The following is a 144,179-nucleotide window of genomic DNA, read 5'->3' as shown; positions in this document are numbered from 1 at the left end:
TCCTGTAGAGGAAAGGTGACAGCACAGTTTTGTAACACATTAACAAGATAAACACTCAGCAGAAATATTCTCAAAAATATTCCTACTGATTTTTTAAAAATGATCCTGTGAACTGAATCTTGCAATTCAAGACACAAAGCATTGGGATCAAGGTGCTTGTCACATCACCTGGCACACCTAGTTCAAACACAACAGGAATCTCTGTGAAAAATCAATAAGACTGCCGGATGCAACGGAAGGGTCAAGACATCGCCACTAGCTTACTCAGTCATTCAGGTCCTTTCCCCAACAACAAAAACGTGTGAGCGGATGACCTTTGTGCAGCATCTCACACTCTATTTTACAACACCATCAACAAAAGTGGTGTAATGAATTTGCTTGTCACTGGCTCCTCATTCTCCTCCCTGAGGCTGCTGCATCCTACCCCGCGACTGCACTGCCTCTCTGACTGCACTTTAATAAGGCGATGGAGTCTTTGGCAGGATCAGTACATTTGGGAAATCCAGAGAGGCACCGCTGATTGAGTGCCAGTGCCAACGCTAAAAACCCCTGGATTGGAGTGATGGCTGATGGGTAACCGATTTGATAGAGGGCAATGCTGCTGCGTTGTTTGATAAAAGATCATTGTAAATCACTGTGGGTGGGTGGGGGGCATTTGTTCCCAGAAAGTTCAACTCAATATATTTTCCTACCCCCTGTTGGTGCAAAGGGCAACTCTGCAATTTGGCTTTTGCTTGCATTGTTTCTCCACCAAGGTCTTGAATCTAAAACATGATGTGGATGGTGGGGGAGGGGGAGGGGGGGGGGGGGGGGGGGGTTGCAGGGACTCCTTAAAGCTTATCCTCTTCATCACTACAGTGCATAAGAGCATAGGTCAATTAATAATTAACAAATTGCCCTTCTAAGGGCTTTTTCCTTTAAAATGGCATTGGCTGGGAGGTTGGAATGGGAAGTGGTCCTTGCATATGCTTAAAGGACCTTCATGAATATACAACACAGGATGAAGGAGAATGCTCATCTCTAAGTGAATGAGGAAATGACTTTGGAAGCACCTTAAAGGATTAACCCTCTCCATCTATGTGCTCTTAAGGCATCAACACGAGTGGTTTGTCCTGCTCTGGCCACAAAGGCCTGTCAATACACCATCACGGAAATGCACACTGCAGCAGAAAGGTGGCAAATAAAAAGACATCTAGTAAAACACTCACTTCTTTACACCAGCTTTAACTTCAGGGACTGGACGTATCTCTCCCTTGCTGCCATTACATGTTGTAGGTGATTTGTCAGCAGCCCTATTAAATTTGTAGCAAGGTGTATGTTGCCACTGGCAGTTTTTATGTTACTGCATTCACATTTTGCAGGTTGCAGGTAACGCTGATTCCACCCTGATTCCCGATTGCATCTAAAGTTACATGTTACTTTGATAAACACACCCTTGGAAAAATGCTTCGGCAGAAAGAAGGTCTGTAAAAACTGTTAACAGTGTGTTCTGTGGGACATGTTTCTCAAAAGACATGTTGTTATAAAGTTTTAAAAATTTCATTTGTAAATACTGAGAGTACCACATATTAAAGGGGCCATGCTATTGTTCCAATGGCCCCAAAATTTGGAAGCCGCTTTAGTCCGAAAGTGTCTCATTGGACCGAAAGCATGTTTTCCCTGACAGCCCATTATCCCAGAAAGAACTGCTCATTGCTCTTAAGTCCAGTTTCTCCCAAAATACACACTCCCTACAATTAGTTTCAGTTTCCTGGTGTCAGGAGCCAGTGATCGCGGATGTTTTTACTGGCCGTTTGCAGCTCTTCCCAGTGGCTTTTAAGACCACGAACCTGGGTGTTTTCACCAATCCATCACTGCTCTTCCAGCGGCTTTTGGCTACTGTGTGTTTTATGCCAAAACACGTTTTCCTATCCATAACCAAGTGGCGTTTGCGCCTAAATCTAACCACACATTCACCACAGCGTTGTTCAGAAATGTCAAGTTTTAATGTTTCTGCTAAAAATAATGTACAAATGTAATATATCAGTGGTGGCCACAGAAATGTACAATGCAAATATTTTGCCTAGAGATTGGGATGCCCAACTGCAGGGAGTGGTTATTTATGGAGAAACAGGACTTAAGAGCATTGAGTGTATATGGGATAATGGGCTTTTGGTTTAACAACATGAATTTCGGACTAATGGAGTTTTGGAATTTTGGGCTGCTGGAGCAATGGGCAGTCCCCATGCTAAATTTCAACCACCACCACTACTATATCAGAAATGTCAAAACCTGGCTGGGCAAATAAATGTCTGCATGGCTATATGAAACTGAGAAAATCTGGTTTCAATGCTGTTTATGTTGTTGAATCAGACTGCCTTCATTTTGAGCTAGATGCACCAAATGAGCCCATCTTAGTGTAATGTCATTGAGTGTTTTGTAAGTATGTGGAAATAGACCACATAAATAAAGCTGTGTCCTAATGAGTATTTATGCTGCATCTAACCTTTTGCAGTACAGAAATTAAAAGCATTAAAAGACAAAGATTATACAGTTTTTTTTAGTAGATTTTCATTGATCGTAACGATCAATATTGTCGATGACCCGAAACGCATAAGGGCGGGAGCACTCAGGTGTATCAGTACATTGTTGACCCAGCTGACCATGACTGCTTTACTGGAGTCAGCTTTCAGAGCACATTACCGAAACATCACTGGAACACAAACATATTGTTCTAATGCTTTTCATTTCATTTGTGCTCTTGTTTCTCATAATATAATGTTGTTTTGTAATGGCCACGTACAAATGACTGTTCATTTGTCAGTTGTCAGTAATCAGTTTGTCTCTTCATCACCCTCAGGACAAATTGTTCAAGAATTCAGTTAGCAGGAGTCACACAAATGGCTTAGCCAGCATAACATCAATACATATACACACTAGGGAAACAGTGAAGGAGCTCGCCTTGTTCACTTTGTGAAAGTGTTACTATTTCAAGGCTAGGCAAACAATACAAACAAAACATGGACATAATAGGTCAGGATTATATTTGTAGGATGTACCGAAAAGCGGAAATAGAGGCAGAATTTATTGAGACACTGTGATTTAGAAACAGGCCGTCCAATATGTCCACATTAAAAACAATAACTGTGGCAATAAATAAACATACTTTATTGTCTCACAAATCATTCTAACTCAGCCAGATTTCCAAGTCCACATCTATAACAACAGCGACAAACAATATCATTGGGATCACTTTCAGAGATATTTGACAATTGATAGCAACACTTAGAGCCAATCAAAATCCATGCAAATTTAAAGAGTGTCAGATTCAGCATGGTAGAGTTCATTGTGGAGAGACTCATCATTGAGATTTAAATCACTGCATTAACTCCTGTCAGCTTTGAGGAATTTCAAGGAGCCATATCCTTTCGGTTTTCTATTTGTTTCCCTGCAATGTAGTAACAGGTCATCAGTAGGCTGTTTTCCTAAGCTGCCGACACAGCTGGAGAACACAGCGCAAACTTGGTGCCACTGTTTACTGAACATTACCATCCATCAGTGTTCATGCTCACACCATTATCTTCATAGTTATCGTTCTTGGTATGGATGGCCCTTTAGATGTTATTGCAAGCATTAGGCTATTTGCCTTAGGGCTCAATTATGCTTAATGTTAAATACGGAGAGGGACAGAGCCTTCTGTCTTCTGAATTCATTTTGTCCGAATTTGTGTACGTGTCCTGAAAGCTTACGGAGACAGACGACGGAGCAGCACTTCCGGAGGTCATGGTGGCAGTGTGGTATAATTCAAGTGAGATAAGACTGTAGGAGACGATAAAGAACATTAAATAACATTACTGGCAGACCAGAGCAAATCGGTAATATAGTGAAAAGAATTCTCTGTGCAAAAAGGGCAGTGACATTAAAAACATACACCAGATTAGTCTCTTAAATAGTTTCAACAAAAACTGAACACAATAACCTTCATGAGGGTCAGAGTCATGGTGGGGCTGTTGTGTTAGACTGCATTAGTTAAAGCTTTGTGTCCTGTTTTGACTGGCAACTGAGTGCATTTTATGATGCCACCGAGTGTTTTGTAGAATGCTAATGCAAAAACTTTTGAGTGAGCTGGATATGATAAAGTCTCAACATTTCTTTCAGTGTTGGTGCCACAGGGCGTAAATTTGAGCAGCAAGTTAAGGAGGACTTCAGTTCAGTGATTTATTAACAAAACAAAAGATGTAGCAGCTCACAGGCATAGCTAACAAGTCTAAGGAGAAGCTGAATTAAGTTGAATTAAAGGCAGGGAAAAGAGCAGATGAGCAGGGAGGTAGGTACAGATAGGAGGCCCAAGTCAGGTTCTGGTTCTGGTGGCTTGAAAACAAAGACATGAGGCACATGGAAACCTTGACGAACTGCCAAAGGGTCTGATATATGTGCTGAAGGGCTGATGATGGAGGTTTGGAAATGGTGTGTGGATAGGTGGTGCAGTCAGGTGATGGGGAAAGGAGGGAAAGTATGAGGGCATCTGGTGGATGGATGAAAAATGGCACTGAAGAGGCCTGGGGTATAGAGAATGTGACTGCAGAGGCGCAACAGGGAGACAGACTGTGACAGTTAGCTGGCACAAACAACCAGGCTGAGGCGGGCTGCACTTTGAGCTAAATGCTAATGTCAGCATGCTAAGATGCTCACAATAAAATAGGGTGACCATATTTTGATTTCCAAAAAAGAGGACACTCGGCCGGCCACGACATAGCCTACATAAATGATACTCGCAGTTTACTCAAAGATGCCTTATCATTTTAATATATTTAAAATCTATATGTATGGATAGAAAATTCAGTTATATTACAAAATAATATCTCTCAAAGACAGAAATTCAGATAGGCCCCAATAGGGGACACATACACACACTAGAGTGTGGCGATCCGAGCCCGACGGAACCTGACAGATCGGGCCAGGTTTGGTAAAAAATGTAGCTATAAATTGTATTCGGGCTCGGGTCGGATTCGGTCAGCTTTCAGTGAAAATGTAGTGTAAAAATTAATAAAATCCTATTGTCTGTCCTGTTTATTGCTTGGGCACTGTTATTTACGTGACAACACCTGAACATAACACACACAGACACACATTGGCTGTTTGTTTCTACCTCTCCCCTCTCTGTAAGTCTCGGACCTCCAGCCACCCGCCTCCGCTTTAATTAAACGCTGAAAATTAAATAAAAGAGGGAGACAGGTTTTTCCTATTTTATCTTATTTTGTTATATTTCTCTCTCTCCTCTCGCTAGAAGCCTCGGACCTCCCGCTTCCCGCTCCAGTCTCAAACATGGAGGTATCCCTCTCCGCAGCTTAGCACCCACGGCGCACGCCTGGCCTGTTAAATAGCCCGTAACCACTGTGTGACACAAACTCAGTGCTTTGGTCATTAAATAATGTCGGGCTCGGTTCGGGTTCGGACAGAAATATGCGGCCCGTGCCGCACTCTAACACACACACACAAACACACGGAAAACCGGACATTATCATCAGTTTATAAAAACCACCCGGACGCCCCAGACGGGACGTGAAAAGTGGACATGTCCGGGCAAAAGAGGACGTTTGGTCAGCCTACAATAAAAAGGCTGGTGTTTAGCAGGTATGATTTTTACAGTGTTCAACATTTTAGTTTTAATGTGTTAGCATGCTAACATTTGCTAATTAGAATGAAACACAAAGTACAGCTCAAGCTGATCATTAATTTCACAGGTTGTAAGTCATAAATCAAAAATATTACACACATTGAGATTCTGACCTGGTGGAGATACGATTGGAATGGTTAAGGGGTAACCAAAGTTTTGCAATTCATCCTGAGGGGGATGTGTTTACTAGTTTGGAAGGCAATCCAATAGTTTCATTCACTACATATGTCAACCTCATGGTGGTACTGGAGGTCAGATACTGACCAAAGTCTGTAGGATTCATCCTCTAGGGACCAAATGTGCCTGTACAAAACTGAATGGTAATTCATGATACACTTGTTGAGATAGGTTATGGACTGGAGTGACCTGTATTACTGTCTCCAGACCCACGCAGCTAGCATGGCTACACTAGGGAATCATCAAAGTCTTTACAACGCATCCTCTCTGAACCACGAATGTCTGTAAGAAATTGTGTGCCAGTCCATATAGTAGATATTGATACATTTCACTGGAAATATGAAAACTTTGACCTGCTGGTGGCACTACAGGAAAAGTCAGGTGATAACTGCCATTATGACTATATCTATATCTATGACTATCACTATCCTGTTCTTGAAACAATTTCATATAAACCACATGTGTTATATACATTACATCCTGTACACCTGATGATTCTGCCAGTAAAGACGCTGATTGTTTAGAACAGCAAATGTAAAATCTTCCATGAGCTGAAAATAGGTTGGATCACTGTTGCATAGCAATCAGTGGTCGTTGCGTAACATGTTTGTTTAGATAAAATGTTGCAGATTTTTAAAGAGCTAAGTGGCATCTCTGGGTTTACAGCGGCCCTGGTGTTAGGCTAGACTAGTGACAATGACAGGCTGTGCTGACTCATTTTTCCTCTCCTCTCACTTCACCAGCTTAATTCTGCAGTAATTCCACTGAAAGCTGGGGTGTCAGACTCCTGTGTCTATCTTGTTCTCTGTCACTGTAGCCTGGCTGCCTTGAAGTTACATGCAGTTTCTGTCTCTGTGGAGACTGTGTGCGTGTGAGGCAGGAGGCAGTCGGTGAGGGAGGGGGCTCTGATTCATGAGCCTGATTGAAATGGAGCATCACAACCCCCCAGGAGGTCTTTGTAAGCCCCTTGTCGGGTGGGGAGAAGCCACGATCGGAAGGCTGTAGATCATAACAGTGATGATAGTGGTTTTCCTATGATAGCACAGGGAGAAACAGGGGGGACATTGAAAGCCAGTCTATAAAGGCTTCATTCAAGCTCCTGGCAGAGACCCTCCATAGCCCCCCAAGTGCACCTGCCGCTGCTTAGGGGACCGATGGAGAACCAGAGAGGGAGGCATGGAGAGGGAAAGAGGGCAAAATCTCTAGAAAATGCCTAGGGAGATGGCGTCGCCAGCAGAAGGGACCATCCTTTGGGTATTCCAGTTGGTCAGTAAAGCCAGAGAGGGACATGGGCAGTAATTTGAGCAGAGTGAATTATCATGCCACTGAATGCCTGCCCTCATATGCATGGGGGAAATATGTAGAAGGGAACCGTGACCTGAAACACTCATCGTCCTCCAGAAGCCAAGGACCATATGTGCAGAGCCAAGAGTTATTCATATGTGGTCCACAACTTAAAGGAATGGCTATTTCACCTCCACTGCTCAAGCTGCTTTTTTCTCAAAGCCTTAGAACAGATAAAACTATTTCTCCTAGTAAAAAAAAATGAAGAGGAATTTGTGTGAAGATTAAGAATACTCATATTTTACTGCAGGGAAACTTGCAGCTGTGGGGCTTCTGCAGTCAACCTTACAATGAGACACTCACAAATCTTATTCATGCTCAGCTGACTGTAAAATGATAAAAGGAAGAATCCAAAACAAAATATTTTAACAATGTTGAAAAAAAACAGCTGTAGCTTTTATTCCTGTTAATACATAAAAGGAAATAATAGCACATTACAATATTTCCAGTAGCTACTGTATAAATGAGCTTGATGAAAAAATGAGGCTACACATCTGACTTGTTCTGCATGCTTAAAAAGAAAAATCCACCAATTTTACACATAAAAGTCAGTTTACTCTGAATCATTAGTGCTACACAGAGTGTGAGAAGAGTTGTATAATGTCTAATACTTTGTCATGTCTGAGGAAATACCTCTTGATGATGTCATAGGGGTTATCAAAGCAAGGGTTTGGAGACAAAAAAAATTAACATCTGACCATGGGATGGCACTGTAAGAGGTCATGGAGGTTAAGGGTTTTATCCAGTGGGAGGATGATGGGTTTAGTAATTGTCCTGACAATCAGCCATTAGAGTATGTCATTTTGAATTGTAGAGGGTTTGTTATACAGTAAGTGGGGCCATGAAATCAGCAGTGTTCATTCTCTGCAGAGTATGGATATGTAATATAAATATTACAGAAGTTTAGTTATCATTTGTACCAACTTGACAATTTGGCATTGGAGTAATCTAATGACTTAAATGAATACAAATCATCTCCTTTGTATTAAAGACAAAGCATTTAATGGTAACCAATCCATCAAATTTTGATAGTTCGTATACACAAATGGAATTTGTAAGGTCAGAAGGTTGCCAAAAACATAAGCAGTTATGTTCTGGCAGCCAGGAACATCCATTGAAGATTTAGGAAATCCATATGTTTTGAATAGGATGATATCTTGCACTGGATGACATTATTGGACAAGACGACGGATGGAAAGACCAACAGTTAGGCTGATGTTGCCATCCTTAGACCTAGACACAAGTGATACATTTATTTTGAAGCATAGCAAATAGTAGCTTTGGTGTCTGTCTCTCAGAATCAACTAAATAAGAGTCTGGAGCCATGCTAGCAGCTCTGTGAGGCTGTACTTAAACACAGCAGTGCTTAAAGCTAAATGCAGGTATAATTTTTAGTATGCTCACTCTCTTAGAGTGTTAGCATGCTAACAATTAATATGCTAATATTCTCTGAAGACAAAGTAAAGCTGAGATTGAAGGGAATGTCATTAGTTTGCAGGTATTTGGTAGCCTGGAAATCCAGACTCAAATCTAGAAAGATCTTGAGTCTGGCCCTCACTGGGTGTGGTTACATGATGGCTTCTCATTCGGAATGAAATAAATCTGAATGAAATCATTCGGAATTAAAGTTTTCCAGGTAGTTTACATGGGAAATATTCATTCCAAATGAGGGTTTACATGGGAGGTCAGTTTAATCGCCTTTATTTGGGTCTGTGCAAGGTTTGGGTCAGGGAAGGTTTCTGATTGGATAGGGGGCGGGGCTATTGCGTGTTTACGTTTACCAGAAGAAAACACTGTAGTCCACGCTCTGGATAACAAGATGCTTGACGACGCCGTTCTTAGTGCCTTTTTTGGGCTTGTTTTGCTTATATTCTTGAAGCAGCAGTACGACAACAACCATGTTCTACTAATGCTTCGTCTGTTGAGGAGGAGAAGCAAGGTAGAAGGTCGAAGAAGGGAGATAGAGGACCGTGCTGTGGCGAATGGAAACCAGTGAGTGCATAGAGTCCGACTGCTCTATCTCAGCCCATTGCTATCCGCTACGTCATCGCGCCAGAAGAGCAAGGAAACGAGCATGCACAGAAAGAACAAAATGGCTGGAATCGAGTAGGTGGTGTATACAAGACAGAAAAATTCTTCCATTCAGATTCTGAAAAGGAATATTCCACCCCTGTGTACCCAGTTAGATTTTCTTTAGGGCTGGCTGTTTTCATTTGGGTTGAGGTGTTTACAAGGAGCATTTCCATTCGGGTAGGGCTTCCAACCCAAATTCAAAAGGAATACATGGCTCCATGTAAACACATGTACTGATACACCCTTCCTACCCAAGGGGCGGCACTAAATGAGGCATTTCAAATGCCGCCACACACAACTGGATAGCATGATAGCCTATCAGAGCATAAAACAAGGTGACGTATTCATTGCACTAAGCCCCATTTGTTTGCCGAACAGCGGGGCTAACTGATATATTATGCTTTTGTAGTATCCCATCGGCAAACTTTCTGGGCGCGAAGGCTTCTAGGGCAGTCTTCTGTTCCTCTCTCAAGGGAAAAGATAAGTGTAGTTGGCTTAGCGTTTCTTCCAAAGCTAAATTGAATGGACGTGGTCCTTTGGCAGCTGCCATCTGGGCTTGCCGAATCCTACGGCGCAGCACTGTGTTCATCATGTTACGCCCGCCCAGAGACCGCCTCTGTCAGATAGACTGATCTGATTGGTCCGATTTGCGATTCAGCGGGCTGTGCTCGTCGGGGCCAGATTCCCGTGCAGTGCATATTAAAATTTGCTAGGGGCGGGGCATCTGGATTTCCAGGTTAGGCATTTGGTCAAAAACCAAAGGACTGGGAAATTGCAAATTTTGACTTGATGATGGTGCTAGAGAAAGTTAAGGGGTTAAATTGTAGCAATTTTTCCTGAGGGAGGTTCGTGTGGCAGATTTCAAGACATCCCAACAGTTTTACGCACCACAAATGTCAATCTCATGGTGGTGCAAGAGGAAAAGCCAGATGCTGACCTAAGTCTGTAGGATTCATCATTCACTGCAAATGCTTGTACAAAATTTAATAATCCAATAATCAACTGTTGTTTAAATAAGTGGTGGACTGGAACAGCCTACATTAACATCTCTAGAGCTTGTTGGTTGGTTTCAGTACCATTCATGGGGACCACAAATATAGGTACCAAATTTCATAGCTATCCATCCAGTGATTGTTTCAGTCTGGATCGAAGGGGTAAACTAACTGCCAGACATTGCTATCTCTGGAGCCATAGTGCAAGCAAGGCCAAAAACAAAGGTCACATTGATGTATAATGCACACACATTATGGAAGATACAAAACTCAGATACCCCACCAACAGTGGCCAAAAAAGACCAGGACATAATAAAGCATCTTGACAAGTTGCATATTGACTGGGAAGGGTGACTCTTGCTTTTTTGACTGGATAAACTCCATCAGCACTGTTGCATCCTCTGCCTACAATACAAATTATTCATCCAAGCACACTCTCTGGGGTTTGCCAAAGGGCATTCTGGTGAATGTAGGTCAGTGTAAGTTAAAGTTGAGTGGAAGTACACAAAAAGGTAACTTGTTAAAATCTTATGACTGAGATATCACACATAACCGTGTTTATTATGTGGTGCTCAGAAAATTCAAATCTTAACTTTAGCTTTGACATATTCTTTCAACCTGTTACCCATTCATCATATCTTGTATTTCAAAAACACTTGAGGGGTGACAGTGGATCTGTCAGCAAAGTGGCAGCACTCGAAGAGATTCATCTTTGGTTTTTGTTGCTAGTTTCCAAAAAACTGTGTGGTATCAGATTTCAACACCCACACACTTTGAGCCTTTGAACAATAACAACGTCTGAAATATACCCACATCTCAGCAACTGGACGAGCACGACCATTGGTATTCTGAGTACTTGTGAACAACTAACTGATTACATAGTAGGGAGCAATAAAGCACCCTGGGCTTGAGTCAGAGGTGCCAGGGTTGAATTAGGATGCAAATTAAAACTAAACTCAATTCAATAAATTGAACACGCTAACAGCAGTGCGTCAGGGTGGATTTGAATGATGGTTGCTCTCCAACTTTGTGTGTGTTTGTGCACCTTTGGACACGGAATGAAAATGCCGCTTTATCAGACAAAGACTCACTGTTTTGCAGTGGTTTCACTTCTGACTCTTCATTGCCAAAGGTATGTGGACACCTCAACATATATTTCATTGATAAACATGTCATTCCAAAACAAATGGTGCTCTAACAGTCTTCACTCCTATGGGGAGGCTTTCCACAAGATTTTAGAAGCTGACTGCAGGGATTTGCTCCCATTCAGAGCATTAGTGAGGTCAGACACTGATGTCAGGTGATGAGGCTTGACTCACTGTTCCAGTTCTTCCAAAATTGTAATTAATGGGTATGAGGCCAGGCCAGTCAAGTTGTTCCACACCAAACTGGGGAAAATGAAACAGGACAGGGCCTTCCTCTGTGGTCTAAAACAACAGCTCACCAATATAATACAAATAAAATGCTTTCTAACATCAATACTTACGTTTTTTTATTGTTTCTGTAGGCTCAACAGATTGAAGTTATTATGAACAAACTAAGATATATAAAATTTTACCCATTTTGAGGAAGGCTGGCTTCAATTCATGAGGCCACTTAATAGTCTTTTCTTTTGGGCTTTAAAGCAGCATTAATTGATTTCTTGGCCACTTGGGGGCAGCGGAGCACAGTGCAAATGCAAAATTGACATATTGTGACCTTGAAACCTGGTAAAAAGGAAGAAACCTGAAGAAGAGCAATAAAGGATTGATCCCTCTTTCAGGACTTTCAAACGTGCAGTAGATGTTGTGTTGTGTAGCAACAGTCCAATCTTATTTCACCTCTGTTCTGGCTTCCACCAAGTCCTGGGAAAAAAGTCCAGTTCTTTTGCTACATCCATCTTTTATTCCTGTACCAGTGAGCTAAAAGAGGTGATTACTAACAAAACTACACATAAACTCAGAAAAACAGACCTGACAGAATGAGACGATGGGGCAACATACATACTGGCTGATCAGACCAAATTAAACACAAAGTGGAGAACTTACACAAACAATATCTAGGACTAGCACAAATAAACCCCTAAACCCCCCATCATTGTCACAGCTCTTAGTTCGCTCTGTGGGATGGCCCTCTGCATAAAATCAGGCTCCGCCCTCAGCCCCATCTTTTGCCCAACCAGGAAGTGACTTCAGGTAACTCAAAGACAGAGAAATGAATGAATGACTTCATTCATTCATTCATTCATCTTCTAACTGCTTCATCCTCTTGAGGGTCGCGGGGGGGCTGGAGCCTATCCCAGCTGACATCGGGCGAGAGGCAGGGTACACCCTGGACAGGTCGTCAGACTATCGCAGGGCTGACACATAGAGACAAACAACCATTCACGCTCACATTCACACCTACAATTTAGAGTTATCAATTAACCTAGTCCCCAATCTGCATGTCTTTGGACTGTGGGAGGAAGCCGGAGTGCCCAGAGAGAACCCACGCTGACACAGGGAGAACATGCAAACTCCGCACAGAAGGGCTCCCACGCCCAGGATCGAACTGGCAACCCTCTTGCTGTGAGGCGACAGTGCTAACCACCACACCACCATGCCACCCTGACTTTCAAAAGCAAATAGTAAAATGACAAAACAATGTAAACCAAAATATGCACGCTTCATCTAGAAAACAGATTGTTGTTAAAATGCTAATAAATGTTAAAGTAAACATGCTGGTGTTGAGTGTATTTTAAGTGACTGCAAATTTAAGGTAACTGAACATGTTGTAATGGTGTGGGTGAGTACAGGAATCATTAACCTTTTGTATGGCTGTGGGCACGGCCAACACAATGGCTGATTCTAAAGTCATGAAACGTTACTTTAGAATAAGACAGAAAGAACGACTCCCATGCCAGGTTCAGACGACACAATATCAGCCCAATTAAAGCCTGACACAGCCACCCTACAGTGTCAGCTTGGATCATGTGTCAAAACAAATGTTTGTCATGTGTGATAATTGATTGTTTTATCCTGTGTAGTGTGTCATAGTAGACGACAACCGACACCATGCCTGGAATGCCTCACAATGTCCCAACCATGTTTGATTTCTTTTTGTCTTCCATGTCTGTAACAGCCATCATTTCGACCAGCAGGAATACAGAGCAATCTGCTTTATAGGTGACTGTATGGCAACAACCCCCCTGTAAACCTCTAAAATTAAAAGCCTCTTGTTTCGGTAGAGAGAGAGTGCCTACATACCATAAAAAAGGCTTTTATTGTGAAACATTTGTAGGAACTTGTTGTGAAGGATTCAGTGACTTGTATGGTTTTCATGCAGTACTTCACATGTAGCTTCGGCCATCTGATGGCATTTTTTATATTACTACAGTAACAGTTCAGCCGGGACGGAAACATCCATAGTGAGTGAAATAATAATAATAGAAACAATGAGACAAATAGGACATGTCATGTCTGTTGACCAAGTCATGGCAAAATTTAATGACTTCATAATCATCTAAATCTGACATAGTAACTGTCGGAACGATAAACTTGTCGTGTAGTCTGAGCCTGGCATCAATTTCAGGTGATTATAAACTAATGAAAACAATGTTATGAATATAATATTCCATTTCTGCCAATATATCCCCTAAATCCGACACACTGAACCTTTAATTAAGCTGTGTGTTTTCAGTTTTTGGAGTAATCCATCCTCTGTCTGCTCAGTAAGATATTAACTCATAGGAAGCAAATCAAAAGTCATAAGTAATGTACAGTCTGACTTAAACCACCATCATTTATTATTTTCAAGGTGACTGGTTAAGTTTATTGACTTTGTCAAATCTCACCAACCAATTATAAAGTCTGTGCTACTTACTAAATATTGGGAGAGATCCTCTTACAGTGATTGTTATAGTGCTATCTAGAGGTGCTTTTCAGGCCGAGATAAGACAATGAATTTGGTCCTGATTACTGATGTGCCTATTAGTTTTCTCCGTAATGGCTGCCCCGAGGATTAGCCGACAGAGTGTCAGCCTGTATTTAACTGTAATAACCCTTCATTTTGGCTCTGTGGCTAAGACTCCTGCTCCCTGCCGTCCATATATGCTCTTTATCTATTCCATTATGATGAAAAAAGAAAGAGCTAGAGGGCACAGCTCTGTTCAAAGCAGATAAGGACGATGTGTCAGCATCATACAAGGGACAATGTCAAGGATTTGATTAGGAGCTTACACCTTGATGCATTCAGGGGTCTTATTAATATCTATCCACCGATCGATCTTGATCAATCTATTGATCATACATGTAGTGTTACATTTGCAAGTATTAATGTTTAATAGCTAATGCTTTTTTAAATAAATTAACAAAAACCTAAATCTATCTATCTATCTATCTATCTATCTATCTATCTATCTATCTATTCATCCATCCATCCATCCATCCATCCATCATCTAAAGCCACTAAATTAAATGACTAATGCTTTTTTAAATAAAATAAAAAAGCTAACCGACGATTTGCTAAGCTAGGCTATGGTGTAGGCTCTGCATAGAGCTGACTCACAATCCCACTTTAAAAGGTTAGTGTTAAGCCCCCTAAAAAAGGCCCACCTACTAAAAAACTACACCAGTGTTAATGTTTGACTTAGACAATGTAAAGTAAAAGTCATGCAATGTTCAGTTTTTTTTTTAGATTGGGGTGCCATCTTTTAAGGATTGCACCCTGTGCCTGCCAAAGTAATCAAGCAATGGTATTCAGACAAACTGATTACAATCAACAACACAGATACATATGACCTGGCAGCTCAAGGCTAGATTAGACCTTAATGCACTACCTCCACTCACATACACTGACATGGGGAAAAACAGGTCTTGTTTTTGGACTTAAAGTACAAACACTGTGATAACAGAGATGCACCCCACAAGATGGTTTTCCCGTTCGACACAGCATGACACACCTTCACATTTTCTACAAGCTCTTTAAGCTTGCGGCTGGCTCCAGAAGCCAGTCACACCTCATAGGCACAGATATAAATACGTCCAACTTTACAGCAGGCGTAAACATGTTTACAGCCTGGTATAAAAAAACAATTTTGGTTTCTATTGCTCATTTCTCCATTCATGACAACTGCACAAGGGTTTTTGTATAACTAATCCATTTACATTTTATTAAGGCTTAAAGTTACATAAATGAAGGGCGTGGCCACTTTGAGCCTAAGGCTGTTGGCTGATAGTGTCCGTAGTGTCCCAGTCACATCCACCCCTCGCTCCTCAAAGTAGCAGACTCTCGCTCAAATATGGTCACTTCTGGCTCCAAAAAAAACCCCAAGATGGCAATAGCCAAAATGCTGAACTCAAGGCTTCAAAACAGGAGTCCACAAAACAGTGGGTGATGTTATGATAGCTACGTCCATTATTTTTACAGTCTATGAGATAAAAACACTGTTTTACTGTTAGACCTTTCACTCTTGTGATTTTGGTTTTGAAAAGAATATTCTTGTAAGACTTGCTTACACTTAACAGACTCATGCCACACTAACCTACAGAGCCATATTAGAGGGCACTGTACATTAACTCCATGGTAGGTGTTTGCATCAAGGATGACCTAAATAATCCAGATGATTAATGTCGGTACACACAGGTTCAGTATAATCACACCAAACACATGACTTTTATAGGTGGGTTCAAAGCTCCCCCACTGTGTGTGTGTGTGTGTGTGTGTGTGTGTGTGTGTGTGTGTGTGTGTCCAGCCGGTGGCCCGAACACCTTCAGCCCCAACCCTCACCTCTGCCTCTGCTACACTCATACACACGTAGAAGCACCCCACCCATCTCTTCTCATCCTTCCTGCTTGCTTCTAAAAGTAAAGTGCTATTTTAGGAGCAAGGTAACAATCAACATGGCCAAGATCGTTAGCCTCAGTTTTCCCCGCGGGCCAGACACAGAAAATAACTTTCCCTTTTCCCTGGCATCTGCAGATACTGGGGTAAATGAAGACATACAGCCCCCAGGTCCAGCGGCCTGCTCAAGGTAACCTCTGCTGTCAGCACACATTTACTAATGCCGCCTGTCGAGGGGAGGGGGGCACTGGGAGAAGAGAAAATAATATGCCACTGAGGTAATGCCCCTTGCTTGATATATTAATAAATAAATACCTCTGCCCGATCCCATTTCATTTCCATGAGTAAATTCACAAAGGAGAAATCCACCTTGGATTTGTCCATACAATAACCAATTTTTCTGGGAAGCCCCACTAGCAGCGAATCAACGCTTTTGCAAATCCAAGTCCTAGCTGCTTGTTTGGTGTTACAACTTCCCCCGATTACAATAAGGATTTAATTCCAATTTTACAGAGTGTTATTTCTCACATCTAGGAGAAGAATAAGGACATTTTGATGGCTTTGAAACTGTGATCAAATTTGTCCTTATCTTTATACTGCTTACCAACCAATGTGTGCATTTCGTCAAAAGTCCCCTATGCCTTCTTTACACTGCTTATAACAGGGTGTAAGCCAGGATAAATGGTTATTGGACTGTTTGTTCAGATGTCAATTTATTGCCTTTTAGGCAGTGTTTGCCATTTACACTGATCAGAAGAACCCAGCCGTGAGTTTAGCAGAGGCCATTCAATCTGTCTATACTCTATTATCTAAGGAGCTTTAATTTATGTATGAAGATGTGGTCAAGTAAACTGTGAACAGTATTGACATCCTTATTCTAATCGATCTGTCCATATTAGGATAAGCAGTGATTGAGTGTAGTGATAGTGAACTGAAGCGCAGATGCATTCACCTTATGTGGCCCCAATCTAAAGCCTCCATTTATCTGAAATCCCCGGCTCGTATTTATCAAGTGTCTCAGCATAGGAAATCACTTTCACTGACCAAACATTCTCATGGTGATGCATTTTTGCCAAGGGCTTAGGGTTTTAAGGAGTCGCGGGGAGATAGCAAGGATTCTCAAGGAATGTTGTGACAAAAATTAATGAAGTTTTTGACTTACATTGTACAGAATGCAAAAGAAAGCACATTTCCACAGAAACTACAGAGCTCACAACCTTACAGGGACCAGTAGTTAACAGAGCCTTAGGCACATGCAACTTGGGTGATCGGCTCACAAGTGGACAGCTCTGAGCGTAGGTGTGAATGCACCAAATGCATCCTCAGTGCATCTTGAGATCCATTCAGACCATATTCAGAGGTGGTGCGGTGTGCATGTTGCTATATTCTTTCACCAGTATGAACGTTGATGTGTCCTGGGCCACAGTGAATGAGCGCATGCTCAGCTGATGTCCTTGCTTACGTGACACCCCACCGGATAAGAAAAGCTGTTGGTGCAGTTGCACAGGGCAAAGCTGAAGGACCATCTCTGGAGCCACTCTACTCCTGGTGAACAGTCAGTTCAACGTCTGCCCGGTTAGCATGAGCTAACACAGCAGAAGCTGTTACACTACGCCAACAAACTCACATCAACAGTGAGACAGCTTGACTCCATCGTTAAACCTGTTAATGATCATTAGGTAACGTTAGCTGTGTGATTCTAACGGTCAGCCCTGTCACTATATATGCGGCCGGGCGGATTCTTACCAACTGTCCCCAGCACAGAGCGCACACTATGGCAGCAGTAGCCTCCTAGTGGCGCTTGTTTCATGATAAACAGAGAGATAGAGAAAAAGACAAAGAAAGAGAGAGCAGCACAAGGAGGGACTGTCATTACGATGTGCTGTAGCCCTACAGATAAATATGATTTTACTCATAGGTGTGCGCATAGCCAGACAAACCTCCTGCTGTACAGAGTGCATCACAAGGAGTGAAGTTGCGTCTTCTTTTCCTCGCAGATGACGGTTCGGGTTCATTCTCTCCTGTTGCATGGTAAGTGTGGTCCATTCGCAAACTTTATAACTAAAAAACCTTTTCACTACTCTCTATCGACGAACTACTAACACTCTCTGCTGTTTCCTCCTCCTTCTTCCTTCCTTCCGCTGTCTTCGTTGGTTCATTTATACACGCGAAACGTCTCCTCTGGCTGGCTGGATTGTCCGCTCGGTCTGCCGTACATACATGGCAGCGCAAGATGGCGACCTCTCTAAAGCAAGGCCCTTGCTATATATATATAAAAGCATATTTATAAGGCTACGAAAACCAAACGAATTTTATTTTATAGCGATTATACACTTATATAAACATATTAATGGGTAGAATATTCAGATTCAGATTCAGATTTGACAGTAAACCATGCCAAATATTACACACTGGCCCTTTAAAGCGCCAAACTGCGGCAAAAGATGCTGTATAAAAGACAGGCTACAACTTTTTTCCTTGTTCCCCCCTGGAATTATTCTCTAAAATTTTACTGTTTATTGTCCCCCCCAACTATGAAATGGGATTTTCGCCCCTGGTGTAGACACATTCTAATGCCAGGTATGACCAGACAGACATCGAGCTGACCACTTGTGATCAGTTAGCTTTGCAACACTTTTAATTTGGGTCTGTCCTGACAAACAGTTTAGGCAGTAAGAAACTTTGACTGCTTGTCCAGCTCCTCAGATAATTTGCTTATAGGTTATAAAAAAAAACAAGCTGCATTCATACGATAAATGGGATTGCTACATTTAAGCTATGTAGCCTATGCACGTGTTCCTGCTGGGTCTACTTCATGAAACGTGAGCAGAATCAATTTGTGTATAAACTGTTTGCAGAGGAAATATACAGTATTTCATTGCCATTCTGCTGCAGCCCTTGGACAGTGATACCCCCCTCCCTTCCTTCTGTTATCTTCTCACGGAGGCAGCTATTGACAGGCATCACCCAGTTAAGTTACGCCCAGCTAAGTGAACACTGAAATTTGTTTCCCATTCAGTTTGAGCTCCAACTGGCCGCATCGTTTCCATACTGTACCGTTTATTCTAGAATCTGGACTGTTTACATGCGCATATTGGTATAATTCCACTGTGTCTACTGTTGTTTGTACTGATATTGTACATATTGGTATAATTTACTGTGAGTTGTTTGTACTGGTACTGTGCATTCTGGTATAATTATTTGCATTACTATTTGTTTTTTCTTCAGATAAAATTGATAATTGTTGCTTGGTCTCTTTACTCATTTATTTAGTAGAGTGTCCACGCACCTTCTCATTCTACATATACATAGAGGTATACTGGTGGCTTTACAGCCTACTTTTTCTTTAATTGAGAGAGTCATATTATTGATTTTCTCTGATCCCCACGGTCAATTTGGTCGTTGCGACAGTACGAGCAACACCACTGACGCTAGGTGGCGCCAAGCTAAAAAAAACCCTTGTTGTCTCTTTAAAGAAATCTAAAGCAAATAGTCATAAAATCCTCCTAATATGTCACAGAGACTAAGGAATACTGTTCATATAACATACTGATCTCACCGACAACAATAGTACAGCCAGAATATTTGCATTTAAAAAAAAAACGTTTACGGTCTGCAAATCATGTTTAAGTTTTGAATTTGTGTTTTGGCCTGTTGCGCCACCCACCGCTGTCTACCAGTCACGCAGTCAGTAGAGTCTCAGCACAGTTACAGTTACGACTGAGCCACAGCAGCAGCACGGCAAGCAGCGTTAGCAGTATCCCAGTACACAGCATTAGCAGCCGGCTCCTCCGCTGTATCCCGGCAGCAGCGTTAGCAGTGTCCCGGTACATAGCGTTAGCAGCCGGCTTCTCCTCAGCTGTATCCCGGCAGCAGCGTTAGCAGTGTCCCGGTACATAGCGTTAGCAGCCGGCTCCTCCTCAGCTGTATCCCGGCAGCAGCGTTAGCAGTGTCCCGGTACATAGCATTAGCAGCCGGCTTCTCAGCTGTATCCTGGCAGCAGTGTTAGCAGCAGAGAAGCCGGACTTGCTCGAACGGTCCGCTGGAAAACTGAAGATCAAGGACGCGGCGACGCGGCCCTGCCACGGCAGCCGCCCGTGGGCAAACAAATCAGTCTCCAGCGTGCCGCTGTCCAGCAACCTCGAATCTGTAGGGGAGGGGGGCGGATACGACTTGCGGCAGTATTTTGAATTTGAGTGCAATAACCGTTTTGGCCACATTCTTACATACAGCGCCTTTAAATCAACTTAATACATGTGTTTTCTGTGTTTCCCGCATCCTGTTCCCATGATTCAATCAGGAGAGAGAACTCCACAAATGTATCTTCTGTTTGAGTGGGGAGACTGCAAGACCCACGTTACGGACCAAATGCTAAGCTATTAGTAATGGCTGTCAGAATGTAAAGTGATTTAATGCTTAATGTAACGTGTACATCACCTCACCCTCTGAGTTTGCTGTTGACTGCTCCAGTGGAGGCAAGTTGCCATCAGAAATAATTCCTGACAGAGGGGTCTCTCTGATGATGCAAACAATGGGATCATCTGCAGCTGTGACATGGAGGAGCCTCCTCCTATATCGAAACGTTTTCTTGGATGGTTTTTTCAGGAGAGGACATGGAGCATCTGTTACCTCCCTCCAAGCCTGTGATTTACCTGTCCCTGTCACATCATTAACAATAAAGAAATAAAATAGTAATATATATAAATATATATATATATATATATGGAGTTATATATATATATAACTCCACGTCACCCAAAATAACTTCAGTCTCAGCATTGGAAAAGTTTTTATTTCTCACTCTCTCCGTCTTTGTTTGCTCCATGTTCACAGGTCGACAGGATGCACCTATCCATAGTAATTATCACCTCTATATATGGTGGTGTTTGTGGCTGGGGATGTATGCTAATTTCTGACCAGTGAAAGCGAGCTGTCAGTTTACAGTTGATTGGCATTCATGAACATACACACATGCCTACGATCAGATCCAAGTTTTCCATGGTGTTTATGAATCCGGTGAAGGTTTTTAGTACCAAGGTTTTTATGTGCAAATGTACTCACAGATTTACAAACATTTCCTGAATGAGACCATCTGTGTATTTCTCAACACATTACATGACAGGGATAAATGATGCCCACCTGTAAAGGCATGTAAGTTAACAGGAGGTGTAGTGTAGCAACACCATCGCTGAGTGTGACATATTGCATAACACACACAAGGCATTAATATAGGTATTGTAAAATGATGTGACTGGATAGAGCTGTGCGGCATATGTAATGCAGGTATGTGAAATCACTTTTCTTAACTGTATAAACATTTACTGATTAAGCCACATGAGAAGTTTGCCTGTGTTTTCTTACACCTTACCATGCAAATGGCTTCTTGGTAAATATCACTATGAGATTTAAGCCATTTATTAATTTTGGCATCATAATTTTGATACCTAAAACCGTGACCGTCAAAAAACTACAATCCATTTTCATAATGGATTTATGCTGCACTCTACTTTGCTGCAGAGAGGGTCATTTAAACAGCAACATCACCCTCTCGTCTAGGAGTAATCTTTCTCCTTGCTGAAAGTAAGCTTTATTAATCACCTTCAAGTCCTACTCTAAGGTAAGGGTGTTTTTTGTCCAGGGTTCCTTTTTAGTGCACTTCCAAAGAGTGATTGAGATGTTTGATAAATACAGACCGCAGGGTATCTCGGTGCAAACTTTGCAAAGAGGCTGGAGCAGGATGAATGTCTGCAAATGGGAACAGGACTTCAATAAGTGCCAATCAAATCATCTCCTCTCATCCGCTTTAAAAGCACCAGTGAGCACCCCACATATTAATATACAACATCTGAATGTACAGTACCCCAGATATTAATATGTTTATGTACTTTTTGACGGACACTGAAATTTCCATGCATATTAATGTAAAGATATTTCAGAGGCCAGTCTGTGCAGTAGAACACAAATTATACTCTCAACATTTATATAGCCTGGAGGGTAAATCTGTCTTCAGCTCATGTCTGCAAGCTGTGTGTATCCTTTAAGGTCACAGCTACAACAGGTAGTACAAAATGTCTTCCATTATTCCTTTGGGTTGCTGAAGTGTTTTAAAAAAGCTAAACATCATAGCTTTTGTGCAATAATTTACAGTTTCAAACCTGCATCCAGTGAGGCACTGCAGTGACAGCTGATCTCTGCTGGTGTTTTTTGGGAGGTGTTCAGCCTGCCAGATACAGTAACTGGGTATGAACGTCTATAGACGTTTTTTAAAGAGACATTTTGGACAGATTCAATTTAGCTGCTTCAGTTTCAGGGTCCTGGTATTGTACATGCTGTCACACTGTCATGGCTTACTGGGACACTTGACTTGACGTTGTTAGTAACACCTTTGCTTTTCATACTGTGACAGGTCAAAATGTCCCCAGTGAAAAGGCCTTTTGAGGCCAGTGCAGTTGGACTGCTAACTGAAAAGAAATGTGGCACAGGGAGGGAAGAGATTTTCTTTTAAAAATTAATTAAGGGAACTTAAATTGCATCTTTTTTTTTTTTTTTACTTCCCTCGCCTTTGTCTCTTTTGTTCTGCTGTGCCTATGCACTTTATTTTCTTCCGGCTCCCAACAGAAGCTGTATATGAGAATGTTAAGTTGAGGACAAGGTGACAGCACCTGCATTCACTGACAAGACGTCTCCTCTGGGAAGCTTACAAGAACCGTCACTGCTAGATTTTAATAAGATTGTATTTTATATACAAGGCAGCAGGCTGGAGGCTCTGACTTTTGGCTATATTTCCAGCATATACTCAGTGTGATAATTAAGCAGATACAGTGCTCCTATTGTGATATTTTTATTCTTTATATGTAAGCTACTGTACCTCTGCAGCTCCACTGACAACTACATTAAGACACCTTGTAACAGCAGTGCAATATGGGAAATACACTGTGAATTTAAAGATCTAAAATATTATTAGTATATTATTCTTAAAGACACATTACAAATTTGAGCTGGAGCCATGCCTCCGGCAAGTTATGATATGCATTTTCTTTCCTGGTCAGCACAAATGATGTCTGACTTTCGAGCAAAGAAATCCCTCCTCGGCCTGAAATATAATTTACACTTTATTCCCTTCAGTGATAGCACTTCACTTTCACGGCCACCATGTTAAGTCTATCACAATGGGAATGTGTTTTAATATAGCCCTCTGAGGCCCTATTTACACAGGACTGATGTTACCTGGGATATCCCCTGATTTGTGATAACCAGAGAGGCTTTGTGATTTTTAATCCTTTGTGAGTCTGCAGTGTGCGCCAGAATCCACGTCCAAATCCTATATTGTTTTCAGGAAGGAAGAAGCTGCTTAATATAACAGGCGACAATGTGAAGTCTCAGTCATTTTTAGCAAGTTGTTTTTAGCTTGCAGTCATGAAAAAGGGAGTTAATAATGAAACTGAAAACCTGGAGCTGCTCCAATGATAATTAATTGAAGCGGGAAATGAAAATGTATCTGCATTACCATAAAATGACCCAAAATAGAGCGCTTTGTCTACAGTGTGGTGTCTCTTCTTGAGTGGCCTCAATTCCCTTCACAGAGAACTAAATTCTTGACCTGGTTACTCCAGTAACCTGGTTTTGGGTGAACACATGAAATAATAAGTGGGTTAGAGCAACCTGGGTAAAGTGTCTCATGCTCTGAACATGAGAAACACGGTTACCTCCATATTAAATTTGCTTCTGTGGCACAGAAATGGTGTTTGCTTTTGTTTTTATTGCCGAACACTAGGTGCCAAATCAAAATGAAACAATCCATGGGACATTAGATCACCCTCTTTTATTAGAACCATGCTGCTAAAATACTTCTTTTGTGTATTTATTGTAAAAGAAAGACTTCACATTAGCATCATGAAACTTCAAAAGCTTGATTTGAAATAATTCATCAGAATGAAGACAATAAACAGCTTTTTTGTTCATAAAAATGTAGATGAGTGTGAATTGCAGGATGTGCCTCCTGTTTGTCCTGCTGCTGCCAGTATATCACTAATCTTGGAATGTTCAAATCTGTCTAAACACTAAACTCTTACTTTCCTTTGCTGTCTATTTTCCTTTCAGTTACATTAGTGACAGATTGTCGGAGGGTCAAGCCAAAGGTAGCATATATAACATGCCTGGTTAAAATGACCACTAACTTTTGGATATAGAAGTAACTCAATCTACCTCTTCAGCTCAGTTCAGACCAAAGATTTGTGACAAGATAAAACCATTTTAGAACGCTGCAAAGAAAAGTTGCAGCGATGAGCACTAGCCAGTCTTAGCTTGACTCATTCCGGCTGATGCTGTGCCCTGCAACTTAGCTTGTCAAATCGCCAGCAGCTGGTTTCAGGCACGTCACCTGTTTCAACAGCCAGTCAGCTTGTAGCAAAGTCCGCTGGCCAAGTCAGATGATGTGTTCACTTGCTGCAGCATTCTCTGACAAAAGCCTTCCATCCCAGACGAGTCCGAGTCTATCTCATTTACATCCTTCCAGCTGTTGACACGTATGTCGGTCTCTGTCATCACGGTTTGGCAGTGGGTCGCAGCTACTGCTCACTAAACAGTATGTGCACATATCACACATACGTACTTTTTGACTGTTAATTAGCGCTGGTTCATTAAGTGATTGTGGTGTATTTATGACAAATAGGGTCCATCTGAGGCTCAGGTCTTTTGAATATGTTTTCATTGTTTCATCACTACTAAGAATACAACTGAAACAAATATATCACTATCACCATCTTCATTCATATTTGAAGAAGCTACAGGTTATAGTCAGCTACAAATAAGCCCAAAAATTGGAAATCAGTATGGAATTGTTGCTATAGAGATGATAACACCTTCATGTCTTTTCACAGTAGTGTAAAGTGTAAGGTTTTTGGAACGTTGCAGTACGGTACATTTCAAGTAGTTGCAAATTTCAACTTGTTGTGAATCTTTGGTCCAAACTGGGCTTTACAAATACATTAACAAAAAAATATATCATACAATTTTGCAGCTACAACCTTACTGGTCTGGTATGACCACTTTATGGTGGCTAGTGCTAGTTATCATTAGGCATAACACTTTGCATTGGCAGGTTTCATGTATATCACATCAGCGTTTCTAAAGTGAAGTAGCATATGAGCTCACTTTGGCAGTAGATGGCGTGTCACCTTGGCGAGACGCCTGCAAAGCTGCAGACCACTGTGTGGGACCAACAAACAACAAAACCAGTCTTGATTCAGCGAGTCATTGCTCTGTTTCCAGTGGCTTTTAGGCAGAAAAGCAGTTTGTTATAACGAGACATCGCTGCTTGTCCCTCGCGGATAATGGCACAGAAGTGGTTGGGGGTTTTTTTTAACGTGACATGGCTGTTATTCCTGTGGAGATAGTGGCAGTCCTTTTTTGCTGAGAAATTGCTGGTTTTCCTGCCTGCTTGTTGCCAAGGCATCGCTCCTTCCTGCTGAGATAATAGTTTGATTGGTTGTACACCTTACTGACTTTATGGTTATACAAGACTTGTGCTTCTAAGCATGTCACGGACAGATTTAAGTTCAATTTTTTTTACAAAAGTAAAACAGTAAGTTAACATACCCTAACTCGCTAAGAGAGTTAGAGGCTTGACATAACCTCCAGGCTAGCTGCCCTTCAACCAGCTTGTGTAACTCAATGTTAAAAAAATCAAGTCAAGCAAACTTAACTAGCTTTAGCATTAGTTTTAATTATGTTTTTTAAGTTGTTATCATCTCACCAATATACATTTAACTCTTAATTTCAAAATCTTTTCATTAGGCTGTTCAGACTGTGGAAGTGAGGTGTCATGAATAGTGAGGACCCAGACACTGGAGTAAACTTGTTCTATTTGAGAAAAAAGAAAACTTAAATAGTCGAGTGAAATCATTCAGAAAAAAAAGAAAAGACAAGAAAAAAGATTTTTCTAGGACAAACAACAGGGATTAGTGATTGGTCATTAGGTATGCATATTCACAGCTCATTTGCCATTCTGACATGCGGTTGATTGGTCGACAGAACCTGCTGCTACCCTACCACACTCTGAACACAATCAGTCCAGAGAGCCACAGCCATATGAAAGCACAGTCATGAAGAAATATAGGTCTCTCCCTTCAAGGGAGTCTTAAAAGTTGCCATATCTAGCAAGAGAATGACTAATGCTAAGTCTTCAGATTGCTGTTCTGTTCACACCACACAACTTGCTGCCTTGTAATCTGGGGTCTTGAAGTCGTTTTGATTTTAACCATATGACTAATGGGTGACAGAGGGTCACACACAACAAGATCTTTTACTGGGAGGAGTCCCTGTTAAGTCATGTGATGCATGGGTCCAACAACTTGGAGTTGGGTGGGTGCTTACTAATAATATCAAAGTCAAAGTGACAAAGCTGCATTCCTAGTAAGCTAATAACTTACAAAAACATTGCGTGCAATAGTCCACCTTTCACCTTGTTTTCCCCTCTTTCTGATACTCTCTCCCTCCCTCAAACTTGCACAGACACACACCTTGGAAAGCACGGCAGCATCAGTTGTCTCTGTCTTGCACGCTCATTGGTTCGCCGACAGGTCTCTGACAGGTCTAGATATCCAGCCTGTTAGATGTCTGGGGAGCATTTGCAATGCATAGGCAAACCTTTCGGCTAGGGTCCTTGAACAGTTCACACCAGTGGTGTCGTGCTGCAGGAGTGCACCAGAACGACGCTCAACAATTTTTCTTCTCCCAGTGAGGAAATAGAATATTCACAGTTCATGTAATCTTGAAGACACAATCATCACTGTGGCAGATGTCATGCAAGAGACTATAAGACAAAATGGAATGGTCAGAGTTGTTACATATATATATATTTGATATTTGAGATATACATTGATTCATAACATCAACTCATGTGTTGGGCAACATGTGAGAAAACATTCCACCTTAAAGATGCCAGTAACTCCCAGTGGTAGACTCTAAACGGCACAGAGAATTAAGTTAATTTTTTTTATTGTTGGTTAACTGCTGACTAGTGAAGATGGAAATGTTGCAAAATATCTCTTCATTTTATAGTTAAAGTTGAATAATATATGTGAGCTTGCCGCTGTAGGGAACAGCGGTTACATTACGTTTGAGACAAGCCACAACTTAACTGTACACATGCATGCACATTGGTCATAGATGCACTGCCGTACTTAATCAATTGGCACTACACCCCTGGTTCACAGAGAGCACTTGAGCATCGATTTGCGAGCACTGCACCAATGCTGATTTGCCTCTAATCGTGGGCTTTTGTCAGGGAGCTCCAAAAACTGTCGTCAAGTTGAAAATCAGGGCTGAAGTTGTATAGTGAACTGGCATATGCACAGCTCCGTTGTGCTCACTGGTGTCTTCATTGCTAGTAAGCTTACAGCTAATGTCTTCACCGTCATTAGGCTACTTCTGCTGTTTGGGGTGAATAGGCTTGATGATTGTATGAGCCATCAGTTAGATTTGTGGAAATGACACAAGGTGATTCAGAACTAGAGCTTAGATCGGGCCCAAAAAATTCAGCCCGACCCGGCCTGAGCCCGTGCACGTTATGTCTGGGACCGGCCCAGCCCGTCCAATTAAGTGTAATTATGGGCCCAAGCTCGATTTAAACCCAACATTTTTCAATAAGTTGGCTGTTATAATTAACGCTAAAGACACACCGAGTGCGTTAGTGCCGTGGAAGTCCTGCGAGTGTACTCGCAGGCGCTTGACTGTCCACATAGGCAGCGCATTTCTCCTGCGCTCTCTGCGCCGGTTAAACATTAACTCCACTCGTCTGTTCCCATCAGTACTCGTTTTTTCACTTCAACAGGTCATTTTAAACATGGGTAAGGCCATATTTTCATCGTTTTTTATAACGTAATAAGTTAATGACAATTTGTCATTGCATGTCCATGTATTTAGCGTGTTGGGTAAACACTGAATGAATAGGGCATATTTTTTGGAGGCACGAAAAGCCGCTGTCCCTCCCACTTATCTCTACCCCCCCCCCACCCCCTCTTTCTGTATGTGTGAATTGCAACCCCCAACCTGTAGCCATTTCTCTTTCTCTCATATCTGACTCTCTTGCTCTCTCTCTCTCTCTCTCTCTCTCTCTCTCTCTCTCTCTCATATCTGACCGGGCCCGGCTTGGGGCCGGGTCGAGCTCGGGCAGAGAATCTAAGCTCTATTCAGAACTCTGGAGAATGTTGGGAAATGAAGGAGAATTCAATGTGCCATGAAACTGTAGTTGCTACTTGTGGCCACAGCAGCAGCTGTTAAGCACATTTTTGCATAGTCCCAGTTAAAGTGTGTGTACAGTAAATAGGATGTGAAAGCAGCACTCTCAGTGCAGATGAGGGCCGCATATAGTTCTACAGCTTTTTAGTGCTTAGCCTGTGGATATGTCTGTGACTCCATGCATTTTTAAAAATCCCGTACTGGAGATGCAGGCGTTCTACCTGTTTCCCAGAGCTGAAGTGACAGTCAACATGGCAGACTGGGGCTAAATGGAAGATCGCATGCAAGCTTCTTCTTTTTGCCTCTACTTTATTTCTCCTCACTTGCTCTGTTTTCACTGTGTATTGCTGTCTTCCTGTTCCTGTCGACATTCTGTCTTTCTTCCCATCTTATCCGCTACATTGTCTCCCCTCTTCTATCTCGCTCCCTCTCACCCTCCTCCCTTTTTGTCTGACAGCAGTGGGGCTCCTTTGGGAGGTAATTAGGAAAAACTCAACAGAGACACACACAGCAGCTGCTGAAAACAAGGCTTTCAATACGTTCTACTCTCCCTGCCTGCATTACAATAGCAAAAGGCTGGGAGTCAGGGGAAGAGCAGGATCGAGGAGGGTATACAGGTAGTACCAGGACACCTTTAGGGAATGATGTCGGGGGGAAAATGCTGCTTTGGTAAGCCCAAACTTGTATGCGCCAAGGTACCTGATGCAAGTTTTAAATTAGTTGAACCTGTTTGTGTCACACAGAGGCAAAAGGTCTTGTCTGGTCTTGTCTGGCAAATTGGCAGCTTTGGCTGCAAAAGTAGCACTCGAAGTGGAGACGACATAAAAACCAAGAGTGAGGGTTTTCAAAGGATACACATATTAGTAATCTAGGACAAAGACAAAGTTGCTTTCCTCCCTTCAAGCAATTTGTTCATTTGGTTGGTGCACAAAACCGCATGTTATTGGCTTTTTGCCAATTTCTACAGGCTAGGAAACAGAATCATGGGATAAATCCTCCGTAGATGCACCTGATGGTCCTGCCCTCTGGGGCGATTTCAAGTGTTCTTCATCATGCTGCATGGTCATTTTGCCCCTCGCCTGTCACACTATGAGTGACCTAGTTCAAATATTTCACTTCGGAGAAAAAGCCAAGGCTTTACTTTCAACACTGTTGTTGAACATGAACCAAACTTTTAGCAATAACAATTATAACTTTGACATTTTGATAAGTGCTGACTGTCACTCATCACTGGATCAAATCTAGAAATGTTGATGAGGTGCCTTCAGTTAATTCAAAATTTACTGAGCATGTTTCTAAATTCTGTTTATCTCATTGATCTCTTCATACGTCTCAACAAGATTTATATTCCACCATTGTCTTAACTGATCACCGCAGAATGAGACATATAGTATACTGACAAATTATTGCTACATTTTTGTACAAAATATAGATATTTGACATGACATCAAGTAATTGGCAATGCTAATACCCCCCTAAAAATCAATCTGAATGATCTCAAGGGACTCACCTTTCAGTCACAGTATGGATTATGCATTCACCTCATTAGAGACAAAATTCTTAGCCATCTTCTGTCCATGGACATAAGACTAAGTCATGCATGACAGCGAGCTGCAAATCATTATTCAAGACCAATAAACGACAAAGCTAGTTGTTTATTAGTAAGACATCGGCTTACTTTTCTAGCCCTGATTGTGCCACCAAAACTAGGTATTATAAGTCAAAATATGATCTTTTCTTAACCATAACCAAATGCTTCTTGTGCCTCAACCTAACCACATATTAACCACAGCATTGTTGAAATATAAAGTTTTAACATATGAGCTAGATTATAAGGTAAAAAAATGTTTGCAGAATCCTTCAATTCAAACACTTATTCTTGTGATCGGGATGACGACTACAGGAAACCTTCTCAGATGTATTTAAATTGGATATTCCATTAATGTTAGCCAAACAATAGGCACTCTCTTGCCTCAGACACAATTTGTCTCTGGACTGCATGTGCCAAAATTTCTAAAATTTCCTTTTGAATAGTGGCAGATGTCCAGTTGTCTGTTTACTTAAGCCACTCACGTCCACTTGGCATAACGTTACATCCGCTCATTGTCTGCTCCATCATTAGCTGCTATGAAACTCCATCCTGTTGGATATGCCCCCGCAGTGGAAGCCCCTGGCATCAGGGATATTTTATGGATCTAAAAAGCAGCTCCAAAACTGTCCTGGCAAATTCCTGGTCTTTCTCAGCATGTACAGCCTGTCTGCACTGTTGATAAGTTCCTGCTTTGGTAAAAAGCAAAATAACCAACTACTTCCAGTCTGTGTTGTTGCACTCCTTGTCAATAGGGGGTGCTGCAGCATTCTCAGCATCCACCACGCCCATGCATGTTAGCATGCCAACATTTGCTAATTAGCACTAAACACAACTCTGAGGCTAATGGGAATGTCAATAGTCTTATGTGGTATGTGGTCATAGTACTAGACAAATGCAATTCTGGCCTGACAGAGGAAAAGTTTAGAGTCTATCAGAGTCCTTAAAATTCATTCTTAGGGAAAGATGAATGTGTGTACCACATTTCACAGCAATATATTTGATAGTTTTTTAAACATTTCACTCAGAACCACAAATGAGAAGCTGATGATGGCCCTGGCAGAAAAGTCAGTGTATCACCAAAGTCATTAGAATACATCATCTAAGCATCATATTTGTCTGTGCAAGATTCTGTGGTAATCCACTCAGTATATGTAAAGATATTTGTTTGAAACCCCAAAATGTCAACTTACTGTTGGTGCTAGAGGAACAGTCAGGCTCTCACCAAAGTATTTAGGGATCATCCTCAGCGACCATGAATGTTCAAGGCAATTAATTCAATAGCTGTTGAGATATTTCAGTCTAGACCAACGTGCGAGACCAGCTGACAGACCACCATTGCTGTTCATAGAGTTGCATAGCTACAGTGTTGGGTGGGTGTAAAGTAACAAAGACCATGATTTGCTCTGACTGAGAGAGGTCTCTTCCATTGAAATCCATATAAGCCATGTAAAAATCAAAGAAGGCACAGGATTACTTCCTCTCTCTTGCTGACTGAAGAGCTGCTCGGCTACAGTACAGGTGGCCTGACAATATAATGCATCAGTGCTCCTGATTCAAGTCTTATTTCGGTATATTTCAAATATGTCTCATCATCTAGTGAGATATTTTCAACATTTTTCATGTAGTTAATTTTATGAATCCCGGAGTGACTCAAATGTCCATGTTTTGTGATCGCTCTCATTTCATGGTCCTAGACCAGGATTACATTTCTCCCAATCAGCCAGGTTTTTCATCACACTCTGTAAATGTCAGACTCGATATAAAACAGCCATAACCCTCCCCCAAATTCCACAATTTCTATATACATTTAGTCTTCATCTTTTCAAATAGAGCAGGTTTGAATTGGAATGCTTTTTTTAGTCCTCACTTTCTCTGGGTGGAATTTACGAGCGCTGCACATCACTGAGGATGCAACTGCTATCATGGATGGTAGTCCAGACTAACTCACTAACATATTATGGATACTATGGAATAATTAGGAACATCAGTAAAGAGTGTTACTGCTGAAAACCCAACATTTAGGGTAATATTTAATTCTCTTCCTCTTAGTTTCTTAGTCGTATCTGTCTTACACAAAACGCCTAATATGTGTAATAACTACATGTGCTCTACTCTTTGTTGCCCTGCAGATGCAAAGTATGTTATTACAGAGCTGAGGGTGTGACAACACAGCTGCAGCTTGGAGGCCGCTGTACACTGCACATACAAGCATTATGTAAACACACGGATCTGTGTGCATAAAAAGTGAGTGCAACTCTGTAGTGTCTTATTTAGTGGGAGCTAAAAGCTCTGTTGCGGGATTAGGTCACAGATATTCTTGAAACACTGGAGGCGACAAATGAAACGTTAGATCCTGACATTTGAAAATCTCCAACAGTAGTGCGAGGGTGGAGCACCTGGAAACACTGCCTGGGGCACGAGTTCCTTCACATTTTCCAAACCTCAGAGAGCTATCTATCTCTGACACTAAAGATCTCTTAAAGTTGGGAGAGATACTTTACTTTTCACAATTTTCTTCAGGTTTCCAGGAATTCAAAGAGCAACTTCATCATTCTTTATCATACTCCGGTCTTGAAATATAATTGATTGAGTAAGTGCGATGATATTCTTGGAAACAATACGTGCTGCTTTGTATTCTTAGCCCATCAAAGATGTATGGTGCACCGATGCAAATGTTTTGTTGCAACCTGCTGAAGATGGATGGATGGTCATGCTGAAGCATAGTGAGGATGAATGGATGGTTTTCTGTGGTGCGGAGAGAAAGGATGGATGGTCAGACTGTGTCACGGCATCAAGGAAAGGGCTGAGGATGGATGACTCACCTTCTCTGTCTTTGTGGACTTTTGGACAGACAGGACAAACATATTTAGATCCAAAAGACTGGCACCTTTAGTATGTGACAACTATTTTAAACTAAGCTTTGTCACCTGCAGCCATGTGCATTGTTCTCACTCTTTGGCCGGTCAGCTCAGAAATCATGTTAAGTCCCTTGTTGGCTTCTGCTCATTTCTCTATTGTACAAAAAGTCAAAGTAAGCAGACTCTGAAAGAATCAGTGAGCTACTTTACACTGTAAAGAAAGCACTATACAAGATCAGAAACAGATTAAAAAATGAGGCAAGGCAATTTCGTGAAAAACAGAATGTGGTTGTGTTAAACTTTTAAATTCTGAGTCTAACAGCAGGGTTAGAAAAGTTTAACACATTGATTAATGTGTTAGCTTGATTTTACAAAGCCAGATTTATTTTAGAGATGCAAAGCTGACTTAAAATGTATCTGAAGCTGTTGGCAGATGACCTGACGCACCAGATGGTTTGTTACACAGAACCATCTGAGGAGCCATCATCGGAAACTTTTTGAAAAAGAGCAGGCACTTTCAAAAATTCCTTTAAAGGTGACGGAATGAACCATCTGTCTGTTACAGTCTACCACAGGATAACTCTACCCAGTCAGATCAACAAGCCTACCAGCCGAGCTAAATTAAACTTTTGTCAAAACCAGTCAGAAGAGGCAGGATTTCTGTCTGAGAAAAGACTACAGTGCAGATGTTTGCTCTTCTTATTCTCAAGTTCTGATATAACTGATGCTATTGCAGCATTTATGCAAACCTCCGAAGCAGCTGCAATTGTTGTTTTGTACAGTGCCTCTCTGTGTCATCAAACACATCTAAACCACGCCTGTAGCTGCTAATAGCTCCTCACAGGCTACTGACACAATTGCATTATTTGAAGCCTGACAAGATGGATTTTTGTGTGACAGAGTAATTTTTGCAATTCTCATATGATCTCGTGATTTTGTGAGAATCCAGCTGTCGTGCAAGCTAAGCAACAAGTCCTGAACCCTAAACTTGCTGAAATGCAGCATATGTGTGATTTGACAGATTTATAACCAAGACTTTTCAAAGTGAACTCCTACACAGTATAAAAAGGTATTTCAGAAAAGAGTCTTTTTTTAGAGGCATCAAGAGAGAAATGTTGACATGATGTATAATATAATAAATAAAAAAATTGGTTGTGTAGAAATCATCAAGCTCTTGTATCATAATTATCACAATCCTGTTGTCTAAAACGCAATCAAATATGCCATAAACAAATGAAGTGGTGTGCTCAACTCAAACGTCTTGTGAGTATAATGGGTGCCAACCTAACCATCACAGAATAGCAAATGAACCTGTCAGCACTTACAAATATCACTTGTTAATATGTGAGTGCGGACGACTTCATATGCTGTCAAAGAGGGTATAGCCTACGATAAAGACAAATATGTACACTTAACAGAAATTTTCTATATTTTGGGAGATACAAGTATTAGCTTTGTTACTGACATTTAGATGACTGGCTCAATATCAATGTCATTTCTGTTTATACAATGCAAATCTTCCATCAGCTAGCTAATTTAGCTTAGCATAAAGTCTGGAAACAGCAAAACAGCTAGCCTGGTTCTGTCCAATGCAAAGGTAGCAAAACCTCTAAAGCTCATTACAGTAAATAACACGTTATAGTTTGTTTGTTTAATCTGTACAAACAATATCAAAGTGCAAAACACCATTTTACAGGGACCTTTTCTTTCTTCATTTACAGGCAACCAACAGCAACTCCAGAAGGTTACTGTTTAGCAGAGAAGGGGGACTCGAGTCACATGACTTGATTTGAACCAGACTCGAGTCACAAATATGATGACTTGAGATTTGCTTGACTAACACTGATAAAAGACTTGACTTGACTTTGACTTTGTATTCATGACTTGCTTTCTCCGGTCTGGACATGTAGCTAGCGGATCGTGAGGAGATGTTTGCTGTATGTGACATTTGACTTGACTTGTGACTTACTTGACCTGAGCAATGACTCGACTTGACTTGCTTGACTTATAGCAGGGACTTGACTTGACTTGCTTGATTCTCACCACAACTAACTTGGGACTTTTGTTTTGGTACGTATCACAAACTGAACGATGCAAGTGACTAGTAGCAAGCTTTAGAGGGGCTACTGGGTTTTATTGCCTGTTAGACAAAGCCAGGCAACCAGTTTCCCCTCATTACATTCTTTACACTATGCTGAGTTAGCAAGCTGCTGGTTCTAGTCTGATTTTTTACTGTACAGATGTGAGAGTGTCATTAATCTCCTTATCTAACTCTTGGAAAAAACGCAAATAAGCAAATTTCCCAAAATGATAAACTTTTCCTTTAATTGGACCAATCTGGGGAACTATGAGCAAGAGATAAATGACCTCCTTTCATTTAAACACTGAAATGAACTTAGTGGTATAAATTACTCTGATTGTAGCAATGAATTGGTTTGAGTTCAGTAATTCTGTTTCATTATTTATGAATAATTTATCTATAATTAATTTGTTCACTCTTGAATTTTTGAAATTGAAACTGCCTTTAATGTTTTTAATCTGATTTATGAAAAGAAAATAGTATATGTACAATAAGAAACTATTTTAAAATAGCCAAAGTGCCATACCAGCAAAGAGGAGCAAAAGCACAATCATATAACTGTCCTGGTGGTGCATTCAGGGACACTCATGTCCAAGTTGTGACTTAGACTTTTGTTTTTACTGTCTGTGCAATAGTCTTGGAAAATCCAACTCAAGAAGCAATGTGTCCTTTATGAAAAGGATACAAACAAACAAACAAACAAACAAAAAACTTAATTTCTGTAAAATGAGAGAATGTTTTGCTTCAGATAGTTGTCAGCAGTGATGTTATTATGCATGATTAGTATTTATGGGAAATATAAGAAACCACCAGTATGATCCTTTTAATCAAGTGTGTACATTCTGCATTCCCTTTCAGTCCAGAGTAAGATCAGAGAGATGTTTGAATGATTTATGGTGAGACGTTCAAACATTTGCATTGAGCGGCTGTTAGTGGTGATGCAGGCAGGCAGGGTAGCTGGTGAACTGTATACCATATGAACTCTCTAGGTTCCAGGCTGATAAGCACTAAAAAGAATCTTTAGTAAGATGAAAGCTGCCTTCGGCCAACGTGTGGATTGGGTTGACATCTCTCCAGTGGCACCGGCTTACTACAGCTGCCTTTTAGCTGCATTAAATAATCCACAACTTTCACATTTCCACTTAAGCTGTTAGAAAAAATCAGGTAGCAGCAGCTTGAAACAGTAGCTGCGAGACCCGCTGTAAGTGTTGACACAGCGGGTCACGGCAGGCTCGAAGGCAGTCATCTCATCACCAATCCATAAAGCCTGCAAAGCTCCTGTTCAATTTGGTGATACAGCACCACTGGGGAGGGGGCGGCAATGCAGGTGAATTTAAAAAGGCTCAGAGTGTTACAAGCTCCGGGCATGGAGTCAACACTGCAGAAATAAATGACTTATATGTGTTTTTAAAGCCCTTTAAAGAGCAAATCTAGGATAACAATTTTCTCTGTAGTGTTTATGATCTCTGAGGTGCTTACATAGCCTCTGTGGTTCGTAGCAACTAAATTACAATGTGTTTGGTGTGAGTACAGGAGCACGGGGCTGATACGCCTCCGCCGGCAGTCATTTGTATAATATGTGCAGGGAGCCGCTTCGCTGGATCCGAACTATTGGGGGAAAGTGCCAAATCATTAAGTTATTTAATAGTTCATTGAGTCTCTACAGTTGGCTGGTAATTAAACAACATTCGATCAATGTGAGGAGGGAGAGGCAGTGGATGACATTAAGTAGATGAGATGGTCCTAACCCCAGCAAACTGCTAGGATCAACTGATTGGCAATTAATGTTCTCACCAGCTGCCACTGATGAAACCTGCCGAAATGACTTTGAAAGCTCAAACTTTCCAACAATACTGACACTGGAGCTCTTCTAGTACACGGAGAGTACTGTTCTGTACTGTATGTGTTAATGATGCTCCCATCATGAACGCATCATCATAAGACAGAGATTGGTTTCTTATTCTTCTTCATTTTTACAGAAAGTTCCTCCATAAGAGTCCCTGCAAAGTGACTTTGTGTCATGTCAAGTGTTACTCATGTTCTCTCTCTAAGTTGGACTTACTGCGCCAATTAAAGCATTTATCCTTCTTTACTGCTCATTCAAAATATAATTGGCTAATTTGTTGAGAACAGTGAGTCATTCCAGCTTCCTCTTCTTCTCCTCATTTTTTTTAATGATTATCTTTTGGCCTTTATTAGATAGTATGGATAGACAGGAAAAGTGGGAGAGAGAAAAGGGGATGGAGTAGCAAAGAGCCACAAGGTCAGCACTGAAGACAGACAATTGCCAAGAACTCAGCCGTTACAGGGCACACGCTCTACCAGGTGATCTACACATGATGTCCTTGTACCTGCGAACCTAAAACTCTCTCACTTGTTGCCTCTTGAACCTATCTGGCTTTGCCATTTTTGTTGTTGCAAAACTTTTAGGACACCATTTGGTAAGAAGTAGCTCCCAAGACTTTGGTTTACATGGTTTACAAAAAGATAATGGATTCGGTTTTGAAGCCTCGAGTTCAGCATGCTGGCTGTTGCCATCCTGGCTTTTTTGGGGGCCACAGCTGACCATATTTGGATGAGGGGATGGAGAAGTGGATGAGCAAAGGCTGGATCTGACTGAGAGCCCAAGGACACTATCTGCCTGTCCTGTATTGTTATATTTCGTCACTACCTCCCCGAGTCGGGAGTGGGTAGTTTGCGCGCCTGCTGCCTTCCTTGGATGTGGTAGCCATTTGTCAGGCTCCCTCTCCGGAATCAAACCCTAACTCCTCATTACCCGTGGTCACCACAGTATGCACAGAGAGTTGACAAATGTTGACAGGGCAGACATTCGAATGAGACGTCGCCACCATCGGCTTGAGGTTATCTAGAGTCACCCCATATGAGTTTTGGGTTTGATAAATGGACACATCCACAGAGGTCAGCGCTCGTTGGCGTGTTTTAGCTCTAGCATTGCCACAGGTATCCAAGTAATGTTGGAGCGATCAAAGGAACCATAACTGATTTAATGAGCCATTCCCAATTTCACTGTGCCGGCTGTTTGAACTTAGACTTGCATGGCTTAATCTTTGAGAATCTTATGAGACAAGCATATGCTACTGGCAGGATCTACCAGGTAGCCCTCTCGCAGGAAGGCTGATGCAGAGGCACACCTGGCCGTTCAGGATGGGGTGAGTGTGCTGTGGCCCTGTCGGGGGAGGCGGGGCAATGCAGCTGTGCATCGGGTTTTGTGGGCCTTGACGCGTCAGGGTTTGAGAGATATTGTGTTTGCCGGAGCTCCGTCCCCCATGCAGGGTAAGTTCACCAGGGAAGACAAACTGCGACCCAGCGCAGGCTCCATCAGCTGGGGCAGACGAGGCGTCGCGGCCGGCGTCCCAAACAACGGCCCTCCAATGGTGGATCACAAATGCCGATCGGTCACAGTGCCAATTTGGGGCAGCTGTGGCTCAGAAGGTAGAGTGGTTCGTCCACTAATTGGAAGGTCGGCAGTTCAATCCCCGGCTCCTCCATCCGCATGTCAAAGTATCCTTGGGCAAGATACTGAACCACAAATTACTCCTGATGGCTGTTCCATCTGTTCCATTGTTGTGTGAGTGCATGTGAATGGTTACTGAGAAGCAGGTGGCACCAAGTGGTAGGCTCGGGCACCAGTGTGTGAGTGTGTGTGTGAATGAGTGGATGTAACTTCTAGTGTGAAAGCGCTTAAAAAGAATGACCAGTAGACTAGAAAAGCACTAAACAAGTGCAGTCCATATATCAGGGACTGAATGAATATCATTGTAATGGACTTTACTGTGACGTTATGGACCACAGTAATGGGACTGTGAAACTTTGAAACAGCCTCTTCACTAATGGAAGTAGACAGGGACACAAAGTGCCTCCAACCAGGCACCTGTGTTGTGGAGATGAAGCAGCCATGTTGAATTGGGCAGTGGAAACACTGTGTGAGGTGTGTGATGGTGTTTCACAAATATACCACAGTCAAGTCTTCTGTAATGATCAGCTGATCACTGTTGGTGTGCAGCCAATCAGAGCATTCACAGTACATTATCTGTGTACTTGTTTAGGCAAAACAATAGCTCTCATACGACATGAAACAAAGCTCTGACAGCTTACTTCCAACATCACAGAGCCTTTCGACACAAACCTGAGTGTAATGCTCAGTCTCACGATGATGATGATGATGATGCTGTAATGACAGCAGAAATAGGAGGCTGGGAAAGAAAAAAAGGATTCTGAGCACATGGCCCAACCCTCAGCAGGGCAGCTGCTGTATTGATCATAAGCAGGGCAGTCCCATGAAAACAGCTGAAAGGTCAAGCCGGCGGGACGCTGTCTGCAAAATATTAAAATCTCCAACTTATCTGTGATTATAATCACAGTGTGCCACCTCATCTGTTGCCTGCAGGCAATTAGCATCTGGATGGGAATATGTCAGACGGAGCAAATTAATTTTATAATGGAACATGATACATGGTGAAACAGTTCCACTCAGAGACGTGCAGTAGACTGACAGAGAAAACTGTGTATCTTGTTTTGTCTATTAACTGCACATTATACTTATGCGTGTAAAGCTGCATAAAACACATCAGCATCAGTGATCATAAAAAAACTCTTTTGATTGAGCTGTAATATTCAATTTGATCTGAAGACACTTTCAGTATTTGCATCTTTACTTTATCCTCTTCACTCCAGTCATTCTCTTAATGCCTTCCATAGTCTTACAATGCTTACACACACATGCAATGTTAAGGATTTGTTGCATCAAAGTGCGCAAGTTCAGTTTGCTTAATTCTATCATCCCCCAGGATCAGGAGCAAGCGTTACAATGAACAAAACCGACAGGAAAGCTTTCGGCTCATAGCAAAGTGCAATGTCTCTTCCCCGCTCTATAAAATATTAACATCAGAACCAGCTTTGATCTCGTTTACCCCCTTAAGTTGAAACTAGGGTCAGCTATGTTTTTTTATGAGTGACCTGTAGACTTTGTTAGATACGAATTATGTTTTGTTGATTTTAGAAGTCGATCCCTTTGAGAGTGCTTTTACGTTTCTGTAAGGACATTTAACATGTCAGATAAACAGTACATTTGTGCATCTTACATCTGCCCCGATCAGTGCTAAAAGGTCCATTTCAATTTGTGGATTTATGTAAAGAAAACACAATTAGATAGATGATAAATCTGCTGCCCTTACCTGTCTGCTTAAATAATAACAGAGAAAATAAAAAAAGAAACATGTATAAAGTAGGTGCTGTATAAACTCTTTTAAGTCAAATCCAAAAATGAGTTTCACTCTCGCTGTCACTTCTGCCTCTTTGATCTTCTCCCGCCTGGCTGAAAGAGAACTCAGCCAGAGAGAAAGAAGTCATCTTCCATCAGCTGAAAGAAAACAAGCCGCAGATGGCGAACAGTGAATCTAGCAGGAGCGCTCTCAGTCAGCCCCATTCTTCCCCACTCCCTGCATTGTTAGCTGGACTCCTGACCTGCCGGTCCGGCCATTCAGAGCCAGTGGGCTGAGAAAAGGTAATCAAAGTTCTGGGTGGACGAGAGAAGAGGGACATGGGGCCGATGAGGAAAGCGGGCAGTGCCCCGGAGATAGATGGGAAAAGGCGGATCTGGGCTGTCCTTAAGTCAATCTGTGTTCGCTCAAAGGGAGAGAATGAAGTGGTGTGGGGGTGGAGGAGGGTGGGGGAGAGAGTGGGAGAGCAGAGAGAGATGAGGATATCGCCTCTGGGTACCCCGCCTTTTCTGCCGCTGCTGAACTCTTTTAATAAACATTTAACATTCACAGGGAGATAAATCAATACCCTCAAGAGGTGACTTCCTTGTGTTCCCATGAGTTCCTGCTACTGGCAGGAGAACATGTTAGTGGAAGCAGTGTGGGAATGTTCAGCTGACAAAGGAAATATATTCAAATCACATAAAGTACAGATTTATCACGACATATACACACTACTCTGCCTTCTATGTGCTAAAGAAAGACAGCTTTATGCTGTACTCTCATGTTTATGCATTCTGAAAAAAGAGCCGCCTCTATTCATGCAGGTGACAAACACATCCTCTGGCAGCCATATTGGATGTTGCCTCAGGCAACAACAGTTAAAAACAGCTGATTGCATTGTTCAACTGGCATTCATAAACCTCCCACCATGATGGAGAAGTGAGGGTCCTATTCTGTGCTCTTTGTGCTGTTCCACTAATGAAGGGGCTTGAGGATTATGACGTCACATGATATCTCTATAGAGCTGCGAAGTGGGAGGCGCAGCTGTTTTTATCTATTCTGTATTACTATATGAAATGTTTCTTTCAGTGACATCCTCAGTGTCACTCAGCATTCAGAAAAGTCTCCTGGAAAATTTGGACCTTACAGATTTATGTAATGACCATTGTCAATTATTTAAACTTTATTTCTAATGAATTTTATTTTTCCTGTCATTTTAGCATGGTGGACACCCCTAACTGCTACAGTGAGCCTTGGGCGCCCTTGCTTTGGAGAGTCACTGATTTGAAATGTACCACATTCAAAACCTTGGTTGCAGTTGTTTAAGAAAACATGGCACGAAAAGTGAAATTATTTAAGATGCAGAAAAGAGAGAATTTTAGGTGACTGAATATTTCTCACCAAAATAGACCTTGGGAGTCGTAGGTAACTTCTACCTTGAAGTTCTGATATGCTCAGGGTTGTACCTTCGAATTTTTTTTCCCGAAGAACCACATATTTTTAAACCTGGTTGTTGATTTTTCAGACTGATGATTAAACCAGAGGGGTAGCATGTCAATCCAAGCTGTAGAAGTGCCCCAACCATGGACTAATAAAGTCAGAGGACATGACAGCTCCCCAGAAGTGTAGCCAAAACATTTTAATCTCCCCCTGGTGGCTGGCTGCAGCATAGGTCCAGTGACATGGGTAGCTAAGCAAGTAAAAGATGAACTGATCTCCAAAAACGAATAAAGTTCAAAATTACACATTTCTACAATAATTTAAGCAAGATTACTTTATTTCAATCTTTTACAATTTCAAAATAACATAAAATGAAAAGGGCCTGAAGCAAAAGTTTGGGCATCCTGTGTGGTCACTACTGAGTAGTTCCCCTTTGGCAAGTATCACAGCTTCTAAACGCTTTTCGTGTTCAGCTAAGAGTCTTTCAATTATTTTTTTCCAGGATTTTACCCATTCTTCCCACAAAAGGCTTCTAGCTCTGTGAGATTTTCGGGCCATCTTGCATGCACTGCTCTTTTGAGGTCTGTCCACATATTTTTAATGGTGTTTAGGTCAGGGGACTCTGAGGGCCATGGCTTGCGCCTCTTAAGGTAGTCCATTGTGGATTAAGAGGTGTGTTTTGGGTCACTGTCCTGTTGTAGGACGGTCCTCTCTCCATCTTCTGCTTTTTTACAGATACTGTGATGTTTGCTTCCTGAAATTGATGGAAATTTAACTGATTCCATTCTTCCCTCTGACTGTGAAATGTTCCCCGTGCCACTGGCTGCAACACAAGCCCAAAGCATGATCGATCCACCCCATGTTTAACAGTTGGATAGATGTTCTTTTCAGAGTTTCTGAAGATTTTAACTTCATCACTCCGCAGGACTTGTTTTAAAAAACGATCAGGCGTGTTCAGGTATTCCTTTGCAAACTTCTCGTACTGAATTTTGTGGTGACTATACAGAAAAGCTTTTCTTCTGATAACTTTTCCATGCAGGTCTGTCACTGCGCAACGGAACAGTGCACCACCACTTCAGAGTCTGCTGAATCTTCCTGCAGGTCTTTTGCAGTCAAACAGGAGTTTTGATTTGCCTTTCTATCAATCATATGAGCAGCTCTCTCAAAAAGTGTTCTTGGTCTTCCAGACCTCACCTTGACCTCCACAGTTCCTGTAAACTATCATTTCTTAATGACATTATGAACTGAGGAAGCAGCCAAACACTGCTACTGTAAACACTGCTTTGTGGGCATCAGTTATTTTAGTTTTCAGAGTGCTGGGCAGCTGTTAAGAGGAGCCCATGGCTGCTGACTGTTGGAACAAGGTTTCAGGACTCAGAGTATTTTTAAAGCTTTGAAATTTGCATCACCTGGCCTTTGCTAATGATGACTGTGAACAAGCCAAAGACCTAACAAGCTAATTAAGTTCTTTCTTTGACTGCCCAAACCTTTCCATAGTGCTTTCTCCGTTTTTCTAATTCAAAAATTGCATGAAACAAAAATTAATATAACTAGTCCATACCCATTGGTAGCTTTGTCACCTTCTACCTATGTCAGTCCTCAATGCCTATGTGCAGTTTCACATAGATTGACCACTTCAGTGAGTAGAAAAACGTGGGACAGACAGAATGACTGACAGACAGAATGACACACTGACAGTTTCTGTGATTATGTACAGCATACCATACCATGACTTAGTCATACCAAAAATTAGAAAAAAAACCCCCAAACATTGGGCCACAGGGGGAGCCACATTGATTGGTTGCATTTTAGCCATTTTTAAGCATTTTTCTGTTGTTATAGCGCCACCCAGTTGCCAATTAGAGTTAAATTTCTCCAGTCACCTTGAGGCATCCTGTTCTACATATCTACCAAATTTAGTAAAAATCGATATGGTGGTTAGGCCTAGATAAGAAATTAGCTCTCTAGCGCCCCCATTTTGTTTGATGGGGTCAATAATGGAGGGGTCCCCTCAGATTATGTGTGGTCATATGCCTACAAAGTTGCGTGGTGATTGGTGAAACCCTTGAGATGTTATACACCTTTATGTGATGAGCCACGCCCTCCGCAATATTCATTGCCTTATAGAAGCTCAGTTTTAGTAAGTTTTCCAACTTTTGCCAAGAGGGAACTTTAGATATTGGTCCCTAGATTATGTTCACTGAGTTTCATGCAGATCGGTCAAGGAAGGAAGGAAGAGGAAGAGATCAATTTGAAGTGTTTTTCAAAAAATTCAAAATGGCGGAAAATCTATATAACCGGAAGTTATGGGTTCTTGAGGCAAATTTGTTCCTCATGAGGAGAGGCATCTCTGTGCAAAGTTTCATGTCTCTACGACATACAGGGCATGAGATATGCCCATTCAAAGTTTGCAATTTCAATCGGTTGCTATAGCGCCCCCCTTTGACCAATTGATGTAATATTGCTTCATTCACATCCTCCCATGACCCTCTACCACTGTGCCAAACACACACACCCGTACCCACAGACAGACAGAGTTTTCGTCATTATATAGTAACATAATCTTACTTAAAATGTTAAAAAGCATGTTTCATCTTTTACTTCATGCCTTTTAGAGATCAGTTTATGGGACCTTTGAATTTAACATCACTATTTTAATTATTTGTCTGTTTTTTAGATGTATATTTAAATTTGTTGTGGACATTCAGTGTTCACAGACAGTTACAGATTTCATGTCACATGTTTGTTCCATCCTACCTGTCCCTGTTATTTACTGTAATCAACCTTTCAGTCTGCATGTTTCAGCAGCTGGAAATTCAGATACTCATTCTATATGGTTGATTTTTTTCACCACCATCACATCTGACTGATTTTGTGTGATAACAGTATGTTGCCTGTGCACGTGAACATAAAGGGCTCTGTTTTGTTGTGGTATGTATGAAGCATACTGGGGCTTTGCACTTGGGAAGGGGGATAAAATGTGGCATTCTTGTCAAGTGCATCCTGACAAAATCTCGTTTTTTCCTTGCCTGTGCTCTTTTGGTATTTTGGTGACTCACCATGAACGCGACTAAACCTGACTGAGGTGGGACAACAGGCTCAGTGGGGAGGTGTCTGGGATGATCAAGTAGTCAGAGCAGTTTTGAGTCAAGCTGCAGCTCTCTCTCAGTAAAGAAAACAAAGATTTAGCTTTTTGTATGATACAACGTGGACACAGCGGGTATGGTGAAGAGAGGTTTGTCGTTTCAGTGTAAATGATGATCATAGCATATTTGCAATTGGCAGTTTAAGATTTTTTTAATCTTCAAAATCCAAAACTGTGTTTGCCCTTCTTTTGTGCAGAGTCTCACAGTCACATTGATAGTCCATGCCTGCTTTTGGATATCCAGAGAGGTTTAATATGCAGACATCCAGCCAGTACCTTTCCTGATTGTTTATGGTCACTCAGAACACAGTTCATCTTTTTAAGACCAATTTTGAGTGTCAGTGAAGGGTAGCGAACAGGTTGTTAAGACCACTTCTAAATCTCTGTGGACCCTCAGAGCAGGGTCAACATTTTGAGAGTGGTATTGAACGTCAGTGGGCGTTTACACAAGCGCAGGATTAGATATGCTGTTTAGAGCACTTCTTAGTGGACCTTCAGAGCAGGGTCAATACTTAGAGGTCTGGGGTCATATTCACTAAAACATCCTGAGGCTAAAAGTAGGTCTTTACTGGCTGAGCTAGCAGATAAACCAATAAAACTGGTGTTATACAGTATGTGGAAGCTCAGTCAGCTGTACAGGAAGTGGTGTTTGCCTTACTTTTCTTTGTTTCGTGAATGAAATGTGAGACACAGAGCATAAAATACTGAAATCTATTCACTGTACATCTGAAAGAAAATTGTCCTAATGGCCATATGTACATCATGTAATCTGATACAGGGGGTGGATAAAATAATGAGACCACCCTGCAATACGATATACTCCAACACCCTTACAAACCCGGGCCTCAAACCCCAGCCCACACTCACTGAAAAAAACAACCACATAGAATGTGTAAGCAGCTTATTACAACCCATACTTAACATTTATGTGAGGCAGTGCCCTCCACTGGCTGTAGTAATTATTACAGAAGTAGAGGAGGAAGTGAGGTGAGCATAAAAAGAGACAAAGTTTGTTTAATGTTATACAGATATCAAAGAAAACCTTATAAAGTGGGCTGGAGCAGTGGGGGATGGGTCAAACAAGCACAGGACTGTCACTTAGGAGACCATTGTTCACATCCAAAAGTCAATGCTGACTGCTTTTAATAATAACGTAGCCTAGTATGCTAGCACTGTAGCATAATATGCGCACAATAGCATAACCCGTGGTTTCACTTCAGAAAAATGTCAAATTTTAGCATAATTTTTGTCCCATTTTACCTGAATGCATTTATTATTCACTCAAAACCTTTTCCTGTAAAAAGCAAAGTGTACTGTGAAAATATTTTGATTATAAATCAAACATTTTAAAAATGCAACATCCTACAACCATTTTAATTTTTTGACTCTTTGATTTGCCCATACAAATTAAATCATACCAATAAAATGATTCTTTCATGTAAAGCACATTTGCAGTAATAATGCAATAACATGGTCAGTGATTGGCTGTTAATATTTAAGGGGCGTGCCGCATTTTTAGCGCCCTCAAATTCATTGTTTTTAATTTAGATGCGTAGCAGGTGCCAGGTGCACTCAAACACCAGAGCGGTGGGCACGCGTTACCAAGCGCCTATTTTTTAGGGCGCAACAGTTGCACCCTGAGATAAACAGAGTTCAACTTTTGCAACACAGCAATGCGCACCGCATGTCATGGGACGAAACACAACTAATCACAGCCAAAAGATATTTTTCCCTTCTTCCATAAATATCAATCTGTGATAAATATGGAAAAGAAGTTGATCATTAGTGCAGGGCTACTCAGAGCTTTACATCTGTCCCATAGGCCTGCACACTTATAAACAACACCTGGAAGAAGATCAGCTCTGCACTCAGGATTTCAGGTAAATAGGCTACGAGACGGTGCTTGTTAAGGTTGCCTAGCAACCTCAGATGCAACCTGCTGCCGCACTCTTGAAATCTGTCACAGAAAAGGCACAAGACAAGCACCCAGCGCCTGACCTCATGTTTTCCAGGCGGTGAAAGATGCAGCATGTGTGCAACCCCTACAGAACCCAAGATGTATAACCGTGTTTGTCCCATTTTACCTGATCTCCCATTTTTACTTGACTTTATCCTATTTGTAGCATGCTATACTAATGACACATGTATTGTATGTCACATGACATACGTGACCATACCTCAGTGACACAAGTACCTATTTAATGCCTAACCATGATGTTTTTCCTAAAATGAAGCATGTAATTTTGTTGCCTAAACCTAACCAGGTACTTGTGGTGTGTAGGAATAGCTGAGGCTGGAGCAGCTACGTGACCTGTCCACCATACCTGCACAATCAGACCCCTTAACTCCTTGGCCCGGAATCAGTAGCCCTGAGAGAATGCAAATATAGCTTTTAGCTAGCAATGAAGTGCTACCTTATATGAGTGGTTAGGGTAAGGGTTACATCTCCTTACTTAGAAGGTGAAATCTGCTTCATGTATAATAAATAATGTAAATGAACAAAATGGATTGCTGCTACATTTGGCCTCATATTTATTTGTGTCGTGCTGTAGCAGTTCAAAGAACCGTCGGTGGGTTTCCTGTACTGGTGGTGGGTGTGGTTTGGCGGCTTCAAATGGAATGTGGTTGCAGCTATAGATGTCTTAGTTTTGGAGTGGAACTGGGACCATTCCATTATGTTATGGATGTATCTAAAACTGCAACCGTTAGAACAGTAATAGGCCTATATGTCATTTTGGGGCTTGAAATAAAAGTTGCTTTGGAAATAAGTGGAAGTAGACCTGTTCTGTTGCTATGGTATGAGAGGGTGTTGCAAACCCAGTTGAACAAACATCTTTTTGACACAGTGATTATTCATATCCATGAACATCAGTGAGCAGGTGTGTCTTTATTCCTCAACCTCTGAGCCATTTGTTTCTGTGGCAGGTGAGTCGCCTTAACAGATGATGATGGACCCTGTTTAGTTTCCATCTGTCTGCATTTACCACTCTGCTGGATGTTGCTTCTCTATGTGACAACCAGTCATTTTTGGATGGAGTTGCTTTTATTTTGTTGAGCCACACCCTGCATGTTCACCCACTTGGTGTTTTCCTCTCATGACAAAAAAAGAATGCATTGATTCAAACATTTATTGATCCACACATCAATTTATTTGACAAATGACTCCGGCAGCGTCAGACACATTCTCAGCCAAAAAGCGGAGGCACCTTCAGATAGGAAGCTCTGCCAAACAGGAGGACGGGGCAGCTGCTGAGATGTGTTCACTGTCAGCTACTATTACCAGCCACATAACACACACACACACACACACACACACACACACACACACACACACACACGTTATTTCTGCTTAATTAAATGAAATTCAATGTATTTTGCTGCAAAACTCACAGCATTTTCATTGTCATGTATATCACCATCTCTTATTTAGTGCTTTTGTGTGTGTGTTTGTATATTTCAGTGTATGTGAAAACACCAGCAAGATAGAATACCGCAGCTCAACAGTGCAAGTAGTGTGTGATAAAGCTATTCTATCAGCCAGCGAGTCGGCGGTTATTGCATCCGTTCCGCATCTGTGAGCTCTCTCCTTAAACTCTGCAAAGAAGCTCTTGGAGAAGCCCATTTGCAAGGAATTGAATCACTCTTTGGAACACAGAGTGGCCTGGCCCCGGCAAGGATAGGAAAAAAAAAAGTGAAGTTGTTTCACTTCTGTTTGGAACTTGTGCATGTAGTGTCTCGCTGTATCATATACAGGTAGTGTTTTCGAGCCCGCCGCAGAGACAGAGAAGGAGCGAGCTCATGCATGTTTAATCAACATTTTCAACGTGCAGTCAAAACAAGCATTTATATTCCTCGAGTCGATATCCAGTGTGTGGATGTGTGGAGGCTGATCTATGTTTAGCCATGCAAATGTGGGGATTAAAACTTCAGGCAAGGCTGGAGAGCGGAGATGCGCTCGCTGCTAAATTAGTCATTCCCACAGAAATGCTTTTCGCAGGCACATGGAGTGCACGCACGCTCACAAACGTGCTCTGACTGAGACCCATTTTTTTTGTGGCTGGTCTCTGACAGAATGTAATGTAAAATCACTTCAACAAAGTGTTTGATGTCAGGAATAAACTGCGAATCTACTGACTTGCCATGTTTCGATGACAAGCCACCCAGCATGGTGAGTGATGGCCTCTGCATCTGACAAACATCATCCCATAGACATCGCCCATCCGCCTCAGCATCAATCAGCCAGAGGCACAAAAATTGCCCCAAAAAAGCCCGTTCATTGATGTGTTTCCCTCAAAGGTGAGTCATTTGTTCCACACCCAGACACTCTCTAATTGGATTGTAAATCTTTGGTGACGATTAATCATACGACCTGCTTCAGAGGTGCTAATGAGGAGCTATTTTAGCTGGATGACATCACCACAAATCACCTCAAGCGACTCCAGGCTCTGGGTTTTAACCTGTTTTGGAGAGTTTCCTCCAGTTGCAAGAGGAATTAAATTGTCATTTTTATGCTTTCCTGGGGCTGCCTCTGGTTTCAAGTTTGTTGAAGGAATGGTGAAAGTCCTAACTCTCAAATCTGTGTGAGGCTCTCTCTCCGCTCTCTGCTTCCTCTGCTCTCTCTCACCCTTTGGCATCTCACAGCTCCTCTAAGTGACATATTAAGTTAGTCTGTCACCCGAAAATGTTTTGCCATTTGCAGACTTAACAATGCATTACTGGAGGCGCTAAGGATGAGTGTGTTTTTACTGCATGGCATTTGACCATAAGCGCTGTGTAATATTCTGGGGCTCCTTGTCCTTTTTTAGCTCATTATCAGGGCTATAAAATATCTTTTTGGTCTCAGCTGAAGGATTAAGCTTTAATCACAGATTTTAGAAAAAGATGAAAGTAGCAACCGTGATGTCACCTCTAGGTTTTTCAAGGAGCAGTTCAAAGCTCAGATTTGGGTTAACCGGTCTGTCACTGTCTTTGCATTTTACAAAGCCAGAAAATCCAAAACTGGCCAAAAAGCGGAGCCTGGATGGGCAAACAGCAGACACCTAGCTGACTGTGAAAGTTTAACAATCATAGTACCACTTTGCAGCCAGTGTATATTATACAATGTCAATCAGCTGGTCAGTCGCTCATGAGTTTATACTCTTACTGTAAGTAGCAAAGCGCATAACTGTTTGTAACATCCAAGGATGCTATTATATGACTAGTGTTTACCCAAAACAGGGGGACCTTGCCTAATCTTAAAGGTCCACTGTTTTCTTTAGTGTATAATCGCCTGAACATAATAATTGTGTTTTCGTTACCTTAGAATGAGCCGTTTATATCTACATAGGTAGCAGATCCTCGTCCATGGAGTTGAACATGTTCTATCACCATGTTTCTACGGTAGCCTTGATCGGACAAACCAAACAACCTTCAGAACAAAGAATACTGAAGGAATTCTAATTCCGAATGAAAGAATTTCTCGCACTTGTATACACTCATTCCTCTTTAAGTTCATTCCAGTCTTTCTGCACATGCTTGTTTCCTTGCCCTTCTGGTGCGATGACGTTTATAGCGCATAGCAACGGGCTGAGATAGAGCAGTCGGACTCGTTACACTCACCGGTTTCCATACGCCAAAGCACGGTCTTCTGTCTTCCTTCTTCGACCTTCTGCTTCCCTTCTCCTCCTCAACAGACGAAGCATTAGCAGAACAAGGTTGTTGTCATACTACTGCTTCAAGAATATAAGCAAAACAAGCCCGAAAAAGGCACTAAGAATGGTGTCGTCAAGCATCTTGTTATCCAGAGCGAGGACTACAGTGTTTTCTTCCGGTAAACGTAAACATGCAACATCCGCCCCGCCCCCTATCCAATCAGAAACCTTCCCTGACCCAAACCTTGCACGGACCCAAATACAGGCGATTAAACTGATCTCCCATGTAAACCCTCATTTGGAATGAATATTTCCCATGTAAACTACCTGGAAAACTTTAATTCTGAATGATTTCATTCAGATTTATTTCATTCTGAATGAGAAGCCATCATGTAACCACACCCAATGTCCCATGTTTTGTATGCCCAGCCACCCACCTTGATACCCCCACCCTATGCAGAGATTGTCATACTTACTATATTGGTAATAACTTTAAGAAAAATCCAGACTAGCTGTTCTGTCATGCTATCAAGTGCCTGTACTGTATTGGGTCACATATTCAACCAACAAGTCCACAACAAAAAGGACAAAATTAGTGTTGTTAGAGTTTTTTGATCTGACACTGCTTTCGGCAGAATAGCAATGCCATTTCAAAAATTAAATTGACACCTCTTTTGCTAAGGTTTGGTTAGGTTTAGGCACAGAACCATCTCGGTTAGTGTTTGAGAAAAGTCTTGGTTTGGGTTAGAATAATGACATAGTTAAAGTAAGGGGATTTTTCTCATCATGGTTGCAATAATAAGCACTTGGTTAAGGTTAGATTGCAGCGGTCATGGTTAAAGACACTTACATTGATTGTTAGTAGGAAACAGGAAACAAACAGTGGTCTCCTGTGTTAAAGTATGTGTTTTGTTGTCCCATCAATCCATCCTCAGTGGACATTATGGGCCTCTGAGCCATAATTACTACGGCTGCTAGAGGGCTTTGTTACTTGAGCTTGGGTAAATGTAATTTTGGGTCATTTGCTGAAACAACTGATGCTCTCGTTTTTCTTGAGTGGACAGTCTGTAATTAGCATATTCAGTTTTTCTCACTTTTCCGCATTTGACAGCTCCCCTCCTTTTTTCTTTGTGTTGTATCCTGGAAATAATGTTGCCACTGAACATAATCCTGGCAGCAATAATGTTTCCTCACAATTGAATTTACAAATGAGTAGTTTATAAATGTATTTACTGGAGGTTGATTATTATGTGCTCAGGAACCCTCTGTGTCTACTTGTCTTTGTACACTGCAAAGGAAAACTATTGTACATATGTATTTTGAGGGGAAGCTTGTGAGGTTGAGGCAGAGTTTTATCTGGGTGATCATCAGTGTGCCACACACCATACCCATTGACCTTCAGTCCCACTATTGCATCTGTTTTGGTGTGAGATCTGTAAACGGGGGAAGAGCTGAGGTGCAGCCTTGATGCTGATGCAACACTGTTCAGCTCTCGCCTTTGAAGTTCATCCACACACAGCAGCTAGTTATTGATGCTGTCGTCAGTTTTTTTTATGAGCTTTATTGATAGTGAAGTAGAAAATATGATTTCAGCTTCCGACCCCCACCCCAGCTCACACTGAACAAGATTCACCATGTACACGATGTCAGCCTATCAAAGGGCTCACACATATAGACAGACAACCAATACATACAGGCAGTTTTTGAGTTTTCAATTACTGCAACCAGTTCACATTCTGAGGCTGTCCAATACCGACACTTTGTCACGCCCCTTTGCATCTCATAGCAATGTACAGGGCACCCTTTAGCATATCTATGTGATGCACAGCTGAAACACATTGTAACACATGGTTAATGCTGTGAAATGGTCATGGTTACTTTTAGGGAACAAAAGTACTTGGTGGGATTTGTAAAAAAAGATCATGTTTTTATGCTTAAAATAAGTATGCTTCTTATGTAACATAATGAGACGTAATGTAAGTTCATGTAAATTGTGTAACCTTATGTTAAAACATTGCTGACTTTTGGTTTAATACAGGATGTAGGTACCTGAATTATGTAAAGTTACATTAAAACAACAATTACTTTTGTTTTCACACTGGACACAAACTGCTGTCTCCTGGGTTAAGTCCTGTTTTGTTTAACCAATCCAGCAAAGGCTGCCTTTGGCACTGATATCACACGCCGAGGGTTGGACAAGGCATAGGTATGTGGTGACCTGGAAATAAGAACGATCTGATTTCTGAGAAAACCGGAGCAACCAAATAGAAACCTGAGTAGACAAAGAAAAAAAATCTTTAAAGAATTACCCAGCATAGGCGTACTGTCTACAGCCGGTTCTGAAGCCCGTCATGGAACTTGAGGCCAGGATAATGATGTTAAGAAAGCACTGTCATGAGGTGAAAGGGCAGATGATATTCTCCTACAGAGCCAGCTGACCAACTTTACCCTATCTGTTGCACAATTACAGTTAGCAGTGTCTTACTGATGACATATTTCTTCCCTCTTTGAATGACTTCTCCGAGGAGGAGGATGCAAAAAGAATGAGGAGGAGAGCAAGGAATTATTCCCTCCTGCATTAGTAGACAGCTGTGAGACACAAGCCGTCTATCTTTTGACTTCTTTATGGTGGGCGTGCACTACCCGTGTTCCCCGCAGCTAACCCAATTCTTGGGCCTGGATTATGTGAATTCTTAAAGCTTACCAAGCAGAGACCCTGCATGACGCTGTTAGAGAAGGACAATCACAACAGTATATTGCCAATTCCATCCTCTGGCTCTCCAGCACTCCAGCTACAACTTTAGGTAAAGGCATGACCAAGCTACGACTTATTAAGCTGTCTGAGTCATAACATTGTAAATTCCAAGCTGTTGAACTAAACTGAACTTCCAGGCATGCTTTGGGTCGAATCCTGATCAGCTGTGATCTGCGGAAGAAGTCTGAGGAGGCTTTGTGTTTTAGTCTGTCAAGTCCTTGTGCAGCTTAAACCAGCTAGAAGCCAGAGTTGCAGGAAAAGTATTGCTGTTTTTCCAGCGCAAGCAAGCGATTTTGGGGGAAAACGTGATCTTAATTTAGCAAGCATTAACCATTCCTTGACCTGGATAGAGACTGCTAATCAGCTCCGTCAATCTGTACGATTTCACTAAAGAGATAGAACTTTGAGTAGGGCTAGTTTGGTAGTCCTCTCAGCTCTGCCTACACCTGTTTCAGCTGCCAGTCAGAAGTGGTCCCTCCACTCCACAGCAGACAACCAAGGAGCTAATCAACTTTGACTGTGCTGTCTGAACTTGGTGGTGGCAGAGTCTTTGACAGGTGCAGGTTCGCAGCAGGGATTAATCTCACTGCACTAAAGTATCTCCCTGGCAGCTGTTGGCATGTGTCGTCCATCCCATTGATCGGGCCCGTCTGTGCAGGCAGGGCTGCATAATTCTATTTAATGTATGAGGAGCGAGGGGGGCTCCAGGCCTGTCACAGTCAGTGCGGACTGATCCAACTGGCCTCATGCTAATGCGGCCTGCCAGGTCTCCCCGAGGACAGAGCCTGGCTTGAGGGAGCACAGAGGAGGACTCATTCTGCCCATGCCGATTCATCAAACAGGAGAGGAGAACTGTATCTCCAGGTGATCCCAAAAACACCCAGACAGCATGAGAGAGAAAGCGAGGGCGAGACAGAAAGAATATGACGACCCAGAGACAGAGAGAAAAGGCACAAGAGAATGAGAGAGATGCCTCTGATCAGAAGATAGGTTGTTAAATGGAAAAACACTAACTGGCTGCTTGGGGAAATTAACATTTATTGTCTCATTGATGGAATCAGATGAGTGCGTGTATGTGTCTGTAAGGATTTAGGAACTGTCTCTGTCCATTAGTTTGTGGTTATAGCATTTTGCTAAAACCTGGGGAAATGTATCAAACGCCTATATTCCAGCACTTCACAATTACAGAAATAAGTATTAAGTGTAAAAAAGGTATGATGTTATAATTCCAGGTCAAAACAATCAAAACAAAGTGAAACTGCATCTTTCATGTAGAACAAGAATTAGTCTACTGTTGAGTCAAAATGAAATATTAATCCTCAAAGCACTAAAGCAGTCGACTGAAAACCCACTCCACCTCTTTTACACGATACTCACATGAAACCCTAGCTGAAGGTGGATGAAACATTAAACAGTTCTTGTAAGTTCTAACCACTATTTACATTGCCAGTATCAAAATACTTGTATCTTCTGGAACACTCATTTGCAGGGTTAGCAAATCCATAGTAAAGTTAGTCCATAGCATATAATATGACACTGAAATTCCTGTACAACTCAGTGAACCTTGTTTTTATAGATTTGGATCTTCAGATTGTCCAATTTCTGGAGTTACTTGCCCTGACCAATTTCTTTTTAGCTGTGTTGCCATGTTCCCATATATCAGCAACTGCTTTGGTAAAAACAATGCTATTAACACCTGAACAAAAAATGAATAGCAATTCATCCATTAGTTCTTAAGTTAATTTAGTCTGGATCGAAATGGTGAGCCCACAGACCAGCATTACCACCCCTAGAGCTGGAGTGGCTAAATATAAATCATAAATAAGAGAAATAAAGTAGCGAAACTCAGTGTGAAAGAAATCCACTAGGTGCTAGCGATGCCAGTGGTTTTTTCATGTGAGCTGGTGGGATCAGCTTGGAACTTTGAGCGAATGTTAAACAGTATTCTCCACCCAGCCTGCAAAAAACCATTGTGAAGTGAATACTAAACAAACAGGGGCTGTGCAGACAAAGCTTTAATCAATGCTATTATTAATGGTTGACTGCTTTAGATAGGAAGAAAAGCCAGCTGAGAAGACATTTCACACCTTAATCAGGTAGAAAAATAGCTATCGCAGCGCTTATGGTTCTCCCTACAAACATGTCACTGCTCATTTCGGAGCTTTTTATCCAGACGGTCCTTGGTGCCAGAGTTATTCTTGTCTGCTAAGAAATAAATAGTGCGTTAGAGCCAATAATTAGATCATAATAGCCACAATACCATTGACAGTAATACAGCATGATATCATTTCATCAGATGTTTTGCACTAATTTCTTTTTAAACGTCAACGAATGCTCCAGTGTCAGTGACCTCATATAGACTCCCAGATGATCACATTTAGACCCATGAAGAGATAATCTTACATTTAAAATAGCCAATCACAAATTAGTAAATGAAATACTGTCAGACTGAGAGAATTTAAACTGAAGTGATATTACACTTACAGCATCTGAACAATGCAAACCTTAGGCAGAGAAGCACAGCAGCTTATACCCTTGATGATATTTATTATATAATGATATGATGATTAATATCCTGGGGTACTCTTATGTTTTATAAGACACACTCAAACACACATCAGCTTAAACTCATGTACATAAAATTCTAAATATGATGAGAATTATTTCAGATTTTAAAAGCTGCTGTATCAATTCAACCATCATAACCATTACTTAAAACAGTGGTTCCCAGCTGGTGCGGTCCAAAAGTGGGTTGCATGTCCATTCTGAATAGCACAGAGCTTTTATTTTGAAGTGCCTTTTCCTGCTGTAGAGTGAGTGAATAACAGACAGCTACCTAACAGAGACAGCAAACTAGCTGGACAATATGGCCAAATTCAAGTATGGCGCTGCAGATTTTAAACTGTGTGGACCTCGAACTAAAGACTAAGGACAAATCTGGACCCTGTGGCTGCACCAGTTGGGAACCACTGAATTAGAAGACACTGTCAGTACCGGACCAAACAGAATGAGTCTCATGTTTAGTAATGATTTGTAATGAATAGCTCTGGTTAGGCACAGCTTTAGTCTGATTTTCTTAGTCTTGCCTACTGTTTGTGTTCGTAATGATAAAACTGTGCTCAACAAAGTGAAATTATGAGATTTAGGAAACATGGATGCATAAAGAGAACTGGATACAGCGTTCGAGACAGCTTCCCATTCATTACTATAAAAGTTGTTAGTGGTACATGAGGCAAAAAAGTTCCACTTTCCTTTTTAAACTAAAAGTTGGGGATAGTTTAACTTTAAGCGGGTTAACAGAGTCATGTGACTCCTGTGACATGCTGACCAATGTATGCAGAATTTCTTCCACCCCGATACACACGAACACGCCTCCCCAATGTAGCAGCGAGCCGAACATTACCGCCACTTGTTAGCTTTTCGGCATAAATAATTCTTGTGTCATTCATCTGAAGATCACGTCTTAAGATAGTGTTTTCTTGTGAGCTTGTGTGGGTACTCCGGCTTCCTCCCACAGTCCAAACACATGCAGGTTAGATTAATTGGTGACCGTAAATTGTCTGTAGGTGTGAATGTGAGCGTGAATGGTTGTCCGTCTCTGTGTGTTAGCCCTGTGATAGTCTGGTGACCTGTCCAGGGTGTACCCTGCCCCTCGTCCAGTGGCACCAGCCCAATCGCTACCCCGAACAAGATAAGCGGCTACAGAAAAGGAATGGATGAATTTAGATTACAAGAGTCCCATATTTATTTTTTAGTGTCGTTTGTCTAAGATAACAGTTTTAAATTTTCTTGTGATATCAGCTTTATTATCAACTGACTCCATAATAATTTTTTGTCATAAATGTAATTTTGGGTCATTTTGCTTTTTTATTCTGGCATCCATGCTTTGTCCTCCGTGCTCAGATCAATGAGTTTTCATTAGAAGAGACAAGCTCAATTTGATATCTGGAGATAACATTATAGCTCCATTTTCAATAATGGTAAAGTTTTGTTTATTTTGCCCATGGTGTCTTTTTTAAATTAAAAACAGTAAATATTCCTCTTGCATTGACTTTCCACTCTCTTGATGTCAGACGAACCCTGATTCACACAGTCACACAGCATAAAGGCCGGCACAAGACGAAGCTCTCCTTAGCGCTGGCCTCATTTGCTGTCAGTAATAATACTAGCGTATCAAATTTAACAAGGTAATTATTTATTGATTAAAATGCTAACGAAGCATAGCACCTTTGAAATTGGCACATCATTTGATTTGACAAACGTATACAGGACCCAGCTTGAATTCATATTCAAATCTTTTTTATTTTGTGCTGTTTGCCCTGATGGCTGCCCTCCCCTCAGACTCATTCCAAGAAATTCCCTATAGCACAAGCCCATGTTGTTTTACATTTTATTAATAGCAACATCAGAGTACTAAATGTACAGAGGACGAATCCAATGAGAATCGCATTTACAGTGCTTGCAAATACAGAGCTTAGTAGTACAAGAGTAACCAAATCAAAGTCACCTGGAAATCGAAACGTTTACCAATAACTACAAAAGGAAGAGATGTGGTTCATAAGACACAAAATAAAAGTTATACAACATTTAGCCGTCACAGAGACAGACTGGAGTCCCTTTTGTGGAGGTGTGTTGTGTGTGTTGTGTGTGTTGTGTGTGTGTGTGTGCATGTATGTGTGTGTGCGTGTGTGTGTGTGTATGTTTGGTTTGTATATACTATAGTCATAGGTCTTATACAAAAGTTAACAGAGGTACTCATTGATATATTAAACACAAATATAAAAAGTTTTCAGAGTCACAAAGTACAAACTCTTCATTTTTATGGCGACAACACAACTCGAATCAGGTTCCTTCATGGTAGGTATGGATTGTGATTGTAAGTCAGCTTCGATGAACAGACCACTGTGTGCCCACATGTGAAAAGACCCCCCCAGAAAAACAAACAAAAAAGAAAAAGACAAAAAAATCCTATACACCTTCCTAACCCCTATAAATTGAAGCTGTTCTTATATTTATGGATTTTTTGGACACCCCATCCACTCTGATTTTGATCAACTCTCAGGGAACAAGCGATGGATCTATATTGTCCACATGTTCCTCACTGTGTCACTTGTTCCAGCCCTAAACTTTATGCTGAAGGCATTGTACAGCGTTGGAGGCCTTCTATGCAAATCAAATGCCGCAACGGCAGATTTGGGTCATGCAGCTCATCTCCATCTAGCAGGGGGATTAAGGGAGAATTGAGATGTTGCAAACAAAGTGGTTTTTTTTCTTCAAGTCTTTGACTGTATTGATACGCACTACAGTGACAGTGCCTTAGCTCTTGTGAATAGAAAAGTAAAAACATGACCCGAGAGGAGAGTCGGAGCCCTCCGCTTTAGATATAGTAAGCGCACAGTACGTGATTTTTCTGAAATGATGAGGAGAAGCGGAGTGAGGAGCTACAGTTTCTGACAGGCTAAAAAATGGATTTAGTAAAGATACACATCAGCCTATGAAGATAAACTTTGTCCTTTCCTCTGAGTTTAACTTTTTGTTGTCAGATCAAATAGCTTCTCCTTCCTGCTGAGTCTCACCTTGATGTTTGAGCAACCTGCTATCGACTTTTGTTTTAAATAAAAACCAGCACCATGTCACCATCAACACCGACTCTGAAACATGTTTCTACACTAACCATACACCCAAAGACTGTGATTGAACATAGTCAATACATTGATTCCTCTCCTCTCGTGAAAGCTTCCGGTGATGTGGGCAAGAAAAACAAGCCTTGGCCTTGGAAATGTCCAACCAACATCTAATTCAAACACATATGTCAATAGGTTGCAATCTGTATGTCTGACATGCAAACAGGAATCGCAGTCCCTGCCTGGGAGTACGCGGCACATCCTTCATCTTGACAGGAAAACCCTGGTTGATTGATAGCTTGTTTGTGCTGAAGGGAGCGTAGGTTTCGTGGGCTGCTGGAGAGACAGAAACGGGAGCCGCAAAATATTCATTCGTTGTGAAAAAGGCATGTCAAGTCTTTGGTGTCTGTTTAAGACTTTTCTACTTTTCTCCCACCCCACCCTATGTCCCCTCCCCCCCTGCCTTTGCCTGCGCTGCTCTCAGATAATGTTTCCTAAATCAAATCTGACCAGCGAAGTGGAATCATTTTCCTCCCTCTTAGCTATAATACACCACGCTCATCAGCTATCCTGAAATATAAACTGAAAAGGCAAGAAAGCAGTAAGGCATTTCCTTACATATCAGTTTGATTTCAGACAGAGGTAAAAGGAGGAGGGGTGATGTATGCCGATGTCTCCAAATATCCTGTTTCAAATATATATCATAGCTGCTAGTTACCTCTGTCCTCGTCTAAATGTCCTTCAGGAATGCAAAGCAAATTGCGTTGTGTGGTTGTAATGAGGGATGCTATCAGTGCAAACAAGTATTTCAAGGCTAACTGAAGTAAAACTCTCTTTCCACACAGAAAGTCTAGATGTCCAAGTTTCCCTTAACAATAATCTGGTCTTGCAGATTTTTTGAAGAATGATAAATCAGTCCCACACACTCATTACTAGCTTGGTATCAAATTATGACAATTTTCAGTCGGGTCACACTGACATTTAACAACTATCATGTACAGTGTTAGTAGTACTGAAACTTAGCAACCTTCTTTAAAGAAACTGTTTGCAGCAGTTGATAGAACTAGCATGGTCACAAATGATCATAAGCCCAAATTTTAAAAAAAGTTGTGGGTGTAATAGGGAACTACTTCATGATACTTCAGCACAAACCTCTTACTGTCTTCAGTATGTAAGCTTGAAGGATAATTCATTATCGGTGCAACTTGAGCCTTATTTTCTTAACTCTTTGGCATCACTGCTGTGAGTAATAAAAACATTTTACTCAACCAACTTCAGTGTTGAGATCTTGGAACACAGCTACATTGCTAAAAAAAAAAAAAAAAAGCAAAATAAGTCCAACACGGCATGAGCAGTTGGGTTGTAAACAAACTCCTCGGTTAGTCAAACTTATTTGAAAGATAAAATAAAGGCAGTCTGTCAATGAATCCACCACAGTTTACTGACTTCAAGGATTATTTCGTGCGCTTGTGTTTTACCCATAGACTGTATATAAAGATGTTTAACATGACAGCTCCCAAAACGTAAGGCTAAAACATCTCGATTGCCCCCTGATGGCTGGCTGCAGAATAGGTCATAAACCCCGCCCCCTCAAAGTTAGGGGATTGGATATGGGCCAAACTACAAATTCAAATTACACATCAAATACATTTTTCCACAATCTTTACACATGGGCGTAGAGGTAGGACCTTGATACCGCGGCCCCTCCCCTAACCACTACTGCACAGACTTTGACTCGAAATGACTTCACCAGCGCAAGATTGCAATGATCCTCTGCTAAATATTTTGACTTTTTTACACAGTGGGAGGAAGCTGAGAAGTGTCACCCATCTTTATATGCAGTGTATGGTGTTAGCTGTGTCACTGTCTTCCAAGATTCCTGCACATTTAGTGTGTAAAACATCTGCTAGCCTGGTTGTTACTTTGGCCAACATTCCTAAAAGAAAACACCTATGCTTGCAGCTGTTCGCACCGGTGGTGCTTCAAGCCACATGCTAACGTCAGCATGCTAATACACTTGTACAATACACAGTAGTACAATGCTACCATGCTGATTTTTAGCTAGTGTAATGTCTACCGTGTAAACAGTCATTTTATAGCGTGTTAGCATGCCAGAGAGTTCACCATGTAGGGCTCATCCTGTGAGCACCATGAATATCTCCACCAAATCAATACATTTCAGTCTGCACCAAAGTAGTGGTGGATTGATCAACCAATAGAAATAAGGCCCAAGTTGTAAAACACCAGAATTATCCTTTAAAGATGGTGCTAAATGTAAAAAGTGAATAGCTTCCCACATCATTGTGCGTAACTCTGATCTTTTTTAACCAGATCAATTTTCGTAGTTGCATCAAAAAGTGAAATCCAAACAAGTACACCATCTTCCTTTCACAATGCTTTCTTTAGAAATCTTTCCCTGATGATTCCATATGCTCATAAATGCTAATATAGGTTAGTTTTCGCAGTCATTACAATACGTATGTGGCAAATCGGGGCAGTTGTAGCAATATGTATATACAAAATATGACAAATGAGTGCAACCCAGTCTCGATCAAGTTTAGTTGGTTTCTTGGCAGCTACTGTTGGATTTACACTGTTTTTTTATCATGTGATGAAACACTCAATATTAGAATTCATGTAGAAATAATGCTAAAGAACAGAAAGTCATTGGTTTCCCAGCCAACCATGAACACAGCAGAACCCAAGATATGATCACAACACCTCTTTGAACCACTCAGTACTTTGAGACATTCCACCTGGAAGTCACTCCCCACATCTCTGAACTATTGCAGCGTCTACTGAAGTATTATACTGGTTAGCTAAAGATATAATACAAGTACTGCTTGAAAGTGCAGGTAGGAAGCTTGGCACAAGGTTAGTTTTGTGTTTTAAAAGAAATACTGTAGTTACACATGTAAACAAAGACACTATCCCCGACCTAGCTGAAACCTTCCCAAAAACTGGGGGAGGTCCTGAAAAATAGAACACACCTGTACACAAATAGAAGCAAATATATAGAAAATACATTTACACGTGTATAATATACAGTAAGTTTTCGTAACCCTCTGACTAGTAAGATAACACTCTTCATTCAAAAAAATATATGTTATGTCAAAGAAGCAACTCGGCAGCCTGACACACACAAGTGAGGCTGAATTGGTATGGGTCATTCATGAGAGTGATTTTCATGTTGTGAATGGGCAAAAGCAAGAGTTTTGCACCACAGTGTTTATCCCAGGCCGTCTCGGCACCTCCCAAATGGCTCACATATACAGATACTGATCACACTGGGACGACCTGTTTCCTTGAATCCTTTAAGGAAGTGAGTACAAGCCTGAAAACAACCTAAGCGAATTACCAGAGATCCACTGTCGACACGCAATAAAACCAACCTTTTAAATCTGTACATATTGCTGTCTGCAGCCAAGAAAAACGTTTACAATTACAGAATTGTATTTGTGCTTTGTACAAACCCACAGCACAATAAAAGGTAGATTCATAGGCGGCTTCCTCAAGAGCTTGGTAGCACAAAGGTAATCTGTCTTTGAGAGCTTGAGGTTGATAATAAAATTATTGGGGCTAGAAAGCTCTCAGGAGAGCTTTACTGTCTTTCCTGACCATGGAGTTCCCTCACCTTGACTTAAGAGATAGTTTTAAAGCAATTTGGCAGCGGCTGATTGGCTTGTCATAATCCCCTTACTTCAACAATGCAGTGACGGAGTGTTTTGGGTCTTTGAAGAACAAAATTAAACTCTTTTTTCTCATAAGTCTGTATCGTATTTTCGCTCTGTTTCCTTCGGCGTGAATTAAAGCAATCTATTTGTGCACAACCCACATCGTCCTGGCTGTGATAGCTGAAATTCTGATATGCTAGAAATATTGTCCTCAAGTATTGAGTGGATCTGGCTCTGGAGAGAGCTAACTAACCTCCCACCACACATTCGGCAAGGGAATTTCCCCCTTTGCTTTCATTTAAAACGCATGATGCGGATCATTCTGGATCCTGAGGGACACCTCTTTCACAGCTTCTTCTTCATTCTTAGCTGGAAAACTGAGGATCATTTTCATGTTCCATCTTCAGCAAATTGGTTCATGTTCTTTTTGACTTTCTGACTGTAATTCAGACTTTTTAGGTTTCAAAAATAATTTATCAAAAGTGAATCTTGGGAGTTGTGTGGGGATATTCATTTACTATCTGTGGAGGGATTAATTTTTCAATCTCTTTCCTATTTATGCAAATTATCACATGAATGACTTGAATTTGAAGCTCAAATTGAATCTATTCCACCCTTTTAGCTTTGCAGCTCAGATCTAAATCATAACCAATCATTGAAATGTATCCAAACAGCTGCTGAAACTGAGACCAACATGAAGTGTGCAAGAGAGCTAGACAGACCTGAGGCAGTATGAATGTCCTGTCCAGCTCCGTGCAGTCTGTTGTGGCTGTCCTTACGCAGTCTATTCATGAATGCGCTGCTAAGGGATTCGTTGCAGCAGAGATCCTGCACCACAGAAACCTTTTGTTCGTTTTGTCCATTAAACCAAATCAGGTACAAATCTTTCATAATAACCAGTTGGAGCAGGCGTTGAATTGGGTGTATTTAGATGGTTTCTTTGTTATCATCTCAGCTGGGGTGGGAGTATTTAATTAACAACGCTGAATCCCAGGTGCTTCGGACCTTCACTGTTAGGGCTGTGGCAGACTCTACTGTGTAAAAAAATAGACATAACTATTCTGTTTTTAAAATGGGACCTATAGAAACAATGTTTTAAAATCAACTGTTCACTAAAGCATATACCGGTTCTTTTTTTTTTCCGTCCTCTCTTCTTCCAAACTAATAGAATAGTGCTTCATATAAATATCTTTTAGATTCTTTTGTAACACATTTCTTAAAACTATTTCAAAACATATTCAAATACATTTGTAGCATTTTTTTATGTTTCACATTTCTTAAAAAAAATAATAAAACAAAACAAAGAAAAAAATGTAGTTGGAGTCGATACAGGGTTAATATAGCGCTCTTTGTTTAGTCCATCAGTTGTTGTTGAAACTTCCATCTATCCAGGTTGTGGCACATAGTGGCATTATTGGCACATTGTTCAGAAATACAGTTCATCTTCCACCCACAGCAGCTCCTTGGGTTCCTTTTGTTCCCCCCACATGTCAAATGTTTTCCTTGAGACATTTGTGACGTTCACAGTCTTGTCCCACGCATCCTGTAAATATACCTATATATAATCTATATCTAAATGACTGTACGTTCCTGGAAATATGGAGTGGCAGCGTTGTGGCTGCTCTGCTTGTCATCTCTAGAAAAATAAATATCTTCACCAGTGTCCAAAGAGTGATCACACTATTTTACAAAAGAAGCTGTTTTGTGTGTTTCTTGTTTCCAACTGGATCCTGTGGAGAACAAAATCACAATTACCCCTCATTATGAGTCCAGCACAAAGTAACACAGTCACTGTAACACAGAAACAGGCCAACTTCCTAATTATATGTTAGGGGGAATTGGTATCTCGCTCTGACCTGGAAAACATGCAACCCAATGCCTTCCTCGAACCAGATGAAAGGGCAATGCTGTTTTTAAACTTAAGAAATAATTAGGTGTGTGGGATCTTGTGTCTTTTAAGGCTGCAGCATCGGGGAAATGCTGCGTAGAGCTGAGCTGACTGAGACTAATGTGTGTCCAGACATCGGCGAGGCGCTGTCCTCTCACTACGCTACCTGCAGGGAATCTATTCCTTTTAAAATCTGGGTCAATAGCAGACGTTACACTTCCCCCCGGGCTTCCAGCAACACTGTGGGGCCAGAGCATGTGTTTAACTTTCACGCTTTGAATTTCAAATGCAGGCCATTCTGGCGTACATTAGCCATGCATAAAAAATATGTCACAAGTCAAGTGAAAGTGCTCCTACACTCCTGTTCAAAATGTTCCAAATAATATGTTATTGGTGTACCAATGAGAGCCGTGACATTAATATTAATGCAAGTGTTTGAGATATGAGCAGTGAAATCATTAATTGCGAGCATATAGCTCATTAATACTGTTATATACATAATTAGTTTCATATCGCAACCTCTGATGCTGCACTGAACTGGATCCCTCAACCCTTTTTCATCACAGCGCAGAAGACAGAAAGGAGCATAATCATGTCACAAATAACAAACATATGCCAAGTTGCCTTCTATTCCCAAAGTGGGGCAGCATCACCACAGGGATCGAGGTGGCTAAGGCTCAGATGATGATTTGCAAGGGGGACAAAGTAGCACGGTACCCACCAGAGCGTGAATTCAGGAAGTCTCTTCCACCCACAGGAAGTGAACAAGGCCTTCAGCTCGTCAACAAGAGATCTCAAACCATTTCTCTGACACAAAGGCCACAGGAATCAGTTGTCTTTCAGTGGGGGAGGGCCTGTAGGATAAAGAGGTGAGAGCATGAATTTTAATGGGGGGCAATTTGATTGGTTAGCTTACATAATTACATAGTATGTGTCATCAGTAGCTTTTAGCCTGAATTGATTCTAAGGTGACATTACTGCCTGACAGGTTTCCTCAGAACACAAACTTCAAACATTCTCTACGGCTATGTTCACATTTCAAGCAAATGTGGCCCAAATCTGAATTTTTTTGCTCTCATGTGACACAGATCTGATTTTTTTCAGAGTAGCACAGACACAGAAATCTGGGCCACTTTCACAGGTGGCCCTGAATCTGATACATATTTGATCACTGGCCAGGCGACTGTGAGAACTGTCACATTGGAGTAATGCCTGTTTTTTTCATACACCTTTTTATCCACGTCATTCTATGAATAATTTTGCATCGCAGATCACTCATCATGCAGTGTTGGAGCAGTCCATTAAAACTACAAAAGACTGCTCACCTAGAGCAACGGCCTTGTGAAGCATTGACAGAGATAATGGAATGTAGCCCTGGACATTGTAAAGTTTTGGAAGAACCGTTCCTCCGTGAAACCACTCCTGACTTCTTTCCCAGCTACACCCACAACTCTCTCTATGTATATGAACAGTTCAGGCAGAAAGATGGGATCTGGATCTTACTCAATAAACTTTTAGTGTCACTGTCAACATTGTACCATTGGTTAAAGACAACAGAGATCTTCGCATTCTGTTGTTGCTAAAAATCTGTCCGTCCTTCTGTGACTTTCTTAATAGATAAATGCCGACACTTCGGACTGTTTACACCAGATGAATGATCTTACCCTCACTGCCAGCATAATGAATCTGTTACAAGGTTTGGATACACAGAGTAAGTGTGACCATCTTTGCTGGCCCTGCAGCTTTAGATGACTGTTGTTGTTATCCACTCAGACAGTAAACACTGTCAAAACTCCACCGAGCTTATTGTCACATCACGTATAAATAAAAGTTTCAGGTATAATATGCCTGATTTCTATGCAAAACACACCTGCCTTGTCAGGTTATATCACAAAGAGAGACACATCTTCACCCACAGAGAGGATTTAAACTCAGAGCAAAATGCAAAACACACCAATGACTCACCAGTGTTACATCTTCTGCCTCCCTTTTGGGAGCAGCACATATTAGCTGGGTTGGTAAACATGGCTGTGTTGTGTGTACTTTGCTGATACCACATTGCATGACTTGTAGGTACTGAAGTTCAGTTTTCAAAGTGTACGTATGCACCTGCCTGCCATCTGAAATGCTGTCGAAAGATCAGTTAGTCAGAAAATGGCACAGTAAAGACTTCACATCCCGTTGCCCTACATCTATAAATTGACTCACTGCACAACAACATAAATCGCTGGTAGGTTTAGATTTTTTCGTGTGCTGCTTGAGTGTGCCGAGGCACACTGCGTGGCCAAGTGTCGGGCAGATGGACGAAGGATGAGGCAATGGACGACAGACGTTAAAGCAACCAATTAATGTGTGGCTTTGCTGGGAAACAAACCTCTGACTGAAGCTGACTGTGGTTGAGAGGAAGAGCACACACAAGGGAAACAGGGTGAGGAATCAGAGCATTTTATGAAGGAAAAAGCTGATTCACCACAATTGCTATATCAGTGTATTCTCTCATTCACTTGTCATCCCTTTCAGTGCTTCATAAGTTCATGTGCAAGTTTTTAGAACATTTACCCCCTCATAAAACCATTATCACCAGGAAATAGACATTGATTTTTTAACCAGATTTAAATTGATTTGGCTCTGCTATTCAGCATGGGGTTTCATAATATTTTGGCCGTTGAACTGTAATATTATTAATGATAATATCTGTAGAGGACAGAGACATCACTTTGGAAAAGCCTGTGGATTTCCAGTGCTGGCTGACTGAACAAATGTTCCAGTGTGCATCCATCTTGTGCTTTAAACAGTCCTGGGCTGGCGTACCTGTTTCCGTTGTAAGCAGTCTTGTAGACAGGCGTCTGCTGGATCATCTCATCAGTGTAGATGGGCACGGCAGTCCGAACGCACTCATGTGAGCACTGCAGGCTGTCATTGTAGGCAGTGAATATATCCACCTTGCTGGGCACCCGGGCCGGGGTGAAGTCTGTCAGGTTTTGGCAGCTTTCTTCCTGCTGGTGGATCTTGCGCTGATGGCTATTGTGGCGGCCATTTCCCGACTGCGCACAGCTACAAAAACACGCACCAAAGACAAGAAACAAACATAAAATCATACCTTGTACCCTTCTCATCGTCTGCGAGTACTTGTGGCAAAATGTGAGTGTACTTTTACAGTTAATGCCATTATGAGTAAAAAGTAAAGGAATCTTTCCTACCAGTTTTTAAGGACGAGTGTTGTGATCAAGGCTGCGATAACCATAATGAGAGACACAGTGATTGTGATTATCTGGTGAACTGCCAAACCTGCAAAAAGAAAAGAAACAACAAAGATTTACAATTGCGGAGGAAATGTTTTTGCTCCTGTTGCTGATGGCACATGCACTTCACTTTTCTTTTGTTTTCTGTACTGTACAAACCCACTGCACTCCACAAACTATCAAGGGCAGCTCACTTGATAAGTAGAGGATGACAACCCAGAACAATTTTGCTCTTCCCTAAGTATTGATGACACTGTCATCCACTGCTATTTATAATTCAAGAGTAATATGAATTATTCCATTACAGTACAGCCAACTGTAATGGATAACCAAGTCCAAGTTTTCTCAAAGTACTTATAAAAGTTATTATTCTTATGTCATTATTTTCAGTTTTATTTGCATTTTTCAAATGAATCCTACAACAGCAGACCTATACACTAAAACAGGGACACTCAATTTGCTTTGCCCAGGAGCCACTTTTGCAAAATGACAAGAGGCCAGGGGCCAGTTAGTAAACAAACATAAATAATTAAAATATACATAATTAGTCTGGACCTCTGTTAGGGGATTCCCCCCTGGCACTTAAAAAAAAAAAGCTCTATTTTTGTGCTCCTTTATGCACTCTGACGCCTTATTTACATTCAAAGTACAAAAAAATTCCCAGTGTGATTCAATTTCTTTTCATTTTGAATTAGAAAATGGTCGGCGGGCCACCCGACACCCTATCGCGTGGGGTCGTGAGTTGAGCATCACCGCTTTCAGAGCTGGTGTGCTTTTTATAACCTTTTCTCACCTGAACGTATCTCGGTAGATTTTGCCTGAAGGCTTTTTATTTAAACATTAAGTGGGAGCAAATTGTTTGATATGGTATATCAAATAAAATGTTTGATCAAAAGGTGGTCCTGATAAGTAGCCTGAGTGCTTTGAAAAGGGAGCCATGTTAATACAGGATGTAGAGGACTGAGGATACACACATACACAAGCATTAAAACTGGTTTGATAGAGAGTAAATTAGCTGTTGATGCTACTTTTGAGAGCTTCAAAGAGACACATTTAAGACACTGTTAGTGTTTATTAAGCATTGAATTAAAAGGTGTTTTAAAATAGATTAAAGCAGTAAGACATGCAGAACAATGCATGAATATTTGAATGTAAATCAAACTTAATGTGACCATCTTGAAGTGCAAAATTCTGATAAAATTAAAGCAACAGCAATGCTTGCACAATTCACACGTTGCCAAACTACACCATTCACAGAATGTATCTTACGCTGTGTTTTTCAATTGTGGATTGATACCAACTGTACAATGTGTCAACCTGATTTTACACTGAATCAAACTAATACTTTAGAAGCACATAATTCAGAAACAATGTTTTGAAAGTTCTTTACATCTGACAAGAAAATCAATTTTTCTTTTTTTCTTTTTCAGGCTACTTAAAGCTGCACTGACTGAACACTGATTGAAAACGCATCATCTAACAGGTACTATTACCCGAAACATGGTGAAATGTCATATCATGTGTGCAAGAAAACAGTTGCCTATTCAAACATCCCGCAATAGAAAAACATATCATTTATTTGAAGTAGTGTCTCTGGTCATTGGCTTTGGATTGAGCCCAACATTCACTCTCTTTTTGGTTCTGTTTTGGTCTCTACCTATTCCTGAGCAAAATGTCTGGCTCTTAAGCTGCTGCATGCATCACAAGTTTCACCAGCTAGTCATAAACTATACCTGTCTGTTGTCTGGTGCTGGACAAGTACAGCCCCATATACAACTAATTTTAAACAGCAAATACGTTTTTGAGGGAAAATGTAATGCAAAGCAAATTACATTTTCTGTTAACGTAACAAGGTGATTAACGTACCTGGCGAGTCGAAAAAATGTTGATACTGAACATCAGAATGTTCACTGACAACATATTAAATTTTTCTCTGCCAAAATAGGTAATCTTGCATTTCACTATCCACTCACACACTCTCTTACAACCTTTTTTATTAACATTGAACTGAAATCACAATCTTTCTGGCTCGAGACTGCGGCCAACTGGTTTGATTTTGCGACCAAATTTGTAATGTATGGACTGTAAACTCTCAATTTTTTTAAAAATCACGTCACATCCTGTCGCACAAGTTGTCAGTCAGTGCGAGGGTTCGAGGAAAGATGGACGAGGAGAAACTCATAGCTGAAATGGAAAACCATAGTATTTTGTATGACACCACACATCTTTTTTTACAAGGATACAAACCAAAAGGAGAAGACGTGGTGTGAAATTACAGGACTTTTGGGAGTGAATGGTAAGTTCACTCCCAAAGTTGGCACGTACCTCCACCTACTGGATGCGTTTCTGCAACGCTGTGCCACGAATTTACATGGCTAAGGTATGGTTACAGAATCTGCCCTGCCGTGTTGTTTGCCCCCCATCGTTGATGCTTGCAGCTATGTTGTTAATGTTGCTTTTTTAAAAGTGTACAATAAGATGTGTCACTGTGAACTGAAAGCAAATAGTCATTTCTGCATTTGTTGTCAAATTATTTATCAGTAATACAATGAAAATCATAGGGAAAGTGCGTTGCAAGTCCATTTACGGTTTGCACCCCTAAACTAACCACCAACAGAAGTCTAGACATGAACTGAGATTGTGGTATCACGGTCATGCACTTTGTACGTCCTGTCTATCCCAACCACTTTCCTGCGAATCCAGGGCAGTACATACTGTAAATGTTGTCTTTTATTAGCTCAAAGAACTGCCTTTGAGCAAAACCCACACAGCGATTACATCGTCACCACAACGTAACAATGAAAAAAGCTTAGTAATATACAAACAGAACTTCGAAGAGACAGGGTTAGCAGGTGGCCTACAGGAATTTGCAGACCAGTAACCCAAAATAATAAGCTAAAAGAGGCTAAAATGCTTCATAGAGCTGTGGGGAACTGACAGGGTGGTGATAATTCTCTTGTTTTGTCATTACAAGTAATTCTTATCACATTACACACATCACATCATTTGATCCATTGCAATATAACAAAATTGAATATTCCTGCTTTGAGGAACCATAGACACCCTGCTACAGCCTAGGAGAGCTTATTGATTTCAGCATTTCTGTGATAATGTGATGTACTGAGGTTTTGAACCACAGATAATAAGTGACAATGGGAAATAGTAACTGCAGCCAGGTCTTCTCCACAGGTCACAAGCTTTCTTCTCTTCAAGCGCTTACAAACCAACTGTTAATGTTCGTAATGCGGGCCGTTTAAGATCTACTTGAACTTGTCTGCCCCATTATAGAAAATCATTATTGGACAAATTAAACCTCAATTATCGTGCAATTGAAAGGACAGCAGAGACACTGGTTGATAAAATGACAACTTTTACGGACTGGATCCTCTTTACAAACCCTTGTAAGGATTGGTGACTTTCACTGATGTTGGTTGATTTGAGAAGGATTATAAACCTGCCAGAGCAGAGAAAACCACATCATCATACACAATTTTGTGACACTTTTATGGTGTATAGTCTTGTTTTGTTTAGCTGTTTGGACAATGCAAAGCCCTACAATTATGTATTTAAATGAGAAACTATGCAGCCGTTTGCATCTGAACCAGCTTGCAGATATGAATGCAGACCTAAGGTTCTCTGCTTGCTCCCTTTGTTCAGTATGGCTAAAAGCATTGTTCTTATTTAAACTCTTAAGACTCCTGTGTGTGCTGATCTCTCACTTTTGCCAGAGGACAGTAATCCACAAACAAAACTGTGCGGTACATGTCTAAAGTGAGGATTAGTGTGAGCCTATTCAACTGTACTGTATGGTTAGTGCGTTGTGTACGTGTGTGGGTGAGTGATAGAGCATGAGACCGTCTAGGACACAATGACACACTGCAGCAGGTGACATGCTGCAGGAAGGAAAAAAAACAAAAAACGAAAAAGAAAAGCCGTCATGATGAAAATGCCCACGTGGGCCTTATACATCTCACCTCTCCATCAGCCAGCTGCCTAGCTGCTGATCCAAGCCAATTTGTCTTCGGGAAGGCTCAAAAGGAAGTGCCTGCTCGGTCATTCTGGAAAAGCACACGGCCTCTCCTCTGCCTGCCTGCTGCCCGGACAGCCTCCTCTTGGATAATAAACTTCTGCGGGCAGGGCCGTGCAAAAGTCAGGCCAGGTCAACCTTGGATTAATGATATCTCCGGCTGGCTCAGGGAAGCCTTACCTTCCCAGCGCAATCAGAGTCCCTTGCCACGGCAAAGGCACATTAACTTATCTGGCAAGTCATTTGCATTTCCCTCATATCCCCTCTCCATCCTCCCTCTATCCCTCTCTGCCTGTCTCCGGCTGACGTCAAGGCTGTTAAGTTGAAAGTGTTCGGTTATAAATTAACATCTGTCCGAGTTCAGGCATAATAGAGCTTGCCCCTGACCTTGATCAATAGCTGAGGTCTCCGCTGAGAATTGTTTCATTTTACATTGATGTCGGAGTGAAAGGGGGCACTCCCCAGTCCGGAAATTTCAAATTAAAAGCTGTACTTGGCAGATTCTTCCTGTAAATCCACAACTGATTAAATCACATTATGGCACTGCATCAGGCTGTGCTCTGTCCCTGCGTCTAATAGACACTCCTCTGCCCACGCGAGGGAAACATCTGAGTATAATACAAACTGTCATAAAGTGCATGCAGCCATCGATTGGCGAATGTGATGTCAGTGAATACAACGCACGCATGTTTGGCAGCCCTGCCGGTCTGTGATTTTATACCAGAGGAATCCGATTGGCTCAGCTGGTAAACACAAGCCTGCTGTGTGTAGTTTGCTGATGCTATGTTACATGTTTTCAGGGTATTAAAGTCCAAATAGCTCATTAAGAGTTACTTCAGGCTGTCAGCCGAAGCCAAAAATATGTATACGCTCCTGGTACAACACTTTAATGAAACAAATGGACCCAAGAACATGAGGTCCAGCAGCACAAACACCAACATTAAGTCTATTATAACCTCATTTGCTGGGCAGTATGTTTAAGGGTGCAGGGATGATAGAGCAGATAATGACACAAGTGACAAATCAGAGTGCAGAGGCCGGTTCTATTTTCATCCAGGGCTGCCAGTTAGAGGGAGGGAAATTTGGCCTGGCTATCTGAAACTCATTGCGTGCTGGCAGTCAGGTTGAAATATCACCTTTGGCAGTCACCTTGCTTTAGAGATACCCAGTTAGGTTTTGTTTGGTCAAATCACTGCCAAACAAAGAGAGGCTGAGAGGGAGATGGATGGAGAGGGGAGAATGGACAGATACAGAGAAGAGAGGACAGCTAGCTTGTGACCTCTGTGGCAGCAGGATTTGAGCCCCCATCCAGGCTCCCAGCAAGAAATAAATGAGATTTTTTGCCTTCACGGCCATGACAGTTTGATGAACATGTCAAAGAAAGGCATGGTGGTTAAATGAAATCTCTCCTTGCTACCTACTTTTAATAAAAGAACCCCATCTTAGACACAAATACGCAGTGTGGGGTCAATAAATGTGCCTTGTAGGTAATGTCTGGTTTGTAGCACCTTTGATAACTCCTCAATATTATTTGTACCATTGTCACATCATATTATCTCAGTATTTTCAGGCTGAGTGCATTAAAAGTGTGTGTATTAATCTTTAGTGATACAATATTTGTCTCAGTAAAGTTTAACATATTACATAACGATGTGTAATCAAAGAGGTGTTGCTCATAGTGGCAAACCCAAAGAACTATAACCAGCCTCTGCAGTGCCCGTCAGCTGTACAGAGTTCTTCAGCTTATTGTTTTAGTTTTAAGACCTTTAACGTAACTGTAAATAAATAAATGGTTGCGCCTCACTGATCTCAAGGGCTGCACAATTATGGTTAAAACAATAATCATGATTATATTGGTTAAGACTGAGATCGTGAGTAGCGAACACGATTACTCACTGACTTTGGAAACACCATCCATTTATTACCCTACATAAAACTTGTCTTTTTTACAGTGGATTTTCTTCAAATTAAAAACTATTCAACTAAAAAAGAGAGTTGAGGTGAACAAACATGCCACAGCCTGTCTGAGAGTGAATTTATGCTTTTAGGGAGCTGCAGAAGCACACCGCTGGAAAGAGAAGGGGTGCGCTGGATTAATAACACAGGACAAAACAAGAGCACCATTCTGAGCGCAATAATCGTTTATCACAATTGTCTCGTTTTCAAAATTGAAGAGGCCAAAATCGTAATTGAAATTAAAATCGCCCAGCACTATCTCTCTCATCAACCTTGTTTTCAAATGTGGTGGGCAGCTGTTTTTACTGATAAATCTCAGATAAAGCCACTGCATGCTACCTGGCAAGCATCAAACAGCAGACAAAGTTAGTGACCAGCTGCTAAAGAGCCATATATTACCCTCAGAGTAGGAGGACATCAAAACAGAGCTAAAAGGAGAATGAATATAGGAGTCTGGATGTGTAACACTTTTGCAATAACAACTTTAAAAGGTGATAAAATGTCAATGATTTGTTTGCAGTTTGTTCTGCCGCCCCCAAGTGGCTAAAAAATCTCTTAATGCTGCTTTAAGCTCAAACCTGAGGCTTCATAGCTCTAGTCAGAGGAGTGTGTATTACATTCAAAACTGAACACATTTCTGGAGTTGTAAGGTGGTATTTAAGGCTGTGTTTATGACATACATCACACTGCTGTGATGTTGTTAGAACTGGTCCTTATCAGGGAGGTAATTTGCTCTTGCAAACAACAAAAAGGTATTGGCAGCTGCTTTACTGAAACAAGATAATCCCGAAATGTCATTTCAGTGTGAGGAACACAGAGCTGTGTCTAGACAGTAACTCTCGGGTACTAACCTGAAAGGTCAGCAATAGCTTAGACTCTTATTTCTACACACAATGCTTGCCATATGCACAATATGTGATTTCCCTTTCCATTAAATAATTAGTCATGAAGAGCATTTTAACATTTTGAATGAAGGACAATAATGCATTTTTCACCACGGACAGTCTGAAAAGCACAGGTGTCACTAATTGCACTAACGATGGCTCTGTTGTATTCAAGTGTCCCAGTAAGTCATGACAGCGTGACAGTGAGCCAACATGCACAATACCAGGGCCATGAAACTGAATGGGATTCAGCCATTATTAATTCTATGATTTACACCTGTGCTTTTCCTACTGTGGCATTTCAAAATGTCTCTTCCTATTTTTCAAATATACAGCAAGTAGAAGACAATTACAGTAATATATTTTCTTACACTCCCTGAATACGTACAGACCTCATGAATAAACTTTCTCCCTCTAAAAACAATATTAATCATTTTTTAATTGTCATGACAGACAGCATCCTGCAATAATAACAACATCAAAATGATGTACTGTACTTAAAGAAATATGTTCCATATCAGTGCATATTATTAAGGCCAGCCATAACATCAGGAAAAACTTAAGTGTGTAGGATTTAGGGGGATATATTGGCAGACATGGAATATAATATAATAGGTATGTTTTCTTTAGTGTATATAATCACTGAAAATAAGAATGGTTGTGTTTTCATTACCTTAGATTCTAAGGCTTAGAATGAGCCCTTTATATGTACATAGGGAGCAGGTCCTCTTCCACTGAGTCCGCCAAGTTGCACTGCCATGCTTCTACAGTTGCCCAGAACAGACAAACCAACCACTGGCTCTAAACAGGGCCATTCGCATTTTCACATCAGCTACTGTACCTAGCGGCCCCTCTGTGACGAGTAGGGGAAAAATACAGATTTTCAATGTAAAACCACTTCATTCAGTGTTTATAAATCACTGGGTCCATTTGGAGAGGAAGACACCTCTGCAGATAATTTGGCGCCTGGTAAAAACCCCCTGAACATCTGCATCTTTGGTTACTAGGGGAAAAAAGGTGAGCAGACATTAGCAGGTGCTGGGCTAGCAAACTGTCTGCAATGAGCCAAACAGCCTAAGAGAAACATCGATTTGTAACTTGAAACAGCTTTATTTGGTGTTGTTACCTGTTTTAATCAGCAGGTCAGGCTGTTTTGGAGAGGAAGAGACCTCTGTGGATAATTTGGCTCCCAATTAAAACCTCCTAAACAATGAAGGAATCCTAACCAGAAGTTCATACTTGGCATACAGGAGAAGTTTCAGCTGGCTGCTAAATACTACACACTGCTCCTTTAAGTAAACAAAAACAATTCAGCCTCTATGTGCAAGCATTTATATGGCAGTTTTTGACCTTGCTGAATTCCTGACTTATCTATCTCCAATTTGCATGGTGAATTAAGTGACATCTTATAAACTGCAGGCAGTTTGTCCTCTGAGTAACAGTGCCATAACAAGGCAATACTGGACGAATGAAAAGGAAAACAGAATTTCTATGTAATCATTTTGCATGTATGTATGAGTTATTGTCAGTCTTTACTTGTGTGTGTGTGTAAGTTGGACCGTCTGTATGTAGCAGTAAGCCTTATTAGGCATCCACTGCAAAGAGCCATTTAGGGCTAATGGTGCTTACACCCACGCAGTGTTGGCTTAAAAGCTCCTGAAAAATGTGGGAAAGGCCCCTCATTTGTAAAACAGAGTTGCAGCTTACAGAGGTTGAGCTACCTCACTCCCACACACCACAAAGCACATTTGTACAGGCATATTCAATACACGCTAATACCCTGCATGACCCCTCCAAGATCGCCTCCCCTACAGCCATGCACCTGAGCAGGACAGGTTGGGGGAAGACTTCCGTCAAAGGCAGTGTGCTGATAGTTAGGAATTGCCAATTAACGTTGGTGTCAAAGTGTCAATCTGGGCTGATTTCCACTGAGTCACCAAGCAATCTAAAACACTTATTGAAAAAGAAGGTGCTGAGAGAGAAAGAGTGGGACAGAGAGAGAGGGGAGGGGAAAGTTGAAGACGAAGAGATCAGAAACAATTACTCTTACATGCCTTTTCTCTCAGTGTCAAAGGCATCACTGCATAATTCAGTCAGGCTGGATGGTAAATGGTAGACTGGCCGAAATAAAAGAGGGTCGCTGAAGTATATTGCTTCGATGATGGCATCCTTTACAGGAAGATACACTTGTCTTGTGTGCCTGCCAGTATTAGGAACAGCACAGAACACACAGTAGCTCTTCCTGTTAACAACAGACAAATGGAAATGACTGCAATTTTCAGGTGGGTGTAAAATGGCATTGCTACTGAGGCAGCTTCGATCAACCATCCGGAAATCTGTGAGCTGTCATGTCAGAGACAGGAGGCATTTTTTACCAAACAAAGCTTTGCTGGATTGTTAGCAGGTGAATGGAGTGGTAAACATACCATGCACCTGCAATGTTTTAGCTTTGATTTCCAATCCCTCTGCATGCTCTGTCATCTCCTCTGTCTTTCCTGTCAAACAACACTGTCATTTTTCAACAACACTGAAGTACCTCAAAAGTACATCTGCACCTACTGATCACTTGGTGACCAAAATTGCACAATTTTCACCGTGAGCGGCCACGTCTGGTGACCAGCCAGTCAGTCTCAGATATAGCTGATCCTGTGCCGATCAAATTTACACGCATGCTCTGTACGATGGTTCATGTTGTGTGAACAGTGTACGGTAACCAACAATTGCCAAACGCAACCCATTCACAAAAGTTGTAATTCATTCCCATGCATGTTGGGAATGCACATGATTTGGAAGCTACTGTTAAGCTTGTGCTAACTAGCAAACTACTGTAGGTAAGGCCACCCAAATCTGTGTTTTTAATTGATGAATTGCTAATCAATTTAGCATTTTCCTTTCACCTATATGTAGTGGTTAGCTTTGGCTTTTCTCTGTGAAACTTTTAAGGTTATTATCAACTACCCCTGTAGTATGCTAGTTATCTAGACTGCTGACTAGCAGACTTCGGTACACCACTTAAATCTGTAGTCATCACAGAGTTGATAAGTAGCTCAAGCAAGGTAATGCTAACTTTTCCATGCTAACTGCTTCTAAGTCTGGGAGGTATAGCTCAATAAAAACACAAATATGGTGGACTACTCCAGTCTAGTAGTTAACCAGTTAGACTAGACAGGCTCAAAGTTTCACAGAGAAAAGCTAATGCTAACCACTTCATGTAAGTGCATGGAAACTGCTAAAATGATTAGGCTAATATCATTAGGCCATATTTCAGGTATAGCTAGTCAATTAAAAACACAGATTTGGGTGGTCCTACCTAGTTTGATAGTTAATCTATTTAGCTTTCTAACTAAGGAGGGTTCATTTGATGCAGTTTATTCTGTGGCAACAAAATGTTAAAACGCTGGGTGACGTTTCTTTAGCTGAAGAAAGCTATCAATAAAGTTTCAACTTATCACACCCCCACCATCCTGAGAAATGGTTTGACCAGCCAAATGAGCTGTTTGTGAACTAGGTTTTCTAATTATATAATATAACATTTATATAATAACATTTTTGCCGATGCTTAATGAGACAATCATCTTTGATATCATATGCATTTTTACAATTTCAAGCTAAGTCTCCAGTGACTTAAGGCCTTTACATACTCCGCAAGAACAGAGAAATTTGTTCTCTCTCGCAGGACTGCAAGAAAAGAATGACGTCATTTTTTTTCTTGCAGCCCTGGTTTGGGAGTTCTTGCAGCTTGTTCTTGACACATCATCTGGGCAGAACTTTTTTCTCGTGTGGTGTCCGAGAACTATTGTGTGATTGGTCAGAAATTTGAAGTGGGTATGGTGACGTATGCGGCAGTTGGGGAGGGGCCTATGAGGACTTCCTAGGAGTTCTGCACTCTGCACATACAGGGCTTTAAAATAACATGTTTTTTCTCTGTCAAATGTAGTTCTTAGAAAAAACAAACAAACAAACAAACAAACAAATAACTAAATCAAAATCAGGCAATCTCGAATCAGTTTTAAAAGAATCGGAAATCAGAAACTGCCATTAAAATGCAATCGGAGTATCTCTACTCAAAAGCTAAAATAAATAAAGCCAAAATAGAAAAACAAATCGGGTCATATTAAGATTCTACCCTATCTCCTCTGATTGATGGAAACAATCTCCTGTATCCAAAACAGTGTCTCAGTCAACATCTGCACGTCTCTTCCTTTAGGCAGATGTGTCAAGCCATGAAGAAAGAGTCTGAGCAGCGGAGAAACAGAAAGTGAAGCAGCATCTGCTCAGTCTGGCCCCTTCATCTCCTCTTGGCTCGGTTTCCTGTAAATCAGGGAAAGGGGGTTTGACTCTGCACGCCTGTCACCGGGCATCAGCATTTAAGTCCAGATTTAACGCTCGAGAAAAGGAGATTCATTTTTACCCACTTTATTCAGAGTCAATACAGAGAGTAATGGCAAATTTATTGGATTGCCATGGTAACCGTTGGGAAAAGTGGTTTCTCTCTGTCTCTCTGTGTGTCTCTCACTGCTGAAGAGGCTGTATTGTACGCCTCTACAGGTCTACCACAGGTCAAAATGCTGCATTACAATGTTCACTGAGCTCGCTTCTTTAAAAATAGATCGCCAAGACACTTAACATACATTTTACATGTGCTCACTTTGCTTTACAGTGGATGTAGACTTACTTATTTACTTCATTCATTTAACCCTCCAACCCCTTCACAAACTTGATAACGTGACGTGAACTGTTGCCAGATGGATCTATTTATTTTAAATACCTGCTGGCTCCAACACTGGATACCATCTTTCACCCTAAACATGCACTGAATGTGTCTGTTTCAGGAAGCTGCAACTGGAAGACTCTATCAGGAACACATAGTACCTTGTGCTTGCACCACACGAGCCTGTAACATTTAACCTTGCGACTCTCAGACCGTCTAACAAGACCTAAGTTATCAGTAGTGGCTTTACTGACTGCAGTTTTAATCATCTCATATCCATAATGGAGCTGACAGCTCCATCTGCGTGGAGTAGAGGGGGGTCGCAGTTACGAGCAGCACAATCACCGGGAACAATCAGTGAGCATCTGGAGGCACCACAGCTATAACCCCCCATCACCACCACCTCCTCCTCCTCCTCCTTCTCCTCCCACCTCCTGCATGATGGCCAGAGTGCTGTGAGAGCAGGATCAACAGGAGGCATCAACTAAGCCACAGCATCCAGACAAACTCGTATCCAAATTGATTGAGCTTTGCACAAGATACGTTCTGATGCTGAGAATTCACACCGGTGTCACATTATCTCTACACAGGAAATTACACATGACATTTAAGTTATTAACCACCAGGGCTGGATTGTCTGTCTATTTCTTTTTTTTCCCACAAATACTGTCATATATTGCATACTCCGGTGAAATGTCAGGAAGGTATGAAAAAATAAATACCACCAAAGCCTGACTAAGACTCATATGCTGACAGCTGACACTGATAATTGAAAAATAGTGCATGAAAATAGTGCAAAAGGGAATCAAACTAATTAAATTAAAAGACAGGAAGTAGGCACAATGTATTTGCTTAAAGCCTTTTAACCGATTATAAGCAACTTTAGTGTCTTCGTCCTGGGGAAGAGCGTGCACTTGTTGGATGTTCTGCACTAACAGAAAGAGTTGTCCCTTTTGTTGTCCTGCACTATCAATGCCAACAGTGAGTGGGAGTGGAGACACATAGCCTGCAGTCAATAAGTGCAACACAGACAAGCTGTGGCGAGCTGTCATGTACTTTCTGTGTCATTACGTAGTTGGTCTCCAACCAAATCAAACCGGTTGGCAAATTGTCACACAAGAAACACTAATGGAACAAGCACAGAGCTTGTCCATGTGGATAAAAAGTCCGTGGTTCATTTCTACACACTGACTGACTGCTACACACATTAGTTTACTCAAACACTGACTACATTAACATGCACACAAAATTTCCATTGTGATACAGGTTTTGAAAAAACAACACATTGGGTTTAGATATATAAGTAAGGCTTTTTTACCCCAATGTATTATCCAGTGAAGACGTGTGTGTACAGAACTCAACCAACTGACATTTTGCAAGGCTGGAGTAGAGATGTATGTCCAAAAGAAAATCCCACATTTCAGGTCGGACAGAGAAATACACCTACTTTTAAATGTTATAAAAGACTTGGATATCTGCAGCTTTTTAGGTATGCACGAATATCAAAATGGTGACCTTTTCAAGAAGGCGGTTGAAGGAATGAAAGAGGGAGGCTGTGTTCATACAGTTGAACAAGCCAGCTACTGGTGGAAAACTATTTTGACAAAAATAAGCAACATATCACAAGCAGCTCCAGCCATTCCACTCTTCCATATTCTAATGTGATCATTGACATGTTAGGGCATGTTAATTAGAGTATGCACGGCTGTGTGTAAAATATATATTCATTTTCATTAGCTATGTAAACAGCTCAGCAGGAATATTGTCTTTTTTTTTTTTAGAACTGGAACATTTAGTGCGTATAAATGTAGTCAGTGTTGTAATCCTCGCTGGACCTTCATCAGGCATTATAAATAAATAAAAAAATGACAACATATTGTTGCTTGTGTGATAAATATATGTGCATTGATGGCAGGTTTAGCAGATTTGTTCTAATGTTGCCTTATTCTCAAAAAAAAAAAAAAAATGCACTGGCTGACCTAGTTCACACTTACTGATACAAACAAAACTGAATATTTGACAGTCAAGTCATATGGCAGATTTGCCATCTAAATAATCTGTCACCATTTTACCAAACAAAAAGTATTTTTTATCTGCACTCTGGAAGCAAATACATTTCCAAATCTGAGGGCATAGAAAGCTTCAAACCACAGAGTTACAGATTAAAAATGCCTGACTAAAGTTGAAACAAAACTACAACACATACTATATTTGCTATACTGTCCTTAGCTGGTATCACACACAGTGGTACAAACTGGTAATTCAATGAAGTGACTCAGAATGATCAGACTCTGCCTGTTAGTCCAAAGTGTGTGTGTTTACTGTGAAACGTTTGACTTAATGTGAGGAGGCATTTTAGGATTCAGGAAACTGGTAACTTTTCCGGTTGGCTCTGAAACCTACTGTATTTCTTTGCTGTCGTCAAGGTGAAACAGATGCATGTATTAATGATTACATCGGACCCTTATACAGTCTATGATTGGACCACTGTCGATCTAGAAACTAGAAGATACAGATTGTTCAGTGTGTACAGCACTTGTATGTGAGAAAGGCTTTTTGGAATCATATCCTCCCTCTGCTCACTGCTGCCTTCCACAAACTACCACTTGCATCCATGTTTGACAGTGATGTGCACGCACACACACCCCCACACACACACAGCATGAGATGATTATGGTCATGATACACACATGCCTTACGTGGCTGAGACAAAGTGCACTAATGGCTTGAATTTATGCTGGTTGCCTACAGTATTCATGAGTCATAGTGAATTAGTTCATGCAGACCGTTTATTGCAGGGGTGAATGCGCATGCTGTAATCTCACAGTTCCTGGGAGCCTGACTAGCAATGATATATATGAATTTTCAAAGCTGCAGTGGCTTAAGCATTTATGTGAAGATGTTATTTTTTCCAAAACTGAAATATTTTAGGAAAACACAAACAGGAAACACAAACAGTTCCTATCCAGTTAATGTAGCTGGCAAAAAACACAAACCCCACATATAGAAAAAAATGCTGCCAATGAAATGGCCAATGGGAAAAAAAACAACACTGTATATAAATATGGAAATTGTTGGTCAAAGTTCTCCACATAATACAGACATTTCATGAGCCACTTGTCATTTCTACATCAACGCTTTAAGCCTACAATTAGCTGTGATGTCAGGGTGACTGGGTCCGTTTCTCCCAGAGGTTTACTCTGAGCTGAAGCGTTACTGTTTGAGACGCTGGATGAGAAAGACAGAGATGAGACACAGAGCATCTTATGTGCACACACACACACACACACACACACATACTCTGTTTACTAGGACTAATCAAAAAGCGAGGAATTGCGACAGTATTCCGGACATGATGATCATTTCCCCCACACAAAGGGTTCATGGATATGCATGTTTTGCACACTGCCACACTTATACTGAAATGTGTCGGCCTTGCCATAAGTAGATCTTACGTCATTCACCTGGGACAGTTGTCACGGTTAAGTTGGCACAGTGAGTCTAAGCCTGGAAGACAACATGACACTACAATGGAAGGAACCACACAGTCAGCACCAAACAGCTGGGTGCCAAATGCACACAATCTTTACCCCAACATACTGTAGATTCAGGAATAAAATCAACGCATGCATGAAAGCAGACATAGAAAATGCATGAACCGGTTCTGCATTTTTCAGTGAAATACATCTCAATTATCATGACACTGTGTGCAAGAGCACCAGCCTAACTCCTACTCGCAAAATCCGCCTTAAATGGGAGTTGACACGCCACAGTTTGAATCTGTTTGAGCAAGAACCAGAAAACCTCTTTCAGCACTGCCAAAGCAGCCCTTTGTCTTCAGCACTGACATATGACATGCTGTAATGCAGCAGTCTTACTGAGGCAGAGGCAGCTTTTTTATTTATGTTTTGAATTTACTGTATAATTTGGATGAATATGTCAACTCGTCTACCCACTAAAAATATGCTTCTTAAAAGGATGTTTACATCGAATTTTTAATATGCAGCTCACACGCTACTATATAACCCTGAGGTTTAAAATAACATTTTACTTACACTTAGCCAATTCATGCCTCTTAAATGCATCAGATGGCCGTCCAATATCAAAAAAGCTAAGCAACCAAGATGCATTTGAGACAGATAAATTCATTGATCAAAATGTAGCCATGTTATTACACTGGTAAATACAATGTTTTCTTATCTGACAGAAGTGACGGCCAAATCTTTAAAAATAAGACCCAAACTGTAATGAACAAGATATATCCTTTCACCAGTGTAAGACAGACAAATATATCTGATCATCCAGATCTGCAAGTGTATCTCTCTTATATAAGTATGAGTTGTGTACAATGTGTTTGTGTCCCATTTCGTCAATTGTGTGGAAAACCACTTCCCTTGAATTATTCCACAAGGGACAGAGTATTTAAATACATGCTGTAATACATCACAAGACACAGGCAGAAATCTAAGTCATTTAAACTGTTAGGTAAGCTCTGATTAAGATCATCACTTTAAGATGCTTGATGTTTTCCTGTCTGAGTTTGCATTAGTCAGGCTAAGACTGAATGAAATGTATCTATAAACACCTTCAAAGACAAAGCAGGAAAGGTAAGAGTAAGATGCAGAGACAAAGCGCCTCTCCTTCGCTAATAGTTTCATTTCTTCAGCGACTCAATGCTGCGCTGTCGGTGTGGTAATTATGTCTTGCCTTGGGGCCAATATGAGACAGACATGGGTTAATGTGTTGTGAAAGCAAAAGGAAAGTTTTCTGCAGCATTTAAGCACCTGGGCTTTGAAAAGTGATTCTATTCATCTGCTGTGATGAGACACAGCCTGCTTATTGATACAGTAATGTGCATCTAGTCAGAAAGAGCAGGCTTTTTTTTCTCCCTCCTCATCAGCTTTCAGTTAACTGTGAGGACTGATTTCCTCCAGGATACAATATCAAGCCATCATCTTGAATCACTGCTGGTCTCACACTCACCTCCCAATCAAGAGAAAATGAAGACATCACAACAACGCTGACAAGACGATTACATACTGCCATTTCATTGCTCGTTCACTACGTACACATCAGTCACCAGAGTACAACATATATTTATACCACATACTTTGATAGTCATTTTTTTCCCCACATAAAAGCTAAGCAATACTATTTTTTTTAGCATGAATGGTAGGGAGAGGCTACAGTAATATCAGCTTATGTTGTGAAAAAAAAAAAGATTATCCATACATATCAATTCTGAATATTTGAAACTGTTTTGATTCTCATTTCTCTTTTTTTTTCTGCAGTATCAATAGACCGTACCACCTGCATGTTCTTGTGACAGTGACCTGAATATCTTTGGGCTATGGACAAAATGAGATATTTTATGACATCGTTTTTGGCTTTGGGAAACACTGACTGACATTTGTCACCATTTTCTGACATTTAATACACCAAAGACTGATTGATTAATTGAGACAAAACAATCAACAGAAAATCATTTTAGTTGCAGGCCTACTGAGTACACTAATACCAACAATGAGATCTAGGTTTGCTTGAGGTCCAAGTTCAGGACCTTACACACAGTTTATATTTATCATCTGAATATTGGAATTATGGTATAATATCATTACTGAGCACATTATTACAGTTCCAAGTAAAAACATATGTAGGACCATCACGTGCACAGCTTGACAGGCCCTTTGGACACAACTAAGATCCCAAAAACTAAACAACAAAGCAGAACTATGAAGATTGATAAGGTCGTCTCGGGACATCTCCACAAAACCCAAAAATTATTTACCACATTTCCCTAAACAGCATGTTTAGTTTCAAGTGTTTGGAGTGACTTAATAGAAAACACAAGTCCTAAAACCGCACACATGAATTGGCTTTTGAATTCATCTTGACCTCATAAAATAGATGTTTTGTGATTTTGTCGCAGTGAAGGCTATGTTCTGTCAGCAGGACTTCTGCTGTATGCAATTTTCACATTCACATCCGTGTTTTAAGACATTTTTTTATTGTAATTGAGTGGGAGGTGGCCAAGGACTTTTGATCACCCTTACTGTTAGCTGCCTAATTTTATGACATTTATATTAATGCACCAAATGGGAAAGCTTCAATTAGCATAGTGCTTGCTTCATAAGTTGTTAAACATGACTTATGTTTTATGAGTACCTGTATGGTCCATTTAAAAAGCCGTGTTCCTCATGGACTTAATGAAATGGTAAATCTAATATGCCTGGCCGGGAGGTTTGTGTGTTCACAGCACAGAGGGACTGTCCATAAAATCACATATGCTCAACTACAGTGTTTCAGGCATGAGGGCCACAGTATGGTCAAGGACATCACAGTCACAGTCTGTAAATCAGGTGCTAGTTCCCCAAGCTGCAATATTATATTATATGAAAAGCAGATCATTACTCTGGATCATTAGTCATGCGCTACAGTGAAAAGGTAAAAAGAGTTTACAATATCATTAGAAAAAACAAGCGTGAGAAAATGCCGCATGACTGTTTTATACTTGATTTATTCTATGCAATTTATTTGCCAAATTCCTTTAGAAGGGCCTTTGTCCCTGTTGACCTGGGGAGAGAGTTAACAGCCAAGTGCTACCTGCATGACACATAATGTTGCCAAATGCTTCTTTAACCTGCCAGCAAGTCATTTTTCACACCATCCCCCCCAGGTCACACACACATAAAGGCACCCCCAAAAATCAAGTAGAAATACAGTGCAACGATAGGAATGTGATCACACACACTGGCGTCCCACATGTGAGCGTACACCAACTGTGTTTGTTGGACTGCACAACCAAGCTGGGAGTACCTGGGGCTCTGTGAGGGTGAGAATGTTGCCCCTGTGCCAAGAGTGTGCGCTTTAAACTGATACTACTTTATTCAAGTTTCCTCTTTCATATCGACTTTTCAGAATTATAGAACTGCTTCATTTGTCCGTCACGTGTTCAGTTGATGCCCTGAACATTTCTGAGTCAGTCATTTTGTCTTGATCTCTTCACATTGTGTGTACACTGGTATACACAGGTAAAAGGCCCATTTCTGAATTAGTTGTGGAAATACCTCAGCACATGACAAACTAAGGTCCAGTGTTGTGCTGTACATTACAGGTGATTTTAATGTACATGTGGATAATGTCTGTGACAGAAATGCTAAAGAACTCAGTGCTGTCCTTGAAACCTTTGGCCTGACTCAGCATGTGTGTGAGCCCACCCACAGCAGAGCGCAGCACACTCTGGACCTGCTCATTACAAAGGGGGTTAATATTTCAAAAGTCAATGTGGTTGATGTTGCTCTGTCTGATCATTTCTGTGTCTTCTTTGACCTGTCTGTTTCTCCCAAAGCACCGGCTGGTCCTGCAGTTGTTCGGAGGAGACACATAAATAACAGCACAGGTGCTCTGTTCATGGAAATGATAAACTTTGAAAATGCCTCATGTTCTAATGTTGATGATTTGTTGAACTCTGTTACTTCGAGTGTTTTGAATGTTCTGGACACCATTGCCCCTGTGAAGGTTAAAATGGTTAAAAATAAGCAGAAGGCGCCATGGAGGAATGACGACTTGGTCAGGGCACAGAAAAGGGATTGCCGGAGGGCCGAGCGGAAATGGCGCAAGTCGAAGCTTCATGTTTATTATGAAATTTATAAAGAAAAGTTGTACGTGTTCAACCAGATCTTACGTAGAACAAGGGAGAGGTACTTTTCTGAAATTATTGAAAACTGCAGTAACAACTCGCATGTCTTATTTGCAACAGTGAACAGATTAACAAACCCTCCAGCTCAACTGCCATTGGAACTGATCTCCACATCTAAGTGTAATGAGTTTGCAGTATTCTTTTGCGACAAGGTTCAGACCATTAAAAATGCCATCAATTCCACAACGCCAATAACAACCCTGCAGCCACCTAGACACTTAGAGCTGACTCATTTTGCACCTCTAACTGACAAAACTGTCCAAGAGATCATCACCAGTCTGAGTTCATCTACATGCTGCCTCGATGTGTTACCCACTAGATTTCTAAAGTCTGTGTTGAGCAGTTTGTTACCACCACTCGCTCACATATTTAACATGTCACTACAATCTGAAACATTCCCAAAGGCCTTGAAAACTGCGGTCATAAAGCCTCTCCTAAAGAAGAGCAGTCTTGATGCCACAGTACTGAACAACTACCGGCCCATTTCAAATCTGCCGTTTTTAGGCAAAGTCCTTGAGAAAGTTGTTTACCAACCGCTTACTGACTTTCTCCTAATGAACAACTCCTTTGATGTTTTCCAGTCAGGTTTTAGACCCCATCACAGCACTGAGACCGCTCTTATTAAGGTGACAAATGACATCCGCCTGAACACTGATGCAGGCAAAGTCTCAGTTTTAGTCCTGCTAGATCTGAGTGCTGCTTTTGACACTGTCGATCATGAGATCCTTTCACAGAGACTAGAGGACTGGGTGGGCATCTCTGGCACTGCCCTAAATTGGTTGAAGTCCTATCTAGAGGACAGGAAGTACTTTGTTGAAATTGGTAACTGTGTCTCAGACCACATGGCCTTGACCTGTGGGGTGCCCCAAGGGTCAATCCTGGGACCCCTTCTGTTCAATCTCTACATGCTGCCTTTAGGCCAGTTAATACAAAGTAATAATGTGTCCTACCACAATTATGCAGACGACACTCAGATCTATGTCACACTGACAGCAGGTGAATATGGACCAGTGGATTCACTCTGTCACTGCATCCAACAGGTCAGTGTGTGGATGCAAAACAACTTTCTCCAGCTAAATTCAGACAAGACTGAAGTCATTATATTTGGTCCACAGAAACAAAGAGAAAGTGTCAGCAGTCGCCTCCAGTCTCTCTCTCTAAAACCTACAAATCAGGTTAGAAATCTCGGGGTAATAATGGACTCAGACTTGAACTTTAACAACCACATCAAATCAATAACATCAGCAGCTTTTTACCATCTAAAAAACATTGCCAAAATCAAAAGTATAGTGTCTAAACCTGACTTGGAGAGACTTATCCATGCATTTGTCTCTAGCAGGTTAGACTACTGTAATGGCCTGCTCACTGGCCTCTCCAAACGGAACGTAAGACAGCTGCAGTACATCCAGAATGCTGCTGCTTGGGTCCTGACCAGAACCAGGAAGTACGAGCACATTAGTCCTGTGCTCAGGTCTCTACACTGGCTTCCTGTGGCTCAGAGAATAGACTTTAAAGCAGCTCTGCTTGTGTACAAGTCTCTCCACGTCCTAGCACCAAAGTACATCTCTGACATGTTAGTGCCATACGAACCATCTCGGACTCTGAGGACCTCAGGGACCGGCCTCCTGCTGGTGCCCAGAGTCAGGACTAAACATGGGGAATCAGGATTCCAGTTTTATGCAGCTAAAATCTGGAACAGTCTTTCTGAAGATGTGAGACAGGCCTCTACTCTGACAATGTTCAAATCCAGGCTCAAAACAGCTCTATTTCACTGTGCATATGACTGAAAGGATCTTATCTGCACTCTTCTCTTTTAAAGTTCATTTTATAATGATTATTTATGTTTTTATTTTGTATTGTGATTTTAATGCATTTTCTTGTTCTGTAAAACACTTTGAATTACTTTGTGTATGAATTGTGCTCTACAAATAAACTTGCCTTGCCTTGCCTTGCCTATTCACCTTCATAACTGTCCTGCATGCATGTCACAAAGCAGCAAGCTAGCTTTGAGGATGGAAACAGTTACATTTAGTAACTGGAAATATTCCCATTACTTAGACTTTGTCAGGAGTAAGTAAGTAGCAAGTAGTGATACTATGATTCTTTCTGCTGTGAAAAGCACAACCTCAAACCTCCTGAAACACCTTCTAAGACTGACAGCACAACAACATGAAGCTCCAGGAAATACACCCCACCCCACCGAAACTGAGCCCTCGTCAGCCATGGACGATGGCTGTGCCTTAACACTGGCTAAACAACCCAGACTGGATTTTAATTGTGGACAGCTGCAGGCTACAAGCCACAAATAACTAATGAAGCTTGTGGCTGGATATGTGGTGGATGAAATGTTGCCTATCACCACGATTGACTCTTCATCTTTTAGACAGATCCTTGGGAAAATACTGGTCACAGGCAACAGAGGACCTCCAGTTAACAAAATAATTTGTGAGCTATCCAGCCTAGCTGCCCTTACAGGCAGTTACCTTGACATCTACTCAGAGGTGTACATGTGAAATGTGAATTTTGATGAGAAAGGATACAGTTACCAATTTTGTGGGGTGTAACATAATAGTTATGTAAGTAGTGTAAGAAATTACTGTTTGCAGGGAGTAATAAACTTGCAGAGGAAGAGCCTGTTTATCTGGATACCATACACTTGAAACAATACTCAGTCTACAGTGTTCATTTCTGGGCTATGCAGGTTTACTATTTGTTTTCAGCACTGATTTCATCAATTTGGTAAATGTCTCTGATTAAAGGCAAACTGAGCAATTGTTTTGTTAAAATGTCAACCTGCAGAACAAAACTGAGGGCACAGGGTTGGACATGCTGGCTTTGAGCACATTTGGAAACATCTTTGTATTGAAGACATTGGGTGAGTCTGTAAAGTGTGACTGAGACAAAAGATGCAACAAAATCAACTCAAACAATAATTTCTTTAGATTACTCTTCGATATTAAAAATGAAATTCACACTCGATGATGAGCTGTTTAATGTGTCTTACCTGGTGTGTCCCCATATGGCTTTGGTGGTTTGACAGTCTCCCCGAAGCTGACAGTGGCCTTGGTGGTGCTGAGCCTCTTGGGCTCTGGTGTGGTCACCACAGTGAACGTCCTTTGGGCTAGCCTGGGTGTAGTGCTAGTGGTTGTGGCCACTGTGGTAGTTGAGACCTTGGTGGACAGCGTCACGTTGAGCTCCGGTTTGCCATCTTCATCTATGCTATCTGTCCCTGTGGGTCCCCAGTCGATAAATCCAGCCACTGTGGTAGTTCGGCCCTCCTGAGACTTGTCATAGCTGTCCCATTTGAGCTGCCTCCTAGCTCTAAGTAACAACCTCACTGTGTCTCCTCTGCTCCCGCTTGGTAAAGCTGCTGGAGCTTCGGCTATTACAGCCAAAGGATCACCTGTCTCCTTTTGAGAGTATCTCAACCGGCACTCCTTACACGCTGCTTGTCCTTTATGCACTGGCTTTCGCTGCTTTTGACCCTTGACTTTTGGCCCTAGCCCTGCCCTGTTGTCTTGGGGTGGAGGGACAGGGTTGAGGAGCCGGCGGGCCAACGGGCTGACTGTTCTCCAGTGAAGCTTGTTGGGTGTGTCCCAGAGTGGCTGCCAGCGAGGTCGAGAGCGAGGCACCGATTTAGGCGTGAGTTTGACCCCCATGCCCTGACTGAGGGGGCTGCACACAGAGAAGTCCAAGGTGAGGTGGGTCATGGCCAGCAGGATCCACACCCGGTGCCCCACACAGCTGCCTGGCCTCAAAGCAGACGGACTGCAGAGAACAGAGAAAGTAAATGAGAGAGAGCGTTTTAGATTCAGACCCAGTTTACTACATGTTCACACCATACAAATCAGGCTCCTTCCATCTCCCACCTTCAAGTTCACAACCTGTTGTAAAGATTCACATCTGTATTCACCCCCCATTTGCTGTCTCGGCAAAGTTCTACTCCGCAACTTCTTAAACTCCTACTCAATTAAGCTTCGATAATAATTAGCTTCACAGAGCGCCTCTTGAATTACAGTCTAAAGGTCAGACACAAAGTAAATGTTGTAGAACATGTGAAAGATTATGGATTTGCACTCTTTGCTCTCAGCTGTCAAACACAGGGAGGACTTATCCTTGATGTTACAGATTCATATCAATCCAGGGATGATTACACCGACACACAAGGTCAGGCCTGGTTTAGCTGATCATCATATTCTGCATTATCTGCCTCAGACACAAAGTCATCTGATTCCCAAAGGGCAATTTGATTATGCAGTGCAATGATCAGGGAGGTAACACGCAATGCCAGCAGATGACACAGCATGACAAGTATATCGCAGAAATGTTCACCTACACAGCTACGGCACTAATGTATTCACAGCCAAAGTATGTCCGAAAACGTCCTTTGTTACTCTGTAAACCTCCCTTCTGCTCATCAACAAGATGGCAAGGTGATACATCGGCTAGCTGTTCAGGCCAGGACCCTGCAGTAGACTGATTTTACAGACAACCTTCAGTGGCCCCTGGGACAAAGCTACACATTGATTCCTAAGGGAGAAACCTCATTATGGGCTATCTTTCATCTCTGCTGTCCTTGGCCAATTTAAGCCCACATGGAGGACTCATTTTGGAAGCATCACAGAGGTGATGATAGATGGAAAAGTGTGAATGGGTTCATCGACTGTCTGAGGCGACACAAAGGTGTCCATCGTTCATATAATCACCAAGTTCTGTTTTTACAAGTCTCTAACTATCATCTAGTTGTACTGTAGTGACAGTTACAGGGCAAAATGGACTTCTGTTAGGATTGTGGGAATGTTACAATTACAGTACAGTGCAGGTCATAAATAATTCTTCTCACACGTAATCTACATTATTGTGTTCAAATGCAAATGTTCAGCAAATAGGACGATGACACTAGAGATTGCACTAAACCCAGTGAAAGCTCACACCAAGTGATTTGATGGATTATAACTGCTCTGCTATTGATTTAAAATATTGTTAGATGTCAATTTTAATCAGACATTCAATCTGTCTGTCCTTTTGCATGCCTGTTATCCTGTCAGTAAACAGGCTTATTTTTGTTCTCTTTGCTTGCATGAAATGGGAAAAAATGTGATTTTTGATTTGATGTGGAACAAAGATAAAGGTAAGGCTGTTTGGAGAGTTTGTAAATAACTGTCTGGCAGTAATGTTAGCCTGTCACTTAAAGGGATATTTTGGATCTTTTGAAGTGGGGTTGTAAGAGGTACTTATCCATACTCATTGTATTACCTACAGTAGATGGCATTGGGCATGCTCCCAATTTGGAGAAGCAGACAAGAGTACTGACTGGAAGCGATGTACCGCTGTGGATAGGGGGGCAGCAGCAAAATGCAGCAAAAAAATCATTGTCAGATTAAGTATACCCTACATTGGCAATATTTTCACTGCTTTACTTTGTCGCAGAAAGTCCTTTCCAACAGGGAAGCCGTAAATGGCTTCAGTTCCCCATCTATACTCTTGTTAAAGCCACCAGACTCCATTGACAACAAAAGTCATCTTAGCTCGCTCCACCTGGAGGCTGTTGGTCTACTGCTGCAGTTGTTTAGTTGGCGTTACTATGTGACTTTCAATCAATCAATCAATCAATCAATCAAACTTTATTTATATAGCGCCTTTCATACATCAAATGCAACCCCAAAGCACTTTGGTGATTCTGAACCAACACTTTTAAACACCTAAGTCACACAATAACACAAACAAACTAAATGATCGAGGCAGCAGTAAACCACCAACTTCTGCTTTTTTCCTTAACTGAGTCTGGCTTTGAAGAGAGCAGCTTATGCTCTCTGTGAGAAGTTGCTGTCTGACGGCAAGGTAAAGCAATGAAAATATTCCAAATATAGTGTACACCTAAACTGATGTTGATTTTTATAGGTGGCTAAAATATGTTTTCTTGCTGACCCCTATACAGCAGTACATTGCTAAGCCTCCATGTCGGTGCCTCTGCCTGCTAAACTGGGGGCTTGCCGACAGACATCTATTGTATGTAATACACTGACTAAGGATAAGAACCACACACAACCCCACTTAAAAAGATCTGAACTGTCCCTTTAAGTTAAGTGGCAGAGTTCAACAACAAAGTTAGCATTATGATTCAAAGGTTGTATTTTAATTAATTTGAATAAATAAGTTGTTTGTCAGGGTTGGAAATAAACTTTTTGTCCACCTGCCACTGTGGCTGCTAGACTCCAACATCCACTAAATTACCCTTGTTTTTTTTTGGATGGTGATTGAAGCAAATCCATGGCTGTGCTAATTTCCAACCCTGGTTCTCATTCATTCAAACTTAATTTTTTTCAAGCCCTCCTACTTGATGTGTCTTTTTGTCTGCACACGATATTTTTATGTCAGTGTCACAGCACTGAGTTTGATGGTGTAGTGAGTAGTTACGAAACATAGTTTGACATTTTTGACAAGTTAAAACTGAATTGTGCTCTCATCCATCATTGACAGCATCTACATTTAAATTCAGGCATAATTTGGCATACCAGTAAAAGAACAATAGGACTTTAGATGAACAATTCAAGTGATGTTCAGTCAACATTTTCGAAGACACTTAACACTGACTATGAGGAGTGATTCTGAACAGTGTTTTTATTATTCACCGTACCTTTCATAGGAATTGTGAGGGACCAGCAAAGCACTGACTGATAAATAATTTAGAATGGCATTTTAATTGAGTCATAAATGGTGACTGATGTGGTCATTAAAGAGCAGTGACAAGGTCAGTGTATTATTGACAGTTAAAAATATGGGTAATAATTTGTAGTGTGAGTGTTTTGGCTGTGACCTCAGACTGAGATCTGGGCACCTCCCCAATCAACACACTCGAGGTCACTCAAGTTTAACTCCCCAGGCCACATTAATGCAATATCTGATAAGGAAAGTGGTGTTACTCATCATGAATAATATGATCTGCAGCAGGGTGAAAAGAAGAGCTGTAAAATGTTTAATGACCATGTTTGTTGAGCACTTTGCCTCTAACCGTGCTGGGCTCAAACATGGCCACAACAATGAGAAAGAGCTCGGAGCAGTCTGGAAGAGCAGCCATGGTAACAACATGTGTCTGACCTGAGAGAAAATCCATAATAATAAAAAATTAAGGTGAATCCTGGTGTGAGGTAATTGGGTTGATTATAAGGTTTCTGTAAGATGATTGGGTCTGCTCTGTGGTAGTATAAACAGAAGCAGAGCTGCTTTACTCATGAATGAGCAGCCAATAGCAGAATGACTACCACAGATCACTGACATTCAAGCCGGGTACTGATTTTCTGGAAAATGGGTGCATTTTCTCATAAAAAACTACATTAGATGTAACACTGCAGTGATCAAACTAAAAGTAACATTTCAAAACAGTGTCCCTTGAACACATCAGAGAAAGGAGCTTTGGTGTATGATTTCTTTCTCCAGCTGTAAGCAGGGATATAAAATGTTAATTACGGTAGTTTTTACAGCTGCACCAACATCATCTTTAGTATCACAATCAATCAAGACCAGCTTTCTTAAGTAGCCCACTATCAAAAGATGAATAATGTGTCCAAAAATGTTAAAACTGCTGGCCAGCACACAGCATGCTCAGCAGTAGCCGATTTCTAATAAACCCACTTGATATGCTACTTTGCTATAACGACAGATGGTTTGTTCTTTAGGTTGGACATAATCCGTGTTTAATGCCTGATCAGTCAAACTGTACATTTATATTTATGACATGGCGAGTAAGATTTCCTATTCATCAGTTAACCTAAATGGAAATATCTCTTTTTATCTGCTTTTTATATTCTGTCCTGTGGTGGCTGTTGTATGCCCCCTAATTGTTAAAGTCTGGCTTTGTCTTTGATTATTTGGTAATTAATGAGCACGGACATAGTTTGAGGTGATTAATTAATATGACATTTGAATTACAAAATTAATACAACTCCTAATAAAACTGATGGTTTCTTAATTTGTCTTTCAAATGATTCAGGTAATATTTACTTTCAAACACTGTGTCTTTAATAAGTAGAGAAATTATACAAAGATTAGTAAAAATGTTTTTAAAGCAGCATTTACTGACTTGTCAGTTATTATTTATTAATGAATTATCCTATTAACTGTCCATCTGACACTATATACCCACTGTTGTAGCTTTGACACATTTAACCAACCAAAATAAAATGAGTTATTAGAGACTGAAGCACGTGGAAATGAAACATGTTGCAACTTCTTTGTTTCTAATAAACATCATAAATAATCCTTTTCTTTTGTTCAAGAGATGTCGAGCCGAGATGTTGTTATCAAGATCACCAGTTAATTATTTTGTTATCTCAGGAAAACTAGTTTTCTCATCTCAAGATAATGTGATAATCAACCTGTTATCAAGAAAACAAAATGTTGTTCATTTCTTTATCTCATAATAATGAGATAATTAGCCTCTATGTGCACAAGAGGACACCCGATTACCACTTAATTACTAATACCATCTGATGCAATCTATAATATCAATACCATTCTCTGATGTGACATTTTCAGCTTTAATCAGTTGCTACAGTCGTCAAGACGCTACCTGTGCATGCTGGCATTGGTACTCCTTATCTCTGATAAAGTAGCCTAACAAGAGTAAACAACCTCTTTGTAATTATCTAATTATCTCAAGATAACGAAACTCGTTTTCTTGAGATAATGATATAAAACATAATTTTGTTTTCTCACAGTACAGGTTTGACAATCTCGTTATCACAACATAACAAAGCTTGCTCTCTTGAGATAATGAAATCATCAACTCATTATCTTGAGATAACAAAGCCTGTTTTCTCAAGATGACAAAATAATTGATTAATGATCACTGCATGAAAAAAATAATGGGAAGCACGGCCAATCTCAGCTTCCATAGATTAGCAACAATTTTTAGTGTTGTTTCTCAAATTAATTTTTAAAAATTAATTTAATATTAACTTAAAAAAAAGTGCAGAGCAGAGCAGAGCAGCATTCATTATGGTACACTGGTACAACACATATGAGGCATAGTTAAAGGCGCTCTATGTAAGAATGTGGCCAAAACAGTTACTGCACTCAAATTCAAAATACTGCCGCAAGTCGTATCCGCCCCTCCTCCCCTACAGATTTGAGGTTGCTGGACAGCGGCACGCTGGAGACTGATTTGTTTGCCCACGGGCGGCTGCCGTGGCAGGGCCACGTCGCCGCGTCCTTGATCTTCGGTTTTCCAGCGGACTGTTTGAGCAAGTCCGGCTTCTCTGCTGCTAACGCTGCTGTCGGGATACAGCTGAGGAGACTGCTAATGCTATGTACTGGGACACTGCTAATGCTGCTTGCCGTGCTGCTGTAGCTCAGTCGTAACTGTAACTGATGCTGAGACTCTACTGACTGCGTGACTGGTAGACGGCGGTGGGTGGCGCAACAGGTCAAAACACAAATTCAAAACATAAACATGATTTGAGGACCGTAAAATATTTTTTTAAATGTGAATATTCTGGCTGTACTATTGTTGTCGGTGAGATCAGTATGTTATATGAACATTATTCCTTAGTCTCTGTGACATATTAGGAGGATTTTATGACTATGTGCTTTAGATTTCTTACATATAGCTCCTTTAACAAAGTAAAGTACTTTCTCGGTACTTCCATAAAGTTGACAGGGAGTACAGTTCTAAACACACACACAAACAAATGACTGAATTCCTGCATGAACAGCACATGCAACAGATAAAATGAGATGAAAATAATTTCTAAGACCTGCAGTTTTTTTAATTTAAGAGTGATCCTCTAATATTCTTTGACATCCCACAAAATGAAAATATAATTTGGAAGTACACTGCACAGATGGCAGATAAAGTGCAGTATTCACAGCGTGAACATACCAGATTGCTTTCTGGTGGGAATGTGTGACTGGTGTCCTATTTTATAAGCACATGCTTCATCATGCCGTCATTACTAACTTCAGTATATAGTTAAGCCTCAACAATATGGCAGGAAATCCCTTTAGTGGAGATTGTGACATCTCCTGATTCTGAGCTTGTACTGTCCCCGCCTCACACTTACATCATCACAAAGCATTGTGGTGATTGTACATGCAGTCCCTGCAGGGCACGCAGGCAGATGGATTTTCCTCATTTAACTGAAAAATTGAAAAAGTGATACATTGTTGGAGGAGGGTGCATTCCTATGCACATGTTTATTGGAAGACTAGGGAAAGTTTAAGTTGACTGTAAGCTACTTTATATGCATTATTCGGATGGTATTCATTGACCCAACAGGCTACTTTCAAGTCCTGGATCTCAGTATGCCGAGTCCATTCTGGAGCCAGACATACAGGGAATGAAATTACTTTGTAGGTTATGGAGCGAACCGTTAATTAGCGTGTCTGTTGGCCTGGAGGACTCGGGTTTGAAGGTCAGCAAAAGACTTGCTGGAATGATGATTTTAACCAGGACTTGACAGACAGCAGATGAAAGAGGCAGCCTGGGCTTTCTGCTCAGAGACACGGCAGGCAAAACAAAATCTCTGTGCATCACACGTACACACACTCCTGGAGTGTTTACCGTCGAAATACACAGACACAAACACGGTATTTTTTTATATGCCATGTTTGCTGTTATTCCTCATTGTTTCTTGTATCTATTGATCCAGGAGCCATTATGCCTCCCATATGTACAATTATATATAGGGCAATTATAGCCAGAGCTGAGGGAGTGTGTGTGTGATCCCAACCTCGGCTGTCCTTCATCAACCTCAGCAATGCAGAATTTCAACAGAAAGCAAGTGATGTAACAGTGTATGTGAGATGTGATATTTCGGAGCAATATATTTGGATTATGCTTCTCAACCCAAATACGAAAAAGCGCTGGAGGAGGGTTCACCAAGCTTCACTTCTCTCTCTCTCCTCAGTGCCAGTTTAAGCTGTACTATATTGAGCAAATCTACTTCCAACTTATTCTGCAGCTTCCTACAAATGCAACTGTCATGGGGGTAAGGATTAGGCCCTGACAGGCACTCCAAATTAAACACATGATCTTCATGTTTGAGAACCACAGTCTGCAACATATAATTAGGGTTTCCCATTACATGAAAATATCATTGGCATATGACTCAAGCTCTTATTTCTACAGCTAAATTGCATTATAGAGTTAATCATGAATAACTAACATTCTGTAACTATGTTTACAACGTGCCTATGGCCAAAAAGACTGTCCAAAAAGTGCAGACTTGCAAATAAAAAAATAAAACAAACCCTGAAATAAGGTTTACAAAGTCAAACTGAAGACTTTGCCAGCAGAGCTGAAGCACACGGCATCTGTCTCGCTAATGCTGGAACCAAAGTGGACATTTTTATGGTTTCCTGTCACTTTCCTCTTCCAACCCACGCTTGTACTGCTGTGCAAACAGGGAAAACATTAGACTGAGTAATCCATCGCACACAGTACTTAATGCAATTTACCTGCCCTTGAAACTGGAAACCTCACATAACCAACATAATGCCATCAAAAGACCAAAATGAATGAAGAGCAGCCTTTGAAGTCTGTGAAAAAGATTCACAGCATAATCCTGAATGAAATGCTTGAGCAAAGGGTGAGAGCGGTTAATAAAAAAGGCCATTCACACAGGCTGCTATGCCTTGAAGATACAGGTCGCTTTGCATAAGAGGATGTTGCCTACGTCCCACATGTCAGATTGTTGACATGTGAAGTGCTCTACTGTGGTTTGCGCTGTTTTATGATCGCTGAATTTCCAAGTCCATTGTTTTTCACTCTTTCATGATCTGTGAATTCAGCCAGAGCACATTTGAGGGTTCTCGTTCTCCGCAGCGCAGTAACTTAGACGCTCTGGATGAAGTAATTACATTTTCTCTCCCACTGCTTCATATGTAACATCAGCTCAAGGGTCTGATATAGAGATGCTGAAATGGATTTGAATGCACCTCAGTGGCAGCACCAGGCTGTGGATACTGTGCAGATGGAGGACGGCTGGGTCTGTGCAAAGTGAACTTATGAGAATGTTAGATTTGACAGATACAGCACAAATACTGTGCATCACCAACAGCTGAAATGCCAAGGAGGGCATGGATAGGTTCAGGGTATAAAATCAGGCCTGGTCAAGAATTACAACCAAGCTGCTAGCTGACACAAGCCTTATACAAAAACACACTCACAGTTCACTCATAGTTCACAGTCAGCACTGCGCTCTGTATGTCATGTTGTACTAATAGAAATGCATCATCTGCGTATAAACATCACTGCATGACTCATATCATGTGTGAGGTCAGCAGTGATATGATGCAGAGCTGGCTCATCTTCATGTGTGCAAGTGCTAATTTAAGCAGAGTCATACATGTAGAGGCATTTACTCATACATATTGACCATTCATGAACACAGACACACAAACTGAATGATAAACACCAATGTAGTTATTCAAACAAGAGACCTTTTTCAGAGCTCTGAACTATGTCGTTAGGTGATCCATGTGTTTAATAGAAGACAAGTTGGTTATATGGATCATAACGCCTGTCTCTGTTCAAAGAACTGGTTGGTAAACTTGTGACCTCACTGGTGTTATTATACCAAACATTTTATGAGCAAAAAGGTATTTGTTGATGATGCTCAATATTTGTAGAGGGCTGTACTAAAGTGACTGCTAATGCAGACCGAACATTTCCTACCCCTTCAGCTTCACATTAAAAGCATTCAACTAGCAAAACACAAGTGGACCTTTATTATTTAGTTGTTACAGGAAATGCAATGTGTTTGTCAGTGAGATTAGCACTACCGCTATCAATGAGACAATGGTCATTTTCAGAGGGTATTTGACAGTGGATCAGTTAAAAATATTGCAGGGAGTAATGTAGGAAAGAAGGGGGAGCAGCTGTTAAATGAAGAGCTGCAGGCAACAGGCTGAACACCTCCACCTTCTTAGCGACTCTTCTGAGGCTGCTGTACAAAGCAGACATTCATTCATTCATTCATTCATTCATTCATTTTCCGTAACCGCTTATCCTCGTGAAGGTTGCGGGGGGCCTGGAGCCTATCCCAGCTGACATTGGGTGAGAGGTGGGGTACACCCTGGACAGGTCGCCAGACTATCACAGGGCTGACACATAGAGACAAACAACCATTCATGCTCACATTCACACCTAAGGCCAATTTAGAGTCACCAATTAACCTGCATGTCTTTGGATTGTGGGAGGAAGCCGGAGTACCCAGAGGAAACCCACGCTGACGAACCAGGAACCTTCTTGCTGTGAGGCAACAGTGCTAACCACTACACCGCCATGCCACCCTACAAAACAGACATTTCTGTTTAAAATTGAGCATCTGTCATCTGAATAATTAATCAAAAATGCAAAACAATGGTGGGGAATGGGAGGCAAGTAATGTAATCGGTGTATACCCGAACACCATGTTACACTAGTAACACCAACAACCACAGCAAGCCTACTAAGGCGAGCTTAGGAGATCATGTTGTTGCACATATTTTCCAGCTTTTGTTATTAATATTCTTAATTAGGGGTGTAATGCTTCAAAACTAACTGATTGTCATGTAACAGATGCAGCAAACCATTTTTTTAATCCCCCACTCCCTCGCCATTGCCCTCATAATTATAATTATGATTAATTATTAGGTTATCAGAAGATCTTCTATAGACTATCTGGTCTGGTAATGGCTGTACTAACCATATTGCAATTAGCTAGAGTAGTGTAGTTTGCCTCCCAGCATGTCTCACTGCTCTTCATTTATTTTGTAGAATGTTTAGGTTTGGGAATGGGAAGGGCGGGAGCTAAGTTTCCTGATACTTCGTGTGGGCTGCCTTGTTGAGTGCAGTAGCACTGAGAACACTTCATTTCATACAATTTAAGCTGTGTATTTTATCCTCCAAACGTGAAAGGATTAGTTCAAAAGTTCAGTTTGTATTGTAAGGAATGGAAAGCCTGTTACAGAACGGTTCAATACAAATTTGTGTTTTGTTACACCCCTACTGTTAATGAATTTGGTTAAAACATTGTTAGTGCAGAGAGGAAGCTGAGTACAATATTGATCAGCAGTAAAAACAGATGAAATCAGTATTATCTAAATGAAGTGTATCATCTCATCAAACAGTATGTGTCACATTTAACCAGTGACTGTCACCATCTTATCTGCAAGGACAGGAAGCTCATCACATACTTAAGGCTTGCAACATGTCAAGCATCTTGAGAAAGGAGAGCTGGGCCCGGTGCTTGATGATTCTGCTCTTCCCCCAGAAAAGATCAAAGTAGTTGAGTGCTGTGTAGGCTATTATGTGCAGCGATTCTGCAAACCATGTGCCAGTGGGGCATAGATAAGCAAAGAAACAAAGGGCAGGATATAGTCTCTGTGAATGAGGCCAACTTTAAAGGATCTTCTGAAGCCTTTTTAAAATGCTTCACAGAGCCTCGATGTTTTAGTAATCATAAGAAGTCAAGCTTAACAAAAAGTGGCAAAACAGTACAGAATACATTAAAGATTAAAGTAGCACTACACATAGGGGCTATTAAAAGACTCTAAATTTGGAGCCGTCCTTCCTTCCTTATTGTGTATATAAATTATTGTCATGAGAGTACAAGGGGCTAATGAAGGATTATCTGACTCTTTGAACTCATCCTTTGCGTCATGTTAGACCCAGTAAAACAAAACTATTATCTTTGCAGCTAATCAGATATTGCACCTAATTATTGTGTTCTGCACTGTATCTCTGGCCCACTTCTTGTGTCACCATCACACTGTGATCACTTGTGCAAAGTAGGTCTTAATTAGAACTTCTTGGGAGTTTGCAGAAGTGAGGCCTCGGCAGATGGGCTTCCCACCTGAGGGAGGTGAAAAAGGCATGCCTTCTCCAATCCCTTCGCCCTGCGTCCCCAGGCTGCCATCAATAGGAATTTTATCAGCATGGTCTCGACAGCCCTGCCACTGAGTACACATAATTTTCTGGCCAACACAGCCATTGAAAGGTGGCTCGTTGAAGGTGACTCCACCTCTGATGAAAAGCTGGGTGTGATGGCAGGCGCTATCTTCCAGGCAGGATTTAGACTGAATCAGTGGTTTGCTTCATTTTTTTTTTAACCTCTCAGTGGGGGTTTTTCCTGCCCCGGGGAAAGGTGCTGCTATTCACCCTTGTGTTAACAATTTCAGAGTACAAAAAATAACCATTGTTTTTATTCAGGGGTAGCACTGGCAATTGATAGAGAATGTACACGATGAACTATGGTATCCACGTCTCTCCCACACACATCTAAAAACAGCACTTGGAAGGAAAAAAAAGACCCACAGGGGAAAAGGTTCACCAGCTACAGTTCATGAAGTTTCAAGCTGCAGTGGGTGGTTTTCTCTGGTGGGTCCAAACAGACACAGCAAGAGGTTAAAATGAGACCTACAGTGCATATAGTGCACAGGAGGACTGCGGCTCAACAGCAAACTACTTTTCACTAACTTGACTTTTTCTTTTTAACATTTGATGTGTTTGGTGTCATGTGGACTTCAGGAAAACGAGAAAATGCATCAGTGTTTTGGAATTCTTGTAACTAGTTCAGTCCACTGAAAACATGCATGTTCAGAACGAGCCGACTGCCTGGTCCGTGGTATTGCTGCTTTCCAGCTTTCTTGAGAACAGCTCAAAAACAACTTCACATTCGACACTGTGCTTCTCTGGGTCCTGAGCAATACATCTGACACCTGCCATGACATAGTTGCATCACACACGAAAGTCGTGGCCACTCGTGGGCAGAAACATAGATGAAATACACTTCGGTCCACAGGAAAAACACCAGGGGCAGACTTTACCATTAGGCAAGGTAGGCAACTGCCTGGGGCCACAAACTAAAAGGGTCCCAAACAGCTATAGATTTATTGTGATGTTAAGATATGGAAAATACTGACTTATGTTACTATTCTTACTCACAGTGCCTTACAAAAAGGCCCCCAAAGCACATAAATGCATACAACTCAACTGTATACTAGTTACCTAATGTGTACTTCTACTTCAGAGGCAAATATTCACCTGACAGAGACATGTTAGTGGTAACATCACACATTCAGGTACTCACAAAATCTAACATTAAAAATATGCTGCATTATTATACATTCTAATCAACATTAGGCTATCTGGCAAGCTCCACTTTGAACAGATATTGCGTAAATTTAAGTATATTATGCTGATAATGCTCTTTCACTCTTGATTTTAAGCGTTAATTCTAACGTCAGACTTTAATTATGTGATATAAATAATTTAACAGTTAATGGTTAATAGTTTTACTTCAGAAAAAAAAAGTACTTCTGTTACCACTGCCAACACCAACATGTCCAAATAGAGAGGGGGTAATAAGTAAGGCAAGTTGACATTGGATGCATGGGGCCCCTCAGTCACTAAATCCGTCCCTGAGAAACACACCCTGCGTGGCCAGAAACACAGTGGAAATACACTAAACAGATAGGCGCATTAGTTGCTTGCTTAGACATAACCAATGCGGTTTCAAAGTAGAGCATGGATTTATTTAGTGGAAATATTGTGTTGGTTGTAAGGTTAGAAGATTTAGTGGTAGTAGTTCAGTTACTGTGGCAAACTGACACAGTTTGGAATCGCAATGCTCGTGCTTGTCATCTCCAGGGAAGTAAAGAAGAGTTTGGTTCTAAAGTTAGTATATCCATCATCCAGCAGCAAAAGTGAACTGCAGTCAATGAGCCTGTAAAGGCCTGCTGCGAACGACATGCTCGACTCAGTCCACAGAGCCCTGGAGCCCCTGTGTCCACTGCTGCACAAAGAGCTGTTCACTTGTTTATTCAAAGTGTATTAATATCTAGCGTGTCACATGTCCAAATGCACCAAATTCGACACTGCATGTCTTGGAGTCCTCACCAATATGCCCGCTGAATGAGAAGCAGATCGAAGAACGTTTCCTGAGATATGTGACGGACAGACAAACAGAAATACAAACAGACAGAGATTCCTTGCTTTGCAGTGTGATAAAGGATATGCAGTAAATATTCAACGATGATAATCTCTAAGACTAGTAAATTAGATTTTGCCTCAACACAGCTGACCTGTTTTTTTTTTCATCACAACCAATTTTATGCTTTTACAGACACTGATTTTTGGCAGAGACAAACTGAACACTGTCCTAGTTGATGTACTCTTTAGCTGTGTGAACACATCCTTATTTATTTTTCAATTGATACAATGAAGTTAACAGACACATGCATTAAATACTAATGTGTTACTTCATTTGATCCCAGCAGGCGTATTTTTAATATATTTGACAACAGAAAACCAATCTCACTATGTTATGATGAATTATTTGATTCCCCAAAAACTTGCTTTGCCTTTGTTAGAGGAGAATTTATGCACAATAACAATGTTAATATCCCTGTCTACTTAACAGCATACAACTGATGAGAGTGCAAACATGTTCAATAAGGTCAGAATGCAAATTCTCTAATGAGAAATAACATCTCTCTTTTTAAAAGGTAAAGTCACACCATTTACTTCCAAATTGTGGAATATGTTTGGTCTGTTTCACTGTAACTGCAAGTGACTGTCAAAACAAATGATTCTAAAGGGATACTTTGCAGTGGAGGACTGGTATGAATGTTATCTGGTTAGTGCTCTTGTATCAAATTTAGCTGAGGTCCAGCCATTGAAAATACCCACAGAGGTGGAATGAATGTCCTTATGAGGAGCAACTTAAGTAAGTTTGAAGTTAGAAAATCTATTCACTGCTGCGGATTACTGCCACCAGGCACAGAGACAGGAACTCAGAGTGTCTGTGTGTGCTTTAGTGATACTGCAGTTGTACTGTACTATTTAGCTGCAGCTGTCAGTCCAATTATACTTTATAAAAATGCTTGGTCACATATGTTGGTAGGTTGCCAGTGGTCATGTTAAATATTTTCTTTGAGGAACGGGGAGGATTTCCTGTCTATGACTTCTCAAGAAAAACTCTTTTTAAGAACAAACCATAAGGAACTTCTCCACCTGTGATTCATGCTTTTGTGTTGAACTGTTGTATCATAACCACTTTCAGCTGCTGAGGCCTCTGGGCTTAACCAAACACTTGAACTGAACAAAACAGATTCTACTGCTGGTTTAAGCACAGTAAGGATTACCTAGTCAGCATCTCCAGTGTGCAGACAGTGGCTATGTTTACACTGGTAATACTCTTACTCAGGTTTAGATGTGGGTAACTGTGGGTTTACCTTTTTACATTAAATATACCACTTAAAATAAGATAGATTCCAGCTTTCACTGAACAGCTAATATGCCAGCAACACCACATACTTCTTGCGCACTATGGTGGAAAATCTGAAAGAATATGATCTTTTCTTTGAAAGTGTCTGACCAATCAGATGTTTCCAGTTTGAAATATTCACTCTGGCATTCAGTGCCTGTGTGGATCATTGTTTTCTGTGTTATTTATAGCAAAGTGGTCTGAAAAACATGACACTGTCATGGCTTTCCTCAAAAGCCCCCAGGGGGTGTGTGGGTTGGTTATGTCTTCCTCTAAAACCTTACACTCTGAGGCCATTCTATTTAGTAGCTCCAGTACTTTTGCTGCGTTGAACAATGTTAAAGGATTATGGATTAAGAATACAGTAAAGACAGTGGCATGCTGGTGAGCGCTCCTACAATGTGTTTCCATTCATTCCACCTTCCCTGATTCTGCCAGCCCCGAGCGCAGCCCGTTCACACTGAGGAGAAGGCTCTTAAAATAGACGTGGGGGGGATATGGAGTATGCATTTGCATTACCCTAAGAGAGCGACAGAGATGGAGAAAGAAAAGGGAGAATAGGGAAGGAGCTGTGTGGCAGTCTTACCCCTCTGGGGGCAAAAACTCTCTGATAACATCCAGGCCATAGAACAAGGACACTTCTCCTTTCAGATGACTCACTGTGAGGGCAGCGCAGACAGGAGTGCAGATTGGACCCCACTGGCAAAGCAAGCTGCATTTGACTGCTTCATCAAATTACTACAATGGCCCCTCGAGTGTTAGCGGGAGAAAGAGAGGGGGGAGAGATAGAGAGAAAGAGGGAGAGACAGAAAGACAGAAAGACAGAGAGAGGTATATACTGCATATATAAACTGTATGTAACTGGAATCAATACAGGAATATTTTTCTAATGTAAAATGTATGCAAAATCACATGTAATAGAAAGCTGGAGTTTGAACGTCACCTCAAGGCCAGCTGCAGCTCCACTAGTTTCAGTAACTCAATGCCATCTCTAATTGAGTCTTTCTGTGTGTTATAAACCATTTATCAAAGTTTTTTACTGCTTATAAATGCTTAATTCGAGGACTCAAAGCAAAGTGTTACTGATTCTTTTTTATCGGCCTCTCTGAAAAGTCACACCCGTCCCTGGGGATTACTGTTCTAATCTAACACAAATCATTATCTGCTGCAGAGCTTGCTGCTGTTTGGAACCTTTGTGAGCTTTACAGAGTTCAACAATCAATAATTTTATAGCATACCAAAAATAAAAAAGCATAAAAAACATAAAAAACAGCTTGAGGTCCAACAGCACGTGTACTTACATCATTGCAACTTGCCATCTTTCATATCATGATATCCAAGAATGCTCTATTTTAAAGGAATGACTCACTCACAGAATGACCACTGGTAAATAAATTAGTCATGCAGTGTTACCTTAAATTCCTTAAGAAAACCTTCTTTTTCTCGCATTCCTCCACGGAAAACGGTCAACATATTGATTTTTTGATTGACTCAGGGATCATGTTTAACAACAGTAAAACTTCATCAGTACATCTGTTCAAAAACTCTCTCAAAAAGTCTTTCACCAGTCATTTGCTCAATACCTCCCAAACACATGCAGATGCTAATAAAGCAAATTATTGGAGTTTGGCTTTCAAGGGAGTGAGTTTCACTTTCAGTTCAGTTTACAACAGTAAGGTTTTAGAGAAAATGAATGTGTTTGGGAAGTAGTGAGCATACAACTGGATAAATACGACTTGGATTAAACTGCACGAGTTGTGTGAGAGTTTGCAAACTGATACTGTTGTTAGAGATGGTCCCCAGTCGATCAATATGTTTGCCTTTTCCCATGGAGGCATGCAAGAAAAACAATTTGTTTTAATAGATATACAGTAACACGGTATGGATTTGCAAATGGTCTGTATTATGAAGTCCTCTTTTAATTTCACTTTTTCAACTATTTTAGCTGTAATTAAGTGACAAAATATCACTGCTATTATTCCATTGTTGACTCATGATGGTTTAGGGGTTGTTTGTTAGAGGCTGCTGCATGTAAAAAGAGATGAATGAATGAAATTAACTTGCTTTGTAAAAACTATTATCCCTGTCTTGACAAATTGAATGAACTGCACCACCTACTGTTTTGTAATATGTTCCAGTACTGGATTTAGTAAGCAGAGTCATTACAAATGTCAGTGTGATTTTAAACGAGGTTGTTTTACTTTTGGAACGCAACCCTAAAGTTCTGATTTTACACTGGCTCTAATCAACTGGCTGTTTGATGCAATGCCCCGTGTTTTAATGTTGTTCATCATAACAAACTCTTTACAAATGTAGAACAAAAACCATAAAATCTTAATCATAATACAAGTGTATGTCACTATCACACTGTATTCTTGTCCAATTCACCCAAACCCTCTACATGTGGTTATGACGACATGATGATGCAATCGTTTTGGTGCATCAGCAGCTCAGAGAGATTTCACAACCTGACATATTATTGCTGAGCCCTGGAAATAATATCTGAGTGAACCCACCATGTCTACAGTAAGTGCACCTCTCCGCTGTCCAGGAAACACATCCATCTTCTGCTCCACAGATCACTGCTTGGTCAGCTGAGACTGATGAATGTACAGTACATAAATGACATCATGCACTGTCACACTGTGATAACAGATCTGAGCTCTCAACAATAGAGGAGGGTTCATGCCGTATTAGCATCACTGTAAAATCACAAGTGCATGAGGCCTTGGGGAGCTGAAAATGCCACTTAATCTCCCCAAAGACTGAACTGACCTCTAAAGAACACATGGACCACAATGCTGACGCACAATAAATAATTGCATCACTCTCACTTATTGGAAATGCCTCCAGTATACTGGTAATTGCCTTGCTGTATTATAAAAAAAACATAAATTGACATCATATGGAAATGACTCTGACCCCTTTGGGATTAGTATGGGAACAGTTTTTTTTTCATGCTGCAGCATATTGAGAAAAGAGGGCATGATAACAGTCCTTCTCTGCCCTTCCCAGTTCCATTAATTCCAGCATGTAGCTTTAAGAGAGTCTGACCCAGAATAATCACTGTTTTCAAGGGGAGGTCAGCAGAGATGCACTGTAAAGCTAAGACAGCCTCAAGTAGAGAAGCTCCAAACAATTAAAATTAACTATGGCACTCTTTGTAAAAAAAAATATGCAGTACAAGCAAAGATACAACACACCATCACAATAGCAAGTAGTTATTTCGGTTACTTTCAAAAGTAAGTAACTGAAATAAAGGGTTACAATCCCTCGCTGAAAAAGTGAACAAGTTGCATTCAATTCTCCCTCTGAGACAGGTTTCTCTCCCAAACCCCTCACCTCTTAGACTTATGAAAGAGCCTCAGACAGATTCTGAGCAGAATCACAAGGACTGAGTACTGAGGACCAGGGTCACAATGGTGCCTTGTTACACTTCTGTTACACACCTTTACAGAAAAAAAGGTGGCTACAACCTGCAGTTCAAGAGGCAGAAGGGTGTTGAGTGTGACTGCCTTCACCAATCCTTAGTCCTATTTCAAATGGTAATCCCAGCCTTCAAATACCTGTTATATGGGCACAATATGAATGTCATGGGTAACCTGTAAACAACATTGACCCATTTTGTAGCCATGTGCATCTTATGTTTACGAGGCGACCATAAGGCTTAACTCCTTAGCTCGTGTTTTGAGCTGTCAGTAAATAAATTGTCTCAGGACATGGTGACTGATTTAAAGAGTAATAAGTCTGTAATGCCATTAGCTGAAATTAATGGGGGGCTAGGTAAAAGCCTTTAAATATGTAGGGACTAAGATTAACAACAGTCTTGCATTTACTGATAGCAACAAGGTTATTATGGATCATTAAGTCCTGTATTTATAAGTCAGAATGTCAAGGACTGCCACCAACCTCAGAACATTACAGAGACAGTGAGTAAGATGAGTGGAATTAAACAGGCATTAGCAACAGGACTTTATAATGATCTTAGCGCTGGATGATATGCTTTATAAATAATATCTTGATATTTTATGCTATGCCATGATATATGATATATATTTTGAAATGTAATAATCTATCTACAAATGCATAACTGTTTGATGTGTATAATTATACCAGTTTAATCATTCTAGTGACTGCTCTGAGTTTAGTGGGAGCACAGCAAATATATGACATTTCAGGTGGCTTTCTTTTCTAACTTTCACATCAGAATGTCCTGATATTGTCTGAGTGACACTGTGAGGTGGTATAATATGATTCTTAAGCCAGACTGGATTTAAGAAATTCTTTATTATTAAGTTTGACTACATTATTGCCACAGTTGAAATTCAAATTGTTTTGAAAAACAGTTTGCAGGTGCTAGTTACCTATACTGTATTTTAGGGGCTGATGCCAATTCCAATATGAGGGAGTACAATCTTCCGAACCAATATACTGTTCGATATTGTTATTGTGACAAAGATACATAATATGAGATGTCCTGTCAGTTATTGTCACGAATTATGGAGCAATATTTTTTTCATGGCAACTAAAATGTCAGATTTTAAGTTATTTCAATGTAGAAATGTGGGACATTTACTTTGGAATAATTCTAAATTGATGCAGTAAAAATGCTCGATTTTTTTGTCTGTATGTAGTCTGAGATGTCCTCAACTCAAATTTATCAGCCATCATCAGGAATGGGAAACTTGTTTTATACTTCTTCTAATTATAAAACCACTAGTTATATTTCCATACTGTTAAATGTATTTGCTTACTTCTTATTTTGAAAACCGGACATAGTCTCACATGTATCCTCCCACTTACTTTGCCAAGTCTGTCACTAGCTCTCCCTGTCAGCTCAATCTGGGCTGTTTGAAGGCATTATTCAAAGCAACACATATTAATGTCAGCATTTGGTCACAGAAATGTGAATGACTGCTGGCTTAACCGCAGTTCACTCTGCTACATTACTGACTGTGTACTGACATGCTATCGCTGGCTAGTTACCTCGCTAACATAGCAAACACATAGGATAAGCATAAGTGACATGACGATTGTCAGTGAAGAAACTGGACTTTTACTATAAAGTAAAATTAACTTTCCAGTAATGTACTTTACAAACTAGTTTGCAACTAACTGTGAAGACACCACTTGACTCTGCTCCGCTGTCTGATCAGCTGTGATGCACATTCTGTCGGGGCTGAGAGTCTTATAGCAAGAGGAGGGCCCTCAAGCCTGTCTAGTGCTGGACTAATGTGTCGTGAGTAGTTTGTTAAGTTTTCTGTCTTCTATCAGAGGACAGAAATGGGATTCTTAATTATGTGCTTGTTAAGAACATGGTGGCATATACTGGTAATTGACTATTACATTTCTTGAGTGCAGCTGTTTTTTCCTTTTAGTGTGATATTAAAAAGACATATCAGAGTATCAGTAAAATGACAATGGCCTAAAGTGTGTATCAACAACTAGACCATTAGTAGAATGATGGCAATTTTAATCATTGTTTATTTGATTGAATAAAAAAGTGTTACAACAGCACATATTGGAGGACAAATCCACCAATACTGACATATCTGTGATAGGCTAATATTGGCCAATAAAATATGTTGGGCTTTAATATATACCCTATGTCCTTTATTTAACCTGGTGTGTGTGTGTGTGTGTGTGTGTGTGTGTGTGTGTGGGAGTATAAGAGGGATGGTGGGTCTGATGTAAACACAGCCTGCTGTTAATGCACAAATAAACGGTATGTCATGATTCTCCAAATCCACGAGTCAATTAGACTCTGAATGTTAAGGTCACGATTTGATTCCGTTTTCAATTTAAACTTTTTTTTTCCAGCACTGAAGTCTATGCCATTGTTAGATTATTGACAGTTGATTAGTACAATTTAACAGATTATTGGTTTCATGCACCAACAACTGTCATTAAGATTTGCAAATTCAAAGGCTGCATGGTATCACTACCTGTTCTCACTCACAGGTCGTTATATAGCACTCCAAACTACTGCAAAATAAAATAAAAACAATACATTTTTGTTTTCGTGTGTTCTTGTTCATACTATGTGTAACACCGTGTGTGACAACATGACTGTATATTGTGAACATGTTGACTGAATCACCAAGGCATCGTTTTGGAATACACTGGAGGTCTTTTAACGCACATGGCAATACATTTCTTTCTTGCTTGTCATAATCTGAATTTATTCACATAATACAGTTGAAATTTTGCACTGCAGCTCTTCTGTGAGTATGTGTGGGGTATAGCAGATGGTGGGGCTGAGGACTTTTGAGACGTCTAGATTATAGAGCAAAAGCAAGGCTCTTATGTTGCGCGACGCTTGCATAGAGCAAAACTCTCGAGGGGAGTAAGAGAATATGTGGGAGCTTCAATTCTACAAGCTCCAGAAACACACTTACTCACACACACACACTCTCTGACCATTCTGCTCTCCTTAATACACTTGTCTCTCAGGTGTTCTTCCTCTTTTACATTGTTTTCTACACTGGGGACAACAAACAAATGACACCGTGGGTGGAGATTAAAAAAAAAAAAAAAAGCTCTGCATTATTTAAAGAATGAATAGCACAGGTGTTGATGGATTATTTATAGCATAAACACAATATTCATGACTTTTTTTACCAGTTGTTTGCAAGTTTCATAACCTGTTATTCTCTTGTCTGATTACCTGTGGGAACTGACTTCTGCTGAGACCTACAGTGTTTGTAACAAACCTGATCACTGCATCTAAATTTGTATCTCGAATATTTTACCAAGTACTATGGTCCAGACTGAAGTGTCAGGACAACTATTGGATGGACTGTCATGAAATTTGGTACAAACTTTAAAGGCCCCTAGAGGATAAATCCTAAACTTTTGTGATTGTTTGACCTTTAATCTAGCACTTTCAGTAGGGCAGTCCCACCACACACTATACAAAAAATAACAGGTGTCAAAAGCTGTTTCTCTGCATTAAGGTTAACAGCACTTTGCCATTTGAATTACATCATTACAACATAAAACAAATGCAATCGAGACATAATATGCTCTTATAAAGTAATTCATTTAACCTTGGGTTATGAGAACTAATGATTTCCACACGCTAAAGAAAGTGCATGGATCAAAAATATATCTGTTATGACTCTGCAAGTAATCATTTGAGGACAAAGGTATTTACTATGGAAAAAAATGATTCACATTTGTATCCCTTTATTTTTGGCGATTTTTAAAATCATTTTTTAAGTGGGTTAGGATAAAGTATTGTGATGTCAAAACAAAGCCAAAGCCAGAGAGCAGAAAATGGTGGACAGTCCAATGACAAGAACCAACAGCTGCTTAAATAGCATCTCATTTCAGCCAGTCCAGCACAAACTCCCTGCTGGATCAGCAAACTTTCTGTTGCTGCTGTGACAATGACTAAACCCAGGCCCCTGTGAACCCCAGTGCCTGTGTGTAGTCTCCTAAAGGTTGGAAGTGAGGCAGAGGGACTTGTGGGTGCGTGAGGTAGCTAACTCGTCTTATTTGTGGTTTGATAAACAGAGAGAGAGAGCAAAAGTGGGCTGAGGGGCTGAGCAACTTTCTGCACACAGCTTAACAATGGAATAATGGTGGCTGCCACAAATAAATCAATGTATGAGAATCACTGTAAGGACAGATAAATGTAGCAGTTTAAGTACACCTCAAAAGTATAGATTTTTTATACATTCTATTGTATGTGTACATTTTAGTAACTAAGTAAAATTTATTTAACAAAGCACATTTCACAGAGCAAAGTCACAAAGTGCTCCACTGGAATAAAACTGTTAAAAATAAGACCATAAAAAATATTAGTTAATTCACCACTTTTCTATGCAGTACATGATACTAAAATAAAAGACAGACTGACTGACATGAGATGAAATATGCCACATGATACACAATCTCTAGAAGTGTGTAATTCAACTTTTTTGCATGGTCTTGGACTTGAAAATTGCAATACATATTAAATCAGGACCTGAGTATCATGCTAAATTGAATTAAGAAGTAAGCATATCACCCCAGGCCTAGTATTTACTCTTGCTACAGTGCAATAGAAAGCTATCCTGATCTCACCTCATTACCCTTCCACACTGTAATGCATTGATCACTGAAACCTGACAGGCAGATCAGAGCTACAGTACAGTGTCATCTCAGTGTCTCTTGAGAGATAACTCCTAAATTGACTCAAATCAGCTCCACTTTCACAGGGAAATAAAATCCACACAAGACGGCGTAGTCATGCATAGAGTTTGAAAGAAACACCCAACTGTCATTTAGGGAAAATATACAGCCATTATAAAGGCTGAACTTTTCAGAGAAATGTGTTATTCATATGAAAAATATGGCAGGGCTGCCTTTCCAGTCCAATAAACTCAATAAACTGTTAATGATAAAGCAAATTGAAAATGTCAGAAGGTATACAGAATGCTGAAAGGAATTCTCTCCAACCTTGATGAATGGTGCTGCATATTGGATATTTATGAGGCTACATGGCTTCTTCCATTATTCCATTTAAAACTCATTTAACTGGCACCTGGCCCACAGTCCTGGACACAATAGAATCTGTTATGACACTGAAGGCAAACTTTAGCACATTGTTGAAGTAGTGCTTCACATATTTTCCGACTCAAAGGTAAATTCTCCACTAAAGCGAAGCACTAAGCCTAATTTATCACAATTGTCTGCAGGCCTTAATGTGTGTTAACAAGGTAATGTGTTTGAGAGAAAGAATGACAGTTAGAATACTTCCGCTATCAAATGACATTTTCACTCAGTACAACATGCAAAGCATTAGGACTTCTGTAGAGACATCAGCACCTTTCTTATCCACCATAATTCTCAGACAGTATCATATTGTGGCAGCAGCTCAAAATGGACCATTAGCAAAATGCTCTATTGTTATTTTAATCCAGTTCTGCTCATTTTTTCCTTTGCTTGGCACTTTTTTCCACTCGCTCTTCTCCCATTGTGGAAAGCACTTTTCAGGGATGAGGCTCCAACAGCCTTTTTATTTCTGAGAGAAGATCATGGGGGTGGCAGATTGTGGAGGTTTGGGTCCTGATTCCTGAAACTCACTGCTGATAAACCTTTTGTTTTGTACTGTGTGCACATATTTCAAAACCAGACGTTACTCTGGCACCACTTCAGACATGGATGAGAATGCATTTTATGGTTATTAAATCCCATCACACACATAATTATTGAAAGCTGCTATAAGTGATGTTCTTGCATTTCTAATGTATCAAAAGATGATTTGAAAACAATGGACCTCATTCACAAACAGTGCATACATGCAAATCTGTTCTTGAAGTATGCATTCAAAGGTTTTAGTAGAAATCTTGGATTCATCAATATTTTCTTTCCTGACTTTATTCCTACTCCGTGAACAAATTTAGAATCAACTCATACCATACATACACACAAATGATGAAGGCCCAGCTGTCTCAGAAAATCTAAACACACCTTTTAACTAAATGCATCACAACATATGAAAACCATAATCATCTAAAAAGTCTCTAATGGACAATATTTAAAACCGTTAATTTACTAATGCATTGGTCAGTTGTTTTAGATAACTAAGAAACTGACACTCTTTCATCCTCATTCATTATTAATTTAGAAATTAAATTATGAAATCAGAGTGTGCCAGTTTTTATTTTATAGAAATTGTGCATATGTTCATTTGTAGCCAATTGGTTAATTGGTAGCCTACATGCATGCAGGGTATATAACATACTCCGATCTACCTCCAAGCATGTTTTAAGATGGCCTATCTAACCTTGCCGGAAGATATTACAGTTTGTGCCTTCAGGAGATGTTTGAACATGTTTTTTTTTTTTTTTCAAGATATTTTATGGGCATTTTTAGCCTTTATTTTATAGGACAGACAAGCGTGAAAGGGGGAGAGAGAGAGGGAGTGACATGCAGCAAAGGGCCACAGGCTGGATTCGAACCCAGGCCGCTGCGGCAACAGCCTTGTATATGGGATGCCTGCTCTACCACTAAGCCACCGACGCCCCATGTTTGAGGAGAGTGACTAGCCTTGTGTGCACAGAATAGGCAAACAAACAGTACAAAAATGGGGGCGTGGCAGTCTGCTGACTGCAGATAGCAGGCACGTGTTTGTCAATTTAGACACAGTGGTAAGAACAAAATCAGCCGGTGCACACGTGTCATGAATCCGACAGGTTTTGTGTGCACACTTATTTTATGTCCAGAGTAAGAACGTTTCTATGCACATATTAGCACAGGAGGCCCAATGTGAGTATTTACAGGAGAAGAATACTGAATATGTAGTATACATAGCACATGATAAAGTGGATTAAGATTAAGAAGATTAAGATGAGGGTTAGGGGTGAGGGTTAGGGTTAGACATTGGGGCGCACACACACACACACACACACACACACACACGTATATTCGAAAACTCGAGTTAAAATTAAAAGACCCCAAACTGTAAAACTAAAATTCTTTCAAAATGGAGGCTTTAAGGTTGCTGAGAACAATAATTTCCTGCATTTACAATTTCACTCTCTTCTTCCCTGTCTTCCCTGTCTTCCCTTGGTAGCTGGATTCACAAGATCACTCATGAATCAAAAGATCACGTGAGAATCCAGCCCTAATTTGCTACAAAGCATGTCCCAAATGCCTTTTTTTAACCCCAGGGAGGTGACGGAATGACACACTCACCTCTGCCTGACTGTCTGATTGGCTTCCGCTGATATTCTTAACCGAACCTTTCCAATCTCACTCCTTATGCCTAAACCTAACCAACCAAAAAAGCCTAACCTAAACAACCAATGAGGGCAATGAGCACAAACCCATCAGAGGGAGAGTAGGGTGGATCATGTATTTGCTATTAAAGGAAAAAAAATATTGGCAAATTGTTTCTACTCCCACAGTAGAAACAGTATTGCCAAATCTCTAACTGTGGACACATTCCTACTGTCATATCACCGAACTCTATGTCTTGTGATTATGAAATGCAACAGTCATGTTATTTAGTTAGTTCGTTAGTTATCGGGAGGACATGGTCATTGTAGACAAGATGTAAGAGAGTGTAAAAGACAATCTGAAGGGTTTTTATAAGCTACTTTACTTGTATTTACTGAGCTCATGCATCACTTGTAAGGACTTAGTCTAAATTCCAGAGCTCATAAGACATTTAAATGTCATGAGCAGGGTCTGCAAGAATAAATACCAAATACTTCGACTGTGTAACTCCTGGAAAAAAGCTCATGACATTTTATGATATAATTATGATGATCATTATCCTATGATTATATTATCTCATGGTGATTTATGGCTTTATGACCAACATTTAAGTTCTGCATTTTTTTCTAATCAGTCACATGCATGCACCAGATACTTAAAGGGCCAGTGTGTAAAATGGGTCGAAAACAGTGGTCAAATTCTAGATTGCAGGGCTCACTCGCTCACCCCTCCCGTCGGGTAAATGATGGTGGTCTCGTTGGGACAAAAAGCCTTGCGCACAAGTTTTTCAGGAGTAGGTCTATCTAGTGATAGGTGAGTATTTATTTAGAAATCTAAACCACGTTACGATATTGTAATGAATCCCTCACGAGCAGGAGACCAGAGGAGCACTTGGGAAAAAGGCCAGTTTATTTGAGCACTCCAAAAACTCCAGTAACACTCCAGGGTAAAAGACTCCGTCCCAAACTCTGACTCTTCTAGCGTAACACACACACTTCATACACACATACTCGTTTACCATACTGAGTGGGGACCCCCCTCCCCTCTCTGCTCTGCCAATCTGCAGCCCGCACACTGACTGACAGTGTAGCCTGTAAACAGAGCTCAGCTGTTTATTTAGCCTAGCAATATCTCCGGACTATAGTAGCTGCAATGGACGACGCTGAACACGATTTTGAAGAGTTTCTTGTAGCGGACACAGACCCAGAGCCATACCTGTTTGAGCCGGAGCTTACAGATGAAGAACTCCATGTGTTTGATGCTGAGCGGGCGAGAAGAGAGGCTGAATGCACAGAATGGGATTCGGTGCTACTGCTACCATCACTGGGGAGATATATCATCAGGAGGAAAAGCGCCGCAGAGAGTGCATCACAAGGAGTGAAGTTGCGTCTTCTTTTCCTCACAGATGACGGTTCGGGTTTATTCTCTCCTGTTGCGTGGTAAGTGTATTCCATTCGCAAACTTTTTCACTACTCTCTATTGACGAACTACTAACACTCTCTGCTGTTTCCTCCTCCTTCTTCCTTCCTTCCGCTGTCTTCGCTGGTTCATTTATACACGCGAAACGCGTTCTCTGGCTGGCTGGATTGTCCGCTCAGTCTGCCGTACATACATGGCGGCGCAAGATGGCGACCTCTCTAAAGCAAGGCCCTTGCTATATATATATATTTAAATATATATATATAAAAGCATAACTATAAGGCTACGAAAACCAAACGAATTTTATTTTATAGCGATTACACACTTATATAAACATATTAATGGGTAGAATATTCAGATTCAGATTCAGATTGACAATAAACCATGCCAAATATTACACACTGGCCCTTTAAGCAAACAGCAATTTGTCCCTAGCTGTTGGCTGTATTTGCACTGCAGTTATGGAAGTATTTGCATTTCCCGCTGAAGGGGTTCATCCTCCGTCCACTAAAATTTGGAGCTGTGATACCTTTGAGTCTCCGTTTTCAGCCTGTTGAATATGCAATGCCTTTGTTGGAGCTGAAGAGGGGCTGTGTGCTCAAGCTCTCAGACTAAGCGACAGGGCAAATATAGCCCAGCATGCACACACACACACACACACACACACACACACGTGCACAAACGGCTCAATGGTGGCAAACTCTATTGCCAAGATACACAGAACCCAAATCGCTTTTTCCCACTATGTTGTGTTTCTAATTTGTCGATTACGGTGGCTAAATCCTCCTAGATCCTGCTCCAACTATGTGACATGCCGCTGAGTGTGATAAGCATTGAGACTGGCCAGGTGTTCACAAGTGCTGCTCTCATCTTCCAACAATCAACCACAACAGACATGTCACTCAGGTATTCTAATCATAATAATTATACATTTCATTTATAAAGCACTTTTCAGGATACTGAAAGACACTTAACATGAGGCAAAATGATCACAGAAAACACACAACACATACAGACATGTAGACTGCAACCAGCTGAAGCTTCTCCCATGTGCTAAGCATGAACTCCAGGTTAGGATTCCTTTAATATTCAATTGTTCAGGAGGCTTGTTTTAGCAGGAGCTGAATTATCTGAAGAGGTCTTTTCCTCTCCAAAACAAACAGACTAGGTGATTAAAACTGGTATGGAGCTCGAATGGAGCAGTTTCACGCTACAAATCAGTGTTTCTAAAATGCAGTTTGGCATGCTGCAGACGTGCCACTCCCACAGCACCTGCTAATGTGTGCTCACCTTTCTCCCTGATAACTTAAGATCCAGACAGTTATGAGGTTTTTATCAGGAGCTTCTTCCTCTTCTTCTCCAAAACAAGCAGACAGTGTCTGAACTTTTTGACTGATCTACCAAGGAGATGAAAAAATCCCCCAAGCATATTTTACACTAGCCAAAAAAAATAAATTGCCTTTTTGGGTCACATTTACAATTGTTTCATTGCATTTGATTGAGATAAGGCATTATGTTGAATACCAAAGGCCAGAGCAAAAGAAGCAAAATGATTTTAATGTATTGGACAACTCAATGTGAATAAGTTCCCTAAGGTGAGCTGTGATGCAGTGTGTATGTCTGGGGCTTTTATTGTGAAAGATAAGAATGGAGGGAGTGAAGCTAATGCACTGCAGCAGTGTGGGAGGCAATAAAGAGTTTGCCATCTTGGTTCAAACTAAGGAGCCTCTGTGTTATCATTTTATTACCTAAGTATGGGCCCAACAATCACTAGCAGCAGACTGGCTGCAAGTTCATTTAGCAGATCAGCTGATGTTCCGTATGGCAAAACTGGGAGTGTGCGTGCAGGTGTGTGTGCGTGTGTGTGTGCGTGTGTGTGTGTGTGTGTGTAACAGACAGCACAAGGGCAGCCTAGCAGCAACAGAGCAGTGCATCCCTAAATGACACCAAAACGTGGTAGAGACTCTCAGCATAGTTCTTTCTTTATTACATAACTATTTTGGTACAAACATTTACCCACCAGTGTGGCACATAGCCTTCCAAGATTTACTCACTAAATGGAAAATCTACCCACATTTGGCACTTGGCGGGTGTAAATTTTGGATGCTGCAAACGGACTAACCAGTAAAAACACAAACAAAAGCAGTTCCACTTATAAATTTAGTGTTTTTCTGATGCTGTGCAGCAGGTTGTGGAGGGGCTGCTAACTACTGTGTTCGACCCGAAAACACAAAAACATGAATGGCCCTATTTAGAGCCGGTGTTTGGTTTTTTGTTCTGGGCTACTGTAGAAACATGGTGAACTCTGTAGACAAGAATCTGCTCACTTTGTAGTTACAAAAAGCTCATTCTAAGGCAAAGAAACCATGACGATTCTTATTTTCAGGTGTTTATACACTTAAGAAAACATACTTATTTTAATATATTCCATTTCTACCAATGTATCTCCCTTAAATCCAACAAACTGGACCTTTAGGTTGACTTAAATAAACAAGATCTCCATTACGATAACCCATTTAACTCTTATTTTGACTCTGTAAAAACAGAATTCAACATACTTCTATCCCTCGGGCAGAGGCATTAAAATATTTAGTTATCTATAAGCAACATGTATAACCTTTAGTAGGATGATGAGCATGATCTTATCTAGGATCCTTTGAACATGCAAACAAAATAAGTAACTTCTCTAGAGGTCTAAAACGTTGGTGGGAAGATGCTGAGAATCATCTTTATAGATACACAATCTCCTGTTTTGACCTTTTCTTTTGGAGAATGCCAGTGTGCTGCAGTACAGTACCTGTCTTCCACTGGACTTCTATAATATATTTTCTCCATTTTAAAAATGCACTGTTTGGAATTATCTCCGTGCGTTGGTTGTGTTTTTTTAGACTATCAGCTGCATGTGGTTGTGTAGCTTTGAAAAATACAGGCTCTGAGGTGTAGGAGTTGAGTTCTCCTCTGTAGATATCCTGTATTAGGGAGATAAATACCACAGTTGGCTCTCCAAAGAGTTGCACAGATTTATGGATTGCTTCTGTGCAGCAGGCCTCTGGGAAGCAAATATTCTATGAAATCTTCCAAATGTTTTGGTACTGTGCAACACACACACACACACACACACACACGCACAAACACATGCACACATAGAGAGACAGACAGACTCCATCCATGCCTGTAAGGCTGAGCTGCGGCAGCTGCTACTATGGTTGTAGCGTAAGAAATACTGTAGCATTGCTGAATTCGGAACATAATTCATAGAGGAAAACAAACAAAAAATAAAATGGGCGGGGTGGGTGGAGTGTGTATGTGTGGTTTGAGGGGGTCTAAGATGCAACAGCCAAAGGTGTTGCATCATCCCATTAATTACTCCCACTGCACAATATCCTCCACTACAGCCTACATGACCCAAATGCTCAGAAAGATAAGCGGGGCTGTAAAGAGCATGGGAACAGGGTGAAAGGGGGGGGGGGGATCAGACGATCAGGACAATGCTCCAATCAACTCAGCCCCTCACTGTCAAAGTTTTTATTTCAGCCTATGTCTCAATCCACATCAATTACCACTGAGTTACTGGGAACAAAACAAAGTGAGGGGTGGGGCTTCTTTTTTTCATTTATGAAGTATTTTAGTGAAAAGTGGTCCACTGAGAGTGCCCTCCCCCCCCAGCGCCTAGAGAGGGCCAGTTAGTGGGAAGGGCCATGACGGATAAATCTGATCCTTTGTAGAGGCAGTATTGATCCAGCAAAAGCTCACAACATGAATCAAGTATGAGCTCTGTGCTGTTAGTTCCTTCACTCTGCAAGATGGATGTGCCTCGGTGCAATAGAAACACACACTTTCTCATGTAACCCAAACTGGACAAGCTGGTCATTAAAGCCAATCAGGCTGAGGGCTGCTAGCACATCAGTGGCAACTTGGACTTGAATGTTGGGATTTTAGTTTAGGACATGTGTGTCATTGTTAGCTCAAATAGCTCATAGATAATATGTGAGTTTGAAGTAAAGTGAGCAAAATAGTGCAAGATACATTGACATATTTAACCTTTTTTTCCAATTCTTAAATGATCTTCATTAAGGTTAGACCAATTCCTTAAACTGTCACCCATTTAAACCTGCATGGAAATCTGCCTTAAGAAGCTGTTAGCCCACCTCTGTACAACAATTAGTTTTGTACGGGTTTTAGTGGAGAGCTTTATGGTCCCATGATGGTCTAAATCCTGTTTCACAGGGTTTTCAAGTCCAAAAAGAAAAGTAATATACTTATAATCCTTATTATTTAAAGTTCCAGTGTGTAGGATTTAGGGGATATATTGGCAGAAAGGGAATATCATAACTTTATAGTATAACAATCTCCCGATAATGAGAATCATTGTGTTTTTGTTACCCTGGAATGACCAGTGTGACGAATGCCCAGAATGGACAAACCAAACACTGGCTCTAGATAGGGCCATCTGCGTTTTTACGTTGGTCTCCATAGTTAGCAGCCCCTCCTTGCCAAAGGCATCGGAAGAACTTTTCGTTTTTTGTTTTTTTTTACATGAAACTTCTTTATTCACTGTTTTACCGCTTTTAATCACCTGGTACATTTGTTTTGGAGAGGAAGAGACCTCTATGGACAATTTGGCTCCAGCTAAAAACCTCCTGAACAATGAACACTGAAGGTGGAAGTTCATGCTTGGCAGACAGGAGAAGTTTCAACTGGTTGCAATCTGCAGTCCTCACTGCTAGATGCAATTAAATCCTTTAAATTACTCCTTCAATATTTAGAAAAACAACCTTGGCCAATAGAGCATTGATTAAAGTATTTTAAGCATTCAGTGCAGTTATGTGTCATGCTGGGAAAATTAACTTTACACTGGCCGTTACTGTCCAATTTTGCCGACAGTATGTCTCTTCTCTCCTAACTGCTTTGCCGGTCAATGACGAGACATTTATGGTTCACCCCTGTCCTCACAAACAGCAAGTTTTTCTCTCCTTCTTCTTCTTATAGATGAACTGGCATCCATGTCTGTTTTGTCTCTTACACTATTTCACTGGGACAACCTGTTCCGGTCCTTCTGGATTTAACAGACTGCTGAGCACAGGGTGTTTACGACGCGCACGCACACACACACTCAGAGACACACACACATCTCCAGAGGATAGGATCTCAGAGAAGCAACACAGCCTATTTCACTGCAAATTAGGTTAATCACGCTCCAGAGAGGCCCAGTTAATAACCCTCATAGAGGCTATTAGGATGGCACCTAAATCACAGGAATATCTGAATATCTGATGGACCCTTTCACAGTAATGCCACATTTAGCCTGGTAGTTCTGGTAGAGCTAGTGAGGACGGTGACTGGTCATACACCCTAAGCAGCTTTAGACGGATGAGGTTGTGGAAGAGCAATTGTTTCTTCCTGGAGAAAACACCTCAGTGTGGAGTATAATGTATTAGGAACCCTGTTTCATTAAGCCAGCCATATTAATCACAATAAGACTGTCAAATACAAATCAGTTTTCTTTGTTAAGCAGGAATAAGACACAGAATACTAACATGTGATCACCAGGAATAGCACATACTGTAGTGCACAGAATTCCTGCGTTCTTGTAGCTCATGATTCATTAAAGCCACCTTATGTCTTTTTCTCACTGTATATTCTATATGTAGAGTCCGTCTGAACTAACACTCTGATCACTTGACATTATCACAGTAACCCTATCCCCATTAATGACAAGAAGGTATCCAGGCCAGAAAAAGCTGGACACGTGCAACAACAGTCACCTGCGCATAACAGATCTGTCGCAGGCAAGTGAAAACTGACAAATGAAGCCCTTCTTAGAGGCAACTGGTGTCTCTGGCAGTAATATTCCGCAGCTGCAGTGTGCCGAGGCCTGATAGCATCTCCAGTGCCTCAGCGGTATGAGAGCTCACCGTGGGGAACCTAAAACTGTGTGACGTTCATGAAAGATTGAGCCCGGAGATGCCAAGCCTGAGAGAGATGAATCCCTACTGGTTAACCCTCTAGTGAGACACTCTCTGGTTTAGAGCTTGTTAAAATTCTGTACCATCACAGGCACTCGCATCTCAGATCAAAACTAAATTCATCTTCTTTGAGATACATTTATGAAACTTCAGAAAGCCATTATGTTGCATTTAGGTCGTACAGGATGTTTGATACTGGTGTACTGTATCTTACAATTGGCACTTTTTTTTTCTTCTTTTCATTAGCATCCTGCGTAACAGTTCTATGGTTCAGTAGTTAATGCTACAGGGAGAATTTACCATCGCACATCATTCAAGCCAATTAACAAACCTTCATTTATTGATTCCAGCTTCACAAATATGAGGATTTGTACCTTTTCTCTTTTTTATATCATTTGCAAACCGGATATCTTTGGACTTCCGCTTGGCAAAAAAAAAAGAGCATTTGAGGATGTCAACTTTAAATTGTGTGTGTCGAACAATTTGCTTGAAATAACTAGTTTGAATGACTTAATTTTGTGAAATGATATCATGATACCATCATATCACTCCACTTAGAGTCGATAAGCGATGATACAAAATTACCCCGCAGCCCAAGTCCAAAGAGCGTCTTAATGATACAGTTTGCGCAGATTACATAAAGAGTATCTACAGTGGTTGACTTCTAAATCCTAGGTTTAAATCTCATGAGGAATCCATCCATCCATCCTTCTCTCTAGGTCTGCTGAAGTCAGAGCTGTTGCATTTACACCCACATATCAAGTTTCTGTAGGTGGTCTGTTCTTTGTCTGTTCCAACAGGTACAGAAACCTTCTCCGCACATGCTCGCTGCCCATTTCTTCTGGTGCTTATTCAGAAAAACAAACTAATAATGTCAAACACAGGCCGTACTGGAAAGCAAGACTTTATCCCACTCACTAAATGTTTACGAAATCTAACACTGCCATCACTATCTGATAATAAATAGCAAAGGCAGACAATACAGGCTTTTAGCCTGTGATGACAAACAACAATCTGGAACATAGTGAATTACTACAAATAAGAAGTCCATAACAGCGGTGCCCGTTCATCCCACAACCCATTTTGACATTCCACATCGTGTCAGCAAGCGACAGGAAAATTTCTGAGGATGGAAATTGGTTTCTCTGTGCCAGTGACCGATCCATCTAAAGATATAGGACATAAATGCATTTCATTTCATCATCTTATACAACTGCTCTGTCTACGGCGTGTATAGCCATTACCCTGCGAGGTCAGCCCTAAGATGTACAGTGTGTGTCATGCATAATAAATGAGTGGCTGCAAATGGGCAGGAATTAGAGCCACCGGTGGGAATGAGATCCAGCAGGTGGCAAGAGAATCTCACCGCTGGCAGGTTCGGTCTCATTTCACAGCGTGTCATTACCTCTAAACCTATTTTACGGCAAATGAATGAGCTCAATTTTAGCTTTTGTTTGCAGACTCCCAAACTGAGTCAAAGTCGGTGGACTGGTCTTCACAGTGATTCAGTTTAGAGGCATAATTTTATTCATCATGAAAACAAGGAGAGAATCCATTTGTGATGTTCTCTGACTTGAAATGTTTCACTGTGATATAAAGGAGAAGGAGACAGGAAAGTGTGAGTTGATGTTGGGGATGAATGAGCTAACCTCTCCATCCATGCAGTCTACATACCATCCTCTCCTCTGCTTTGGATAAACAGTTCTCAGTACATACACCCACTGCTTCCTTTTTGGGGTGGTGGTGGTGGTGATGGGTGGGGGAGTTATATATCTTTTATCTTTCTTCACCTACAATTCCACCGACTAATTACCTTATTATATTAATGATGTGTTCCTGTTTGAGCGTGTGCATGTGTTTGTTCTCACAAGTGAGGAGGAGCTGACAGACCTAACCTTGAGGCTGTCTATGCGCGTGCGTCTGTACACGTGTGTTGTTGAGCGCGCGCGCCTGTGAGTGTATGTGTGTGTCGCTAGCGCCGTGCTGTTGGCGACCCCCAGCGTACAGATGTGAGATTTTTCGATCATATTCTTGCTTCAAACATCACAAAACATATCCACATGAAGCCTCTGCTTTATTATATCTCAGTATCAACACCACGACGGGAAATAGTCGGTGTATTTGAAGAAGTTTGGTGCACGAGGACCTATGTTTGTGTTTTTACAGCCCTATAGATAGCCTACATATAACCTAACCCACTCATCAATTCCAGCAGACTCTCATAACTTGCAGTGGCGTAGATTAAAAAAGAGACAACATGTTGTCGAACAGCGGCGTCAAATGTGAAACAACATGAAACAACGTCTACATTTTTCGGTGCCACAAAGCATTTGCAAATTCTTGAGTATTTAATATGCAATGATATAAAAATGTTAGTGTCTTACCTGCGCGCAACACTCCGTTTTATCCACATTTTTCTCGACTGCCGAATCCGACTCAGTCCTCCAGGTATCCTCCCATTTAGATGGGTTTCCTCCAAAGTCGACAATAGCTGATAAAAGCACTCAAGTGACGGACCTTACTCCGGCTGTCAGTAACGCAACCATTATTTAAGCCATATCCTTCAGCGTTGCGCACATCAAATTCCTTCAACAGCGCTGCCAAATCCCACTCAAAATACCAGAACAATAGTCAGGTGTCTTTCAAGTTGCACGTCAATTGTTCTTTAATCTTCCTCGTTATCAGGTAAACGGAGAGAGGGGGGCTCGCGCGTGCAGGCGGACAGGTGAGCGGGAAAACCGACAGAGGTACCCTCAAACTTTGCCTTCACGGAAATCTTTCATATCCCCCCTCGGCTGTAGAGACAAAGATGTAAGGTGGGGAGAGCAAAAACAAGACATGTAGTTGGCATCCTCGTCGCTGAAATGACAGCGCACCTTCCCCTACATTGTTGAAAGGCAGATGAACGTCCAAAAAAATTGGGGGGCGGAAGATGAGGATGCTCGGTGTCTCTGAAGCACGGAGGAGACAAGTCACCGCTGGCAGGGGGTCCTCATTATCTACTCACGTCTCTGGGGGGATGTTGAGCAGTGCGGAGGGGTTAGACTTTGTAAAAAAAAAAAAAAATAAATAAAATATTAATAAATAAAAAATAAAATAAAAAACAGGTGCAACTGAAAAAAGGAAGAGGGGAAACGACGAAGGAGAATCCTGGAGGTTGAGAGTTGTTTCCGAGGAGTTGGACAGAGGGGGAATGAGAGTTTGTCATCAGAGAGGAGGGGAGGCTGGTCCGTCTCCTGCTGCTTCTCTTCTCTCAGACTGACGAACGACCTGCCTGCTGAGCCCCACGCTGCCGTGACGTCATTTTAAAGCCAAATATGTCATGTGCTTGAGTGTCTCACGCCACATGGGTGGAGTGTCTCACGGCCCGTCAATCTCACACTCAGGAGTGTCAGATTAGGCTTGACAAGGAGCAGCACTGGCCAGTACAGTAGAGAGCAGCATGCATGGGTGAGAGCCAGGAGAGAGAACTGCATAGAAACTGCTGGAAATAAGTTACAGCACTATGTAAACAACATATAGTCACATCAGCTGGTAGCCAGGACCATTTTATAGATCCTTAGACTAATAATCTATGATGCAATCTTTTGTGTCCTGAGATTTGGGGCATGATCTTTGCTCTCCCTTGCACCTAAAGTCAAACTTGAATTCATTCATTACCATAAGAAGCAGAATATGACTCTTGCACTGATAAAAAAAAAAAAAAACTTAAATGAGAACAGTTTAATTAAAATATAATTGATACTGGCAAATAATTCCACATTAGCAACGGATGACAAAACAAACAGCATAAAAGACATTTAAAATGTGCTGCCACTTTAAGAACTAGCAGGAAATGTGCAGAACAAAAATGTATTAAAATCAATGAAACAAAGGGACAATGAGTTTATATTTTAAAGAAATTAAATGATTAAAATTCTCCTGATGGCATCATGTTTTGTTTCCAGAAAAACTGACAGTCTATGTGAAAATTGGTGCAGTGTATGGGATATATTCAACTCGCGTAATTCAATGTCAGCATGTCCGACATGTTGATACAAATGTTGTCCCAGTGATGGCAGTGTCGGCAGCCGGAATCAGGCCAGCTGATTCCGCCCGATTCTGCGTCATTCATACCGAGTCTCAGCCAAGTCAAGCAACTGGATGTGGCCCTGGTAATTTCATTCGGCATGCCGAGTTCAGACCAATGCAGGGCCAGGTCATTTCTGATAACTGCCCAGTGATGGCAGTGTCAGCAGCCGGAATCCGATTCTGCGTCATTCATACCGAGTCTCAGCCAAGTCAAGCAACCGGATACGACCCTACTAATTTCATCCGGCATGCTGAGCTCAGGCCGATGCAGGGCCTGGTAATTTCTGATAATGGCCCAGTGATGGCAGTGTCAACAGCTGGAATCAGGCCAGCTGATTCCGCCCGATTCTGGGGCATCATTCATACTGAGTCTCAGCCGAGTCAAGCAACTGGATGCGGCCCTGCTAATTTCATCCAGCATGCCGAGTTCAGGCCGATGCAGGGCCAGGTCATTTCTGATAATGACCCAGTGATGGTGGTGTTGCCAGCCGAAATCAGGCCAGCTGATTTGGCCTGATTCTGCATCATTCATGTCAAGTCTCAGCTGAGTCTGGCAATTGGACCTAGCCCGGCTTATTTCATCCAGCATGCTGAGCTCAGGCCGATTGTGGGCAAGGTCATTTTAGCTACCTGTGGTACTTTACACAAATCATGTGATTTAAGTCATATGATGGTGCATTTTAATTTTAAAGTAGTTTAGTTAATTATTACTTCAATGTTGTTTAAATAAGTGCTAAAATATGTTAGAGGGATCAGATAAATCCTGGTGTTTGTAATCCTGATTGTTTTCAGAGTTAGGTGAAATGATGAAATGATTGGTACTTTGCAAAACTTCTCTCATTGCAGATATTTTACACTAACTCAAATTTATTAACAAAGACTTAATTAAGTCTCTCTTTCTATTTACAATTATTAAATGCATCTCCCACCCTTTCCCAGTTGGTCTGATCCCCAGTGTTGCCCGTTGCTTACCTTCACCTGGCAGAAAGTCTGCAGACATGCTAGTGGCTATCTGAGGCTCTACATCAGTGCTTTGAGCTAAATGCTAACATTAGTATGCTAATATATGTGAATAACAATACCAACCTGCAGATGTGTAGGAGGTATAATGTTTGCCATGTAACTATCTAAACATTTGCTTCTTGGCACCAAACACAAAGTATAGTTGAGACAAATGAAAATATCATTAGTTAGGTATTAAGTCATAAACCAAACTACTGGAAAAATTATAATTTGACCTGATGATGACGCTTCAGAAAAAGTTAAGAGATCACCAAAGCATAGCTACCAGGATTATCGCATCCATCCAATAGTTGTAATTAAGCAATAAGAATCAAGAAGCTGTGGTTTACAGTGATATTAGAACAGCTAAGGGGCATTGTTAGGTATGAAGCAGAACCAATGATACAGTGGCTGCTGAAACATAAATCCCTGTAGGCTCTTGTGGGTTTTTATGCATTCAATGGATGATAGGGTTGCATATTCTTGACCATTCGTCCTGTCAGACGATAAATGATTTGGGGTCCAGTTGGCTTCAGTTGGCGGTACTGTAATACTGAAGTTGTGATGCAATCACAGCTGTGTGTTTAAATTATTAGTATAGTTTAGGATAGTTTCAGTATTTGTCTTATAGTGTAACCATCCATTTTAGAATAATAATTTTGTCATGCTGATTGTCAGTACAGTAATTTTTACTTGTTAGTCCATTCTGTACGCATGTCTGTCTTGGTGTCTTGGTCTTGGTCTGTCAAAGTTTCAACATTTTTTCCCTGGGGGCGAGTTTTATCATATCCAAATCAAGGGTTTAAGGACGGTGTCATATTCTGTACAGATTGTAAAGCCTCTTGCATCAAATTTGGTAGTTGTAATATTAGACTATATGAATAAAATTGACTTGAGTAGTTACAAATACATTTCTCTCAAAATCAAAAAATTCAACCTCACTGTGAAGCTAGACGGAAAGTTGGGAGATAACTGAGTTCATCAAGATTCATCTTCAAGGGACCATGACATTTTATACAAAAATTCATAAATCATTAAATAACCCTAACACCATTAGGGTGACAAAAAAAATGGTTTTAAAATTTAAAAACAAAAATTTGCAGACTGTGATTTTGCTTGAAGCCTTGAAGATCTTTACTTTGCACAGATTTAGGCTGCTCCTTATCCTAAAAAGAATCATGCCCTGCCAACAGCTGTGTCCATTAAATTTGCAGTGGGATGGAAAAGGGGCATACTGTATGTACAGTGTATATATACAGTGTATATAGATGAACGTGTGTCAGAATTCAGAAAGTCTCCCAAGTCAGGCTCCATCACATCAGAGTAGAGCTTCAGAGTAGTCATAACTCCCTAAGCAGAGGTTAACTGTGTTTTCACGTAATATTTACCATCTCAGTGCTGAAGTGAAAGGTACTCTCTAGTGTGTGTGTGTGTGTGTGTGTGTGTGTGTGTTTGGGGGGGGGGGGGTATCTACCATCTTTCCCATATGACACGAATACAGCATTAAACTGTCATCCTGGAGGCTTTTTGCACACCTGTACTACAAGATGTCAGTGGTAGGCAAAATCCTGTTACATTAGAATCAATGTGCTGATGTGACCGCACAGGGAGATAGGTGAAAATATTACCTATGACAAGATCAACTCTTGCGTGAGAAAAATAGAGAATGTGGCGGCCTTTCTTGTACACCTCGGGGTCAAAGTGTCAAACCGATGAACCCATCACACCTGTTTTAGCCTTTGCGACTGCTCTAGCCTTTCCTGGAAAAAAGCATTACAGGGTTGAACTGCTTATGCTGTATTTGGACTTGTTTTGTGCAGCAATTCTCAATGTGCACTAGAGAGATTAATATTTTGAATCTGCGAATATTGGCTCAGGTGTGGATCTGTAGCTCTGTCTGGCTTTTGCTTAGACTCTCCAGGATTGCCTTGATCAGCGTATATTGTAGTAATGAACAGAGTCGCTCTCCTCCCAATCAGATGAATTGCAGCTGTTTATGAAATTGAATGCTCCACACATAATGAGGCAACTTTCCTTCCCTACTAATTGTTGCCATAAAGCACACTTCTGTCAAATACCCTCATTACTGCATTAGTGTTTATACATACATACTGATCCAAGAGGATACCTCTGTCTGTGGAAACCATCAGTAGCTCCCCAGCAGATGGAAGCTGTCATCACGCTCTCTTCCTCTGTCACTTCCTCCGTCTCTTCCCTTCATATTCACACTCACTCTCCCACACGCACTGTTTTGCATGTTGTCTTCCCTTGTTGCATGTATGTGCATGCACACGCACACGTTTGTTTGTGTTGTCTTCATGCACGCAACATAAGTGTGATACAGTGTGAGCAGGCTTATTTTGCCTCAGAGACAGAGTCACAGGTTGTCATGCATGTCTAAGACTGTGGGTGGCTTCAGCTCACATGGACCTAAACGCAGCATACTAAACATCTGTTGTGTAAGCCATTAACACCCCGCCACGAGAGTGCGAATTAAAAGGAAGAGGGATTTGAGTATTGCTGTGTATCTGCTAAGCTGGATTGAGTCACTCTGAACAGCAGTTGTGGGTACAGTTTAAGTGTGCAGGGTGAATTGGACGCTGCAGAGGGGGTTTATGGCTGTGGTCTTCGAGGGGTTACAGACAGTCGATGTACAGTAGTGACTTTACATGGTTCTCACTGAGCGACAGTTTGGTCTGTTATTTCCAGTGCAGAATTAACATCAATGTGATGTGCATGTGCCATGATAAGCTAAAATGTTAACTGTGACATCCATCTGTTGTTGAGATGATAATAGTTTTTTCGCAATATTATCTTATATTTAATTTCTAAATGTATTTTATTAATATATTATATGTATTATATTGAAAGAAGATGTACTCATCGCTAATATTTTGATCTAGATACAAGGGGTTTGGCAGATAGCTTTAGGCGACCAAGCCACTTTAGTCCCGTTTCCACCGAGCAGTACAGTACAGTTCAGTTCAACTCTTTTTTACATTTCCATTGTGAAAAGTTGTGGATAGTACCAATGGAACCATTCTGTACCGTCCCCATTTTTGGTCACCCCTTCTGTTGGGGTACCAAGCACACAGATCTTGCACTAAAAGGTGGAGCTGTGAACACTGCAGTCTTCTAAGATGGAACATTTACTTGTAATGTTAGTCAATGCATGACATGAGGACATGAATCCATCGGCATACCTTAAGTTTCGTTGTGACAACTTTGACCATTACTTTTTTTATCGTCTTTCCTGGATGACATACACTTTTAGTAACAAGTGGATCTTCAAGCAATTAAAGATATTAGGCCCATTTCCACCGCAGGAACTTCGGGGGATTTTACGGGGCCGGGGCCGTTGGTATGTGTCTCCACTGCAGGAACCACCCCCGAGGACAGAGTTCTGGAACTTTTACAGGGGCTAAATAAGTCCCTGCCTCAGAGTAGGTACTCAGAACGGCCCCTAGAAACTCCTGGCTGGGGCTTGGGGATTACTTGGTGCTGATTGGATATATACTCAAGGCGGGATGTGACGTTTTGAAAATAACAACATGGTTATCGTAGATTAGCTGGGCTAACCGTTAGCTGTTAGCGGTGTCTGTAATAACTCAATAAACGGTCCGTGAAAAAATATTTTTTTCAGCGGATATCTTAGTTACAACATGATTGAGCTAGCAAAGCAGTTTTATGTTGCTATGTGTGGTATTTATTCAGTTTTGGGAAATTACGATGTCTAGAAAGCATCAGCTGACAGGGACAGCTAACAGCAGCAGCAAAGCTAACATCAGGACATCATCTGTTAAAAGCCTCCCGTTGTCGGATACGACATGAAACTCCTCCAGTTAGCTTAATCATGTTGTAACTAAGACATCCGCTGGAAAAAAACAAAATTTTCACAGACCGTGACTGGAGTTATTACAGACACCGCTAACGGCTAATAGCGTCCCTACGCCCCTACGTCGCCCCGGTCAAAATGGTCGTGCAACGATTACATCAAATCCAGAGCCCGGTAACTTTACAGGAACCTTCCTCCTACTTCACTCTCTCAGTGGAGACACGACGGTTGAGAGGGCCAAGCGAGAGGACGTTTCTTTAGTAGTTCCTGCCCCCCAGATAGTACCACTTCTTCAGTGGAAACCGGCCTATTAATTTTTACCATATTATGTGAACTGCGTACATCCCAATCCTCACTCACTATTTTTAAATATCCCATCGACAGAGACTCTCAATCCAGCCTGTCTTATTTTGTTCTGAAAATATCAGCATGCAATCCCAGTTTGTGGATGATAAATTAGGTGCAGGCTGATAAAGGAGGAAATACAGTGAACTACATGAAAGAATACTGCTTGCAGTGAAAATGCCAAACTAAACTGACCTAGGGTCTAGGTACCATGTCTGAAGGGTTACTTTTGGTTCCAAAGGTAACATACCGAAAGTGATTGGTGGAAACAGGGCTTTTGTTAGGGTTTGGAAGAGGTCATGGTTGACATTAGCCACGTCAGTTGACTCACATGATTAACTACTGATGTGACAAAACAATTCAATGTTGACATTTAGTTTTAAACAGGACACAAACACCAGTCTCCTGGGCCAAAGTCCTGTGCTTGTTGGACCCATCCACCTACCCTCCTGCCTACCCTAATTGAACTTTCTCACTTTTTATGCTACATCTGTTGCTCTGAACATCTAATAATGTGGATAAGTTTACATTGGAGTTGGCTGACAGCCCAGTTCATCTCATAAAGTCGTTAAAGTGTGCATTGTCTGCCCGTATCTGACACCAAAGGCCACTGCCCCAGCTGCCTTTTTTACGCCATGGGAATGAATCCACGCTGATTAAAAAGAAGCTAAAAAAGCTCTGTAGAACTGAGGGAATCTCAGTCAGGTGATAATCGTCTTTGGATTTGTCACTTTGACTGACATTTATCACATTACACATAGTCATTTAATCCATTGTTAATATAAATCAGTGCAGCTTTAAGGATGAGGGTATGTCTTTCAGGTTATAGGATGGCACTGATTAGCACAGCCCGGGGGGAGAAAACAAGACAACCTCTTATTTATTTAGTTAATTGTTCTGTTATTTATTTATTTATTTATTAATAACAGTTATTGCAACAGGAACTTCAATAAATATAAATTTAATTACAAAACTTAATTTTACTTTTACTCCTACACTATCTATAGTCCATGACAATACAGAGAAGAAAGAAAATAAAGAAGAATAACTGTCGGGATCAGTGTGCTACACTAGGTATTCTCTTAGCTGACTACCAGACAAATAAAAATACAACGTCCTGAATGGAGTCTGTGTTGATCATAAAAGGTATATCATATCATTTATCTACAGACATACATCACCCTTAACGCAGAGCATCAGGAAGATGTTATTGAAATTTGACCCAACAGCTCCATTATTAACAGATACATTAAGAGATGTCTAAATGATTAAAATGTAATTAAATTCACAAAGCAGTGCTCATTTTTCTAATCTCGTTATTGAGCTGCTGCAGAACTATCATACTGCATGATGTTATCATAATTTAAATATATATGGTTTTGATCTGAGTGACCACATTTCATCAATGCGACTAAAATATGAGTGAAAGCAATGATTGTGCCTAAAAGGTACATATGTTGTATATCAAACACAGTCCATTTCAATATGTTGTCAGTGGGTAAATTCTCACATGTGGATTACTATATTGTTTGGATATTACCGTATGGTTGGTTTTTTACCAAGAATGAGTAGGAATAAGCGGGGAGCTTTTCAAATTTCATGCTAGACTATGCAGTCTGCTGCTACATCAGTGGGTTAATTGAGCATACTCAGAATATAAAATTTTATTGTAATTGAGTTAATTCTTGTCGAGTGATAGCACTATCACAGGTCTGTCCATATGCTTCCATTATAAAAATCACTTAATCCAGTTTTTTGGCAGCTTTTCCGTTTTGCCTTTGCTTGATTACACAGGAGCAATCTATACTGTTTATGTATGCAGAGACCCATTTAACCACCTATTAATACATGGTTTAGTTACACATTTATAATATCAGAGTGCTCAAGCTTTAAAGGGGAACTCCACTTCTTCATATGGAAACGTTAGCCTGTATTTCTGTACATTTAACTCTTAAAGCAAGACAGACAATATCATTTAAACTATATAGTTGGTTAAATTAGTTATATTTAAAAGTGCAGAGGTGGATAGATATGAAAGGAAAACTGGTTTAAAACTTATCAACACAAATACAATTGTATATGAAATCTAAGGCAGCTTCATGTTTTAGTAAGGGTTCAAATCAGTGGGACTTAATTAGTTTGACTTTTGATTCATTAAAGGCAGAGCAGAGCACATACTATACACAAAATGGTTCAACAAAAGAATGACTTCCATGTTTCACATTATTATCAGCATTCTGATAACTATTGAATGGTTTGCAAGAAAAATAAGAAAAATATACACAATAAATGACTACATACAGCATATCCCATAAACCCTCTTACAACACACCAGAGTTATTCTTCCTCCTGTGATGGGTCCCTTGCCAAAAGTTATGAAGCACTGACTCAGAGAATTTATTCTCAAGCTTCCAGATTTCAAAGTCATTGCTATTGGGAATTTAAAACTAAAATCCCAAGCACAGACAAAATATATTGCAAAGGCTGCAATATGGGCATTTGTTAGTTTGAGGTTCATGGTAGTGGTTGGCAAAGTAGAGCCAATCAGAACAGGCTGGCAGATATACCTCCCTGAAGTCCAAAACTAATGCGAGGAAAATGGTTACTATCATGGGAGTCTTTGTGTTTTTGCGAGCAACTCTTCACACCACCAAAAAGTTGTTCTTGTTTTTGTTGAATCTCAAAATGCAGTGTGAGACCACGAGTTGAAAGAGAAAAACATCCTATTCAGGCGGATTTTCTGTTTCTGTCCTAAAAAGTTTCTGAAGTCAAAGTTGTATTATGGAGTTAAAATATATTTGGATCAAATAAAACATTTACAACTGTGGAATTTCATTTACCCTTGTAAAACAGCCACAGGTCAATTCAGCAAAATGACTCAGTAAAGTCAATTACAATGTGAACTTTTTGTACATAAAAAAAGGAAAGACAAGGTGCTATTTCCTTTTTGAGAAGTTACATAAACAGTTGTTCTGGGTTCCTCCATTTGGGGGGTATTAAGCCCAGTTCAGACCAATAATTTGCAATGAGATGAAACCGCTTTAGAACGCTGCAGAGAAAAGTTGCAGCGGTGTGAACTGGCCGTCTGAGTTCAGCTCAAGCCAGCTGATAGTGTCACCTGCAACTTCACTGGTCAAATCCCTGGTGGCTGGTTTTAGAACATAAAGCACATCATCTGTTTGTACAGCAAGTAGGGTTGTAGTCAAGTCCGCTGGCCAAGTCAAAATGACCGCAGGCAGCGTGTTTGCCTGCTGCATCATCCCCACCGAGCCCTCTATTTACGTCCTCATGGTGTGCCTGTGTCAGACGGTGGGTCACTGCTGCTGCTCGCTGTATGTGCTTATGCCCCCTCACACACACACTCATTCTTAAATTTTTGTGGCAGCTGTAGTCAGTATCACAGTATCACTATCGTCATTCATATTTTAGGAAGCTACTAATTATATTTAGCCACAAAATAAGCTTGAAAAGCAGGAACAGAAGTACAGAAAGTTGTTGCGTAGAGATGATTCACTGTCTCATCTTGTTGCACTGGTGTGAACCAGCAGGTTTGTAGAACATTACAGAGTAGTTGTCTATTTCAACTCATCTCATTATAACTCTTGGTCTGAACTGGGCTTTAGACAGTGTTCTTCGGCTCTGTTCTGATTGGTCAAACTTAAGGGTAGATTGCCTCGCAACCATGCCGACAATCACCTGTGTCATGAATGTGTTTCTGTCTATATAGACCAAACCACCATGAGATCAGACTAACACGAACAACTACTTCTGGCAGTTGAGTTAAATTGTGGAAATATGTAAAACTAGCAAACTTGTTTCTGTTGTCAATTTCAGCTGTAACTGTGATTTTTATTGTTAAACATGGTGGTTCAAGCTAGCTGACATTTCTGCTGGGCTTATTTGATGTAGCCTACTGTGTTGCTTTGCTTGCATCCTTGATAGACCAAATCTAGTGGCACAGAAGCTAAAAAAATTACTGCTGTGGATTTTAGCAAAGGTCGCCTAAAAATATCAATATCAGTTGAAGTGTATGCTGTATTCTGAATATTTTCACCACTTTACCTCGCACACTAACCAATCTAGGCAGCAGTAGACTAGCAACTTGCGTGTTCTAGACCAATCAGATCAGTCTATCTGACAGCTGGGCGGGCGTAACATGATGAAGACAGCGCTGCACCGTAGGAGTCAAAAAGTATAAATATCATAATGTATCAGTTAGCCCCACAGTTCGACAAACCAGTGGGGCTTACTGCAATGAATACATCACCCTGTTTTTTGCTCTGATTGGCTATCGTGCTATCCAATTGTGTGCGGCGGCGTTTAATATGCCTCAGTTAGTGCCGCCCCTTGGGTAGGAAGGGTGTATCGGTGAGGACCAGACTCAAGATCTTTCTAGATTTGAGTCTGGATTTCCAGGCTAGGTGTCTACTTGAAAGTTACAGGAAACAAACACTGTGATTCGGTCTATACTGCCTTTTTCTTTTTGTGGTGGTGATTTAACAATGCTTGATGAAGATAGCTGTTCAAAATGTTGAACAATTGAAATTGCTGGGAGCTCTTAACAGTGTGCAAATCTTTTGCTTGATTCTTGCCTAAGTTACAGAGTAGCACTTTAATTTTGCTATAGGTTTGGTTTGTAACACACTGGTCCCTATTGTGGGTAGAAGTTCAAATTCAGTCTGACAATAATGTATTCTGTGTAGATGATTTATTTTACAGCTACTTTAAAACAGGGGAGCTTAGAAGTTTGTTGTGGGTCTGTTGTGTGTTATTGTGGTTCTGGTGGAGGCTGGCTTGTATAATTCCTTAGAAATTTATGCTTACCCCTCAATTTCTCTAAAGTGCTGATGAAAACAAATACATCAAGAAAGAAAGTTGGTGCAAGTATAACAGATGACCTTTCTAGGTTTCCATTTAATTTGATTTACTATATTATTTTGTTGGAGGTGTCACACTGAATAATGGCCTCTTATTGATTTGTGTTGAGTTGCACACCTTTAATGTTTAAGGGGGAGAGGATAAGCAGGGCAGCAGCCAGGCCTGGTCAGATAAAATACACCGTAACTTATATTAATAGGGTCAATATTTACCCACTGCTAAACTTGTGATATTTACCATGGCAACCATAAAGCATGACATGGAAATCTGACATAATCACTGTATCTCATGCACCAAAAGATGTGGAGCATCTGACTGAGAAAGCTGATGTGTTACTATGGCAACATCACTTGGATGAACATTTCAGTGGCAGCTGCAATGAACAGTCTAACTTTCTAGGGATCATGATTTTTTTCCTTTCAACACATGACATTTGTACAAAAAAAAGCTGTGTTTTGGAAAGAGACAGTGTTAGAAATGGATTCAAATTGTTGAGATGTTGTTAGATAAATTACAGCTTCAACACTGGGCTGTGACCGTACGAATCAGGTCGATGGCTGAGGTATTTATAGAGACACTCATACTGTCCTGTAGGTCTTCATCTCCTAGTTATTAATGAGGGGGTTGAGCCCTACAAAGTGAAGAGCTTGTGCGAATTTTGGGAATCAGGGCTGGCTCTTAGCCATGACTGAGGGAATTCAACTGAGCAGAGCAAACAAAGGATCTGTCTACTCCACTTTTTCATCCAGTGAGTTATCTGTTAGCTAATTAGTAAATGCGGATATTTAACATGAAAGCAGCTTTCAAGTGCTTAAACATGAAGGCAGGACTTCTACCTTTACATCAGCTGACAAGAGACATTACCTGCATTGTCTACTGCCCACTCACTGTTCTGCAAGAGAGACTAAATGGAGCTTACTGACAGTCTAGTCAGGGAGACTACTTCATGTTGAATATTTTCCTTCTAATACTCCCTCTAAGCAATGCCTCTTGGCTCCTATTCACTCATATATTCTCACTCACTTCTACAATCTTGTCAGAATACAATTTAAGAAACAGCTCCCTCTTGGTTAACACCGTCAAATCAAATACACCTAAAACCACAAATGTCTTCTTTACACACGAGCCACATTATAACTGACCAGTAGACCCTTTGTGTATGGAAGATTTAAAATAACTTAACTAAACAAACCACAGAGATAAAGAAAATAAAGTGGATTACAAGACTGGTGTGAAATGTATTTCCTTTTTATGTGGGCATTTATGTTTACATAATTCTACAACAAAGGAGAGTTATTGAGCCTAGCTGAATGAATCGTTTTCCATGACGCATTAAAATCAAAGCATATATATATTGCATATTTGCAAATCGCGCTGTATTTTTGTGGGTATGTGGATGTGACACAACACAAATAAAGAAATACACGTTTGTGGATAGAAGATGTTTGTGGATCATTGTACCCATTTGTGGATTGTCTTCAGTGGATTACAACTATTAGAGTCCAATAAAAACTTCCATAACCTTTAATACCGACACAGTTTCATGTAGCAACACATTCTCACTCTGACCTCGTCGCATATTGACGTTTTGGTCATGGACCACATATGACATGCAAGGTACCCTAAGTGCGTTGGTTGTTGACGTTCTGGGACACCGTGTCAAGATCTCTCGTTTCGCAATACATGTCCGTTTTCAGAAGAAATTTAACATTTACATACAGTCTCTTTCAAAATGAACGCACTACGCCGGTACAACACCGCAAAGAGAGTGTGCCAGTAAACCCGGAACTCCGTTAGTGCTTTTAGCACTTCCAGTTCTCTCGTCTAAAAGTCAATACGTTTTTTGAATGGGATTTTGGTAAAATGCCTCAAATAAGGTCTGAGGTTAACAAAAGCTTAAGCGAGTTTCAGGTTTTGTTCTACGACACGTCAGTAAATACCCTACTTGTGAATTTTGAAGCTTTTACGTGTCGTAAAAAAGGCGGTTGCTAACAAGTTGCTCAATACAACTACAAACCCTGTTGGGGACATTAAACATCATCACCCCCGAACAGACAAGAGTGCTGGCAGTCCGACATTACAGCTTCTTATTTAGCTTAAACAGTCCGATTTCCCCATTATACAATGTTTTTAAAATAAAGCGGCTGAAATCAGTTGAAAGGTTAGTGGTGGTGACATCAAGAGTCATGTGACCGTGAAGTAGTCATGTAGTCCGTTAAAGCCTAAAGTTAGCAGTATGAAAGGTGTTCATATGTGAATATTATCTCGCTGAACAAAACCTGTAAGTGTCATAAACTTGTGTTAGCCACAGAGCTTATTTTCTGACATAATCCAAAACGCAATGCAAAAATCACATTCACTTTCTCTTCCCGGAACCAGAGCAATGCTAAACTTCTGGGTTTTGACGTCAGCCCTGGCACACTCTATTGACATTTCTTTTTCTTCAACAACAAACCCACATGGTTGGGTTTAAGCAACAAAAACACGTGGTTAAATTTAGGCAACAAAAGCACGTGGTTAGGTTTAGGCAACAAAAACACGGTTGGGTTTAAGCAACAAAAATAGCGGTTAGGTTCAGGAGAAAAAAACAGGGTACGGCTCTAGAATCTTTTTCGATGCAAACACTACTGTCTCAGGTGAAAGTCAGTGGCTGTTGGACCCATCCATTACTCCTCCCACCCACCCCACTCGGAATTTCGCCACCTCAACTTTCGTCCTCGTCCCGCCATGTTACCCCCTGCACTGTTTAACTATAACGGCAACCAGCCAAGTATCACGCCAACGTTAAAGAAGCCTTTTTTTCGTTCATTGCTGATGCGTCATGCCTCAAGCGTTGGATTTTGACAACATGTGAGTGAGACAGGGCTCCCTGCAAACAACCCCCAAGCTGTGATTGGAGGAGCTGTGGGTAAATACATGTCACAATGTGTATCATGCTTAGCTTCATTTCTTTGTTTGGTTTGCCTTAGTTTAAGCATTTTAAAACTTCCATATTTGTGACACTGCCAACATGAAGCCAGATGGCATGGGCAGGTGTCAATGGGATTCATCCCACTGGAGTACAATGTCATACACTGTGTGTGGAAGGGGGCAAATATGATACACCCTACAATGTTGTAGCCTGCAATCAATTACAACACCACTAAGTTACAGCCTGGTCAGATGAATCAATACCTCTCTAACACAGAAATGCCTGTGTTATATGCTGATTGCATTTCATTGTAAGGGGGTAAAATATCCATTTTTAGAAAGCTGGGTTATTTAGGCTCTTTACTTACTGGTCTTATATGGATTATTATAAGGAGTCAGCGGGGCAAACAAGGTGTAGGATGATCGTCAGACAGCAAGCATTATTTGCTAAACAGGGATAATTCAAGTGCAACATTAGTTACACAACACACACAATCAGGCCAGTGCATGTGGGAGACTGTGTCTGGATCTACTGAGGAGCTAATGAGCAAACGACGAACAGCTGTGCAGGGACTTGGCTGATGACAAGTGCAGTCAGGTGAATCTGTAGTGGACAGGTGTGGTACAGCAGGGTCTGGAAAACACACTCAAACACACAGATGAGATAAAGAGAGAGACGAGGAAGCAGAAGAGTGGGCACAGGAAGAAGATAGAGATTTGTCATAAAATGTTGATGATGATAAGAGAAGATTAATTCTCTAGTCATGAGGAGTACAGTACTACTCAGCCTTTGAAAAGGAAATGTCTACAGTGGCTCTGGAGGAGTTTTGTCAGTTTTGAGAAAATTGGAGAATATTTAAGGGAGAGCTTGTGTTACAAACTGTGCTGAGGAGTTTGGAGAATGTGGGATTTTACCAGACACAAAGTGGCTGGCAAAAGCATGGCTTTATTAAGAGAACTTGATGCTGTGTGCTGAAAAAGGTCTCTTTTGGCTTCCTCTGGCTTCCACATTTTTGGTACTATACAGCATGCTTACTAGTTCTTTCTCAGGCTGAGGGAGTTTAATTCCTGCCAGCACACATTAACTGAATAACTATTGATACAGCTCTTAGGGACTTTTTTATTTTTATTTTATTGTACCAATGGATAGAATTGAGAGTAGTTTTGGGTTGTTTGTGACGCTCCAGTGTGTCATAAGTCACTGATACCGACAGCCGCCACTACATCTAAATTGCCTCACAGTCTGAGGGTCACACATAAGTGAAGTAAACAATATTTGAATATTCACCTCCCGTTCACTTCCATTCAATGCAAGCAGAGGGGCATATAAAACATTCACTTCTGGTGGCATAGAAAATTTGCATGGAGTTTAATTTTGGTGAACTTTGAAAGATGAAGTTGCATCATCAACCAATAGCAAAGGAGTACGTGTGGAGGAGATATTGATGGTTGTCGTGTTTAACCAGCTGATATTGTATGATATTCGCCATGAAAACTATAAACTGCCCCACATTAAAGATGCTGCCTGGCTGACAGTGAGTCGGGAGACAGGCATGGAACATAAGAAAATGGAACATGTACCAATAACATTTTGCCATTTTTATTAGTAAGCTAGCAAACATTCGCAAGCAAGCTAGCTTTCTGTGTCAGTCACATTAGGCACTGCCCTTATGCAGCACATATATGGCCTTTGCAGGAGATCGTCACTCGCCTACTTTAGCTCATCTGTGACCATGGCCCCCTCTCCCAAGTTGGAAAGCTGTTCTTGTGACATTGGTGTGTCCATTAGCTTTTACATCTCAGTGTGAAATAACACAGATCCTACAAAGAAGATGTGTTGTCCCGGTGGAGATTCATGTTGCTCAACAAGTACTGTGAAAGAGTTTGAAGCTAAAACACCAACTAACTAAACACTGAGTAATCTAGGTCACTCTACATCAGGGCCATGCACAGGCAAATAGAGGGGCAGGGGCTCAAAGACAGAAAAGGGCACTGGATCTAGCACAATACAGTATGTAATATACATTGAAATGAAAAATGAAAATGCTCTTAATATAACATTAAATATAATGTTTTTTCTGTGGAAACGGAACACAATATTCATAAGTATAATAAAATAGTGCATAATACATCAGAAGTGATCTTTTCTGCATTCTCCTTAATCTTAGAATGAGTCATTTTATATACCTAGAAGCACGGGTCGAATTTCGTGGATGTTGCCATGTTGTTCCAGAATCCCTATTGAAACCCTATGGGAAACCAATACACTGGTTGACCAGCAGATGTTGCCAGAAACCACTGACTGGCCCTTTAATATAATTCATGTCATATCATAATACCGAGATTTGGAAGACATCTTGGAATTTAGACACAATTCTAAGAAGCAATAAAACACTTTTTTTATTTTTATTTTTTAAAAATTGGTTTAAGATAAAGATTTTAACATTTAACATTCCTTCATCCCTTCCCTCCAAATATACAAAAAATGCTTCACTTCAAGTAAAATAAATAAAAATAACTTATATATTTTAAAAAAAATAGTTTAAGATAAAGATTTTAACATTTAACATTCCTTTATCTCTTCCCTCCCTCCAAAACTACTGAAAATATTATTGGTGTAAGATTTTGGAGCAGGCTACTGGTGCTGAATGCGCAGAGATAAGTTTCGCTTTCCACAGAAATGCTTGTAACGTTAGATGCGGTATGGGAGGGGCATCACCCATCACCCTCTCACCCCCTCCACTCACTCGGACAAACTATCAACATTCAGCAACCAGCGCTATGGCAGGTGTCACAGTACACAACATTTCGCAGGAGGCAATTGATATTTTTTGGGGACCTAACGATCAGATGTCATTGAGAAGTAACCAAAAGGGCCTAAACTACACATTGGAGGGATATATTCATCATTTTATTGTTGAGAAGGTCGATGAAAAGCTTAAATTACAAGCAAAATTTACAGGTTACAGTGTACGCTTGTAAACCGCATCTCGTTGCCGTTGCCATCAAAGACAACAGGTTAAAGCACCACTGAAGTTCAGGTTTTTGGCTCAGAATATGAGAAAAGGATAACGGCCTTTTTACCATCTTTACCAAGAGTGTCTCTCCGTTAGTTTGGTGCCACAGTATTTACACTGAATCATTCAGCATAACGTTTGCCAACCTTTGTTATCTCTGTGATTACAGATAAGTTAATGAAGCTAAGCTCCAGAAGTTAACGTTAGCTTAACTAGAGCCCTTTGGACAACAGCTAACAATGATGTACAAAACTAGAACAAAATAGGCTAATGAACTCCCAGCAAACAAGGTGACATGATGAACAATGCAGCTAGGAGCTAATGTTAGGCTAACTTGAGCTAACGTTAGCTAGAGATGTTAAAGATAACTTTATATTTCTTTCCAGCAAAATGACAATATGTTGCCTCAAACACAATGTTAACTTACCTTAGAACAGATGTAGACATCATTGTCAATCTTATTCACGTTGAGTTGATGTTGTGGTCTAACGTTACCGCGCAACTTTATCCAAAGGAGACACTTTTCTCGGTTGAGATGTGGTTTAAAGGGTAAAAAATACACCCCGTCGCCCAGCCTCTCAGGATACCTTGTGTCGGAGTTGCATGTACCCCATAAACACCATTTGACCATTTTTAAACTCCAAATCTCCGAAAAAGCTCATAAAACCGAACAAAACTGAGTTTCTGTAATGCATTTCAATGAACGTCCAGGCGGAGAATGTCTAAGTGTATGGGAATGGCTATACGCACTGTGATTGGCTCATTGAGTTTGAGGGTGGGACTTAGCCATAGGTCAATAGAGTGTGCCAGGGCTGGCATCAAAACCCGGAAGTTTAGCATCGCGCTGGTTCCCAGAAGAGAAAGTGAATGTGATTTTTGCATTGCGTTTTGGATTATGTCAGAAAATAAGCTCTGTGGCTAACACAAGTTTATGACACTTACAGGTTTTGTTCAGCAAGATAATCTTCACATATGAACACCTTTCATACCGCATTTGAAGCTTCAATGCGATCGGCAGAAGTAAAAAGCTAACGTTAGGCTTTAACGGACTACATGACTACTCCACGG

General features: G+C 40.9%; 1 protein-coding gene across 1 annotated transcript; it reads right to left on the bottom strand.

The window, feature by feature from the left end:
* Positions 1-57,671: 57,671 nt before the first annotated feature.
* On the bottom strand, positions 57,672-126,284 carry ajap1 (adherens junctions associated protein 1). The gene is made up of 6 exons (XM_049581250.1): positions 125,438-126,284; positions 89,712-90,475; positions 67,389-67,476; positions 67,000-67,242; positions 64,910-65,042; positions 57,672-64,030 (listed from the first exon to the last, which is right to left on the bottom strand). The coding sequence occupies exons 1-5, from the start codon at positions 125,464-125,466 to the stop codon at positions 64,970-64,972; spliced, it is 1,197 nt and encodes a 398-aa protein (XP_049437207.1). The 5' UTR covers positions 125,467-126,284; the 3' UTR covers positions 57,672-64,030; positions 64,910-64,969.
* Between the last annotated feature and the right edge of the window lie 17,895 nt (positions 126,285-144,179).

This window comes from Epinephelus fuscoguttatus, linkage group LG7 (genome assembly GCF_011397635.1).
Source record: "Epinephelus fuscoguttatus linkage group LG7, E.fuscoguttatus.final_Chr_v1".
NCBI classification, from domain to species: Eukaryota; Metazoa; Chordata; class Actinopteri; order Perciformes; family Serranidae; genus Epinephelus; species Epinephelus fuscoguttatus.
This window is presented reverse-complemented; position numbering and strand designations above follow the sequence as displayed.

Bases quoted from the DNA above. Each gene is read 5' to 3' on its own strand.
- ajap1 (XM_049581250.1), bottom strand. From the start codon at position 125,466: ATGTGGATAAAACGGAGTGTTGCGCGCAG. The intron at 67,477-89,711 runs GTAAGACACATT...TTCTTTTTGCAG, and splicing joins GCCATATGGGGACACACCAG to GTTTGGCAGTTCACCAGATA. The intron at 67,243-67,388 runs GTAGGAAAGATT...GTGTTTTTGTAG, and splicing joins ACACTCGTCCTTAAAAACTG to CTGTGCGCAGTCGGGAAATG.